The sequence below is a fragment of the Lolium perenne genome, chromosome 2 (genome assembly GCF_019359855.2).
Source record: "Lolium perenne isolate Kyuss_39 chromosome 2, Kyuss_2.0, whole genome shotgun sequence".
Lineage (NCBI taxonomy): Eukaryota > Viridiplantae > Streptophyta > Magnoliopsida > Poales > Poaceae > Lolium > Lolium perenne.
Window position 1 is genome coordinate 22,531,472 of NC_067245.2, and position 144,179 is coordinate 22,675,650.

Genomic DNA, 144,179 nt, shown 5'->3' on the forward strand with positions numbered 1-144,179 from the left:
CGTATTTTCATTTGGAATTTTGAGAATCTAAAAATTGGCTAACCGGGTAAACCCGGGTGAATTCGGATGTAACTTTTTCCCATGATTTTTTTGATATATTATACGTTTTTTTCCGACGTCGTATGCAAAAGTTATTGCGGTTTTACCATTTTTTTAACTTTTTTTGCAAAAAAAGTAAAAATTCGAATTTCTTAATTTCTACGAATAGTAGGTTGCATAACAAACAAGAATCTGAAAACAATTTTTTTCCTGAATTTTCTATCATTTTCTTTTGTATTTTACAAACCAAAAAAAGGCGATTCACGGGGGGGTGCGGGTGCGTGGAAGTAAAAAAACTCGGAAAAACCTTTAGTCGCGGTTGGGGACACCAACCGGGACTAAAGGGGTACCCTTTAGTCGCGGTTGGTGTCCCCAACCGCGACTAAAGGTTTTCCGCCGGCCGCATCCCTCCATCGCCTTTTTAGTCGCGGTTGGTGGGTACCCTTTCGTCTTGGATGGAGCATTAGTCGCGGGTTGCCTCCCGAACCGCGATTAAAGCCCCCTTTAGTCGCGGTTCGAATAATTCCGGGACTAATGGGGGTGGACGGAAGCCTCTTTTTCTACTAGTGCTATCTAATAATATTAATTTTGTATTTGACATGTTAATGATTTTTATAAAAACTTAGTCAAACTTAACATAGTTTGACTTTTTGAAAAAAATATAGGCCTTAAGCCTTGGGATGGAGGTAGTAGATGTTATTTAGACTGACACGACTTTTCTACATACTACATAATACCTCGCGTTGCCGCAAAATTATAGAAACAAATATAGCGAGAATAAAATTAGAACATATGAAGAGTCATGTCGGGTATAATAAGTAGATTAATTGGTTGTACAGAAGGTTGTTCGTTAGGTGAGACGAACACAACTCTCAAAGTCTGCTTACCATGCCAAATAAGAAAATGATAATCTGTCCAACTTGGCCGCTAAATGTAATGTTCATGAGAAATACTTGAGTATCTCGTTTGTTTGTCGTTCAGCATTTGAAGTTCCTGTTGATTTACTGCATGGACCATGGGAAACCTCAAATGTAGCCCGGGTTACATATAGCCCGGTTTCATTTTTCTTTTTTAAACATCAAAACTTTTGATTTCAAAGTTTTACAAAATTTCAGAAAAATATAAAGACATAGATAATGTTGTAATCTATCAATGTGCAAATGTTCATATTAAAATATGTTACATTTTGCTCTCAGTAAAAATGGCAAAATTTCACAAAATGACAAAATCGAGATTCTAGTGTACTGTTTGTTACTGTTCATCAATGGTGAAATCAAGATTTGTTATTTTGCTGAGCATAAAGTACAATATATTACATTCCGAAAATTTACACAATTGTAGATTACCATATTGTCTATACCACATTTTTTTGAATTTTTATAACATGTTTGAAACAAAAATTTCATAGATTTAAAATATGTTACAAAATTTCTCATGGACTATATGCAATATAACTGGTGGAACTTCTAGTCTGCTCCACTTATGTGAACAGCGGTAGTCCAAAAATGACAATGAAAATTTCATTAGAAATCGGCCATGCCAAAAATAAATAGGAAATGAATTTCATATTTAAACAGAAAATACACAAATGAGACAAATATTATAATAATTGACTAAAGTGATACTAATCATGTGACACATATCTTCCTTACTGGAACATGGCTAAAGAGCGAAGTACCAACTTAAAAACATTATACACAGAAATAACCATGATTCGTGTACCAGCTTCAAGGAAAGCTACATGACCATCGGTCCTCCGGAAGTCCAGAAGGTGCATTTGAGTTTCCTTAGAGCATCCCCACTTGTCTCCCCGACGAGGCCCCCGGGCCGATTTTCACATCCGGACGGCGTAATTCGGCCCACTCGCTGCCCCGGTTTCTCGATTTCGTTCGGATTTGGGCCTAAATTCATCCGGCGTTCCCACGCCATCCCCGGTCCCCCGAGACGCGCTTGGGGACTCCGGACGAAACAATTTGGCGCGAAAGAGGCGTGTGGACCCTCGTAGTCGGCGACTGGACCGCCAAATCCTGTAGATTTTCCTCCAATTTGCTTGCATATCCCCATTCTCTCCCGCCGAATTTGTGTAGCCATCTCCATTCTCCTCCTCCTCTTTCTCGTCCACCACCATGCCGCCGAAGCCGAGGAAGTCGCGGCCGAAGAAGGAGCGGCCGCCGGGTGTGTCCAACGCACAGTGGGCGGCAGACGAGCTCCGACGACAGATCGAAACAAGCGCCAGGGCGGAGAGGCAGAAGAAACTCAATGCGAAGAAGGCGGCATTGGCGGCGGAGGACGAACAAGCGAGGAAGGTCTCCATGGCCATGAGCATGGGCCATCCTCGCGGCGGCGGCGGCGCCGCCATGTTCCTCGGCCAGCGGCCGATCCAAATTCAGTGTAATTTCCCTCCGATCGCTGATCTGTGGCTGATCCTTTTGACGACCTGGACGTATTTGTAGCGGGACTTCGTTTTGTTTGAATTTTGACTTTGTCCGCCGAATTCCGGGTGGACGACTGAAATATGGTTCTCCCCACGAATTAATTTCGTCCAATCCGGCGGTTGTTTCGTCCGGATTTCGGCTTGGGGAGGCCAAACGAGTGGAGATGCTCTTAGATTTCAGGGATCTTCGAAATAAAAGTTTCAAACCATGTTCCTAAAAAAGTTGGTAAAATTAAAACATTGAAAACCGAGTAGGAATGATAGAACATGAAAATAAAGTTACACCTAGTTTGTGTGCGTGTAAAAAAAGGCAGCACAGAGCGTTCCCGAGGGGATCAAATCTCCGAACCCCAGGTGCGCAGCCGTCCAATCCACGTGATGACTCCCTCCGTTTAATTAGTGCGCACGGAATTTCTTCAGCCACATGGTGGACCCCACCTACCCAATGCAAAAAAATAAATCCTCTCCCTCCTCCCTGACGCTCCATCTACCCTGCGTGATGCCCGAAAAAATCACAACAAAGCTGATGCCGACGAAACTGATCTGTCGCGTTGGCCAACCGCAACTTCTACCAGCAGCACCTTCACTGCAAAAAGCAATGCTACCACCGCTGCAAAATCCTCGGGCGAGGTCCTTGTATTAGACTTCTAAGACTGTTGAAGAAAATCATGTGTTGCAAATTCATAGACTAATGGGCAAAAGCAGCAGGCAATTGTATCAAAATTTTCTTCACAGGTTGCAAATCCACATAACAATAGATTCAGAATCGATAGGTAATTGTAGGAAAAAAATCTTCGTAAGTTGCAAATACACATTACAATATGAGCAAAATTCATAGACAAATGTAGCAAAACAATTCTTTGTAAATTGCAAACGCACATAATAGTAGGTGCAAAAACAAAAGATAATTGTAGCAAAAAAAAAAAATCTTCCTAATTTGCGATTATAGAGAACATCGGTCGTAGAAACAATTTCTTACTAATGCTACAAATTTACGGAAAAACAATATCAGAAAAAATTCTTCTTCGATGCCCTCCACCAGGACGATGGAAGCATAAGTGGGGCCCGTCGCAGCAACACCGATGGCCCGTGGGAGCATCAAGGGCTGCACATGAGAGCACCGCTGACCACCCTGTTAGAGCATCGAGGGCCGTCGTGGGAGTAGCGCCGGTCGCCCGATTTCTCTTGTTGTTGGGCCTGGCCCAAGCGAGCGATGACAAGCACACTCTGCTAAGCGAGCCATTCTGCGCCCCTAAATTCGTGCAAGACAAATCAACCGAACGAACCATGTGCATCCACATCACTACGTACTAGATGATACCCCGCGCGTTGCTGCGGAATTCTTAGTGATATACAGAAGTGAAACATAATAATAAATAAATCAATTATCTTGATGTTTTTGTATGTTGCAGCTGCTTAATTACATCCCATTATCTCAATTAGAGAATGTAACAGGAAAGTACTCACACATGCAGAATGCAGATACATAGTACACTTGAAGGCAAGCTGGCATTCATCTTCTAAAATGCAGTAGTTAAATGCTGATATATATTCTGACATGACACAGAATATCAAAAAAGCCCTTGTCACACAATTTTTTTTAAAAATGGAAAAGTCAAGAAAATTGAGATGGAGCAAAACACGTAGCAAAAGAAAATGACAAATCGATTGCTAGTGGGTAGATATATACCTGTACAACAACTTGAGCATAGATATGCAGGAAGTAATAGAAATTGAGACATGTGACAGCAGAAACTCAGTTTTACTCAGATGTCTACCATTCCTACCTAAAACAATACCATCTAGGGAATTAGAATCATCGAAATTTCTCCGTGATCTTCACAACCGCTTCAAGTGCATTATTCACATTTGCTAAATATATATCAACTTGCAAGAATTGATGGTGGCCAACAACAACAACAAAAATACCTTCGTAAGAACAATTTCATAAGTGCATGTTTTCTCGTTGTTTAAATTATATCTCCATAGTCCATCTGCATATCATCGAGTCTGGTTTTGATAAATCCATAAATATAGTCGAAATATGAACTCCGGTTGTATCTGAAAATGCAAAGAACCATATTGACATACAATGTTGGAACCAATCACTGCCATGAAAACACGTAGAGAGTTGCATGCATGTTCAACTTGGATAACGCATGCCATGAACAAAAGTGTGGCAGAACACCATCTAGAGCCAGGGACCTCACTTCCATTTCATCGAACATTTCAGGTTCAGCAGATAGTACATATATACCACCACCATTCGGAAGCTGCAGGAAGTATATAACATGGAAGAAGAGGTTCGTTGCTCAAGTCTAAAATCACTCATATATAGATGAAGTCAAACATGCCAACGATGACTCAGCGACTATTGAGTCCAAGTTGTGGTGTACTTTATCAGGCAACATGCAGATCATTTTGTAGCCCTGAATCTTAGATAAGAGAGAAAATGAGTTGACAAATAGACCATATATAATCATAGTGCGGTCGATAATTTCTGTTAAATTGCTCACGGGCTGCAGGTTTATAGTGTGGCTATCAAATATCCATGAACATATGGCTACTAATTGTAAATTGCAGACTTCCCTTTTGTTCTAAAGAAAGACAAACTTCCCACATTTGGTAAATTGCAGAAGAACCACCGCAAGAAAAATGGAGACCAGAATTAATGACAAATTACCAGCATAATTACATACCCAAATTCGTCAATTACATAACCTCATGGCCTCTTGCATTTCATCGAACAGTAGGACTGCATGCAATAGACACCAGAATAAAACACATGGTGGGCTAATCACCACTGAAGTATACATGAGTACGCATCTATGGAAACGTGAGTTGGATGCCAGAAGCATGGATGACCTTGCGGAAAATCTCAAATAAAGTCAGCGAACAAATCGAGCAAGAATTGACCACGAACCTAACCCAATGATCACAAATACAGAGATATGCATCTTGCTGACCAGGAGATGACGATTGGTTTTGATCACGCGAAGGGATTGACGAAACCGCTCATGCAACACGTTTCCTGCAAACTGGATATGTAAAAACATATTATCAAGAACCATGAGAATGAGAGAGATGAGATACCAAAATCAAATGATGTTGGAATCACATTGTCAGAAGGAAATTTTGTCAAAAAGGACCACCTGCCCGACTGAAATGTCAAAAAGGACCACCTCTCAACGGAAATGGCAAAACTGCCATGGCGGCACGACGGCCAGGCGACGCGTGGCGCCTGCCGCCGGAGCCGGTGGCGGCAGGGCCTGCCGCCGTCAGCCGTGGCGGCACGGCTCCCTCCCTCCGCCCGCCGTTAACGCAGACAGCGGCGCGTCGACCTGCCGCCTACACTGGTGGCGGCACGCTGAGCTGGCGCTCCTGCCGCCAGGACCGGTGGCGGCATGTGCTGTGGCCGACCGAATTTGACCGGCTCTGATTTCCACGCTGACGGCGCTGCTTTCCACGCTAACGGCGCTGATTTCCAGGCAGACTGTGTCAGATTCGCCTTGTCCGTCTTCTGAGTCTATTTTGTCCGGTTTGAGTCTATTTGGCACTAGTTTTTGCACTTTCAGCTATGTTAGAGACTGTAGTTGTACAGAAAATTGATTGTATGATACAGAAACGTGACCACCGAAAGTGTGCAGCGCCGCATGCTTTATAACCAGCCGCTGCTTAGTGCATCGTTGCGAACACGCGCAGCTGCTCTCCTCTGTCTTCCCGTATGAGCTGAAAGAACACACTTAGTTGGTCTCCTCTCAGCCTCCTCTCTTGCTGATTAAGTGCACTGATTAAGTGCATGATGCAATAGAAGGGAAAACAACAAGGTTAGTTCATTTGGATATTTGATTTTATTCGTACATGCATAATTTTTATGTTTCCATTTCTAGTAAGTAGACACACATCATTATATTAGCATAGCATGCATGTAAGGCACTGTAATATTTTTAGAAGCACGTAATTAAAGTTAGAAATGCAACATGATGGTGTGTAATGTAGTATTATTGTATATGTATGAGTGAAATTGAAATGCAGCATGACTATATGTAGTGTAGTATTATTGTAGTGTAGTATTATTGGACGTAACTACACGACGTATATGAGAAAATGGTCTAATTTTTCGAAGTAATGTGTGCGTATGTTAGGTTGATTTTATTCGTTGATGACCCTGTGTATTCTTCTTGGATTATCGGGAAACAAAAGAAACATGCACATGTTATAACTATATACTTTGTATTAGCATATTATGTACAGCGAGTGAGATTTTATGAAGGATGTAATTTAATTTGAAATAGAACAACACGTAGTGCAGCGTACTATTATTGCATGTATGACTGAAAATTAAAGAGATGGATAATTTGTTGAACTAATAACCGTATGTTAGGAACATGCTTTAACTCGCAAATTTTAATGTGTATTTTAGGTGGATTGAAGTATGCACATGCTCTCTCACTGTTATTACTTGGATTATTGTGGCGCGTAAATTATTTATTGGAAGAATATCTATCTGCAAATTAAGGTATATATGATGTCTTTTAATATTTTGTCTTGTGTATTTTTTTGCCGTATTATTTAGAAAAGGAAGGATTAATTATTTCCGTAAAGTCTTACCGCCATGTTAGAATAAGTGTTGTAATGAAATTATTAAAACAGTAATATGATTTAAGGTAGGATGTTACTAATATTATTTTAAAAATCTGGTTGTGCGGTAGGTACGATGGAAAATTTGGTAGTGTACTATGGGGACGTTGTACGTGACGAATTCGGTGGGGTGGATTTCTCGAACTGCGAGTCGATGGAAGTTGCAGTGATAGATATGGTCAATAAAGCATTTGCGGATGTAAGAAAAATCATCCGAGCCCCATTTGGTCAGGGGATGCGTGGACAGAGGATGACGGTTGAGGCTCTTATCATCGTAGAAGGGAATGGACCTCCCCGTTGGGGTTTGCGGGAGGTAAAAAATGATACAAATTGGCGTACGTACATGAGGTTTGCAAGCACACCTGGTGCTGCTATGTACGGACGGCCGATGGTGTATGTGAAGTTTATTTCAGCTACTGATGATGCTGGAAGCAGTAGGAGCGCTGCAGAAGAGCAGCTGTCCATCACCGCAGGTCCTAGCACCGGCCTGTCGGATCAGCTTGCCATCACCGCTGCTCGTAGCATCGACCCATCGGAGCAGATGCCTAGCCACCATAATGTTGACCCAGGATATTGGTCCGCGGTCGTCGACATCTGCGAACATGTGGAGGGATTGCCTGAGGCGTTGGATGATGATGCTCGTTCATCTTCGTCCGAATCCTCGTCGGATGAAGAAGGAGTAGGTCCTCCCCAGAGGGCGGTCCCAGGTCCAATGGACGCTGACTTCCTGCAGACCATGACCATAAGCAATGAATTTCGGTCTGTTCCAGGCCTAAGAGAGGATAGTCTGCTAGTTGGGCAAAGTTTCCCTGACAAGGACTCCGCTGACCAGGCAATAAAGAGGTATGCATTGAGCATATCTCGGGAGCACAGAGTGAAGCAGTCTGATCGAAGTCAGCTAAAAGTGATATGTGTCAAATTGAATGAGGGGTGCATGGGGAGAGTGATCGCTCGAAAGAGCTCTGGGGTATGTCAGCCCTGGCATATCTCAAAAATAGAACCACATAGTTGCGAGCAGGTGGGGGCTATGGCTAAGCACCGCAACGTCACCGCAAAATATTTGTCACATATCTTGCAAGTGGCGGTGGAAAAAGACATCAATGTTAGTGTGAAGACGCTGCAAGAGACTGCAGAAGATCAGATTGGCTTCTCTGTCAGCTCCGGAAAGGCAAGGCGTGCCAAGGAGGACATTTTCCAGAGGCTATATGGCACATATGAGCAAGCATATGACCTAGCCCCCAGACTGCTCCATCAGATATCATCAAGTAACCCGGGGACTCATGTATTCAGGAGAGAACGTCCACACCCCAGGGAGCAAAATGAAGAAATACTTGACCGTTTATTCTGGGCATTCCCGCAGGCTATACAGGCATTTCAACACTGTCATCCGGTGTTGTCAATAGATGGTACCTTCCTCACTGGAAAGTACAAGGGCACACTCCTGTTGGCGATCGCAGCAGATGCAAACAATCAGCTCCTTCCTATTGCATATGCATTGGTGGAGAGCGAGAACAAAGATAGCTGGTTCTGGTTCTTATGCTGCTTGAAGATTTCAGTTGTCGGAAATCGCCCCAATGTTTGCATCATCTCTGATCGCAACACGGGGCTATTGAGTGTGGTCGAATTTATGAAGGTGGCACAAGATCCAGATTGGGGGTGACCCGATCTAGAGACAAGGTGGTGCATGCGGCATTTGGCAGCAAATTTTTACTCAAAGTTCAAGAACAAGGATTGGTTCAAGCTGTTCAAGAGAATGTGCATGCAGAAGACAGAAGAGAAGATGAATGCAATTTGGAGTGGAATCAATGCCGAAATTGAGAAAGCTGCGTTGCCACAGAGAAGAGATCGGAGGGGCAATACCAGGACAGTTAATTTGTCTACGTGGATTGCCGAGAGTTGCCCCGATTTAAGCAAGTGGGCGCTTTCTCACGACTCTGGGGCACGGTACGGCATAATGACCACCAACATGTCAGAGGTGTACAATGGTGTGCCGAAAGGTGTGCGCGCCCTCCCTATCACGGCATTGATTACTGAAACTTGGAACCGGACTTTGTCATACTTTGCAGACAGAGTCCAGGTTGCCAACGCTCGGGACGCACTGAACAAGCCATGGTCTGAAAAGATGCAGCGACATCTCGACGAGAAAGCAAAAAAATCACAAAGCCATGGTTTCCGTCAAATTGACGCACTTAGGAATAAGTGGAAAATACATGTACGCGCCAAGTTTGTGAGAGGCCACCACAGAGGCTCAAGAAAGCATGCTGTCACCCTCGGAACTAGCTCGTGTGAGTGCATTTGTAACAAGCCAAAACTTTGGGATACCCTTGTAGTCATGTTCTCAAGGCTGCTTCAGCACAGAACATCAGCGTGCAGTCCTACATATCTCCGTACTTCAACACATACAACCTATTGCACACATGGAATGGTGAGTTCTGGACATGGGGCATTGGGCAGCACTATAGGGATGTATGGCCGGATAAATCCACCATATGGGTTCCGGACCCAACGTTGAAGAGGACCGCGAAGGGTCGACGGCAATCTCGCCGTCATAGAAATGACATGGACCATAGTCAGTCGGGAGAACCACGCCGTTGTCGCGTTTGCAGATGTCCCGGTCATGCGCGAAGGGAATGCCCGTACCGTAGCAACAACAACCCAGCTTGATGTTAATTATAATAAGTTGTAGTCATGATTTGTTGTAATAAATTTATGATTATTTCTATTCATAATGTGATGTAATATATTTACAATAATTTGTGCGCATGATTTGTTGTAATAAATTTATGATTATTTCTATTCATAGTGTGATGTAATATATTTATAATAATTTGTGCGCATGATTTGCTGTAATAAATTTATAATTATTTCTATTCATAATGTGTTGTAATATATTTATAATTATTTCTATTCATATTTCTAACATATTTATAATTATTATGTGTACAGGTGATGACGTCGCACTTACCAGACCTTTTAGAGGCGTCGTTTGATGCCGATCACCGTTGTCACCAATGGTTAGACCCGAACGCCCACTTCGACCCCCCTCAGCCCTTCAGGCTACGCGGCATCAAAAATAGGCTCCATGTTCACGATCGTTATATGGATCACTTGCGCGCTCACGGACTTCTTTCATATTCCAAGCTTACATCAAGCAACGAGAGGTTTCTGTTGGACCCATCTCTTATGTCAGCCCTTGTTGATCGTTGGAGACCTGAGACCCACACTTTTCAGTTACGTTGTGGAGAGTTGACACCGACCCTAAAAGATGTGTTCATGATTACTGCTCTTCCTATCATTGGTAATCCAGTGGTCCCCCAAGCATATTCTAGTAATTGGCCACTACAGGTTGAAGCACGGCTTGGTGTTCCATTTCCTGTTAACACCCGCAGTGGGAACCGTCCTAGAGGTGTGCCTCTAAGCTGGATAGTCACACATTTTGCTAACTTACCTGCCAATGCAGATAATGTCACGCTGGCACGACATCTATTTGCATATGTGCTGTATCTCTTAGGTATAATGTTCCCTTCGTCACACGGTGACGTTGTTCTCCCCAGTTTGATTAAAATTGCTGAAGAGATAGTAGATGGCCCCTTACCTCTCAGGCCCATATACAGCTTTGGTTCAGCCATGCTTGCTCATACATACAGGGGGTTATGTCATGCCACCCAGAAAAAATCTAAAGGCCACATACTTGCCGTCAGCTATGAGTTTCTTCAGCTATGGTCATGGGAGTACCTACCTGTTGGACGTCCCCACCTATCCAACATAATCCACCCATATGATTTTGGGCAGGCTATACATGGCCCTCTGACATTTGCATCTCGTTGGGTACATGCTAAAAAAAATTGGTCAACAAATGTGGTGCACGGTTGTTACCCGGAATACCACCAGGAGTTTGAGGGGCTAGAGGATCACATGATCAGATGGAACCCATGGACGGATGATGTCGCTGTGTGGGGTGCTCAGCCACCTACAGCTGATATGTATACAGGCTCCGACTTGTGGTTAACACGCTGCCACCTCCTCTTTCTTTGGATGGTTGAGACATATAACCCAGAGCGTGTTATGCGGCAGTTTGGGCTCTATCAGGTTGTTCCACCACCATTACCGAGGCGACTTGACGATCTAGTTCACACGTAAGTGCGCTCATTTCAATATAAAATGTATTGCATTTTATTTATGACTTACATCTTCCTAATTAAATATATCATTTGATTTCAGGCAAGATAATAAAGGTTTGAATTGTGCCGACTGGAGCAGTCGTAATAGACAGTGGATAGAGCTGTGGATTAATAATGCGGCATCTGATGTAGTGCAAGAGCATAGGTACGTTTTGTATTAAATTATTTCGATTATTTTTATACATGTGCTAACGACAATTATTTCTTACATCGGTAGACCATATAGTGACGCCACATACGACCACTACAATCATTGGTATCGCAATAGCACAAGTATTTTGCTCACCGGTCCTCCACCAGAGAGGACGACAGATTCACTGGTTGTAGGGACTGAACGAACAGCAGCATACCATCGCGATACCTCGGTACTTGCAATTCTTTAAAAATATGAGTTTATTGCAATTGAAATAAATATCCACACCATTTTCTCATACTTTGAATTTTCTATTTTCAGATACAAGAATATAGGGAGATCGCTCGGTCTGTGTCGGATGCTTTGCGGCTGCGAAACGTGAATACTCCTGAAGGAAAGTCCCTGATTAGGCGTATTTTTAATACGGCCATGAACGGGCTTAAAAGATTTGGTTGTGCTCGAGATGACGATGTTGTTACGCGAGAGTACGACATGCCAGATGCATCGTCTAGACCCAGTATGGCGCGTACGAGCCAACCTCCTACGCGGAATCCATCATATGCACGCGTCGATTCATCTCTACTTGACCGCTCACAATCAGCTCGCATGTCTCCGCCCCATGCCGCCAAACAGGTATTATCAGATACATCAAAATTTATAAATGCGCGTACGTTCTTCTACAAGATTTTACAAAAAATATTATCTTCTGCGCATTACAAATAGGAGGAGAATATTTTCTCTACTAATCCGTTCGGGGAACGATTTTCATACACCCAAGGGGAGCCTTCAAACATCGACAACACCACTCGCGTATGTTCATATTTTATAAATAATCACTCATACAACATAAAATTACGCCTATTATTTACGAATATTTTCCATCCGCAGCAATCTTTTGAACCTGACTGGTCAGAGACGGAAGCTGGACTCGGCTACAATATGCCTCCTCCACAGGTTCCTTCAATTTTAATATATAATTTCTCCCATAAAAATATTCATGTCTATTACTTACAACTAATTTTTTTTACGCAGCAATCTTTTGATCCTGCTTGGCCCAACATGATAGCTGGTTTCGGCCACAATATGGCCCCGCCACAGGGTACTGAGCATATGCAGGAAGAATACTATCCCGGAACTTCTAGTCAACCTGAGAATCAAGGGATATTTAATGAATTCTTTGGAGCTGACATTATAAGCACACAAGGCAGTTTAATTCCTCCGGCGACACAATCTCAACATATATTAGAAACTCCACCACAGAACTATAAGGCCCACACAGATGAGGAGCACGAACAGTACGGTCGAGGTTTGCGCCAACATCGTATACCAGATCCTTGGTCGCCTTCTGGTGCTAAGCAGAGACCACCACGCCGTCGTCGACAAGGGTGATATGTTGACGACTCTGTCATATTACTATTATTTCTATCTATGTATGACCTATGTATGAGACATATTTCTATAATTTCGAATAATTATTCAACCAGTTTTTCAAAATAAGATACATGAACATGCAAAAATACAACATAAAATGAAGATACATCGGCAATGCCAACACCACAACTTAAAATAAACGCTACGAGTAACATTATAAGCTTCACTTTTTTCCCTTCTTCTTGCTCTTCGATGATAAACTAGCCTTTCCCTTCTTACTCGGTGGCATAAAATCATCGTTAGAGTCAACGCAAGCGGATGCAGCGCTTTTTCCCTTGAAATATTCATTGCTCTTAGCCAGACTCCTCGGCGTGAAGACTTATTCGTCATCCTCCGTCGAGGAAGCCCATGTATATGGATACCTTAGAAATTCTTCTTGTTCCTTCTCATCCTTCGGTTTCTTCTTCTCAAACCTTGCTTGCAACCTAACAATCTCTTGTCGTAATTCCACCGGAGTTCGGCCAGGCATACGTGCGTGCTTAGAAAAAAGCTTGCCTACCTCAACGAGAAGATTCACATTCGTGACCAGATCTTCGACATTTTCTATGTTATTGGCACTCATAACTGAAGTAGCAGAGAAGATAAGAGGAGCAGCCATACGTGCAGTAAAACTACGATCTCCCCGAGGAGCCATCTTCTGGCGACTTCGATTGTGTACAACAAATGAATGCCCGGGGAGGGGTTTTATAGCACGCGGCTCAGAGAAAAAGCGGGAAATCTTGGCGGGAATTCATGGCGCGAAATTTTGGCGGGAAAAAATAAGGCGGGAACTTTAGGCGGGAAAATTTACGCGCGAACTTTTTCCGGGAAACCAACATTTATTATTAATACATCTGCCAAAATAAAGTTGAAAATATAACTTAAATTAAAATACGGCTAATCACTACAACGGAATTTAAGATACAACGCGAAAGTAAAACAGAATTTAAAATACGTAGTTACTACAACAGATCAATCTATTTGCCCTGCGTCCAGTGTGGCCATTTTCCAGTCTTGTCGCCGCGTTCTTCTGCTGCCTGCGCCTCAGCAGCCCTTTCTCTTAATCTCTTTCTTTCTGCTTCACGGGCCTCCCTGCGCACCTCTTCCTCTGCATACCTACGTGCAGCCTCATCATCCATCCGCTTCTGATTTACCTCGCGATTTCGAGCTTGCTCTGACCTTAATTTTTGTATCTGTCTCTATCTTTCTGCTTTATCATTAGCAATAGCCTTTTCGAAACGCTCCTCCTCATGGAACCTTGCCCACGCACGCCTCTGTTTTTCCTCCACCTCACGGCGAGCCCAATCCGGCTGCTCCTGGTCTATCCAGTGAAACCAGTTGCAAAGGGGCGGCGGAGACTGCAACAAAAACAAGACGATTAATAAATGAAAATTAATAACATACAAATATGATTTTTAATCATGCTGTTACAACATACCGCAGGTCTCGAGGACGATGAACTTGTATGTGCGGGTGGATCATGATCGTAGTATGCGCACATGAAATATTTCATGCCGAACTTATCCGAAAAATCCACCACTTCCTTCACCTTCGCAAGGCGGCCGCACCAACACCTCTCTGCTCTAACCCCCGGCGGCAAAGTTGCATTCTTTCCCTTCATCGGTCTAAAATCCTGGTCTGAGCAAGACACACTCATGCTGGCTAAGGTATGAGCACTTGTGTACCAAATAATATCAGCGAACTGAGCGAGAGAATTAGGCACACTCGACGCTGGCTTTTATAGCGAACTGAGCGAGAGAATTAGGCGGGAAAATTTAGCAGAACATGCCTCAATCAGTGCAATCAGCCAAAAAGCAGTACAATAATTCGAAAAAGTACATGGAAATCAGCGCCGTCAGCGCGCTGTGCAGGCATGTCGGGCAGCAGCACTTGCCTCCACCGGTGGTGGCGGCAGGCATGCCACGTCGGCGTGCCGCCGCCGGCAAGGGCGGCAGGCTGCGCGACGTTGACGGCCGGCTCACGGAGGCGGACATGCCGCCACGGCTGACGGCGGCAGGCCCTGCCGCCACCGGCTCCGGCGGCAGGCGCCACGCGTCGCCTGTCCGTGCTGCCGCCACGGCATTTTTGGCATTTCCGTTCACAGGTGGTCCTTTTTGACATTAAACTGGGGCAGGTGGTCCTTTTTGACAAAATTTCTGTCAGAAGTTGATCCGATCTTCAAGAAGAAAGACGAAGATAGTACTGGAAGAATATATATAAAAGAAACTGAAACATACACGCTCCTTCTGGAGGTCGGCGATCATGTTGACAGATAATAAGGCTAGGGAAGAAGGATGAATAGATAGTGGGGAGGGGAGGGGAAACGATGAGTGCAACTCATCAGTTCCAGATCAATTAAATCTAGCGCCCCAAAGCGTTACGATGGGCAGAGCGGCTAATATAATTGTGAGGAGCTTTTTGCAGTTGGAAGAACATATGTCGCAGCGGGGGAGGAGTTAATTTTTTTTGAGGGTGCGGCGGAGGAGTTAATTAGTGCGGGGATTATCCACGAGAAGGAAGTCGTGCTGTATTTTTCCAGGACGTCCAGCCCACGTTGCGCGGCCAGTCCACGAACAGATATCGAACCAACGAAGAGACGCCCAGACCATGAAGTGGACTCGTTGCCCTAAAAAAATGAAGTGAACTTGTACGGAAATCTTTACCCGGAGGAAGCGAGGGACAACGTTTTGCGTGACAATGAGATAAAAGGGATGACGTGGAAGCATGAGAATCCAGGAAAATCTAGTAGTGGGGATCTCCTATTTAAAGATAAAAGATTACAGCTCTGTACCCCGCAAAAAAAAAGTATTACAGCTATGTACCCCGCAAAAAAAAAGTATTACAGCTCTGTAACAAAATCCATTTGGTCTAGCAGTACCGATCCATCATGCATAGTTGCATACCACATGCACGTCCCCAGCGAACTATACATACAGTGCTGGAAAAGGTACGGAACTTTTTTTGTTGTTGAAAAGAGTTCATGATTTATTTAAAAGTTTGAATTTCAAAAATGTTCACTCGATAGTAAATATAGATTTTAAAAAACTGTTCACTAGGTAAAAAAGGTTCCAATTTTGGAAAGTTCAAATATAAAAAAGTGTTCAGATTTCAAATTGTTCATGAAAAATTGAAAATGGTTTGGATTTTAAGAAATGTTCACTGTCTAGAAAGGTCCCGATTAACAAAATACTAAAATTTCCATATTGTTCTTAACTTTTAAAATTTTAGAAAATTGTTAACATGATCAAAATTGTTCACAAAGTTAATAAAGTTTCTAATTTTTTTTATTTCAAACAATTGTTCACGGGTTTTAAAATGTTCATGGGATTAAAAATGTTCACAACTTAATAAAGTTTTTCATAATAAATCATGATTTAAAATAACGGTTCACGGGTTCAAAAATGTTCATAGTTTCTAGAAAAGTTACTGGTTCAAAAAAAAAGAGAAAAGAAGAATTAGAAGAAAAAAAGACGTTTTTGATGTCTATGCTTCCGTTAGCTCGTCAGCGAAAAGAAAGGAAAGAAGAAAAACATACGCGTTTGTACCTAGGCCTCCCAGCGATGCGCTAACAGGCCGCGGCCTGCTACCATGCTTAACGCGGGCCAGAGCTAATTCCGCTCGCTATAAGCGATAAATAGTGCCTGGGCTGTTCATGCCGTTTTAGTTTCTTCCGCCAGCATACACGGGCCATATCTCATTTACCCGGGCCACTATTCGCATTCGGCTTATATACACCAGGCTACTTAGCAAGTGGTTGCGAGCTCACCGTTTCCCTGAAAAAAAAGAGAACGAAATCATTGGTCCAATTTTAAGCTAAGGTGCATGTTCTTTTTCTACAACAAAAAAGACCAAGCGGAAGTGTTCTACAGCAGGCTGCCACGATGACTAGTTCGAATCATGCGCTCGGGGCAACCCAAGAATCGTGGGCTTGCCAATCCCGAGGCACGGAGGCAGGGAGTAGCTGCAGATCAGGTGGTCAAATTAATCTGTCCGATGCACACGATCCCAAACTGTCCAGACCAGACCGGCAGACCGCACGCACGGTCAATCCCGGAATCTACGCTAGCACTGCTTTCCTGGCCGCACGGGCGCAGCGGAATATGCTTCCATTTTTTCTGGTCAAAACAACGCAATTCAATTCAATCCATCGGTGTATGCGCAGATCGGCTCGTCTCCTTGTCCCCGAAATATCGATGCTAGCTTTGTCTGGTAAAATGGTGCCGATCCATCAACCTCGTGACACGTGATCGACGGAAACCACCGACGAGACGACAGGCCGGCCGGTCACCAACTAACATCCCAGCTAGCCTAGCTTCGGATACGTATGTACATTAACGGTAAGTTGCGTACAAAAAGTCACTCCGCGTAGCCGCGTGCATGCATGTATGTACATGTACGTGTACCAAAGTCAAAAGCTGAAAAAGCCCTCCTCCGAATATAAAATGCAGTGGAAATTTCGAACCATCTAATCAAATCTAGCTACCCAAGTGATGACGTTTCTGTGTACCGGTCGACAACTTGTTTCAACGGCCTGTGCCATACCCATTCCAGATTAGTTACTAATATATTGTCGTCCATTGATTAGCAAATCATAGCTGATGTACACATTTGCAAGTTGACAAACTGATTAACACGAACCGTTTGCGTCTAAAGTTAATTACAACTTGTAACCAACAAGGCTCCAATTACATCGTGACATGGATACCTTGGTCCGAGACAAAATCTAGCACCGTCGGTGCCACGTACATATGTAAGTACGGGGATGAGATACTGCTTTGTCCTCCCTTCGTTCCACAGTACTTGTCGGAAATTAGGATATATCTACACAAACTGTATGGTGGATAATGGATACTCCTGAATCTACGACAAGAATTATTAGCAGAGGAAGTACTTATTCATTAGGGAGGGGTCCCGTGGTAACTGATACTCGTAGTAGACCGGATACATCACACCTAGAAATTCTCTTGAGAATCAAATGGTAGGCTGGCAGGACATGCAGAGTGGAAGCACTAGCATTGTAGCACTGCATCAGATCCTTGCCAACATGAATGCTAAAAAAAAAAAAACATGGAAAACGATTGGAAGTAGTAGTAGTAGTATAGTACAACGTACCGCTTATTACTTTTTTTTGTGTGTGAATAGGATACTGACATTAAAATTACAATGAGATCTTTGAGAAGCCCTTCATCTTCAACCTCTAGACCTTGTCAACGGCGCGCCGGCGCTATCGCTCCTCTTCGAGTCGGCATAACATTGTTGGTTGAGTCGCCGAACGGGTAAAAAAAAGACCACATCCATTCCGGAGACGAACAAGTAGTATGAACTGCGATGAAACTCCTTGACGGTTCGAAAATCCCAACAGCCAGACGAAATCCTTGAAGACCACAACACACCCACAAGCTTCTCGATGTAGCCGTCGAGATGGGGTTGAAACCGGAGAAACATTATACCACCACCTAAGCGCCGCCCCTACAAACAAAAAACCCAAAGGACGGGGAACAAAGCCCCCAAAACTAGAAAACGGAGCCCTCCCTCCTACGAGAGCCGCGATCCGCCGCACCTCCATGGCCCGAAGGCCACAGAGGCAGCCAGATCGGAGGCGCCGCCGACGGGAGGAAGAGGAACCCTAATCGCCTCTCACAAGAGAATGGGTATGTCCGGTTTGGGATTGCTGCTATACTGCTTGTAGCTTGTAGCTTTCTTGTATACTGTATATCCTTGCCGTTTCCTCGAGCCGTCGTCGTCATAGTGCTCGCTTTGAATATTGCTGCCCAATTATACACGCTGATCTTGACATCCTCGTAGACTTACTGTAGAATGTACACCATGGCATGCCATGCCGCGTCGATGGATCTTGAATTTCCTGAGGATCGAGCTTATCGACTATGAAAAGGCCAGGACGAAGTCTTCCTTGGATCGATATGTTAGATTATTAGGCAATTTCCGTGTGAGTTTAATTACCGAAAGCAACATTACAGATGCACAAGCATACTTAACCATACACATCAGACTAAGCACATGCATCAGATCTGAACATGGAACAAGTAGCAGTGCAAGGTAGGAGAGGAAAGGCACGTACATCGCGACCGGAAAGGTCGCACTAGCAGCAGCACCACCACCACCATGGGTATTGTTGATGTCGCCCATGGTGTAGTCGGATCTGTCGACGAAGCAGTCGAACCGGCGTAGAAGAGCACGAACAACAGCGAGCAGTCGCGCCGAGACGCTCCCCAAAAACCTTATCTCCCGTCTCCCGGTGCAGGATCTCAACGGACGGGGTTTCGGAGGCCTGCTCTCCCGAACGGCTGTGCACGCAGTCGCCGGGATGGGGAAGACTAGAGAGTAGCGTAGCAAAAAAAAGAACTTCACGAGAGAGATCTGAGAACTGTGTATTTTTCTAGATCTGATCTGTCTCCTTGTATAGCCTGGGAGGAGAGCCGACCCGACCGCGTTGACACGCGTAGGAAGCTAGGGACACGCGGCGAGCATGCACATGCAGGTCGACACGTACCTTGGTGCACCAAGCAAAAATTTAGGCTTCCTTGAGTGTGTCTCGAACTCGAACTCGAGTCACGAAACGCGACGTGCGTGCGTGACGAGGCAAGACGAGGCGGGGCGTGCGGAGGAGGAGTGCGCGAGGGCTCCTTCTATTCTCACTCACTTGGAATGACTAGAACAGCAGCCCTTATATACCACTCCAACTCTCTCCCAACTAGCAATGTGTGACTAAACTTTGTCCCCCAAGGCTGTCCCAAGCTGCCAACGTGATGGGCCTTGAGATTTTAGGAATTGTAGACTACATGGACTGCCTAACTGGGCTGCAACCCATCTACATTCAACAATCCCCACCAGATCTCATATGCACATCAGATGACACATTAGTTTCATTCACTGTTTAATATACCTGCACTTCAGTGGAGACTGTTAAGTTGAACTTCCACCTAGGCAAGGACTATGCCTTGAATTGTCAGTCTTTGTGCAGCAAGTTTCGCTCAATGCCGGCACGGTACTAGGCTACCGTAGCCTTCCCCCTGGGTGGAGCTTATAAGTCATACTTCTCGGCCTTTCATGAGCTTACTAGAGATTCACCCAAATCTCCCACACTATGACCAGTAGTGTCACTCATATAGGTGTGTTCTTCAAAGATCGCCATGTAGGACAGCGTCTTCGCTCATCAAAAGCCGCTTAGAACACATTAAGACATCGTCAACCTGCCTTACAGTAGCTATGAGAGAATTGCATCTGCGGCGGAGTGGGAGTGTTAAATTTTCTCTCAACTCAATTGCTCCGGTTTGTTTTCCCAGGTCCTAATTCACGGAATTTCCGATCACATAGGTTGGGTTACCCCCTCGGCAACTCAGGTGGGTCTCAAACCCATCTCCCTCGATGCAAGGTCTATCATGTTTCTTGATAGTCCTTTTGTGAAAGGATCTGCCAGATTTTTAGCACTTTGGACATAATCCAATGCTATCACTCCAGAGTTCTTCAGTTTTCTGACAGACTTTAGTCTCCTCTTGATATGTTTGGAACTTTTCATATTATCCTTAGAACTTTTCACTTTGATAATCACAGTTCATGAGGATGGCCGGTATTGGTTTTTCAACCATAGGCAAGTCCATCAAGAGCTCACGAAGCCATTCCGCTTCGACAGTAGCTGTATCTAATGCTGTGAGTTCTGCTTCCATAGTTGACCTCGTTAAGATGGTCTGCTTGCAAGACTTCGAGGAAACAGCGCCACCACCAAGAGTGAAAACATATCCACTTGTGGCCTTCATCTTAGCATCAGAAATCCAATTGGAATCACTAAACCCTTCAAGTCCTCTTGGATACCCGGTATAATGAATTCCATAACTCATGGTTCCCTTTAGATAGCGCATCACTCTCTCAAGAGCATGCCAATGATCATCTCCCGGGTTGGCCACAAACCGGCTAAGTTTGCATACAGCAAACGAGATATCAGGCCACGTAGCGCAAGCTAAATACATGAGTGAACCAATGATTTTAGAGTATCTCAATTGATCTCTAGTTGCCTTTTCATTCTTTCGAAGCAAGACACTAGGATCATAAGGTGTGAGAGAAGATTTGCAATCATCATAGCCCAATCTGCTCAACACCTTCTCAACAAAATTAGATTGCACAAGTGTAATCCCATTATTCCCATCTCTCAATAATTTGATGTTCAATATAACATCAGCTTCTCCAAGATCTTTCATCTCGAAACACTGAGATAAGAAGGTTTTTACCTCCTCAATCACTTTGAGACTTGTCCCAAAAATTAGTATGTCATCCACATACAAGCATAGGACAACTCCCTCACCCCCACCATGGCGGTAGTACACACATTTGTCAGCTTCATTGACAACAAAGCCCACAGATGTCAAAGTTCTTTCAAACTTCGCATGCCATTGTTTGGGAGCTTGTTTGAGACCATACAAAGATTTCTTTAATTTACATACCTTTCTTTCTTGACCTTGTAGTACAAAACCATCAGGCTGTTCCATGTAAATTTCCTCGTCCAACTCTCCATTTAGGAAAGCCGTTTTAACATCCATTTGATGAACGAGAAGACCGTGTGAGGCAGCCAATGACAGTAGTACTCGAATGGTGGTCAATCTCGCCACAGGTGAGTAGGTATCAAAGAAATCTTCGCCTTCTTTTTGGGTATAGCCTTTGGCTACAAGCCGAGCTTTGTACTTCTCAATAGTACCATCAGCTCGAAGCTTCTTCTTAAATAACCATTTACATCCTACAGGTTTGCACCTATAAGGACGCTCAGTTAACTCCCACGTTTCATTAGCCAAGATGGAATCCATCTCGCTTTGAACCGCTTCCTTCCAGTAGTCTGCATCAGGAGATGCGAGAGCTTCTGAAATGGTAGTGGGAGTATCATCCACAAGATACACAATAAAATCATTACCAAAAGACTTCGCAGTCCTTTGTCTCTTACTCCTTGTGGGAGCTTCATTGTCATCTTCATCAGAATCTAAACTCTCATCATCAGATTCGTCATCAGACTCCATAGGAGTTTCATCTATAGGATCAGATTCCCAACTAGACATGCCATGCATATCTCTCATAGGAAATATATCCTCAAAGAATGTAGCATCTCTTGATTCAAAGATGGTGCCAACATTCATGTCATCCACTCCAGATTTCACCACAAGAAATCTATAAGCAATGCTATGGGCAGCATAGCCAAGAAAGACACAGTCCACGGTTTTTGGTCCAAGCTTTTGCTTTTTGGTGATTGGCAAATTCACTTTTGCCAAACAGCCCCAAGTTCGTAGGTACGAGAGTGTTGGTCTTTTCTTTTCCCATTCCTCATAAGGAGTAATCTCTTTATTCTTGGTTGGAACACGGTCTAGGACATGACACCAAGTCAATATAGCCTCCCCCCACCATTCCTTGGATAAACCCGAAACATCTAACATGGCGTTAACCAAATCTGTTAGAGTACGGTTTTTCCTTTCCGCAATCCCATTGGATTGTGGGGAATTGGGAGGCGTCCTCTCATGGATTATACCATGTTCTGCACAGAATAAATTGAACTCATTAGAAAAGTACTCTCCACCACGATCGGACCGAACCCTTTTTATCTTTCTTTCAAGTTGGTTCTCAACTTCAGCCTTATAGATTTTGAAGAAATCAAGAGCCTCATCTTTAGTTTTCAGGAGATACACATAACAGTACCTAGTGGAATAATCAATCAAAGTCATGAAATATTTCTTTCCACCTCTTGTCAACTCACCATTCATCTCACATAGATCTAAATGTATGAGCTCTAGTGGTGCCAAGTTTCTTTCCTTCGCAGGCTTGTGAGGCTTGCGAGGCTGCTTTGCTTGCACACAAGCATGACACTTAGAGCCTTTGACAAAGGTGAATTTCGGAATTAAACTCATATCAGCAAGCCGCGTCATACAACCTAAATTAACATGACAAAGTGGTGAATGCCAAACATTAGTTTCATTAACACTAGTGCTTACATGGTTCACAACATTATCACAGAAGTCTTCTAGAGAGAAGCGAAACATTCCCTCACATTCATAGTTCTTTCCAACAAAAGTTCCATACTTAGACAGTACAACTTTATTGGACTCAAACACCAACTTAAACCCATGTTTCATAAGACGGGAGCCACTAACGAGATTCTTCTTGATAGAAGGGACATGCAGCACGTTCTTCAGTTGCACGATCTTTTCCAAAGTAAATTTCAGATCTACCGTGCCAACACCACGAACAGTAGCATGTAACCCATTCCCCATCATTACTGAGGAACCTCGGGCCTGATAAGAGGTAAACATGGAGATGTTAGCACACACATGAACATTAGCACCTGTATCAACTCACCATTCCGTGGGCTGAAACACCGAAAGAACAGTATGTAATATATTACCATACCCTGTAGTTCCTTACTCTGTGTTGCTAATGATCATGCTGACAGAATTTGAGTTATGTCCAGCTTGACATTTATTTTCTTTGCGTTGTGGATAACGATTAGCCCAATGGCCCGTCTCGCCACACACCTAGCAAGGATCTTTCTTCTCCGTTTTCCCCTTCTTCTTGAAGTTGGTAGTCTGGCAGACTCCCTTGTTCTTTCCCTTGAACTTGTGGGCATTTTTCTGCACCATATTGGCAGCAGAACGTCCCTCGGTTCCTCCAGTGTGTTTGTCTTTTGCCCTCGCCTTCTCCTCAACATCCAGAGAGCCCATGATATTCTCAACAGAGAACTCATGCCTCTGATGTTTTAGAGAAGTGGCAAAGTTCCTCCACGAAGAGAGAAGCTTAGCGACAATGCGTCCCGCGACAAATTTGTCCGGTAGCACACACTTGAGGAGCTCAAGTTCCTTTGCCATGATCTGTATCTCATGAGGCTGTTCTACTACAGATCGGTTCTCAACCATTCTGTAGTCATTGAACTGCTCCATAGCATACAGTTCACCTCCGGCATCGGCAGCACCAAACTTAGCGTCTAGTGCATCCCACAGTTCCTTCCCATTTCGGATGTGCAGATAAGCATCAACCAACTTGTCTCCAAGCACACTTAGGACGGCACCCACAAAGATTACGGTGGCATCCCCGAACGCTTTATCCTCTTCAGGAGTAAGCGGACCTCTGGGAGTACCTTCCGCAACTCGGTGCACACCCATAGAAGTGAGCCACAATAGGGTTTTATTCTGCCATCTCTTGAAATGAGAACCCGTAAACGGGCTCGGTTTAAGCGCAGCAGCAAAACCATACGGTGAAAATTGCCTAAGAAAATAAGGTTTTTGGATCGTTAGATTATTAGGCAATTTCCGTGTGAGTTTAATTACCGAAAGAAACATTACAGATGCACAAGCATACTTAACCATACACATCAGACTAAGCACATGCATCAGATCTGAACATGGAACAAGTAGCAGTGCAAGGTAGGAGAGGAAAGGCACGTACATCGCGACCGGGAAGGTCGCACTAGCAGCACCACCACCACCACCATGGGTATTGGTGATGTCGCCCATGGTGTAGTCGGATCTGTCGATGAAGCAGTCGAACCGGCGTAGAAGTGCAGCGAGCAGTCGCGCCGAGACGCTCCCCAAAAACCTTATCGCCCGTCTTCCTGTGCAGGATCTCAACGGACGGGGTTTCGGAGACCTGCTCTCCCGGACGGCTGTGCACGCAGTCGCCGGGATGGGGAAGACTAGAGAGTAGCGTAGCAAAAAGAACTTCACGAGAGAGATCTGAGAACTGTGTATTTCTCTAGATCTGATCTGTCTCCTTGTATAGCCTGGGAGGAGAGCCGATCCGACCGCGTTGACACGCGTAGGAAGCTAGGAACACGCGGCGAGCATGCACATGCAGGTCGACACGTACCCAACACAGTTGGTGCACCAAGCAAAAATTTAGGCTTCCTTGAGTGTGTCTCGAACTCGAGTCACGAAACGCGACGTGCGTGCGTGACGAGGCGAGGCGAGGTGGGCGGAGGAGGAGGAGTGCGCGAGGGCTCCTTCTATTCTCACTCACTTGAAATGACTAGAACAACAGCACATATATACCACTCCAACTCTCTCCCAACTAGCAATGTGAGACTAAACTTTGTCCCCCAAGACTGTCTTAAGCTGCCAACGTGATGGGCCTTGAGATTTCAGGAATTGTAGACTACATGGGCTGCCTAACTGGACTGCAGCCCATCTACATTCAACACGATATACGTTCAGTAATTAATTAAACACGGGATTCGTTTGGTTCCCTATTTGTCCATGCGTTCGTTCTCGGTGGATCCATCAGCCTGTGCTAGCTACGTATGATCTACTGTACGTCTACGTGGTTCTCAAGTCCTAGGACAGCTGGTATTATCTTGTTGTACACACAAATACTACAAGTCGGTCGTCGAGTACAGCTCGGAGCGATCGCGCAGTGGGTAGTCCTGTAGCCATTGACTATAGATAGATTAGCATTTTCTGGCGCTTGATCTGGATGTGTGTACACGCACGGTACGTCATCTGGCGTGTAGATGGCTTCTCGTGTTGCCAACGCGGGCCGTTGTTGCTTCAGTGTGTTGGTGAAGCACGGGCCATTTGGATTGATCCAATTTACAAATATTGATGGATAGCGCCCTCACGACGACATAGCTAATTATAAATTGTTTAAGTAGTTGTGGTTTAGCACGATTACATATGGCCGCGTGGCGCGGACATGTGGCTAGTACAAAAAGCTATCTATCTAATTAAAAGATTAACTTTTCAAACAAACCAAACTAATAGGCTTGAAAAATATGCAGAAAAAAATGTATTTTGATTTAAATGTTTGATCCAGAGATGATATATTTGAGTCTACACTGTAGGGCCTCAAAATTCATATTTCCAGATCTTAAAATAATGAAAAAAAATGCATGTAGATGATGGACGTATGTATGTGCGTGCTATTTTTTATATTTAAATTTGAAAGTATGTAGCTTAGGGAAAAATCACTCGTGTTTTAAATGAATAGTCTAAAGGAAACTCTCTCCTCCCAATTTTTTTGCAACTTAGTGACGGAATAACTATGTAACTTACTTCGTTACTAGCTAATGGATCACTTCCTCTTGACAAACAAAAATGGATCAAATGTGGAACCTCCAAAGTAAGTAAGTACTGTATTTTTTATCCTCGCACGCATATCATATCCCTTTCACGCCTAATCACGTCTTATTAGCTAAAGCTAGGTACCAAAAGAGTCCCTGACGACTTAAACACCAGCTAAGCTGAACATATGCTAACTACTAGTAGTATATCCATGGCTGCTTCTGTGATCCCATCAGCGATAGCATCAGCACCAACCCAGCAAATCATTGACCGTCGTCGATATAAGCAGCGCTTCTGATTAATAATGATGCGCTAAGAATTTGTTAGGCTGCAGCGATCGATCCCGAGGTTGATGCCTTGTGCGTTTACTGCCCGCGTGCCTTTTCACAGCTAATTTATCCCCTGGATGGAGGAAATCGATGGCATGGTCATGGCATGTGAAACGGTCACATGAGCTCGCTCCTCCGTACGGCGGCGCCGCGCGCCGGAACACCGCTAGACCGCCGCGCCGATAGTGCCCTGGAATTACCGCCACCGGTCGCGTGCGTTGAATTTACCTGGCCACTTTTACGGCCGCCGGCCTACTATCAAGGACTGTTCTTTTCCTAACAAGAACGGTTGTATAGTAAAAAACCGGCACGCTGGATGACTAACTGTGAGCTGCCAACCGGCTATATAATTGCTGCAGTGCGGCCCGGCGTGCATTCGAGCAATTCGGCACGAGGCTCTGGAATCTTGCAGCCTCTTCTTCAACCTCGTTACTTGATCCGTATAGAGCGATTAACGTCGCTATTACCGGGTTCTATCTTTAGGCGACCGATTAGGCTAAGAGATGAGATTAAATGTCGATCGAGCGACAACTTAGTACGTACCCTTCTTGTTACCTGTCGAAAAAAGCTCGAGCCTTCCGTCAGGAGCCGCTAGATTCGGAAGAGATTACACACCTGTTCCCCGCTGTGCACGTACGTCTGTAGGTCACCTAAACATTGACTCCATGCGCGCACCTACATGTCTAGATCGGCAATGTCAGCTGGATAGAGCTGGCTGCTTTATCTTACTCCCAGGTCACAACTTTGACAAAATGCAAATGCAGAAAAGTTTAAACACGAAGAGCAGTGAAAAGGCACAGAGGTTCCTTGTGATTCTGTTGACAGGGAGCTTCTCTCAGCTCGGCCTCAAGTCGAGCTCGGCAATGGTAAAAGATGCAGATTCTAGGCTGATCGTTGGTTGGATGGCATGACGCCTCACTTCATTGCTCCGTTGCTCTTCCCGGCCTCTGGCTAGGCGGAAGAATCTGTTGATCAGTTAAGCATTAAGTGGTAATAGATGGATGAAGGCTAATAGATGGATGAAGGGTTTTGAAAGAACGTGGTCTCCGGAGTAATTGGATCCCTATGAATTTCAGTTCAGAACGAGGATCCCTATGCTGCATTTGAATCGGGTGGAAGTTTAAAGGTGAGCCCAAGGTCGAGTCCTACTCTGGTGCTCCCCCCTAACACAAGTTGAGAGGTTATATGTTTTGTTTTGTTTTCTAACCTTAGGCCCGCTGACCCATATCCAGCTCATGTATGCCCGTCTGTATACATACGGTATTATCGTTCCTGATTTGGTGGGGAAATTGGTGGAGTGATGTACGCGGAGACGTCTACGACCCTTTTTTATATGTCCTGCCTATTCGGTACACGCACGTCACCGTAGTCGTACACTATACTTACAGAAAATAATCGTACAAGATACCGTGGACCATACGGGCTTCTAGAGGGTCATATGTACATATCAGATTTTTAAATTCTACGATCATGACCCCACTTACAAAGGGGTATTGGAAGATCTCAATCATTATTATTTTTGACGCAGCCTAACATTTGCCAAGGGGGGAGCACCGGAGTAGAAGTGCCCAAGGTCAAGTTTCATTGTTGGTTGTTGTTGCCAGACCGACTTTGGACCGCCGACATGCTTCAGCGGAGAGGTTTTTGCCATCACAAGATCAGTATGTTTTCTGCAATGAATTGGCTTAGTCGGAAGCTCACATCATCGCGACGGAAGTCTGGCAACGGTTGCCATCTGAATTTTCTCAGGCCCCTAACGTTGGGGCCAACTCTTTCTCTATTCTAAATTGGTGGAGTATGATCCGGAAGTTGCATAAGCTGAAGGTGTCAAGATAGCAAGACACATCGGCGATCTATGTGGCTTGGAATCTGTGGAAAGAGCGTACTAGGAGGGTTTTGAGTCCAAGTCTATTAGTGACACAACTGTGGTTGAGTTAGTTTGCGTGGAGATAATTTATTTTGAGTTACCTAGCAAATTAGACTTACTTGTGCAATCTTTCTTTGCCAGATATTTACCTCTTTTTGTACTTTCGTTCTTTTGCTCTAATTTTTAGACTGTTGCTCTTTGGATACTGGAACAGCTGTGTGCATCCTAGTTATGCAGATGCTAGGTGTAATACTTAAAAAACTTAAGTAAAAAAACACCCTTTATCGAAAAATCTCTGTTTTGTGCAGTTTCCCTCTTCTTATATGAAATGACAGAGTATTTGCTTTTGATCATGAATAAAGAAAAAATAGAAGTTATCTAAGATTTATTAAAATTTAGATGTATCTAGATACTAAATAACAACTAAATTCATCTAAATCTTTTTTACTATTAAATTGGAATAGGTGGTGCCTGGTGTCACATCTGGGCCAGTTTTTATTTGGGTCAAAACTGACCCAACAACTGACCCACGCACGTAAGGACTAGCCCATCCAAATCCAACACCTAAGAAACAGTCATCTTCCTCGCTAGAAAAGCCGGACCGGCTTGTGGCGACTCTTCATCGCTAAACACAAAATGGATTGGCATGCTGATCGATTGAATGAACACGGCACGCTGAACCAATCCGAGCGACATAAAATACAAGGACGCGGACGCTCGGCTGATCTAAAAGGAAATGCTAAAAGGAAACGCATCTGAAAAAACGTAAGGGTAACACTACTCCGCACTAATAAGCAGGGAGAACGACACAACGCAAAAACACACTGGACGGCGGCGGCCATGATCGGCCGGGGCAAAACCAACATCTGCTCGATGGTGGCCTTTCGCCTGGCCGGTGCACCCCAAAGTATGCTGCACGGCGCAGCTGCAAGTCTTCTCACAAAAAAATAGCCTAAAATATTAGTGCAAATAGGAGAGGCACATCGCTTAGCTTGCAAGTTAAGCTAAGTACTCCTCCTGAGGATTCTTAAGAAATTTTGTGCAATCTCACATTCAGTGATCAAGGTTACCATTCTTTATTTTTTTCACTATCTATATACAAAAGGCACATCAATTAATTTCATTATGAATGTATTTCTCAGGTCTATCGTATATACTTCTTGTGTATCAGTTTATTAGGCCTTCACATACTTTAAGGAAACGTTTGACTAATAATTTGGTTTACAAAATGTGAAATATATACCATAAAAAATATAATTGAATACATATTCAAAAGAAGTTTCAAGTATATATATATATAAATTTTGAGATATATATCTCATATTTTGTTGTTGAGATTAATGATTAAAGTTTTCTTAAAGTACGTAAATGGCTTATAAACCAATATCAAGGTAGTATAATCATGGGTTCATGGAATAATTCTTAAAGTACCGCTGAGTGTTTTCTTTTACACGCAGCAAAGCGCGGACACTCAGCTAGTTTTAATAAATCTTAAACAGTTTTCATGGAACGGAGGTTTAGCTTTCTTTGTAGAATTTTTTGACAAAAGAGACCACCTGGACGAGTGAATTGTCAAAAAAGACCCCTTTAAAAATTATTGTCAAAAAGGACCACCTGCGTCGTGGCGGCACGCATGTCAGGCGACACGTGTCGCCTGCCGCCACAGCCGGAGACGGCAGGGCCTGCTGCCACACCCAACGGCGGCATGTCCACATTGTCCTGATCTATGAGTAGTAGCCCGTTTTGAATTTTTTTAAAACATCTTAAAAAATTCAAAAAAAAACCTACATGTAGCTAACTCTATGCACTACAATCGTGCAAAAATTCACTGTAAAATACGTTGTATTTTGGGCTCAGCAAAAAAGACAAATTCAACAAATTTTGCAGCTAACGATCAGGACACTATTCATTGATATTCATTGATCACTGTGGACATGCCGCCACGGCGCCACGGCAGGTGGTCCTTTTTGACAATAATTTTCGAAGGTGCTCCTTTTTGATAATTCACTCGTCTAGGTGGTCTCTTTTGTCAAAAATTCTTCTTTGCATATATATGTATACCGTACGCTATGTATATTGGATACTGTACAAACTATGTACTCCTATCCCCTATATAACATGCAACCCGTACAAGGTCTAAGTAGGGTTCCCACAATTGCTTTGAGACATAATACACCATGCCGGTAATTTTGTACGTGTAGATTGTGGCGGAAAGCTTGCTCACATGTACCTTTAGACCTCTACATTTCAGAGCAGGTACATAGTACACTACATCATTTTTGTTCGTTTCTTATTCTTGCCATTTCCTCTGGGCCATCGTCGTGTCGTTGCGCACGCTTTGAATATTGCTGCCCAATGATATGCCCTGATAGAGACATCCTCGTAGACTTACTGTACACAGTGTACACCATGCTATGCCGCGTCGATCTGAAATTTCTTCATCGACCACGAAAAGGCCAGCAAAAAGTTTTCTATGGATCGATAGACGTGCGTATATATGCATTATATTCCAGTAATTAAACACGGCAAGCGTCTTTTGTCCAATTGTCCCTGTCTAGCCACGCGTTCATTCTCGATGGATCCATCAGCCCGTGCTAGCTACGTGCTCAAGTTCCGGCAAGTACGACAGCTGGTGTTATCCTGCTGTACACACAAATACTACGAGTACAGCTCGGATCGATCGCGCGCAGTGGTAGTAGTATGGCGGTATGGCCATTGACATTAGAGTATTATTTTCTGGGGCTGATCTGGATCGATGTGTGATGAAGATGTAGATGATTACACACGGTGCGTCATCTGGCGTGGGGTTGGCTTCTCGTGTTGCCAACGCGGGCTGTTGTTGCTTCTGTGTGTTGGTGAAGCACGAGCAGCAATTTGGATTGATCCAGTTTACAAATATAGATGGATAGCACCCTGACGACGACATGGTTTAATTAATTGTTTAAGGGCATGTACAATGGTGATGACTCGGCTGTCTGTAAGAGGTAGTTATAGGTGGTTTTGGTGATGTGGAGGAAAGAGAATGAGGAGAGAGAAGGAGGCTGTCTGTAAATTCTGTTAAGATGTGAAAGCTTCTTACAGACAGCTTACAGACACCATTTTTACTGTTGTATGAAGGGTGTCTATAACTTATACTCACATATAGCTATGTCTAAAAATAGATAACTTACAACAGACTATTGTATACACTGTCTGTATCATTGTCTATAGATGACATGGAGCAGTATTACAGACATCATCCGTCTAAACCAATGTACATGCCCTAAGTAGTGGTGGTTTAGCATGATTACGCATGACCGCGTGGTGCGGACACGTGGCTAGGGAGCGGAAGCTTGTGCGTGTTGCAGTGTTTCAGCTTGAGTGGAGCCATGGCTAGCTACACCCCGGATAACCCATATATAAGTAATATGTTTTCGGGAGGATAAGTGACTTAAAAATGCCACGTTCGGGGAACAGTGTCCCGTGTTGTACAATATTATTCGTGATAAAGGAGATACTCTAAACACGGTATATATGGAGTCATTTCCTCCAGATATGACGTCCAAAAGAGATTTAATTGGGCATAGGCTGGATTCTCGGGACACCTTGCGTAAGTGTTTAGCATCGGTCCATTTATCGCCAGGGGCTGATGAAGTTCGATGGTATCTACACGATCAGTGTACACGGTAATGGCAATTTATCGGTGATGTCGATGTACAGTGAGTTGGTCTACTCAGACATGTGGTGGATAATAATATGAAAATCTAGAAGATGAAGATACCATTAAACATAAAAAAATATGCATGGAATTGCGTGTGAGTACAAAATGCATTAATCGTGATGAAATAATCAAGCATTTGTTCTTCCAATGTAATTTTGCTCGTTCTATATGGTCAGTCATCTAAGTAGTTTCAAACTGTTCTTCACCTCGCAACGTTAACAATATTTTTGGGAATTGCCTACATGGTATTGACCGCATGTATAAGATTCTTCTTAGAGGGCAGCGATTGCCATTGTTTGGTCTGTTTGATTTTGTACAAATGATAAAGTGTTTGATGGGAAAAAAATTATTTCTTGTGTTTATGGTCGTCTCTACACCGTATTGAGTTTCACGACCTATTTAAGGAAGTGTTTACATTTATTATTCATAGCAGATATGTGTTGGTTGTATACATCTTAGTTGTGTAGAGGCCGAACGTAAGGTTAAAACTTCTTCAAATAAAAAAATATACAGAACTATGGGAGATATGATGTGGCACGAGAAGCATGCAAACAGATCGATCGAGAGGGGGATCGAAGAGCCAACGCGCGTGTCCAATCATCGACAGCCGAAAACGACGACCTCCACGTCGGTCGACTTCGTCGCCGCCATCCAGTAGCAGTTTCACGGCGTACGTGGATCATGCAGCTACCATGCAGACCCGAGATGACGCTGAATCTGCTTTGGCAATCCATCCAAACAACAGTAACTTCCTACATCTCACGTTTGGACAAAGATTTGGGACGATTGCCATTATTGTCATCGACCCTTCCGGGTCTCTGGACGGTAAACCCCACGCACTAGTATCCAAAACCGACCCTTAATTTCATTGCTTCAAGCATGCACGAGTATACGCATGCGTGCCAATGAAATGTCATATTTTCTGCTGCCGACAAACATACCTACAGTAGTCGTGTAACCTTGGAGTATGATCAATCGGAGATCGGAGCACCACGCATGTGGAACCTTGCTACAGTAACAGTAACAATCGTGTAACATTCGAGTACGGCCATACTGTTGTGTCTGGCCGTGAAACGTGGCAAGCGTGCCATGTGGATGACACTAATGTTGCCGTACGTATACATCTACCTGCAGTGCAGCGAAAGGGAAAAGTGCAGATTATGATTTAGACTCGATTGATTGACACGGAGAAAATTGCATCTAACACCAGGCTTTGTGGCATTTGTTGCACCAAACACAAAAACAAAATTTATTTTGCAGCTAGTCTAATTTGTAACTTAATCTTTTGCACCTGACGCAAATGACCAACTTAACCTGCTAACCGAGCACTAGGCCCATCGATTTGCTCGTGTGGCGTCCAGTGTGGCCATCCACAGGCCCAAAATTCCAACACAAAGCCCACACCATCAACAGCCGAACAACCTCGGAATTTCCAGAATTTCAGAATTTTCAATGCAATTTATATTTGCCCATACACTTGACCGAATGGGTCAACCGCATTGTCTGGCCCAGCCGGACCGACGTCGAAATTCTGTCCACGAGCCGACCCAAACGGACAGAAACAGATTGTTTGAGTCACTGGGTCAGCCCGCTGGAGATGCCTAACGAAGAAAAAAAAGGAGCGAGCGAGCATAACCGTCGTGAGGGAGAGTGATGCGACCTAGCTACACTATTTTTTTTCGAAATTAGGGAGCCCGAGCCTCTGCATCAAAGCGATGCATATAGTTCTTATTTATACTTTATTCAACATGAATCTGTCAAGATCATACATCACAAGCAGGGACGGATTCAAGGGGGGACGAGCAGGGGCTACCCCCCTCCCCCTATGCTCAAGATTTTCTTGGTAATACAAGCCATGTCAGCTCCTTTATCATGGTACTTTAGCAAGTTCAGCCCCCCTCAATCAAATCACATGCACAACTCGCCCCCCGGCCTTGATGTGAGTTCCTGGCTCCGCCCCTGATCACAATACCCGGAACCATCACTCAATACCTCGAAACCCAACAATGGATGAAGATTATACTTTACATGTCATGCTGAACAACCCCACCAAAACAATGATGTTTTGCTCAACAACAATTTACAAATACTGCATGCACCTCCTGTCCTCCATGTTGGATGCCAAGTCATGATAAAAACTAGGCTCCACATGTAAGGTATCATGTCAACACTATAAATTAGATTATCTAGGCTAGGTGCAACAAATTAAGCCAAAGTCTGTGCTAGGTGCAAAAACGAACTTGTTTGTGTGTTTTGTGCAACAAATGCCACAAAGCAAGGTGTGATCTGCAATTTTCTCATTGACACGTGTTGAGTTTGCGATTGATCGAGCTTCTTTCGTCTGATGAAAATGAAATGGATGAATAAAAGTTGCCTAGGCCCACGTAGAGTAGCCATCGCGACCTTGGCGAACTCATCGTGCACGCGTCAATCGATCTAAGTTACTACTACACAGGGGGCTCGGGAGTATGAAGTGTTTTGATCAAATTAAGCTGCAACTAAGAATGGATAAAACAGGAGATGCCTCCCTTCCTCTTGACAAAAAATTTGGATCAAACGAGAAAACTGCAAAGTAAGTTAGCAAGTAGGTAAATTAGTCTTTCCACGCACGTACATCACATCCCTTTCACGCCTAATAAGGTCTTATTAGCTAGCTAGCAACCAAGGAGTCCCTGAAAACTTAAACACTAAGGTCGACTAAACATATGCTATTAAAGTATATCCATGGCTGCCTCTGTGATCCCATCAGCGATAACATCAGCACCAACCCAGCAAATCATTGACCCTCGTCGATATAAGCGGCGCCTCTGATTAACAATGATCCGCCCAGAATTAATTAGGCTGCCGCGATCGATCCCGAGGTTGATGCATTGTGCGTTTACCTGCCCTCGTGCCGCGTGCGTGTGTCCTTTTCGCAGCTAATTTATCCCCTGGATGCATCGGTGTCTCATGGTGAATCGGAGATGGCTTGGTGGTCTCCTCCGTACGGCGGCGCCGCGCCGGAACACCGCTAGACCGCCGCCCCGTACGGGCCCTTTCGGCGGCATCGATCATGGGCGATGGTGCTCGGAAATTACCGCCGCCGATCGAGCTCGCGTGCGTTGAATTTACCATGTCCACTTTCACGGACGCCTAACAAACAAGGACGGTTCCATAGTAAAAAACTTGAACGCGCGCTGGATGGCTAACTGAGCTGCCGGCCGGCCGGCCATATAATTGGTGCAGTGCCGGCGTGCATTTGAGCAATAGGGCACGAGGCTCTGCTTGTAGCCTCTTCTTCAACCTCGTTACTTGATCCATCCATAGAGAGCGATTAACGTCGCTATTACAAAGTTCTATCTTTGTGCGATCAGGCTAAGATATGAGATTAAATATCGATCGACCGAGCACTTTCGTCTCCTTTCGTTACCTGTCGGAAAAAGCCCGAGCCTTCCGTCACGAGCCGGTAGATTCGGAGGAGATTACACACCTGTCCCGCCGTGCACGTACGTATAAGTCACCTAAGCCATTGACTCCATGCACCTGCACGTACGTCATATCAAGGTCGGCATAGTCAGAAGGATAGAGCTGGCTGCTTTATCTTACTACCAAGTCACAAGTTTGACAAAAATGCAAATGCTGAAACAACCAGATAGAAAGATCCACGCGACTATATACGATATATGATAGCTCGGTCACTCAGGGTAACAGCCGCTGTAACACGTGATCGTCGTCGCACGGTTGGTCGGGTCGGGTTGGAAGTTAAGCGTAATGACGTCTTCCACCAGTCCTCGATCATTACTAGCCTGCCAATTTCGCTCGCCATTTCCGTCTCCAGAAAGAGCACGGCCAACAACAACACCCAGTTGCCCAGTTGGGCCAGTGGCTAGCTAGCTAGGCAGGCCGGCGCATCCCCTCTCCAATTCCAAAGGGCACGGCCGGCAATGCTTAGCTTGCTAAATAAGGCTGTGATTTTCCTATCGGATCACGGCCGGACCGACGGTGGTGGACAATAGGGCGGTGGCACGAGAACAGCAGCACGCTGGAGTGAGCTGTGCTACGCAACAGCTTCGGACTGGACCCGGATCGATCAAATTCCGGCGGTGCCGCGTCGACCCGCCAGCCACCCAAGCAACGGATCTTTCGCATCATGACATAAGATACCCAAAAATAAACCCAAGAGAACAGAGGAAACACTTTCTCGGTTCCGCTACTACTAGTAGTATGTAATCACTAGCGAGCAGGAAAACGCTCTCGCGACCGCGTCGTCCCCCGCGGGCGACGGGGCCGCGCCGCCACCCACCCTCGTCCAGCTCCCCCCTCCTCCTCTTCTCCTCCGCCGTCGTCGGCGTGCGTCGCCGGGCAAGGCCCGGGCGGCGCCGGCGGCGGCGGCCCCTCGACTTTCCCCTCTCGGCGCTGCCGCGCGCGGGGGTAGGTGCGGCCGGGAGGTGCTCCTCGGCCGGCGGCGGTCCGGCGTGGCGGGGTGAGATCCCCACGTCGGGTGGGAGGAGGGTGGCGGCGCGGCCGTTGGCGGCGGAGCTGCGCAGGCGGCGCCATGGCAAGGCCCGCTCGGCCCAGATCTAGGCCCAGGCGGGGCCCGGAGGGGCACGGCGGTGGCTCTGCTCTTGGCACGTCGGCGGCGCTCCCTGGAGGAAGAGAAGGCAGGGCGGCGGTGGGTGGGCGGCGGCGGCACTTCGGCCGGCCAGCTGCAGCGTAGCAGCGGGGCTTTACGGGCCCTTTTGGGTCCGGCCGGGCCAGTTCGGGCCTGGTCTGCCTCGTAGCCTCGTCCGGTCGGCTACCGCGAAAGCGGTGGAGGCAGTTCCCTCCCGCGTGGCTGCGGTGCTGCTACCCCCGTCCCCGCTGCATCCCTTTTCTTCGTCTAGGCCCTGCTCCGGTGACCACAGTTAGGCGGCGAGGATGGCTACAAGACCGTGGTGGCGTGTGCGGGTGGGCGGCATGTTAGGTGGAGCACGTCGGAGCGTCTGGGGTGGTCGGTTTGGTGGTCGGGAGAAATCCCTGTCGGCATGCTCGACACCGACGCGGTGACGCCTACGGGTGTCACCTTTCCTTCCTGAAGGGCATCGGGTGTACCTCCTCCCCAATCCCCTCCGCATGCCGGGGGAAACCCTAGGACTAGTCCGGGCAGCAGCGGCATCATCGTCGTCTCCTTGGTGAAGGTGTTGCTTGGTATGCGGTGCCTCGACGTGCTAGGAGCGTGGTGGTACTTCTCCGGAGGGCGCAGCGGTTGCGGGTCATCCTCGTTTTTGTCGATCTGCCGGTGTCGGCATTTTTTCTTCTTTCCTTTCTTTTTCTTTTCTTTTGGGCTTGGTTGTGCTGCGGCCCCAGCGCGTTCGTTGTATCGGGTTGTTTGCTATATTAATATAGCGGGGCGAAAGCCTATTTCGAGGAATCACTAGCGAGCAATACTGTTTCTTAGCAGTGGATTGTACCCTTCATGCTAGGGAAAAAAGGAGCGGGATGGAACTGAGTGGTGTCACATTTGTTTTCACATTTTTTTGTGTGGAAGCAGAAACGAATACAAAACCCGCAAAAACGGAAACGGAAGTAGATGTTGTCAGAAACAGATATAGACCGAATATGGTGCGAACATGGAGTGATGGAGATATTGGCCTGAACAAAAAGAAACCTTGAACCATCCAAAAAAAATCATAAGCATTCAACACAAAGTTCTTCCCTAATTCTAGCGTGGTCCTCGATTTACTATGGAATAGAGGAATGTCAAACCTTGGGACCCTCCTCGAATCTATGAAGGAATTACATGGTCGCCAATATCGGAAGAGCCACTTCTGAAGTTTGGCTTGACAAGGTCATCTGATGGGCATGTGTGATTGGGCCTTGCACATCAACCCTAAAATGAAAATTTCATATTAGCCGGAAACCAAAATTCTATTTTCGCAACCATTCCACCGAAAAACGTTGTTCCATTTTTGTTTCGTTTTCCACCAGAAAAGTTCCGCTTCTGTTTTCGTTTGCAAAATTCCATTTCCGCTTCCATATTTTTGTTCCATTTCCATCTTTCCACGGAAAAGTCGGAAACTTTCCGCTCCAGTTCCATCCCTACTTCACGCGCAAAATAGCACAACAATACGGGAAAATCCAATTCGGCTTATATGTGCATATGAACCCAGCTATGAAAACACATTTTAAAATATCGAAAATTCTGAAACAAAATTTCACATATACATCTACATATTCCATATTGGCACACTGGGAAAAACATTTTTTTTGTGTCCTATGTAAGAAAAGATAAATTATGATGCTTCAACATTATTATTCACGGAATTTTTTTTTTGTCTTTTTAGATAGGCCACATAAAAAAAATCCCCCAAAATTTGTGTGCGGACAATGCCTTTTCATCTTCCCTGCATTTGCCCTTTGTTTTGCCCTTCCGGACAAAGCAAATATAGACCGGCCTTAGGGTTATTTTGCTCCACCGATATTTCTAAAATCTCGCTGGTAATCTTTTCTTTGTAACTATCGGTATACAAAAATACCGGCTGATATTTACCAAAATTTATATGATTTACTCAACTTTAACGAATTTTGAGAAATTGTGAATGTATTTTATTTTTTTAAAAAAAATTAGCAGGTATCTAGACCAGTATTTTCGGTATTTCCTGTAACTTGTAATACCGGTGCCTACAAAGTAGGCGCCTGTTTTGCAGGAAAAACCAGGCATGAAAAAATGTTTTTGTAGCTGACACGATCGACGAGGAGTTAGATTCGCTTTGCGCATTTCCGCTCGTCGTCTTCTCCCATGAATCATGCAACGCGAGGCAGCAACTCTACCCAAGAATCCTGGGCTCGTTGATCCCTAGGCAGGGAGGTGCGGCAGGTGGTCAAATAAATCTGTCCGCTGCACACGATCCCAAACCGTCCAGACCGCACGCACGTACGGTCAAACGCGGAATTCACGCGTGCACTGCTTTTCAGGCCGCACGGGCGCGCGGATGGGAATATGCTTCCATTTTTTTCAGGTCAAAACACCTCACTTGAATCTATGCGCAGACCGGATCGTCTCCTTGAACCCACCGACGACAGGCCGGCCGGCCACCAACACCTAGCCTAGCTTCGGATATGTATGTACTAATATGCGTATGAATATTGACGGTAAGTCGCGTATAAAAAAATGTACGTAAGTGAAGCAGAAGACGCGCCCCCGTCCAAATAACAAATGCAGTAGTGGAAATTCTGAACCATCCAATCAAATCTACTACGTAGCTACCTTGGCTTGGTGACGTTTCTGTACCTGTGGCCAACTTTTTTCGCTTACATGTGAACGCCATACCCGTTGTAGATTCCTGAATTCTTCTGGACGGGCGCGTGCCAAACCAAAATTTAGAGCGGGCACGCTACATGACAGCTCCGTGCGTCCAGGCTAGCTGATATCACGTTTTGTTTTTCAAAAAGCTATAATTTTTAAATCGTGTGGCGAAATTACAATCTGTTTTCACTTCTAGAATCTCCACGACGAGAGCTTCGAAACTAGACCACATTTTCATATGTTTTGAAGAAAAGATTTAACGAGCAACTTTGATGCCCGACAGAGCAATTTTGTTGTGTAGCAAAACAATTTTGGTGTGCGTTAAAGCAACTTTTGTGTGCAACCAACATGTACATTTTTTGGTACACGAAGGCACAACTTTTGGTGTCCACCGGAGCAATTTCAATTTGTGAGGAAGAAACGTTGGTGCCAACAGAGCAACTTTGATGCCTGGGGACACAACTTTGGTGCCAACATAACAACTTTGGTGGCTGGCGACACAACTTTGGTGCCAACACAGCAACTATCATGCGCGACTGAGCAACTTTTGTTGTTTGGTGCATGACGACGCAATTCTGGTGTCCAACATAGCAACTTTGGTGCATGCCGATACAATTTTATTGCCTTACAACACAATTAATGGTGCCCTAAAGAGCAACGTTGGGTGACGACGCAATTCTGGTACCCAAAAGAGCAACTTCCGTGCCTAATAGTAGAATTCTGGTGCCTAATAGCGCAACTTTGATGCGGGCGTCGGTGCAATTATGGTGCCCGTTAGAACAAATTTGGTGCTCACGATTTCGGGGAGCAGCCACCTTGCTGAAGCTGCCAAAGAGGGGGAGAAGCCGCTGGTACCACTACTATGAAGCCGCCAGAACCAGATGAAGCAACTTTGAAACCCGACGGAGCAACTTTGCTGCCCATCAGAGCAACTTCGGAACCCGACGGAGCATCTTTGCTGCCGGACAGAGCAACTTTGGTGCGTGCGAGATATTTTTGGTGTCCGACAGAATAACTTTGGTACCATAGTGTGCAACTCTAGTGTTGACAATGCCCGACATAATTTTTTTTCGCCGCGTACCAAAATTGCTTAGTCGCTCACCTAAGTTGCTTTGTAGCGAACCAAAGTTGCTTCTTAATATTTTTTATCAAAATATATGCAAGCGAGATCTAGTTTTGAAGATCTTGTCCCGACGATTCCAAATGTGAAAACGAATCATAATTTCGATACACGGTTTAGAAGTTATAGTTTTTTGAAATAGATCTATAATATCTAGCTGGCCTACTGGTTGCATGCACGTTTAGGAAATAAAAAGGTGTGAGCGCGTGCCAACCAGCTAATTAATACGTAGTGTATGCTAGACACTGCAAACGAGCATGCGACCGCCCGCTAGATGTATCCTTGTAGATTACCATAGATCTAGATTAGCTAACAATCTAGGCTGCTGTATTATTTGCAAGTAGATAGCACAAATTAACTGTAGGCATTTATCGAAATATAGGCATGCCAAGTAAATTAGACCACTTGCTTGAAAATGTACACTCTGACAATGATGCATTAATTATTTCTCCCTCCGTTTTTATTTACCTAGCGTTCTGGATTGGATTAAAGCTGACAAGGGAAAAATATTAACATCTACAACACAAAGTTTCAGGTTCGCGCTCACCCGCACAGGCTCCAGTGTATATCTCCTGTGCGGGGCCATCAGGGGGCGAACGAAACCTCCTCAGCCTCCTTCCTTCTCTCTCTCTCTCTCTCTCTCTCTCTCTCTCTCTCTCTCTCTCTCTCTCTCTCTCTCTCTCTCTCTCTCTCTCTCTCTCTCTCTCTCATCGCCGGCGGCTGGCCCGCGGCGGCGGGACTCCCCAACCCCTCCTCCTCCAACCCAGCTTCTCCTCTCCCCTCCTTTGAACCGTGATTTTCCACTTCTCCCCAACGGCGACAATTTTTTGGTTTTCTCTGGCTGTTGGAGCAGTGGGCGGCCAGATCGTGCCATGGCAGAGCTCCACCACGCCCTAGGGGGGCGGTGTGTGGTTCTGCTCGGTGGCGCCCCCGCTTTCGGATGCAAATAGGGTCCATGAGGTTAGATCAAGATCGTAGACTACTCATCAGCTCTGTGTCGTTCGAGGTAGTGTCACCGCCTAGTGGGCGGCCTTCTGCATCCTGTGTTCTGCGTTTGAAGAGAAGCAAGGTGGTCCAGGTAATGGGGAGGATGATGTGGGCATGTAGCATGGAGGTGTGCTCGTAGAGGTTGCTGGGGTGGCTGGCCTACCGTGAGCAGCTTGTCCTCTTCGTTGACAGGCGAGGGATGATAGGGCGCGGTGGCCTTGGTCAGTGGGAGCTGCGGCACTCCGGAGAGGGTCGCGGCTTGGGTGCAGCCCGGTGGTTATGGTTGCATGGGCGGCGTGATGACCGAGGAGTGTCTAGCGGTGGGTGTGGCCAGCAATTGCTCGTCACCATCAGGTTTGGATGCAGACTTGTTAGAGTGAAAACCTACCTGGCGTGTTCGGGACGACGCCCGTGGGTGCCGTTTTCATCCTAGAGTCAGCGTTGCGGGTACCTCCCTATTTTTCATGTTGCTCTGGGTGAAAGCCCTTGATCCGCTCGGATCGGGCTGTAACGCCCATGGGCATCGCTTTCTTCCTGAAGGCGCCATCTTGGAGCCCATGGTATATCTCTCAATCGACAATGGTGTTGGCTTTGGCGATGAATCTTCCGGGAAGCAAAGACTGTGTTTGCGATGGTTATGTACGCGTCTTGGCTGGGTGCAACGTTTGTTGGTGCGTCGGCTCGTTCTATAGGGAGAGCTCTACCCCGCCGATGAGGGCGTCTCTTATTTTTCCAGGGACAGGGGTCCCCTCCGATGACAGAGACTGGAGGCGGGACGACAATGCCCTAGCGTCCAATGTGTTACTCACCTTTTCCGACGTAGTTCTTCTTAGAAGTTTCTAGCTTTATGTTTGGCACTTCCGGTTGACCCGGTTTACTTTTGATACCTAGTTCACTCCATGCTCCTAGTACTATCTTTGTATGTGTTGGGTGTTGTTATTGTAATCTAGATGAGCACTGTTGTATACTCGCCAATGTGGCGTTATTAATTTAACGTTGGGCCTCGGCCTAATTTTTTTTAAAAATACAATACAGAATCTACGGTAATAGAGCCCATATAAAGTATACTTTCATATAAGATACATCTGATATTGTGAATATAGATGTTTTTTTACATTATTAATCAATGTTTAAAATTTAAACTATGAATAAGCCTAGAACGCGAGGTAAATAAAAATGGAGGGAGTAACATCAGCGCCACGTGCGTATGTGGATGAACTACTGGATAGCTAGATAGTATTTTGACATGATGAACGAGAGAAATGAAATGCAGAATTAATGGCAAACAACTAGCATAGAGCACTAGATCTTTGCCACATGGACAAGGAGGATTATATTGGAAAGAAAAATGTGCATATTATACGATATCAGCAATTGGTCACATTGCAAACAAAAGGCATTCTTCTTTTTTTTCGATATGGGAGCATTGCTCCGGCCTCTGCATCAATAGATGCACACAGCCATAAGGGCATTCTTCTTTACACTTCGCATCATCATATAATATATCCGCATAGCTATGTGCAGATTGTGGTGGAAAGCTTGCCAGCATCTTCCCTTAGACCTGATCGTTTCCAGACAAAAAAAACTTAATTTTGTTGTTTATTTTCTATTCCGGCTATTGTGTCGAGTCATCTTCGTCGCCCTTAGAATATTCTGCCCAATGATGTGCCCTGATCTCGACATCCTCGTAGACTTACTGTACAATGTACGCTCATGCTATGCTGCTCCATCCTTTCCAATAATTAAATATATACGGCAAGCGTTTGTGTCCCGGTCGATCTAGCCACGCATTTGACCTGGAGCGTATCGAGCTGAGAGTATCGACGTGGTTGCAAAGTTCCGGTACGTATTGCGACAGGTAGTTGGTGTTATCCTGTTGTACACACAAATACAAGTCGGTCGAGTAGGCGAGTAGTACACTAGCCATTGCCAACCAGATTGTGTTTTTCTCCCGGTGCTAGATGGATCGATCCGGATGTGTGAGAAGTACACGCACGGTGCGTCATCTATGATCCGGTTGGCGTCTCGTGTTGGCAACGCACCATCGACCGAGCTGTTGTTGCTTCAGTGTGTTGGTGAAGCGCCAACAGTTTTGGATCTATCGAGTTTACAAATATGGATAGTGCCATGACGACGACACAATTAATTTACTATCATTAGGAGTAGTAGTGGTTTAACACAATGTGTCCGCGTGGCCCGGACATGTGGCCAGGGAGAGGAGGCTTGTGCGTGCTGCAGCGTTTCATCTTGGCGTGTCGCCATGGCTAGCTCCTAGCTAGCTACACCCCAGAAAACCCATAGGAGATGTGGAATACGGGCACATGTAACAAGCATGCGAACCGAGAGAGAGGAAGAGCCATCGCGCGTGCCCAATCATCGACAGCCGAAAACAATGATCTCGACATCACTACAGGAATGGCTCGCTGCGCCGACGGCTGTGGCGGCCGTCGGCGTACGTCCGGTCCAGGGCAGCGGCCCAACAAGCCCCTCGGCGTATAAACACCCTCGGCGTAGAGCGCGATACGCCGACGGCCACCCTCGGCGTACCCAAGGCCGTCGGCGTAGCACATGCATGTGCTCCGGTCCAGGTCCGGCCATGACGGCTCGCTCACGGCGGCAGAGAGGCGCCGAGGGCCACCCTCGGCATAGGGAATCACCAACCTATGCCGACGGCCACCGTCGGCATACATTTTTTTTTCTTTTTCCTTCTCTCTCATGTACTTTATGTTATGTTCGTATTATTTATGTTCTAGTATGAATTATGTAAAAATAGTTCTTTTTTTAAAGGAAAAAATGGTAGATGACATATGTAGATCCCATGAGTGATGCTCTTCGCAGACGGGTCGACGGGAGCCAGTAGGCCTAACATCTGCAATCGATGTACATATGTCCTAAAAAAAAGAAAAAAGTCCATTGCTAACCCTAACCCTAACCCTAGGGGTAGATTTGCGGGGTCCCCGCCCTAGGGTTTCCCTAGATACAAACCACCAGAGCGTCCGAATCGGTGGAAACTCCTGCTACGGCTCATCCGGGGTCTATTTCATTCCAAACCTATGGTTTCCATGTGCATATGTCCTAAACAAAGCAAAGCAAATAAAAAAATCCATTGGTAAACCCTCGCACGCAAAAAGCTATAGGGGTAAATCTGCAGGGTCCCCGCCCTAGGGTTTCCCAAGCAGATCTCTGGAGCGTCGGAATCGCTTGAAAACTTGCATTTGTCCCTAACATATGTGTACAAGTGTGATATAAGGTTTGTCTAACCTTGCATGTACCCGGCGTTGACGATTTCCGCATACATGGGCTAGGACTTGGTAAAATCCAGGATCTGTATGTGGAAACTCCTGCTACGGCTCATCTGGGGCCTATTTTATTCCAAACCTATGGTTTCCATGTGCATATGCCCTAAACAAAGCAAAGCAAATAAAACAATCCATTGGTAAACCCTCGCACGGAGAAAGCTATAGAGGTAGATCTGCAGGGTCCCCGCCCTAGGGTTTTCCAGGATACAGATCACCGGAGCGTCGGAATCGCTGGAAAACTTGCATTTGTCCCTAACATATGTGTACAAGTGTGATGTAAGGTTTGTCTAACCTTGCATGTACCCGACGTTGATGATTTCCGCATACATGGGCCCGCACTTGGTAAAATCCAGGATCTGTATGTGGAAACTCCTGCTACGGCTCATCCGGGGCCTATTTCATTCCAAACCTATGGTTTCCATGTGCATATGTCCTAAACAAAGCAAATCAAATAAAAAAAATCCATTGGCAAACCCTCGCACGGAGAAAGCTATAGGGGTAGATCTGCAGGGTCCCCGCCCTAGGGTTTCCCAAGATACAGATCACTGGAGCGTTGGAATCGCTGGAAAACTTGCATTTGTCCCTAACATATGTATAAAACTGTGATGTAAGGTACTTCTCCCGGTGCTACTCTCTGTACTTCTCCCGGTACTTCTCCCGGTGGTTCTTCCGCAGCTTCTACTGCATCAGCGCGTCGGCCCGGGCCGGTGTTTAGCGGCGACGAGCTCCTCTAGTTGTCTCATGCATGTATCTTATCGACACGACGCTATGTATCCGGAGCTATGTTATGAGACCATGATTTGTAGCTATTTGAACTTCATGTGATGTCTATGTGCAAAGTCCCGTGAATTATGCAATATGTGTGATGTGAAATCTGTAAAATCTGTGAAATCTGACAATTTTGCCAAAAAGGAAAATCTGGGTCGACGCTACGCCGACGGCCTAACCCTCGGCATAGCCTCGACATGGACCAAATGGTCAGGGCTATGCCGAGGGCCTCCCCCTCGGCGTATGAACTACGAGCTCCCAGCGCTTGCCACGTCGCGGGCTGTGCCGACGGGGCGACGCTCGGCGTACGTCTGCGTAGACGCGGCCAGGACGCGCCACGTGCCTCCATACGCCGACGGGGCGACGCTCGGCGTAGCGTCTGCGTAGATGCGGCCAGGAGGCGCCACGTGCCTCCATACGCCGATGGGGCAACGCTCGGCGTAGCCCAAACGGACGTTAGCCGGACGACGCCGGTCACCGTGCTACGCCGAGGGTTGCTACGCCGACGGGTGGGTCCAGCCGTCGGCCCTCTGCGGATACGTTGACGGCGCCGTCTACGCCGACGGCCGCGTGCGCTCTGCCAAGGCCGACCTTCCCCGAGGAGCTACGCCGAGGGGGCCCCGTCGGCGTAGAGTACGCCGAGGGCAAGGGCGTGCTACGTCGAGGGTCGGAGGCCGTCGGCATCCTGCGACATTCCTGTAGTGCATTCGTCGAGCTCGTCGCCATCCAGTAGCAGTTTCACCGTGTACGTCAGTACGTGGATCATCTACTTAGAGCAAATACAACGCTTGCTTATGTTGAGTAGAGACATGGAATATTTAGAGGTACTGGTAGAAAAAGGGGCTTCGGTCTCGGTTTGTAACGTGCTTTAGTTCCGAATTCGCAACCGGGACTAAATATGCGAGACTAAAGGCCCCCTCTTTAGTCGCGGTTGCTTACAAACCGCGACTAAAGGCCCACCCATATGGGCTACAGACGTTCATCGGGGTGGAGTACCTTTAGTTCTAGTTGGTGTGACCAACCGGGACTAAAGGTCTTTGCAGGTTTAGGGTTTAAACCCCTAAATCTGGTTTTATTTTGTTGTGTTTTTATTTCTTTTATATTTTATTTATATTTTATTTTAATTTCAAAGAAGTTTTAGTACACATATTCTACGCTAGTATATACACGTTACACGTTGGTGCATATGAATATAGAATTTCAACCAAGTTTGGAATTTCAAACAAGAAGAATTCAAGACGAATATATAATATTCAATCTCGGGTGACCATGTATAACTTCAAACAAGTTTCCATAGACAATTTACGGCATAAAAGTTCTTCGTTCTCATAATAGTGTTCTCCATTAGGATGGAGGATCTCCCTCATCAAAAATCCTGCTAATTCCTCTTGAATTGGTCGGAAGCGAGCTTCTGGATTAAGCTTCTCCCGCAAATCACTCCTCCGCAAGTTGATATCCTGAGCCCTCCGCTCAGAGGTGTGTCCCTGGATGAACTCACAAATTCCACATAGATTTGTCCCCGGTGGCTGAGTTGGAACATTAGCTAACCTTCTAAATGTTAGTTGATCTTTGAATTCACCGGGTATGTTATCTTTGAACCGTTTCCAAACCCTGCAGGACAGAGAAATTAAATGAACAAGGGAGTTATTAGTTACTTGATATCAGGAAATAAACGAAAAAGGCCGATATAGTGCGCAAATGATTGAAAATAATTAATTTTGCAGCATTAATCTTATGCCGGACCAATGCTTTGGGTCCATATTCAGAGAGTCCATGACTTCAACTCTAAAGTTGTCAAATTGAATTATTAGCAGAATCTAGTGGAACCTGCGGACATGTTACATGCACAGTCATGCATAACTCATCGATTAGACATAACATGGAGTAAACAAAAGAGAATGTGCACAAGACAGAAACACTCGTCCAAAATGGTAAGGAAATAGAATTTCACTTTTGAGTTCCTGCTTCGTACGAAACTTGTACAGGTCTCTCTCCACGTCTTGGTGGTGATTTTGTAACACATATTCATTAATGATATGTGGGTCAATGAACCCAACATCATGGATGTTTATTCTTTTGCATTCTCCAAGCTTCATTCTGCATAATAGCGTACACAAGAATATAGTTAGGACAATATAGTGCAGTCAATGAATGATTGAGGTAGAGATTTAATTATAGAAATAAATCACTTACGGAACGTAGCAACTCAGGAGAGATTTCTTGAGCCCGCGCAGATTGAACAACTGGAACAATTCACTCATATGAACTTGTACATAGTAATGTTTGAAGTGACCCTCCTCTCTAACTTCCGCATAAATATATTATTTGCCGGCTGACGTTGGCATTACCCTTCGGGTAACCGACATTGCCCTATCCTGTATTATCTAGTTGGAGGCCCATGAAGGCACTTGGAGGCAAGACGGGCCACCTGGAAGGCGCACCAGAAGATTCATTGGCGGGCAAGACAAGGAAGCAGCCGAACAAGGAAAGATTAGATTTCAAACTACTGTAAACCTAGTCAACCTACTCGGTTAGACCTCTTGAGACCTGGCCAGGAGAGGGGCTGCCGAGGGACACAATCAATCTTAGCAATCTTAACCACCAAAAGTCTAGAGCTAGGTCGCCATAGCACTTAGCCTCTCGACGAGATCTCAGCCGAACTATTCGGCACCCCATTGTAACCCAATATCTTCATAATCAAGATCAGACAGGCAGGACGTAAGGGTTTTACCTCATCGAGGTCCCCGAACCTGGGTAAATCGCTCTCCCCGCTTGTCTGTGAACCGATGTCTCGTGTCAGCTTGCAGGATTCCATCAACCCTAAGCCCCAATCGGAGGGCATTGCCGAGGAGTACCCTCGACAATTGGCGCCGTCTGTGGGAACCCTGTCGGCACAAGATCGGACATCGGCAGAACCGGTCATGTCATCAACAGCTTCATCAACACCGTCATCGCCAAATCTGGGAAGTCCGATTCGCTTCGGCTCCTACGAATTCACCCCGCACAGCGACTCGTCTCGCTCGACCTTTTCCGATCTACAAGGCAATATGGAGATGACCTTCGGGAGCGTCCATTACAACGTCAACTCGGAAGGAATCCTTCGGCTGCTGGAAACACCCACTTCCAGATCGACGAGTCCAAGCGAGTCATCATCAGTCGACCTTTCGGCAGATCCGACAGACTCAGCGAGCTCGCCCGCCCCGTCGACTCCTCGTTCGGCGTCTTCCATGTCGGTTGGATCCGACAATCCCGCATCTTCGGAGTTAACCTCGTACTACTGCTTGAACTGCGACACCAGGGCACGGGCTAGGATCAAGCGACACACCGTTCATCTACAATGCCCAGTATTCATCGGGAGAGGACAGTGTCGACAGCATCGTCCAAGGTGTCACCCGAGGAACAGCGCACCACTAGGTTTATGTTGCCAACAACACGAGGAACAGGGGAGACGGAGATCGCACCCCCCGCTCCAGCAGGCGAGCAAGTTTTGAGAACAGTGTCAGCAACAACAACAGCGACCACACCATCACTTCCAGATCGACGAGTGATGGCGTGTATTTCACACGTTCGTTGGGCAACCCCAAGAGGAAGGTATGATGCGCACAGCAGCAAGTTTTCCCTCAGAAAGAAACCAAGGTTTATCGAACCAGGAGGAGCCAAGAAGCACGTTGAAGGTTGATGGCGGCGGGATGTAGTGCGGCGCAACACCAGAGATTCCGGCGCCAACGTGGAACCTGCACAACACAACCAAAGTACTTTGCCCCATCGAAACAGTGAGGTTGTCAATCTCACCGGCTTGCTGTAACAAAGGATTAACCGTATTGTGTGGAAGATGATTGTTTGCAGAAAACAGTAGAACAGTATTGCAGTAGATTGTATTTCAGTAAAGAGAATTGGACCGGGGTCCACAGTTCACTAGAGGTGTCTCTCCCATAAGACGAACAGCATGTTGGGTGAACAAATTACAGTTGGGCAATTGACAAATAAAGAGAGCATGACCATGCACATACATATCATGATGAGTATAGTGAGATTTAATTGGGCATTACGACAAAGTACATAGACCGTCATCCAACTGCATCTATGCCTAAAAAGTCCACCTTCAGGTTATCATCCGAACCCCCTCCAGTATTAAGTTGCTAACAACAGACAATTGCATTAAGTATTGCGCGTAATGTAACTAGTGACTACATCCTTGAACATAGCACTAATGTTTTATCCCTAGTGGCAACAGCACATCCATAACCTTAGTGGTTCTTGTCACTCCTCCAGATTCACAGAGGCATGAACCCACTATCGAGCATAAATACTCCCTCTTGGAGTTACTAGCATCAACTTGGCCAGAGCATCTACTAATAACGGAGAGCATGCAAGATCATAAACAACACATAAGCATAGCTTTGATAATCAACATAACAAGTATTCTCTATTCATCGGATCCCAACAAACGCAACATATAGAATTACAGATAGATGATCTTGATCATGTTAGGCAGCTCACAAGATCCGACAATGATAGCACAATGGGGAGAAGACAACCATCTAGCTACTGCTATGGACCCATAGTCCAGGGGTAGACTACTCACACATCACACCGGAGGCGACCATGGCGGCGTAGAGTCCTCCGGGAGATGATTCCCCTCTCCGGCAGGGTGCCGGAGGCGATCTCCTAGATCCCCCGAGATGGGATCGGCGGCGGCGGCGTCTCGGAAGGTTTTCCGTATCGTGGTTCTCAGATGCGGGGTTTCGTCACGGAGACTTTTTATAGGCAAAGGGCAGGTCAAGAGGCGGCACGGGGGCCCCACACCACAGGGCCGCGCGGCCAAGGGGGCCGCGCCGCCCTAGGGTGTGGCCCCTCCGTGGCCCCTCTTCGTCTCTCCTTCGGACTTCGGAAGCTTCGTGAGAAAATAGGCCCCCGGGCTTTGATTTCGTCCAATTCCGAGAATATTTCCTTACTAGGATTTCTGAAACCAAAAACAGTAGAAACAAAGAACTGGCACTTCGGCATCTTGTTAATAGGTTAGTTCCAGAAAATGCACGAATATGACATAAAGTGTGCATAAAACATGTAGATAACATCAATAATGTGGCATGGAACATAAGAAATTATCGATACGTCGGAGACGTATCAGCATCCCCAAGCTTAGTTACGCTCGTCCCGAGCGAGGTAAAACGATAACACGTATAATTTCTGGAGTGACATGCCATCATAATCTTGATCATACTATTTGTAAAGCATATGTAGTGAATGCAGCGATCAAAACAATGTATATGACATGAGTAAACAAGTGAATCATAAAGCAAAGACTTTTCATGAATAGCACTTCAAGACAAGCATCAATAAGTCTTGCATAAGAGTTAACTCATAAAGCAATAATTCAAAGTAAAGGTATTGAAGCAACACAAAAGAAGATTAAGTTTCAGCGGTTGCTTTCAACTTGTAACATGTATATCTCATGGATATTGTCAACATAGAGTAATATAATAAGTGCAATAAGCAAGTATGTAGGAATCAATGCATAGTTCACACAAGTGTTTGCTTCTTGAGGTGGAGAGAAATAGGTGAACTGACTCAACATTGAAAGTAAAAGAATGGTCCTCCATAGAGGAAAAGCATCGATTGCTATATTTGTGCTAGAGCTTTGATTTTGAAAACATGAAACAATTTTGTCAACGGTAGTAATAAAGCATATGTATCATGTAAATTATATCTTACAAGTTGCAAGCCTCATGCATAGTATACTAATAGTGCCCGCACCTTGTCCTAATTAGCTTGGACTACCGGATCATCACAATGCATTGTTTTTACCAAGTGTCACAAAGGGGTACCTCTATGTCACTTTGTACAAAGGTCTAAGGAGAAAGCTCGCATTGGATTTCTCGCTATTGATTATTCTTCAACTTAGACATCCATACCGGGACAACATAGACAACAGATAATGGACTCCTCTTTTATGCATAAGCATATAACAACAATTAATAATTTTCTCATTTGAGATTTGAGGATTGTTGTCCAAAGCTGAAACTTCCACCATGGAACATGGCTTTAGTTAGCGGCCCAATGTTCTTCTCTAACATATGCATGCTTAACCATATGGTGGTAGATCTCTCTTACTTCAGACAAGACGAACATGCATAGCAACTCACATGAAATTCAACAAAGAGCAGTTGATGGCGTCCCCAGTAAACATGGTTATCGCACAACAAGCAACTTAATAAGAGATAAAGTGCATAATTACATATTCAATACCACAATAGTTTAAAGCTATTTGTCCCATGAGCTATATATTGCAAAGGTGAATGATGGAATTTTAAAGGTAGCACTCAAGCAATTTACTTTGGAATGGCGGAAAATACCATGTACTAGGTAGGTATGGTGGACACAAATGGCATAGTGGTTGGCTCAAGTATTTTGGATGCATGAGAAGTATTCCCTCTCGATACAAGGTTTAGGCTAGCAAGGCTTATTTGAAACAAACACAAGGATGAACCGGTGCAGCAAAACTCACATAAAAGACATATTGAAAACATTATAAGACTCTACACCGTCTTCCTTGTTGTTCAAACTCAATACTAGAAATTATCTAGACCTTAGAGAAACCAAATATGCAAACCAAATTTTAGCATGCTCTATGTATTTCTTCATTAATGGGTGCAAAGCATATGATGCAAGAGCTTAATCATGAGCACAACAATTGCCAAGTATCACATTACCCAAGACATTTATAGCAATTACTACATGTATCATTTTCCAATTCCAACCATATAACAATTTAACGAAGGAGAAACTTCGCCATGAATACTATGAGTAGAAACCAAGGACATACTTGTCCATATGCTACAGCGGAGCGTGTCTCTCTCCCATAAAGTGAATGCTAGGATCCATTTTATTCAAACAAAACAAAAACAAAAACAAAAACAAACCGACGCTCCAAGAAAAAGCACATAAGATGTGATGGAATAAAAATATAGTTTCAGGGGAGGAACCTGATAATGTTGTCGATGAAGAAGGGGATGCCTTGGGCATCCCCAAGCTTAGACGCTTGAGTCTTCTTGATATATGCAGGGGTGAACCACCGGGTGCATCCCCAAGCTTAGAGCTTTCACTCTCCTTGATCATGTTGCATCATACTCCTCTCTTGATCCTTGAAAACTTCCTCCACACCAAACTCGAAACAACTCATTAGAGGGTTAGTGCACATTATAAATTGACATATTCAGAGGTGACACAATCATTCTTAACACTTCTGGACATTGCATAATGCTACTGGACATTAGTGGATCAAAGAAATTCATCCAACATAGCGAAAGAGGCAATGCGAAATAAAAGGCAGAATCTGTCAAAACAGAACAGTTTGTATTGACGAATTTTAAAATGGCATCAGACTTGCTCAAATGAAAATGCTCAAATTGAATGAAAGTTGCGTACATATCTGAGGATCATGCACGTAAATTGGCTTAATTTTCTGAGTTACCTACAGGGAGGTGGACCCAGATTCGTGACAGCAAAGAAATCTGGAACTGTGCAGTAATCCAAATCTAGTACTTACTTTTCTATCAACGGCTTAACTTGGCACAACAAAACTCAAAACTAAGATAAGGAGAGGTTGCTACAGTAGTAAACAACTTCCAAGACACAAAATAAAAACAAAGTACTGTAGGTAAAAACATGGGTTGTCTCCCATAAGCGCTTTTCTTTAACGCCTTTCAGCTAGGCGCAGAAAGTGTGTATCAAGTATTATCAAGAGATGAAGTGTCAACATCATAATTTGTTCTCATGATAGAATCAAAAGGTACCTTCATTCTCTTTCTAAGGAAGTGTTCCATACCTTTCTTGAGAGGAAATTGATATTTTATATTACCTTCCTTCATATCAATGATAGCACCAACAGTTCGAAGAAAAGGTCTTCCCAATATAACGGGGCAAGATGCATTGTATTCAATATCCAAGACAACAAAATCAACGGGAACCAGGTTATTGTTAATGGTAATGCGAACATTATCAACTTTACCCAAAGGTTTCTTTGTAGAATGATCAGCAAGATTAACATCCAAATAACAATTTTTCAGCGGTGGCAAGTCAAGCATATTATAAATTTTCTTAGGCATAACAGAGATACTTGCACCAAGATCACATAAAGCATTACAATCAAAATCTTTAATCTTCATCTTAATGATGGGCTCCCAACCATCCTCTAACTTTTTAGGAATAGAGGCTTCACGCTCTAGTTTCTCTTCTCTAGCTTTTATGAGAGCATTTGTAATATGATGCGTGAAAGCCAAATTTATAGCACTAGCATTAGGACTTTTAGCAAGTTTTTGCAAGAACTTTATAACTTCAGAGATGTGGCAATCATCAAAATTCAAACCATTATAATCTAAAGCAATGGGATCATCATCCCCAATGTTGGAAAAAATTTCAGCAGCTTTATCACAGTAGTTTCAGTAGCTTTAGCAGTTGTGGCAGTTTTTCGCGCTTTGCATTCGAAGTGGAAACATTGCTAACACCAATTCTTTTATTAGTATGAGTAGGAGGTGCAGCAACATGTGTAGCATTAGCATTACTAGTGGTGGTAATAGTCCAAACTTTAGCTATATTCTTCTCTTTAGCTAGTTTTTCGTTTTCTTCTCTATCCCACCTAGCACGCAGTTCAGCCATTAATCTTATATTCTCATTAATTCTAACTTGAATGGCATTTGCTGTAGTAGTAATTTTATTATGATGATTCTCATTAGTCATAACTTTCGATTTCAAAAGATCAACATCAAAGACAAGACTATCAACTTTAGAAGCAAGTATATCAATTTTCCCAAGCTTTTCTTCAACAGATTTGTTAAAAGCAGTTTGTGTACTAATAAATTCCTTAAGCATGGCTTCAAGTCTAGGGGGTGAACTCCTATTATTGTTGTAAGAATTCCCATAAGAATTACCATAGCCGTTGCCATTATTATAAGGATATGGCCTATAGTTGTTACTAGAATTGTTCCCGGTAAGCATTGTTGTTGAAATTATTATTTTTAATGAAGTTTACATCAACATGTTCTTCTTGTGCAACCAATGAAGCTAATGGAACATTATTAGGATCAATATTAGTCCTATCATTCACAAGCATAGACATAATAGCATCGATCTTATCACTCAAGGAAGAGGTTTCTTCGACAGAATTTACCTTCTTACCTTGTGGAGCTCTTTCCGTGTGCCATTCAGAGTAGTTGATCATCATATTATCAAGAAGCTTTGTTGCTTCACCAAGAGTGATGGACATAAAGGTACCTCCAGCAGCTGAATCCAATAAATTCCGTGAAGAAAAATTTAGTCCTGCATAGAAGGTTTGGATGATCATCCAAGTAGTCAGTCCATGGGTTGGGCAATTTTTAACCAGAGATTTCATTCTCTCCCAAGCTTGAGCAACATGTTCAGTATCTAATTGTTTAAAATTCATTATGCTACTCCTCAAAGATATAATTTTAGCAGGGGGATAATATCTACCAATAAAAGCATCCTTGCATTTAGTCCATGAATCGATACTATTCTTAGGCAGAGATAGCAACCAATCTTTAGCTCTTCCTCTTAATGAGAAAGGGAACAATTTTAGTTTAATAATATCACCATCTACATCTTTATATTTTTGCATTTCACATAGTTCAACAAAATTATTAAGATGGGCAGCAGCATCATCAGAACTAACACGAGAAAATTGCTCTCGCATAACAAGATTTAGGAAAGCAGGTTTAATTTCAAAGAATTCTGCTGTAGTAGCAGGTGGAGCAATAGGTGTGCATAAGAAATCATTATTATTTGTGGTTGTGAAGTCACACAACTTAGTGTTTTCAGCGTTGGCCATTTTAGCAACAGTAAATAAAGCAAACTAGATAAAGTAAATGCAAGTAAACTAATTTTTTTGTGTTTTTGATATAGTAAACAAGATAACAAGTAAAGTAAAACTAGCAACTAATTTTTTTGTATTTTGATTTAGTGCAGCAAACAAAGTAGTAAATAAAACTAAGCAAGACAAAAACAAAGTAAAGAGATTGAGAAGTGGAGACTCCCCTTGCAGCGTGTCTTGATCTCCCCGGCAACGGCGCTTTAAAATATGCTTGATGGCGTGTATTTCACACGTTCGTTGGGCAACCCCAAGAGGAAGGTATGATGCGCACAGCAGCAAGTTTTCCCTCGAAAGAAACCAAGGTTTATCGAACCAGGAGGAGCCAAGAAGCACGTTGAAGGTTGATGGCGGCGGGATGTAGTGCGGCGCAACACCGTAGATTCCGGCGCCAACGTGGAACTGCACAACACAACCAAAGTACTTTGCCCCAACGAAACAGTGAGGTTGTCAATCTCACCGGCTTGCTGTAACAAAGGATTAACCGTATTGTGTGGAAGATGATTGTTTGCAGAAAACAAGAGAACAGTATTGCAGTAGATTGTATTTCAGTAAAGAGAATTGGACCGGGGTCCACAGTTCACTAGAGGTGTCTCTCCCATAAGACGAACAGCATGTTGGATGAACAAATTACAGTTGGGCAATTGACAAATAAAGAGAGCATGACCATGCACATACATATCATGATGAGTATAGTGAGATTTAATTGGGCATTACGACAAAGTACATAGACCGTCATCCAACTGCATCTATGCCTAAAAAGTCCACCTTCAGGTTATCATCCGAACCCTCCGGTATTAAGTTGCTAACAACAGACAATTGCATTAAGTATTGCGCGTAATGTAACTAGTGACTACATCCTTGAACATAGCACTAATGTTTTATCCCTAGTGGCAACAGCACATCCATAACCTTAGTGGTTCTTGTCACTCCTCCATTCACGAGGCATGAACCCACTATCGAGCATAAATACTCCCTCTTGGAGTTACTAGCATCAACTTGGCCAGAGCATCTACTAATAACGGAGAGCATGCAAGATCATAAACAACACATAAGCATAGCTTTGATAATCAACATAACAAGTATTCTCTATTCATCGGATCCCAACAAACGCAACATATAGAATTACAGATAGATGATCTTGATCATGTTAGGCAGCTCACAAGATCCGACAATGATAGCACAATGGGGAGAAGACAACCATCTAGCTACTGCTATGGACCCATAGTCCAGGGGTAGACTACTCACACATCACACCGGAGGCGACCATGGCGGCGTAGAGTCCTCCGGGAGATGATTCCCCTCTCCGGCAGGGGTGCCGGAGGCGATCTCCTGGATCCCCCGAGATGGGATCGGCGGCGGCGGCGTCTCTGGAAGGTTTTCCGTATCGTGGTTCTCGGTACTGGGGTTTTCGTCACGGAGACTTTTTATAGGCGAAAGGGCAGGTCAAGAGGCGGCACGGGGGCCCCACACCACAGGGCCGCGCGGCCAAGGGGGGGGCCGCGCCGCCCTAGGGTGTGGCCCCTCCGTGGCCCCTCTTCGTCTCTCCTTCGGACTTCTGGAAGCTTCGTGAGAAAATAGGCCCCTGGGCTTTGATTTCGCCCAATTCCGAGAATATTTCCTTACTAGGATTTCTGAAACCAAAAACAGCAGAAAACAGCAACTGGCACTTCGGCATCTTGTTAATAGGTTAGTTCCAGAAAATGCACGAATATGACATAAAGTGTGCATAAAACATGTAGATAACATTAATAATGTGGCATGGAACATAAGAAATTATCGATACGTCGGAGACGTATCAACGAGTCCAAGCGACCACATAAGTCCATGTGTTACCGACCTATTTCCATTATTTAGCTCCATCTTTTTCTTGTATATGAAATTTGGTCCTTTTTGTTTTTTAAGGGAACAAGGGAACCTACTTATCAACCCTCCCATGCACTCTTCATCAACAGGTGACTCAATGTTGTACCAACCCATCTACTCTTTTGTTACCTCCTTTTTTTCTCTTTTTGTAGACAAATGTGGTCCTTTTTTGTTTTTTAAGGGAACAAGGGAAACAATAATTATCAACCCACGCATTCACTATTCATCAACACATAAGTCCATGTGTTACCGACCCATTTCCATTCTTTTTGTATATGAAATGTGGTCCTTTTTGTTTTTAAGGGAATAAGGGAACCTACTTATCAACCCTCCCATTCTCTCTTCATCAACAGTTGACTCAATGTTTTACCAACCCATCTACTCTTTTGTTACCTCCTTCTTTTTTTTTCTCTTTGTGTAGACAAAGGTGGTTTTTTTTTTGTTTTTTAAGTGAATAAGGGAAATAATAATTATCAACCCACGCATTCACTATTCATCAACACATAAGTCCATGTGTTACCGACCCATTTCCATTCTTTAGCTCCATCTTTTTCTTGTATATGAAATTTGGCCCTTTTTGTTTTTTAAGGGAACAAGGGAACCTACTTATCAACCCTCCCATGCACTCTTCATCAACAGGTGACTCAATGTTTTACCAACCCATCTACTCTTTTGTTACCTCCTTCTTTTTTTCTCTTTCTGTAGACAAATGTGGTCCTTTTTGTTTTTAAGGGAACAAGGGAAACAATAAGTATCAACTCACACATTCACTATTTATCAACACATAAGTCCATGTGTTACCGACACATTTCCATTCTTTTTGTATATGAAATTTGGTCCTTTTTGTTTTTTTAAGGGAACAAGGGAACCTACTTATCAACCCTCCCATTCACTCTTCATCAACAGGTGACTCAATGTTTTACCAACTCATCTACTCTTTTGTTACCTCCTTCTTTTTTCTCTTTCTGTAGACAAAGGTGATCCTTTTTGTTTTTTAAGGGAACAAGGGAAACAATAATTATCAACCCACGCATTCACTATTCATCAACACATTAGTCCATGTGTTACCGACCCATTTCCATTCTTTTTGTATATGAAATTTGGTCCTTTTTGTTTTTTTAAGGGAACAAGGGAAGCTACTTATCAACCCTCTCATTCACTCTTCATCAACAGGTGACTCAATGTTTTACCAACCCATCTACTCTTTTGTTACGTCCTTATTTTATTTCTCTTTTTGTGTAGACAAAGGTGGTCCTTTTTGTTTTTTTAAGGAAACAAGGGAGACAATTATTATCAACCCACGCATTCACTATTCATCAACACATTAGTCCATGTGTTACCGACCCATTTCCATTCTTTTTGTATATGAAATTTGGTCCTTTTTGTTTTTTTAAGGGAACAAGGGAACCTACTTATCAACCCTCCCATTCACTCTTCATCAACAGGTGACTCAATATTTTACCAACCCATCTACTCTTTTGTTACGTCCTTCTTTTATTTCTCTTTTTGTGTAGACAAAGGTGGTCCTTTTTGTTTTTTAAGGGAACAAGGGAAACAATAATTATCAACCCACACATTCACTATTCATCAACACATAAGTCCATGTGTTACCGACCCATTTCCATTCTTTTTGTATATGAAATTTGGTCCTTTTTGTTTTTTAAGGGAACAAGGGAACCTACTTATCAACCCTCCCATGCACTCTTCATCAACACCTAAGTCCATATGTCACCAAACCTCCCATTCAGTCTTCATCAACATGTATCTGGAAGGTTAACCAACACCTACATTCTTATGTTACCAAGAAGGGAATTGCGGAAGAAGGGAATTGTTATTATATTACATGTTGCAAGTCGTAGTTCATTTCATTTGCAACTGGATTATGCTGCTCCCCTCCCTTTTTTTTAACCCTAAAATTTCACTAGCCCAAAAAGTGAATAAGGGAATTGTTATTATATTACTTCGTGAACGAGTAAAGGGAATTGCGCACATACATGAAGCAAAATAGCGTACGACAATGAAACTTGTATCGCGCACGAAAAGGGAATTGTGCAGCTGCAATAGAAGGCAAATTACATACGGCACGTAACCTCTGTGGTCCACAACTTCGGCGCACGTTTATTTCCACGAAAGGGAAGCACAGTTATTCCCGAATTGGGTTGTCCAAAACCGATCGCTCAATTAGATTCTGGCGCGCGAGCGCCAGCTAGGGCCGCCCCGAACTAACCATATGCATCCACATCACTACGTTTTACAGCTCTGTAACAAAATCCATTTGGTCTAGCAGTACCGATCCATCATGCATAGTTGCATACCACATGCACGTCCCCAGCGAACTATACATATAGTGCCGGAAAAGGTACGGAACTTCTTATTTTGTTGAAAAGAGTTCATGATTTATTTAAAAGTTTGAATTTCAAAAACTGTTCATTCGATAAAGTAAATATCGATTTTTTAAAACTGTTCAATCGGTGAAAAAGGTTCAATTTTTAAAAAGTTCAAGTATAAAAATTGAAAATGGTTTGGATTTTAAGAAATGTTCACTGTCTACAAAGGTCCTGATTACAAAAACCTTCAAATTTCAATATTGTTCATAATTTTTAAAATTGTAGAAAATTGTTAACATGATCAAAATTGTTCACAAAGTTAATAAAGTTTCTAATTTTTTTTATTTCAAACAATTGTTCACGGGTTTTAAAATGTTCATGGGATTAAAAATGTTCACAACTTAATAAAGTTTTTCATAATAAATCATGATTTAAAATAACGGTTCACGGGTTCAAAAATGTTCATAGTTTCTAGAAAAGTTACTGGTTCAAAAAAAAAGAGAAAAGAAGAATTAGAAGAAAAAAAGACGTTTTTGATGTCTATGCTTCCGTTAGCTCGTCAGCGAAAAGAAAGGAAAGAAGAAAAACATACGCGTTTGTACCTAGGCCTCCCAGCGATGCGCTAACAGGCCGCGGCCTGCTACCATGCTTAACGCGGGCCAGAGCTAATTCCGCTCGCTATAAGCGATAAATAGTGCCTGGGCTGTTCATGCCGTTTTAGTTTCTTCCGCCAGCATACACGGGCCATATCTCATTTACCCGGGCCACTATTCTCATTAGGCTTATATACACCAGGCTAATTAAAGTGGTTGCATCTCAAAAAAAAAAAAAAAAAACTTAGCAAGTGGTTGCGAGCTCACCGTTTCCCTAAAAAAAAAGAGAACGAAATCATCGGTCCAATTTTAAGCTAAGGTGCATGTTGTTGTTCTACAACAAAAAGACCAAGCGGATGTGTTCTACAGCAGGCTGCCATGATGACTACTTCGATTATTCGTTTCGCGCATTTTGGCTCGTCATTTTCTCCCACGAATCATGCGCTCGGGGCAACCCAAGAATCGTGGGCTTGCCAATCCCGAGGCACGGAGGCAGGGAGTAGCTGCAGATCAGGTGGTCAAATTAATCTGTCCGATGCACACGATCCCAAACTGTCCAGACCAGACCGGCAGACCGCACGCACGGTCAATCCCGTAATCTACGCTAGCACTGCTTTCCTGGCCGCACGGGCGCAGCGGAATATGCTTCCATTTTTTCTGGTCAAAACAACCCAATTCAATTCAATCCATCGGAGTATGCGCAGATCGGCTCGTCTCCTTGCACCGAAATATCGATGCTAGCTCTGTCTGGTAAAATGGTGCAGATCCATCAACCTCGTGACACGTGATCGACGGAAACCACCGACGAGACGACAGGCCGGCCGGTCACCAACTAACATCCCAGCTAGCCTAGCTTCGGATACGTATGTACATTAACGGTAAGTTGCGTACAAAAAGTCACTCCGCGTAGCCGCGTGCATGCATGTATGTACATGTACGTGTACCAAAGTCAAAAGCTGAAAAAGCCCTCCTCCGAATATAAAATGCAGTGGAAATTTCGAACCATCTAATCAAATCTAGCTACCCAAGTGATGACGTTTCTGTGTACCGGTCGACAACTTGTTTCAACGGCCTGTGCCATACCCATTCCAGATTAGTTACTAATATATTGTCGTCCATTGATTAGCAAATCATAGCTGATGTACACATTTGCAAGTTGACAAACTGATTAACACGAACCGTTTGCGTCTAAAGTTAATTACAACTTGTAACCAACAAGGCTCCAATTACATCGTGACATGGATACCTTGGTCCGAGACAAAATCTAGCACCGTCGGTGCCACGTACATATGTAAGTACGGGGATGAGATACTGCTTTGTCCTCCCTTCGTTCCACAGTACTTGTCGGAAATTAGGATATATCTACACAAACTGTATGGTGGATAATGGATACTCCTGAATCTACGACAAGAATTATTAGCAGAGGAAGTACTTATTCATTAGGGAGGGGTCCCGTGGTAACTGATACTCGTAGTAGACCGGATACATCACACCTAGAAATTCTCTTGAGAATCAAATGGTAGGCTGGCAGGACATGCAGAGTGGAAGCACTAGCATTGTAGCACTGCATCAGATCCTTGCCAACATGAATGCTAAAAAAAAAAAAAAACATGGAAAACGATTGGAAGTAGTAGTAGTAGTATAGTACAACGTACCGCTTATTACTTTTTTTTGTGTGTGAATAGGATACTGACATTAAAATTACAATGAGATCTTTGAGAAGCCCTTCATCTTCAACCTCTAGACCTTGTCAACGGCGCGCCGCCGCTATCGCTCCTCTTCGAGTCGGCATAACATTGTTGGTTGAGTCGCCGAACGGGTAAAAAAAAAGACCACATCCATTCCGGAGACGAACAAGTAGTATGAACTGCGATGAAACTCCTTGACGGTTCGAAAATCCCAACAGCCAGACGAAATCCTTGAAGACCACAACACACCCACAAGCTTCTCGATGTAGCCGTCGAGATGGGGTTGAAACCGGAGAAACATTATACCACCACCTAAGCGCCGCCCCTACAAACAAAAAACCCAAAGGACGGGGAACAAAGCCCCCAAAACTAGAAAACGGAGCCCTCCCTCCTACGAGAGCCGCGATCCGCCGCACCTCCATGGCCCGAAGGCCACAGAGGCAGCCAGATCGGAGGCGCCGCCGACGGGAGGAAGAGGAACCCTAATCGCCTCTCACAAGAGAATGGGTATGTCCGGTTTGGGATTGCTGCTATACTGCTTGTAGCTTGTAGCTTTCTTGTATACTGTATATCCTTGCCGTTTCCTCGAGCCGTCGTCGTCATAGTGCTCGCTTTGAATATTGCTGCCCAATTATACACGCTGATCTTGACATCCTCGTAGACTTACTGTAGAATGTACACCATGGCATGTCATGCCGCGTCGATGGATCTTGAATTTCCTGAGGATCGAGCTTATCGACTATGAAAAGGCCAGGACGAAGTCTTCCTTGGATCGATATGTTAGATTATTAGGCAATTTCCGTGTGAGTTTAATTACCGAAAGCAACATTACAGATGCACAAGCATACTTAACCATACACATCAGACTAAGCACATGCATCAGATCTGAATATGGAACAAGTAGCAGTGCAAGGTAGGAGAGGAAAGGCACGTACATCGCGACCGGAAAGGTCGCACTAGCAGCAGCACCACCACCACCATGGGTATTGTTGATGTCGCCCATGGTGTAGTCGGATCTGTCGACGAAGCAGTCGAACCGGCGTAGAAGAGCACGAACAACAGCGAGCAGTCGCGCCGAGACGCTCCCCAAAAACCTTATCTCCCGTCTCCCGGTGCAGGATCTCAACGGACGGGGTTTCGGAGGCCTGCTCTCCCGAACGGCTGTGCACGCAGTCGCCGGGATGGGGAAGACTAGAGAGTAGCGTAGCAAAAAAAAGAACTTCACGAGAGAGATCTGAGAACTGTGTATTTTTCTAGATCTGATCTGTCTCCTTGTATAGCCTGGGAGGAGAGCCGACCCGACCGCGTTGACACGCGTAGGAAGCTAGGGACACGCGGCGAGCATGCACATGCAGGTCGACACGTACCTTGGTGCACCAAGCAAAAATTTAGGCTTCCTTGAGTGTGTCTCGAACTCGAACTCGAGTCACGAAACGCGACGTGCGTGCGTGACGAGGCAAGGCGAGGCGGGGCGTGCGGAGGAGGAGTGCGCGAGGGCTCCTTCTATTCTCACTCACTTGGAATGACTAGAACAGCAGCCCTTATATACCACTCCAACTCTCTCCCAACTAGCAATGTGTGACTAAACTTTGTCCCCCAAGGCTGTCCCAAGCTGCCAACGTGATGGGCCTTGAGATTTTAGGAATTGTAGACTACATGGACTGCCTAACTGGGCTGCAACCCATCTACATTCAACAATCCCCACCAGATCTCATATGCACATCAGATGACACATTAGTTTTATTCACTGTTTAATATACCTGCACTTCAGTGGAGACTGTTAAGTTGAACTTCCACCTAGGCAAGGACTATGCCTTGAATTGTCAGTCTTTGTGCAGCAAGTTTCGCTCAATGCCGGCACGGTACTAGGCTACCGTAGCCTTCCCCCTGGGTGGAGCTTATAAGTCATACTTCTCGGCCTTTCATGAGCTTACTAGAGATTCACCCAAATCTCCCACACTATGACCAGTAGTGTCACTCATATAGGTGTGTTCTTCAAAGATCGCCATGTAGGACAGCGTCTTCGCTCATCAAAAGCCGCTTAGAACACATTAAGACATCGTCAACCTGCCTTACATTAGCTATGAGAGAATTGCATCTGCGGCGGAGTGGGAGTGTTAAATTTTCTCTCAACTCAATTGCTCCGGTTTGTTTTCCCAGGTCCTAATTCACGGAATTTCCGATCACATAGGTTGGGTTACCCCCTCGGCAACTCAGGTGGGTCTCAAACCCATCTCCCTCGATGCAAGGTCTATCATGTTTCTTGATAGTCCTTTTGTGAAAGGATCTGCCAGATTTTTAGCACTTTGGACATAATCCAATGCTATCACTCCAGAGTTCTTCAGTTTTCTGACAGACTTTAGTCTCCTCTTGATATGTTTGGAACTTTTCATATTATCCTTAGAACTTTTCACTTTGATAATCACAGTTCATGAGGATGGCCGGTATTGGTTTTTCAACCATAGGCAAGTCCATCAAGAGCTCACGAAGCCATTCCGCTTCGACGGTAGTTTGTATCTAATGCTGTGAGTTCTGCTTCCATAGTTGACCTCGTTAAGATGGTCTGCTTGCAAGACTTCGAGGAAACAGCGCCACCACCAAGAGTGAAAACATATCCACTTGTGGCCTTCATCTTAGCATCAGAAATCCAATTGGAATCACTAAACCCTTCAAGTCCTCTTGGATACCCGGTATAATGAATTCCATAACTCATGGTTCCCTTTAGATAGCGCATCACTCTCTCAAGAGCATGCCAATGATCATCTCCCGGGTTGGCCACAAACCGGCTAAGTTTGCATACAGCAAACGAGATATCAGGCCACGTAGCGCAAGCTAAATACATGAGTGAACCAATGATTTTAGAGTATCTCAATTGATCTCTAGTTGCCTTTTCATTCTTTCGAAGCAAGACACTAGGATCATAAGGTGTGAGAGAAGATTTGCAATCATCATAGCCCAATCTGCTCAACACCTTCTCAACAAAATTAGATTGCACAAGTGTAATCCCATTATTCCCATCTCTCAATAATTTGATGTTCAATATAACATCAGCTTCTCCAAGATCTTTCATCTCGAAACACTGAGATAAGAAGGTTTTTACCTCCTCAATCACTTTGAGACTTGTCCCAAAAATTAGTATGTCATCCACATACAAGCATAGGACAACTCCCTCACCCCCACCATGGCGGTAGTACACACATTTGTCAGCTTCATTGACAACAAAGCCCACAGATGTCAAAGTTCTTTCAAACTTCGCATGCCATTGTTTGGGAGCTTGTTTGAGACCATACAAAGATTTCTTTAATTTACATACCTTTCTTTCTTGACCTTGTAGTACAAAACCATCAGGCTGTTCCATGTAAATTTCCTCGTCCAACTCTCCATTTAGGAAAGCCGTTTTAACATCCATTTGATGAACGAGAAGACCGTGTGAGGCAGCCAATGACAGTAGTACTCGAATGGTGGTCAATCTCGCCACAGGTGAGTAGGTATCAAAGAAATCTTCGCCTTCTTTTTGGGTATAGCCTTTGGCTACAAGCCGAGCTTTGTACTTCTCAATAGTACCATCAGCTCGAAGCTTCTTCTTAAATAACCATTTACATCCTACAGGTTTGCACCCATAAGGACGCTCAGTTAACTCCCACGTTTCATTAGCCAAGATGGAATCCATCTCGCTTTGAACCGCTTCCTTCCAGTAGTCTGCATCAGGAGATGCGAGAGCTTCTGAAATGGTAGTGGGAGTATCATCCACAAGATACACAATAAAATCATTACCAAAAGACTTCGCAGTCCTTTGTCTCTTACTCCTTGTGGGAGCTTCATTGTCATCTTCATCAGAATCTAAACTCTCATCATCAGATTCGTCATCAGACTCCATAGGAGTTTCATCTATAGGATCAGATTCCCAACTAGACATGCCATGCATATCTCTCATAGGAAATATATCCTCAAAGAATGTAGCATCTCTTGATTCAAAGATGGTGCCAACATTCATGTCATCCACTCCAGATTTCACCACAAGAAATCTATAAGCAATGCTATGGGCAGCATAGCCAAGAAAGACACAGTCCACGGTTTTTGGTCCAAGCTTTTGCTTTTTGGTGATTGGCAAATTCACTTTTGCCAAACAGCCCCAAGTTCGTAGGTACGGGAGTGTTGGTCTTTTCTTTTCCCATTCCTCATAAGGAGTAATCTCTTTATTCTTGGTTGGAACACGGTCTAGGACATGACACCAAGTCAATATAGCCTCCCCCCACCATTCCTTGGATAAACCCGAAACATCTAACATGGCGTTAACCAAATCTGTTAGAGTACGGTTTTTCCTTTCCGCAATCCCATTGGATTGTGGGGAATTGGGAGGCGTCCTCTCATGGATTATACCATGTTCTGCACAGAATAAATTGAACTCATTAGAAAAGTACTCTCCACCACGATCGGACCGAACCCTTTTTATCTTTCTTTCAAGTTGGTTCTCAACTTCAGCCTTATAGATTTTGAAGAAATCAAGAGCCTCATCTTTAGTTTTCAGGAGATACACATAACAGTACCTAGTGGAATAATCAATCAAAGTCATGAAATATTTCTTTCCACCTCTTGTCAACTCACCATTCATCTCACATAGATCTAAATGTATGAGCTCTAGTGGTGCCAAGTTTCTTTCCTTCGCAGGCTTGTGAGGCTTGCGAGGCTGCTTTGCTTGCACACAAGCATGACACTTAGAGCCTTTGACAAAGGTGAATTTCGGAATTAAACTCATATCAGCAAGCCGCGTCATACAACCTAAATTAACATGACAAAGTGGTGAATGCCAAACATTAGTTTCATTAACACTAGTGCTTACATGGTTCACAACATTATCACAGAAGTCTTCTAGAGAGAAGCGAAACATTCCCTCACATTCATAGTTCTTTCCAACAAAAGTTCCATACTTAGACAGTACAACTTTATTGGACTCAAACACCAACTTAAACCCATGTTTCATAAGACGGGAGCCACTAACGAGATTCTTCTTGATAGAAGGGACATGCAGCACGTTCTTCAGTTGCACGATCTTTTCCAAAGTAAACTTCAGATCTACCGTGCCAACACCACGAACAGTAGCATGTAACCCATTCCCCATCATTACTGAGGAACCTCGGGCCTGATAAGAGGTAAACATGGAGATGTTAGCACACACATGAACATTAGCACCTGTATCAACTCACCATTCCGTGGGCTGAAACACCGAAAGAACAGTATGTAATATATTACCATACCCCTGTAGTTCCTTACTACTGTGTTGCTAATGATCATGCCGACAATTTGAGTTATGTCCAGCTTGACATTTATTTTCTTTGCGTTGTGGATAACGATTAGCCCAATGGCCCGTCTCGCCACACACCTAGCAAGGATCTTTCTTCTCCGTTTTCCCCTTCTTCTTGAAGTTGGTAGTCTGGCAGACTCCCTTGTTCTTTCCCTTGAACTTGTGGGCATTTTTCTGCACCATATTGGCAGCAGAACGTCCCTCGGTTCCTCCAGTGTGTTTGTCTTTTGCCCTCGCCTTCTCCTCAACATCCAGAGAGCCCATGATATTCTCAACAGAGAACTCATGCCTCTGATGTTTTAGAGAAGTGGCAAAGTTCCTCCACGAAGAGAGAAGCTTAGCGACAATGCGTCCCGCGACAAATTTGTCCGGTAGCACACACTTGAGGAGCTCAAGTTCCTTTGCCATGATCTGTATCTCATGAGCCTGTTCTACTACAGATCGGTTCTCAACCATTCTGTAGTCATTGAACTGCTCCATAGCATACAGTTCACCTCCGGCATCGGCAGCACCAAACTTAGCGTCTAGTGCATCCCACAGTTCCTTCCCATTTCGGATGTGCAGATAAGCATCAACCAACTTGTCTCCAAGCACACTTAGGACGGCACCCACAAAGATTACGGTGGCATCCCCGAACGCTTTATCCTCTTCAGGAGTAAGCGGACCTCTGGGAGTACCTTCCGCAACTCGGTGCACACCCATAGAAGTGAGCCACAATAGGGTTTTATTCTGCCATCTCTTGAAATGAGAACCCGTAAACGGGCTCGGTTTAAGCGCAGCAGCAAAACCATACGGTGAAAATTGCCTAAGAAAATAAGGTTTTTGGATCGTTAGATTATTAGGCAATTTCCGTGTGAGTTTAATTACCGAAAGAAACATTACAGATGCACAAGCATACTTAACCATACACATCAGACTAAGCACATGCATCAGATCTGAACATGGAACAAGTAGCAGTGCAAGGTAGGAGAGGAAAGGCACGTACATCGCGACCGGGAAGGTCGCACTAGCAGCACCACCACCACCACCATGGGTATTGGTGATGTCGTCCATGGTGTAGTCGGATCTGTCGATGAAGCAGTCGAACCGGCGTAGAAGTGCAGCGAGCAGTCGCGCCGAGACGCTCCCCAAAAACCTTATCGCCCGTCTCCCGGTGCAGGATCTCAACGGACGGGGTTTCGGAGACCTGCTCTCCCGGACGGCTGTGCACGCAGTCGCCGGGATGGGGAAGACTAGAGAGTAGCGTAGCAAAAAGAACTTCACGAGAGAGATCTGAGAACTGTGTATTTCTCTAGATCTGATCTGTCTCCTTGTATAGCCTGGGAGGAGAGCCGATCCGACCGCGTTGACACGCGTAGGAAGCTAGGAACACGCGGCGAGCATGCACATGCAGGTCGATACGTACCCAACACAGTTGGTGCACCAAGCAAAAATTTAGGCTTCCTTGAGTGTGTCTCGAACTCGAGTCACGAAACGCGACGTGCGTGCGTGACGAGGCGAGGCGAGGCGGGCGGAGGAGGAGGAGTGCGCGAGGGCTCCTTCTATTCTCACTCACTTGAAATGACTAGAACAACAGCACATATATACCACTCCAACTCTCTCCCAACTAGCAATGTGAGACTAAACTTTGTCCCCCAAGACTGTCTTAAGCTGCCAACGTGATGGGCCTTGAGATTTCAGGAATTGTAGAATACATGGGCTGCCTAACTGGACTGCAGCCCATCTACATTCAACACGATATACGTTCAGTAATTAATTAAACACGGGATTCGTTTGGTTCCCTATTTGTCCATGCGTTCGTTCTCGGTGGATCCATCAGCCTGTGCTAGCTACGTATGATCTACTGTACGTCTACGTGGTTCTCAAGTCCTAGGACAGCTGGTATTATCTTGTTGTACACACAAATACTACAAGTCGGTCGTCGAGTACAGCTCGGAGCGATCGCGCAGTGGGTAGTCCTGTAGCCATTGACTATAGATAGATTAGCATTTTCTGGCGCTTGATCTGGATGTGTGTACACGCACGGTACGTCATCTGGCGTGTAGATGGCTTCTCGTGTTGCCAACGCGGGCCGTTGTTGCTTCAGTGTGTTGGTGAAGCACGGGCCATTTGGATTGATCCAATTTACAAATATTGATGGATAGCGCCCTCACGACGACATAGCTAATTATAAATTGTTTAAGTAGTTGTGGTTTAGCACGATTACATATGGCCGCGTGGCGCGGACATGTGGCTAGTACAAAAAGCTATCTATCTAATTAAAAGATTAACTTTTCAAACAAACCAAACTAATAGGCTTGAAAAATATGCAGAAAAAAATGTATTTTGATTTAAATGTTTGATCCAGAGATGATATATTTGAGTCTACACTGTAGGGCCTCAAAATTCATATTTCCAGATCTTAAAATAATGAAAAAAAATGCATGTAGATGATGGACGTATGTATGTGCGTGCTATTTTTTATATTTAAATTTGAAAGTATGTAGCTTAGGGAAAAATCACTCGTGTTTTAAATGAATAGTCTAAAGGAAACTCTCTCCTCCCAATTTTTTTGCAACTTAGTGACGGAATAACTATGTAACTTACTTCGTTACTAGCTAATGGATCACTTCCTCTTGACAAACAAAAATGGATCAAATGTGGAACCTCCAAAGTAAGTAAGTACTGTATTTTTTATCCTCGCACGCATATCATATCCCTTTCACGCCTAATCACGTCTTATTAGCTAAAGCTAGGTACCAAAAGAGTCCCTGACGACTTAAACACCAGCTAAGCTGAACATATGCTAACTACTAGTAGTATATCCATGGCTGCTTCTGTGATCCCATCAGCGATAGCATCAGCACCAACCCAGCAAATCATTGACCGTCGTCGATATAAGCAGCGCTTCTGATTAATAATGATGCGCTAGGCTGCAGCGATCGATCCCGAGGTTGATGCCTTGTGCGTTTACTGCCCGCGTGCCTTTTCACAGCTAATTTATCCCCTGGATGGAGGAAATCGATGGCATGGTCATGGCATGTGAAACGGTCACATGAGCTCGCTCCTCCGTACGGCGGCGCCGCGCGCCGGAACACCGCTAGACCGCCGCGCCGATAGTGCCCTGGAATTACCGCCACCGGTCGCGTGCGTTGAATTTACCTGGCCACTTTTACGGCCGCCGGCCTACTATCAAGGACTGTTCTTTTCCTAACAAGAACGGTTGTATAGTAAAAAACCGGCACGCTGGATGACTAACTGTGAGCTGCCAACCGGCTATATAATTGCTGCAGTGCGGCCCGGCGTGCATTCGAGCAATTCGGCACGAGGCTCTGGAATCTTGCAGCCTCTTCTTCAACCTCGTTACTTGATCCGTATAGAGCGATTAACGTCGCTATTACCGGGTTCTATCTTTAGGCGACCGATTAGGCTAAGAGATGAGATTAAATGTCGATCGAGCGACAACTTAGTACGTACCCTTCTTGTTACCTGTCGAAAAAAGCTCGAGCCTTCCGTCAGGAGCCGCTAGATTCGGAAGAGATTACACACCTGTTCCCCGCTGTGCACGTACGTCTGTAGGTCACCTAAACATTGACTCCATGCGCGCACCTACATGTCTAGATCGGCAATGTCAGCTGGATAGAGCTGGCTGCTTTATCTTACTCCCAGGTCACAACTTTGACAAAATGCAAATGCAGAAAAGTTTAAACACGAAGAGCAGTGAAAAGGCACAGAGGTTCCTTGTGATTCTGTTGACAGGGAGCTTCTCTCAGCTCGGCCTCAAGTCGAGCTCGGCAATGGTAAAAGATGCAGATTCTAGGCTGATCGTTGGTTGGATGGCATGACGCCTCACTTCATTGCTCCGTTGCTCTTCCCGGCCTCTGGCTAGGCGGAAGAATCTGTTGATCAGTTAAGCATTAAGTGGTAATAGATGGATGAAGGCTAATAGATGGATGAAGGGTTTTGAAAGAACGTGGTCTCCGGAGTAATTGGATCCCTATGAATTTCAGTTCAGAACGAGGATCCCTATGCTGCATTTGAATCGGGTGGAAGTTTAAAGGTGAGCCCAAGGTCGAGTCCTACTCTGGTGCTCCCCCCTAACACAAGTTGAGAGGTTATATTTTTTTGTTTTGTTTTCTAACCTTAGGCCCGCTGACCCATATCCAGCTCATGTATGCCCGTCTGTATACATACGGTATTATCGTTCCTGATTTGGTGGGGAAATTGGTGGAGTGATGTACGCGGAGACGTCTACGACCCTTTTTTATATGTCCTGCCTATTCGGTACACGCACGTCACCGTAGTCGTACACTATACTTACAGAAAATAATCGTACAAGATACCGTGGACCATACGGGCTTCTAGAGGGTCATATGTACATATCAGATTTTTAAATTCTACGATCATGACCCCACTTACAAAGGGGTATTGGAAGATCTCAATCATTATTATTTTTGACGCAGCCTAACATTTGCCAAGGGGGGAGCACCGGAGTAGAAGTGCCCAAGGTCAAGTTTCATTGTTGGTTGTTGTTGCCAGACCGACTTTGGACCGCCGACATGCTTCAGCGGAGAGGTTTTTGCCATCACAAGATCAGTATGTTTTCTGCAATGAATTGGCTTAGTCGGAAGCTCACATCATCGCGACGGAAGTCTGGCAACGGTTGCCATCTGAATTTTCTCAGGCCCCTAACGTTGGGGCCAACTCTTTCTCTATTCTAAATTGGTGGAGTATGATCCGGAAGTTGCATAAGCTGAAGGTGTCAAGATAGCAAGACACATCGGCGATCTATGTGGCTTGGAATCTGTGGAAAGAGCGTACTAGGAGGGTTTTGAGTCCAAGTCTATTAGTGACACAACTGTGGTTGAGTTAGTTTGCGTGGAGATAATTTATTTTGAGTTACCTAGCAAATTAGACTTACTTGTGCAATCTTTCTTTGCCAGATATTTACCTCTTTTTGTACTTTCGTTCTTTTGCTCTAATTTTTAGACTGTTGCTCTTTGGATACTGGAACAGCTGTGTGCATCCTAGTTATGCAGATGCTAGGTGTAATACTTAAAAAACTTAAGTAAAAAAACACCCTTTATCGAAAAATCTCTGTTTTGTGCAGTTTCCCTCTTCTTATATGAAATGACAGAGTATTTGCTTTTGATCATGAATAAAGAAAAAATAGAAGTTATCTAAGATTTATTAAAATTTAGATGTATCTAGATACTAAATAACAACTAAATTCATCTAAATCTTTTTTACTATTAAATTGGAATAGGTGGTGCCTGGTGTCACATCTGGGCCAGTTTTTATTTGGGTCAAAACTGACCCAACAACTGACCCACGCACGTAAGGACTAGCCCATCCAAATCCAACACCTAAGAAACAGTCATCTTCCTCGCTAGAAAAGCCGGACCGGCTTGTGGCGACTCTTCATCGCTAAACACAAAATGGATTGGCATGCTGATCGATTGAATGAACACGGCACGCTGAACCAATCCGAGCGACATAAAATACAAGGACGCGGACGCTCGGCTGATCTAAAAGGAAATGCTAAAAGGAAACGCATCTGAAAAAACGTAAGGGTAACACTACTCCGCACTAATAAGCAGGGAGAACGACACAACGCAAAAACACACTGGACGGCGGCGGCCATGATCGGCCGGGGCAAAACCAACATCTGCTCGATGGTGGCCTTTCGCCTGGCCGGTGCACCCCAAAGTATGCTGCACGGCGCAGCTGCAAGTCTTCTCACAAAAAAATAGCCTAAAATATTAGTGCAAATAGGAGAGGCACATCGCTTAGCTTGCAAGTTAAGCTAAGTACTCCTCCTGAGGATTCTTAAGAAATTTTGTGCAATCTCACATTCAGTGATCAAGGTTACCATTCTTTATTTTTTTCACTATCTATATACAAAAGGCACATCAATTAATTTCATTATGAATGTATTTCTCAGGTCTATCGTATATACTTCTTGTGTATCAGTTTATTAGGCCTTCACATACTTTAAGGAAACGTTTGACTAATAATTTGGTTTACAAAATGTGAAATATATACCATAAAAAATATAATTGAATACATATTCAAAAGAAGTTTCAAGTATATATATATATAAATTTTGAGATATATATCTCATATTTTGTTGTTGAGATTAATGATTAAAGTTTTCTTAAAGTACGTAAATGGCTTATAAACCAATATCAAGGTAGTATAATCATGGGTTCATGGAATAATTCTTAAAGTACCGCTGAGTGTTTTCTTTTACACGCAGCAAAGCGCGGACACTCAGCTAGTTTTAATAAATCTTAAACAGTTTTCATGGAACGGAGGTTTAGCTTTCTTTGTAGAATTTTTTGACAAAAGAGACCACCTGGACGAGTGAATTGTCAAAAAAGACCCCTTTAAAAATTATTGTCAAAAAGGACCACCTGCGTCGTGGCGGCACGCATGTCAGGCGACACGTGTCGCCTGCCGCCACAGCCGGAGACGGCAGGGCCTGCTGCCACACCCAACGGCGGCATGTCCACATTGTCCTGATCTATGAGTAGTAGCCTGTTTTGAATTTTTTTAAAACATCTTAAAAAATTCAAAAAAAAAACCTACATGTAGCTAACTCTATGCACTACAATCGTGCAAAAATTCACTGTAAAATACGTTGTATTTTGGGCTCAGCAAAAAAGACAAATTCAACAAATTTTGCAGCTAACGATCAGGACACTATTCATTGATATTCATTGATCACTGTGGACATGCCGCCACGGCGCCACGGCAGGTGGTCCTTTTTGACAATAATTTTCGAAGGTGCTCCTTTTTGATAATTCACTCGTCTAGGTGGTCTCTTTTGTCAAAAATTCTTCTTTGCATATATATGTATACCGTACGCTATGTATATTGGATACTGTACAAACTATGTACTCCTATCCCCTATATAACATGCAACCCGTACGAGGTCTAAGTAGGGTTCCCACAATTGCTTTGAGACATAATACACCATGCCGGTAATTTTGTACGTGTAGATTGTGGCGGAAAGCTTGCTCACATGTACCTTTAGACCTCTACATTTCAGAGCAGGTACATAGTACACAACATCATTTTTGTTCGTTTCTTATTCTTGCCATTTCCTCTGGACCATCGTCGTGTCGTTGCGCACGCTTTGAATATTGCTGCCCAATGATATGCCCTGATAGAGACATCCTCGTAGACTTACTGTACACAGTGTACACCATGCTATGCCGCGTCGATCTGAAATTTCTTCATCGACCACGAAAAGGCCAGCAAAAAGTTTTCTATGGATCGATAGACGTGCGTATATATGCATTATATTCCAGTAATTAAACACGGCAAGCGTCTTTTGTCCAATTGTCCCTGTCTAGCCACGCGTTCATTCTCGATGGATCCATCAGCCCGTGCTAGCTACGTGCTCAAGTTCCGGCAAGTACGACAGCTGGTGTTATCCTGCTGTACACACAAATACTACGAGTACAGCTCGGATCGATCGCGCGCAGTGGTAGTAGTATGGCGGTATGGCCATTGACATTAGAGTATTATTTTCTGGGGCTGATCTGGATCGATGTGTGATGAAGATGTAGATGATTACACACGGTGCGTCATCTGGCGTGGGGTTGGCTTCTCGTGTTGCCAACGCGGGCTGTTGTTGCTTCTGTGTGTTGGTGAAGCACGAGCAGCAATTTGGATTGATCCAGTTTACAAATATAGATGGATAGCACCCTGACGACGACATGGTTTAATTAATTGTTTAAGGGCATGTACAATGGTGATGACTCGGCTGTCTGTAAGAGGTAGTTATAGGTGGTTTTGGTGATGTGGAGGAAAGAGAATGAGGAGAGAGAAGGAGGCTGTCTCAGAAAGTTTGCATACGATCGTAGAGCTTCTTACAGGCATGTACTTACAGACACCATTTTTACTGTTGTATGAAGGGTGTCTATAACTTATACTCACATATAGCTATGTCTAAAAATAGATAACTTACAACAGACTATTGTATACACTTATTACGTATCATTGTCTATAGATGACATGGAGCAAAGATTACAGACATCATCCGTCTAAACCAATGTACATGCCCTAAGTAGTGGTGGTTTAGCATGATTACGCATGACCGCGTGGTGCGGACACGTGGCTAGGGAGCGGAAGCTTGTGCGTGTTGCAGTGTTTCAGCTTGAGTGGAGCCATGGCTAGCTACACCCCGGATAACCCATATATAAGTAATATGTTTTCGGGAGGATAAGTGACTTAAAAATGCCACGTTCGGGGAACAGTGTCCCGTGTTGTACAATATTATTCGTGATAAAGGAGATACTCTAAACACGGTATATATGGAGTCATTTCCTCCAGATATGACGTCCAAAAGAGATTTAATTGGGCATAGGCTGGATTCTCGGGACACCTTGCGTAAGTGTTTAGCATCGGTCCATTTATCGCCAGGGGCTGATGAAGTTCGATGGTATCTACACGATCAGTGTACACGGTAATGGCAATTTATCGGTAATGTCGATGTACAGTGAGTTGGTCTACTCAGACATGTGGTGGATAATAATATGAAAATCTAGAAGATGAAGATACCATTAAACATAAAAAAATATGCATGGAATTGCGTGTGAGTACAAAATGCATTAATCGTGATGAAGTAATCAAGCATTTGTTCTTCCAATGTAATTTTGCTCGTTCTATATGGTCAGTCATCTAAGTAGTTTCAAACTGTTCTTCACCTCGCAACGTTAACAATATTTTTGGGAATTGCCTACATGGTATTGACCGCATGTATAAGATTCTTCTTAGAGGGCAGCGATTGCCATTGTTTGGTCTGTTTGATTTTGTACAAATGATAAAGTGTTTGATGGGAAAAAAATTATTTCTTGTGTTTATGGTCGTCTCTACACCGTATTGAGTTTCACGACCTATTTAAGGAAGTGTTTACATTTATTATTCATAGCAGATATGTGTTGGTTGTATACATCTTAGTTGTGTAGAGGCCGAACGTAAGGTTAAAACTTCTTCAAATAAAAAAATATACAGAACTATGGGAGATATGATGTGGCACGAGAAGCATGCAAACAGATCGATCGAGAGGGGGATCGAAGAGCCAACGCGCGTGTCCAATCATCGACAGCCGAAAACGACGACCTCCACGTCGGTCGACTTCGTCGCCGCCATCCAGTAGCAGTTTCACGGCGTACGTGGATCATGCAGCTACCATGCAGACCCGAGATGACGCTGAATCTGCTTTGGCAATCCATCCAAACAACAGTAACTTCCTACATCTCACGTTTGGACAAAGATTTGGGACGATTGCCATTATTGTCATCGACCCTTCCGGGTCTCTGGACGGTAAACCCCACGCACTAGTATCCAAAACCGACCCTTAATTTCATTGCTTCAAGCATGCACGAGTATACGCATGCGTGCCAATGAAATGTCATATTTTCTGCTGCCGACAAACATACCTACAGTAGTCGTGTAACCTTGGAGTATGATCAATCGGAGATCGGAGCACCACGCATGTGGAACCTTGCTACAGTAACAGTAACAATCGTGTAACATTCGAGTACGGCCATACTGTTGTGTCTGGCCGTGAAACGTGGCAAGCGTGCCATGTGGATGACACTAATGTTGCCGTACGTATACATCTACCTGCAGTGCAGCGAAAGGGAAAAGTGCAGATTATGATTTAGACTCGATTGATTGACACGGAGAAAATTGCATCTAACACCAGGCTTTGTGGCATTTGTTGCACCAAACACAAAAACAAAATTTATTTTGCAGCTAGTCTAATTTGTAACTTAATCTTTTGCACCTGACGCAAATGACCAACTTAACCTGCTAACCGAGCACTAGGCCCATCGATTTGCTCGTGTGGCGTCCAGTGTGGCCATCCACAGGCCCAAAATTCCAACACAAAGCCCACACCATCAACAGCCGAACAACCTCGGAATTTCCAGAATTTCAGAATTTTCAATGCAATTTATATTTGCCCATACACTTGACCGAATGGGTCAACCGCATTGTCTGGCCCAGCCGGACCGACGTCGAAATTCTGTCCACGAGCCGACCCAAACGGACAGAAACAGATTGTTTGAGTCACTGGGTCAGCCCGCTGGAGATGCCTAACGAAGAAAAAAAAGGAGCGAGCGAGCATAACCGTCGTGAGGGAGAGTGATGCGACCTAGCTACACTATTTTTTTTCGAAATTAGGGAGCCCGAGCCTCTGCATCAAAGCGATGCATATAGTTCTTATTTATACTTTATTCAACATGAATCTGTCAAGATCATACATCACAAGCAGGGACGGATTCAAGGGGGGACGAGCAGGGGCTACCCCCCTCCCCCTATGCTCAAGATTTTCTTGGTAATACAAGCCATGTCAGCTCCTTTATCATGGTACTTTAGCAAGTTCAGCCCCCCTCAATCAAATCACATGCACAACTCGCCCCCCGGCCTTGATGTGAGTTCCTGGCTCCGCCCCTGATCACAATACCCGGAACCATCACTCAATACCTCGAAACCCAACAATGGATGAAGATTATACTTTACATGTCATGCTGAACAACCCCACCAAAACAATGATGTTTTGCTCAACAACAATTTACAAATACTGCATGCACCTCCTGTCCTCCATGTTGGATGCCAAGTCATGATAAAAACTAGGCTCCACATGTAAGGTATCATGTCAACACTATAAATTAGATTATCTAGGCTAGGTGCAACAAATTAAGCCAAAGTCTGTGCTAGGTGCAAAAACGAACTTGTTTGTGTGTTTTGTGCAACAAATGCCACAAAGCAAGGTGTGATCTGCAATTTTCTCATTGACACGTGTTGAGTTTGCGATTGATCGAGCTTCTTTCGTCTGATGAAAATGAAATGGATGAATAAAAGTTGCCTAGGCCCACGTAGAGTAGCCATCGCGACCTTGGCGAACTCATCGTGCACGCGTCAATCGATCTAAGTTACTACTACACAGGGGGCTCGGGAGTATGAAGTGTTTTGATCAAATTAAGCTGCAACTAAGAATGGATAAAACAGGAGATGCCTCCCTTCCTCTTGACAAAAAATTTGGATCAAACGAGAAAACTGCAAAGTAAGTTAGCAAGTAGGTAAATTAGTCTTTCCACGCACGTACATCACATCCCTTTCACGCCTAATAAGGTCTTATTAGCTAGCTAGCAACCAAGGAGTCCCTGAAAACTTAAACACTAAGGTCGACTAAACATATGCTATTAAAGTATATCCATGGCTGCCTCTGTGATCCCATCAGCGATAACATCAGCACCAACCCAACAAATCATTGACCGGCGTCGATAAAAGCGGCGCCTCTGATTAACAATGATCCGCCAAGAATTAATTAGGCTGCTGCGATCGATCCCGAGGTTGATGCCTTGTGCGTTTACCTGCCCTCGTGCCGCGTGCGTGTGTCCTTTTCGCAGCTAATTTATCCCCTGGATGCATCGGTGTCTCATGGTGAATCGGTGATCGATGGCTCGGTGTCCTCCTCCGTACGGCGGCGCCGCGCCGGAACACCGCTAGACCGCCGCCCCGTACGGGCTCTTTCGGCGGCATCGATCATGGGCGATGGTGCCCGGAAATTACCGCCGCCGATCTAGCTCGCGTGCGTTGAATTTACCATGTCCACTTTCACGGACGCCTAACAAACAAGGACGGTTGCATAGTAAAAAACTTGAACGCTGGATGGCTAACTGAGCTGCCGGCCGGCCATATAATTGGTGCAGTGCCGGCGTGCATTTGAGCAATTGGGCACGAGGCTCTGCTTGCAGCCTCTTCTTCAACCTCGTTACTTGATCCATCCATAGAGAGCGATTAACGTCGCTATTACAAAGTTCTAGCTTTGTGCGATCAGGCTAAGAGATGAGATTAAATATCGATAGAGCGAGCACTTTCGTCTCCTTTCGTTACCTGTCGGAAAAAGCCCGAGCCTTCCGTCACGAGCCGGTAGATTCGGAGGAGATTACACACCTGTTCCCGCCGTGCACGTACGTATAAGTCACCTAAGCCATTGACTCCACGCACAGGTCGGCATAGTCAGATGGATAGAGCTGGCTGCTTTATCTTACTACCAAGTCACAACTTTGACAAAAATGCAAATGCAGAAACAACCAGATAGAAAGATCCACGACTATATACGATATGATAGCTCGGTCACTCAGGGTAACAGCCGCTGTAACACGTGATCGTCGTCGCACGGTTGGTCGGGTCCGTTGCAACGGAGCCGATCGAGCGTTAGAGGATGAGTCCTGCTTCGGTGCTCCCCCTCTTGAAACTTCTTAAGGGCATTTTGCTCTAAGGTATTTATTTAGTACGGTAGAATCCATCCGATCTGGCGTCCCTAATTACGCCACGGAAAACTGAAACTGCGTCTGCAACCGTTTAGATCGATCATACGCCCACCTTCGTCAACCGGCACGTACCACTAATTCTCCCCTAACCTGCAACTGGATGCCGCCGGCCAACCTGCTCGCCGCCGTGAATGGTCCGGCCGCCAAGCTTCTCGCCGTCATGAATGATCTGGCCGCACTTTAACTATTTTCTTAACCTGCTGCTAGATATACCGATCTTGCGGCCGGCCGCACGCACGTGTACACGTTGCCGGCCGAGCAGCTCCGGTACGTGTATCTAGACTTCAGGGCATCAACCAAGCTGGTCGCTGGCGTGCTGATCAGTTCATGTCGTCGGCTGTGCTCTCTCTGCTGATGGCCACATGCACGCGTATGTGGACATCACGTCGCCGGCCGACCTGCTTGCCGTAACGTACATGAATTTAAGAGCCGTGGCTGAGAAGGATGGCACACGGATAAAATAGTACAAGCGCCCGTATATTTATGAATTTGGGCAATACAGATTTTAGTGCTTAACACAAAATTAACACTACGCAAAAAACATAAAATTAACTAATGACAATCATACCCTTAATTATGAAGGGGTATAGAGTAATCTCAACCCTTGATGTGTTTAGGGGGGAGCACTGAAGCAGAAGCGGCGATAGAGTGGCAAGCTGCCAGTCGCGTCAATTCAGATCAGTCCCCGGTAGTGTTGCTGGTTCCTGCGCTTTGAGGTCTCCAAGGAGCTGCGGTGAAGACGATGGACCTGATTGCTTTTCCCTAGTTTTCTTTGAGGTCCTGTTTGCAAAGTGTGAGGATTGGAATGTAGTTTTTCGTTTCTTTGGGATCCTCCGTGTAGTCATGTACTCACCGCTTATCTAATGCAGTTTCCTGGCCCTTTAGGGCCATTCCCTGTTCAAAAAAAAAAAAAAAATCTATTGGCTGGAGCGGGTTCATAACCTCTCCCGTCCGTCGTGGCCGGCCGGGTTGGAAGTTAAGCGTTTGAGCATCTCCAGCCGCGTCCTCCAAAGCGTCCCCCAAAGGGATTTGGGGCGCACCGGACAAAAAAAACATTCCAGCCGCGTCCTCCAAAGCCCATTTTTGTCCGGCGCGCCCCGATACAGTGTCCGGCGCCCCGAGCCCGTCCCCGTCCCACAGGGGACGCACCGGGCACGCCGGACACAATGAAAAGCGAGGCGAAGCGACGCGGGCCCGACGCGTCAGCGGCTCGGAAGCCTAAAACCCCGTCGCCTACCTTTGGTCAAGCGACGTTAATGGCGTCCCTGTTTTCCCAGGCGACGCAGGGACGCGTCTCGTCGTGCATGGCCGCGTGGCCGTCCGCGCCGGTGTTATTGCGTGCAACCACCCGCTCCCGCCGCTGTTTAAAGACGCCCTGCAGTTCTCGTCGCCGCCGCCTCCCCCCTCCCAGATCTTCTCATCGCAGCTCCAAAAATGTCGAGCTCGTCCTCCCGCAAGATCGCCGCGGCGAACGGTTTCGGCCGCGGCAGTCTCACCGTGTCGGAGGCGCGGGCGCTGTACAACGCCCGGTATCCAGTCCCGCCGGACATGCGGCTGTCAAGCAGCGGCGGCTGGAAGATGGCCATAAACGGCATTGGCGTTCCGCCGCCGCCGAAGCCGCGCACGGACCAATGGAGGGACGCCATCAAGGCCTGTCGGGCTCAACTCACTGATGTCTACGCACGCTTCTATTCTTGTAGACAGTGTTGGGCCTCCAAGAGCAGAGGTTTGTAGAACAGCAGCAAGTTTCCCTTAAGTGAATCACCCAAGGTTTATCGAACTCAGGGAGGTAGAGGTCAAAGATATCCCTCTCAAGCAACCCTACAATTAAGATACAAGAAGTCTCTTGTGTCCCTAACACACCTAATACACTTGTCAGATGTATAGGTGCACTAGTTCGGCGAAGAGATAGTGAAATACAAGTAATATGGATGATTGTAAGTAGTAATTGCAATCTGAAATAAAAATGGAAGCAAGCAAACATGTAGCAGAACTTGTTGGCAACGGTATTTCAATGCTTAGAAATAAGGCCTAGGGATCATACTTTCACTAGTGGACACTCTCAATATTGATCACATAACTGAATAAATAAATGCTACTTTCTCACACTCTCTTGTTGGATAACAAACACCATTCATTGTGTAGGGCTACAAAAGCACACCTCAAGCCGGAGTAAACAAGCTCCACAACATCCGGAGTTCATATTAAAGTAACCTCTAGAGTGCATAATAGACCGTTGCAATTTAGACCGAGTACTAACATAGCATACACACTGTCAACAATAGCTATGAAAGGGGGAATAGATCGCATCAATACTATCATAGTAATAGTTAACTTCATAATCTACAAGAGATTACAATCATAACCTACGCCAAGTACTACATGATGCACACACTGTCAACATTACATCATGGAGGAGGAATAGAATACTTTAATACCATCACTAGAGTAGCACATAGATTAATAGTGATACAAAGCTCATGATCACATAAAGATCACACCATGGGAGAGAGAGATGAACCACATAGCTACCGGTAGAGCCCTCAGCCTCGGGGGAGAACTACTCCCTCCTCATCATAGGAGACAACGATGGCGATGAAGATGGCGGTGGCGTTGATGGAGATGGCTTCCGGGGGCAATTCCCCGTCCCGGCGGCGTGCCGGAACAGAGATTCTGTCCCCCGAACTTGGCTTCGCGATGGCGGCGGCTGCGTAACTTTTCTCGTATCGTGGCTTATCTTTTTAGGGTTTTCGCGACGGAGAGACTTTATAGGCGGAAGGGCAGCCTCGGAGGGGTCCTGAGGGACCCACACCATAGGGGGCGTGGGCCCCATGCTGGCGCGCCGCCCTACGGTTACGGCCCCTCTTGGCCCCACTTCGTATGCTCTTCAGTCTTCTGGAAGCTCCGTGGAAAAATAAGACCCTCGGCGTTGATTTCGTCCAATACCGAGAATATTTCCTTTGTAGGATTTCTGAAACCAAAAACAGCAGAAAACAGGAATTGGCGCTTCAGCATCTTGTCAATTGGTTAGTGCCGGAAAATACATAATAATGATGTAAAGTGTGTATAAAACATGTGAGTATTGTCATAAAAGTAGCATGGAACATAAGAAATTATGGATACGTTTGAGACGTATCACTCACCGCCGAGGAGCGGTTGGATCCGACGTGGGCGGCCAACGACAACGATGCCTGGTGGACGACGTACTTCAAGGCGAAGTACGACATCGAGATGCACAACACCGACGGACTCGTCGGCGGCCCCAACAGCTGGAACAAGGACGGCCACGCCCTGTTCTGGGGCGTTCCGGGGCGCACCCTTGATACGTCTCAAACGTATCTATAATTTCTTATGTTCCATGCTACTTTTATGATGATACTCACATGTTTTATACACATTATATGTCATATTTATGCATTTTCCGGCACTAACCTATTAACGAGATGCCGAAGAGCCGATTCTTGTTTTCTGTTTTTGGTTTCAGAAATCCTAGTAAGGAAATATTCTCGGAATTGGACGAAATCAACGCCCAGGGTCCTATTTTTGCACGAAGCTTTCAGAAGACCGAGGGGGAAACGAAGTGGGGCCACGAGGCGGCCAGATGATAGGGCGGCGCGGCCTAGCCCCTGGCCGCGCGGCCCTGCCATTTGGGCCCCTCGTGACGCCCCTTGACCTACCTCTTCGCCTACTTAAGCCTCCGTCGATAATAGCCCCAGTACCGAGAGCCACGATACGGAAAACCTTACTAAGACGCCGCCGCCGCCAATCCCATCTCGGGGGATTCAGGAGATCGCCTCCGGCACCCTGTCGGAGAGGAGAATCATCTCCCGGAGGACTCTACACCGCCATGGTCGCCTCCGGATTGATGTGTGAGTAGTTCACCACTGGACTATGGGTCCATAGCAGTAGCTAGATGGTTGTCTTCTCCTCATTGTGCTATCATTGTCTGATCTTGTGAGCTGCCTATCATGATCAAGATCATCTATCTGTAAAGCTACATGTGCGTTTGTTGGGATCCGATGGATAGAGAATACTATGTTATGTTGATTATCAATCTATTATCTATGTGTTGTTTATGATCTTGCATGCTCTCCGTTGCTAGTAGAGGCTCTGGCCAAGTCATTGCTTGTAACTCCAAGAGGGAGTATTTATGCTCGATAGTGGGTTCATGCCTCCATTAAATGCAGGACGATGTGAGAAAGTTCTAAGGTTGTGGATGTGCTGTTGCCACTAGGGATAAAACATTGATGCTATGTCCGAGGATGTAGTTATTGATTACATTACGCACCATACTTAATGCAATTGTCTGTTGTTTACAACTTAATACCGGAAGGGGTTCGGATGATAACCTGAAAGTGGACTTTTTAGGCATAGATGCATGCTGGATAGCGGTCTATGTACTTTGTCGTAATGCCCAATTAAATCTCACAATACTCATCATGTCATGTATGTGCATTGTCATGCTCTCTTTATTTGTCAATTGCCCAACTGTAATTTGTTTACCCAATATGCTATTTCTTATGGGAGAGACACCTCTAGTGAACTGTGGACCCCGGTCTATTCTTTTACATCGAATACAATCTACTACAATACTTGTTTTATTGTTCTCTGCAAACAATCATCATCCACACTATACATCTAATCCTTTGTTACAGCAAGCCGGTGAGATTGACAACCTCACTGTTTCGTTGGGGCAAAGTACTTTGGTTGTGTTGTGCAGGTTCCACGTTGGCGCCGGAATCCCTGGTGTTGCGCCGCACTACATCTCGCCGCCATCAACCTTCAACGTGCTTCTTGGCTCCCTCTTTTGGTTCGATAAACCTTGGTTTCTTACTGAGGGAAAACTTGCTGCTGTACACATCATACCTTTCTCTTGGGGTTCCCAACATCACAAGGAAGCTACTACGCCCACATCAACTGTGCGCAAGCAGCTAATTTTCTGGCGCCGTTGCCGGGGAGATCAAGACACGCTGCAAGGGGAGTCTTCACAATCCAATCTCTTTACTTTGTTTTTGTCTTGCTTTATTTTATTTACTACTTTGTTTGCTGCACTAAATCAAAACACACACAAAATTAGTTGCTAGTTTTACTTTATTTACTATCTTGTTTGCTATATCAAAAACACAAAAAAAAATTAGTTACTTGCATTTACTTTACTTATTTCATCATGTTTCCTCCTAAGTTCACTCTAAAAGACATACCGGTAGGACAAGGGTCTATAATTGGAAGAGATAATATAGAAGAATTTTTCACTCATGTTAGTATGCACGAAGATCTTAAAGATATACCCCTCGCAAAAGCTGTCCCTACTTATGAAGATGCCTCTGTTTGTTTGGTACGCATGATGGAATCTAGATTTATTAGTCTCAACCCCATGATACAACACATGTTTCTTACACTTTCTGATATGGAGAGGGGAGAGAAGAGAGATTTTGTTCTAAAAATCCTAGTGCGAGAATTTGAGGATATAGCCAAAGAAGCTAGAAAAGTTTTTAGTAAGCATGAGAGGCTTGGTATGTTCACTGATTTTAGAAGAACACTTGAAAAAATGGATATGGATAGAATAAGGTACACTAATAATGTTAATGATAGAGGAGAGATTAAAGTACCGATACCTATTAAGCTCCTAGGAATGCATGAAGCACTAGAAAAGAATTTTGATTGGATTGTTCCTGAAAATTTGTTTGATGAAAATAGCAAGCCTAAGAGTAATGTAAAAGGAGCCTCTGAAACTTACATAGATAAGATACAATGCATTGATGCTTCATCTCTTGATAATACTTGATACACACTTTCTGCGCCTAGCTGAAAGGCGTTAAAGAAAAGCGCTTATGGGAGACAACCCATGTTTTTACTACAGTACTTTTATTTTATATTTGAGTCTTGGAAGTTGTTTACTACTGTAGCAACCTCTCCTTATCTTAGTTTTATTGCATTGTTGTGCCAAGTAAAGTCTCTAATAGAAGTATGATACTAGATTTGGATTACTGCACAGAAACAGATTTCTTTGCTGTCACGAATCTAGGTCTAATTCTCTGTAGGTAACTCAGAACATTATGCCAATTTACGTGAGTGATCCTCAGATATGTACGCAACTTTCATTAGTTTTGAGTTTTCTCATCTGAGCAAGTCTGGTGCATGTTAAAAATACGTCTTTACGAACTGTTCTGTTTTGACAGATTCTGCCTTTTATTTCGCATTGCCTGTTTTGCCATGCTTGATGGATTTTTTAATTCCATTGACTTTCAGTAGCTTTGTGCAATGTCCAGAAGTATAAAGAATGATTGTGTCACCTCTGAATATGTGAATTTTAATTGTGCACTAACCCTCTAATGAGTTGCTTTGAGTTTGGTGTGGAGGAAGTTTTCAAGGATCAAGAGAGGAGGATGATATAACATGATCAAGGAGAGTGAAAGCTCTAAGCTTGGGGATGCCCCGGTGGTTCACCCCTGCATATATCAAGAAGACTCAAGCGTCTAAGCTTGGGGATGCCCAAGGCATCCTCTTCTTCATCAACAACATTATCAGGTTGCTCCCCTGAAACTATATTTTTATTCCATCACATCTCATGTACTTTGCTTGGAGCGTCTGTTTGTTTTTGTTTTTGTTTTGTTTGAATAAAATGGATCCTAATATTCATTGTGTGGGAGAGAGACACGCTCCGCTGTTGCATATGGACAAATATGTCCTTAGGCTTTACTCATAGTATTCATGGCGAAGGTTGAATCTTCTTCGTTAAATTGTTATATGGTTGGAATTGGAAAATGATATATGTGGTAATTGGTATAATATCTTGAATAATGTGATACTTGGCAATTGTTGTGCTCATATTTAAGCTCTTGCATTATATACTTTGCACCTATTAATGAAGAAATACATAGAGCATGCTAAAATCTGATTTGCATGTTTGGTTTCTCTAAGGTCTAGATAATTTCTAGTATTGAGTTTGAACAACAAGGAAGACGGTATAGAGTCTTATAATGTTTACAATATGTCTTTTATGTGAGTTTTGCTGCACCGCTTCATCCTTGTGTTTGTTTCAAATAAACCTTGCTAGCCTAAGCCTTGTATCGAGAGGGAATACTTCTCATGGATCCAAAATCCTTGAGCCAACCACTATGCCATTTGTGTCCACCATACCTACCTACCACATGGTATTTCTCCGCCATTCCAAAGTAAATTTCTTGAGTGCTACCTTTAAAATTTCCATTCCTCTACCTTTGCAATATATAGCTCATGGGACAAATAGCTTAAAAACTATTGTGATATTGAATATGTACTTATGCACTTTATCTCTTATTAAGTTGCTTGTTGTGCGATAACCATGTTCCTGGGGACGCCATCAACTACTCTTTGTTGAATATCATGTGAGTTGCTATGCATGTCCGTCTTGTCTGAAGTAAGGGAGATTTACCACTCATTTAATGGTTAGAGCATGCATAATGTTAGAGAAAAACATTGGGCGGCTAACTAAAGCCATGATCCATGGTGGAAGTTTCAGTTTTGGACATATATCCTCAATCTCATATGAGAACATTAACTGTTGCTACATGCTTATGCATTAAAGAGGAGTCCATTATCTGTTGTCTATGTTGTCCCGGTATGGATGTCTAAGTTGAGAATAATCAAAAGCGAGAAATCCAATGCGAGCCTTCTCCTTAGACCTTTGTACAGGCGGCATAGAGGTACCCCTTTGTGACACTTGGTTAAAACATGTGCATTGCAATGATAATCCCGGTAATCCAAGCTAATTAGGACAAGGTGCGGGCACTATTAGTACACTATGCATGAGGCTTGCAACTTGTAGGATATAATTTACATAACTCATATGCTTTATTACTACCGTTGACAAAATTGTTTCTTGTTTTCAAAACCAAAGCTCTAGCACAAATATAGCAATCGATGCTTTCCTCTTTGAAGGACCTTTCTTTTACTTTTATGTTGAGTCAGTTCACCTATCTCTCTCCACCTCAAGAAGCAAACACTTGTGTGAACTGTGCATTGATTTCTACATACTTGCATATTGCACTTGTTATATTACTTTACATTGACAATATCCATGAGATATACATGTTACAAGTTGAAAGCAACCGCTGAAACTACATCTTCCTTTGTGTTGCTTCAATACCTTTACTTTGAATTATTGCTTTATGAGTTAACTCTTATGCAAGACTTATTGATGCTTGTCTTGAAGTACTATTCATGAAAAGTCTTTGCTTTATGATTCAATTGTTTACTCATGTCATTTACCATTGTTTCAAATTGCTGCATTCATTACATGTGCTTACAATAGTATTGATCAAGATTATGTTGGTAGCATTGTCACTAAGAAATTATCTTTGTTATCGTTTACCTACTCGGGACGAGTAGGAACTAAGTTTGGGGATGCTTGATAGGTCTCAAACGTATCTATAATTTCTTATGTTCCATGCTACTTTTATGATGATACTCACATGTTTTATACACATTATATGTCATATTTATGCATTTTCCGGCACTAACCTATTAACGAGATGCCGAAGAGCCAGTTGCTGTTTTCTGCTGTTTTTGGTTTCAGAAATCCTAGTAAGGAAATATTCTCGGAATTGGACGAAATCAACGCCCAGGGTCCTATTTTTCCACGAAGCTTCCAGAAGACCGAGGGGGAAACGAAGTGGGGCCACGAGGCGGCCAGATGATAGGGCGGCGTGGCCTGGCCCCTGGCCGCGCGGCCCTGCCATCTGGGCCCCTCGTGACGCCCCTTGACCTACCTCTTCACCTACTTAAGCCTCAGTCGATAATAGCCCCAGTACCGAGAGCCACGATACGGAAAACCTTACTGAGACGCCGCCGCCGCCAATCCCATCTCGGGGGATTCAGGAGATCGCCTCCGGCACCCTGCCGGAGAGGGGAATCATCTCCCGGAGGACTCTAGACCGCCATGGCCGCCTCCGGATTGATGTGTGAGTAGTTCACCCCTGGACTATGGGTCCATAGCAGTAGCTAGATGGTTGTCTTCTCCTCATTGTGCTATCATTGTCTGATCTTGTGAGCTGCCTATCATGATCAAGATCATCTATCTGTAAAGCTACATGTGCGTTTGTTGGGATCCGATGGATAGAGAATACTATGTTATGTTGATTATCAATCTATTATCTATGTGTTGTTTATGATCTTGCATGCTCTCCGTTGCTAGTAGAGGCTCTGGCCAAGTCATTGCTTGTAACTCCAAGAGGGAGTATTTATGCTCGATAGTGGGTTCATGCCTCCATTAAATCTGGGACAGTGACAGAAAGTTCTAAGGTTGTGGATGTGCTGTTGCCACTAGGGATAAAACATTGATGCTATGTCCGAGAATGTAGTTATTGATTACATTACGCACCATACTTAATGCAATTGTCTGTTGTTTACAACTTAATACCGGAAGGGGTTCGGATGATAACCTGAAAGTGGACTTTTTAGGCATAGATGCATGCTGGATAGCGGTCTATGTACTTTGTCGTAATACCCAATTAAATCTCACACTACTCATCATAACATGTATGTGCATTGTTATGCTCTCTTTATTTGTCAATTGCCCAACTGTAATTTGTTTACCCAATATGCTATTTTTTATGGGAGAGACACCTCTAGTGAACTGTGGACCCCGGTCCATTCTTTTACATCGAATACAATCTACTACAATACTTGTTTTACTGTTCTCTGCAAACAATCATCATCCACACTATACATCTAATCCTTTGTTACAGCAAGCCGGTGAGATTGACAACCTCACTGTTTCGTTGGGGCAAAGTACTTTGGTTGTGTTGTGCAGGTTCCACGTTGGCGCCGGAATCCCTGGTGTTGCGCCGCACTACATCTCGCCGCCATCAACCTTCAACGTGCTTCTTGGCTCCTACTGGTTCGATAAACCTTGGTTTCTTACTGAGGGAAAACTTGCTGTTGTACACATCATACCTTCGTCTTGGGGTTCCCAACATCACAAGGAAGCTACTACGCCCACATCAACTGTGCGCAAGCAACCCTCGAGAACGTCATCCGCGGCATCCGCAACGGCGCTCCGCACTCTTCTTCCTCAGGACCGGCGCGATCGACGCCGTCCTCGTCGTACAGGTCGGCGCCCTACACCGTCCCCAAACGGGAGGTGAAGGAGGAGCCGACGACGCCTGTCAACACGAGGCGTGGTGGCAGCGGCAGCCGGCGGCAGCAAGGGAGGCGCGGCGGTGCCCTCCTCATCCCGAAGCCGGAGGTGAAGGAGGAGCTGGAGGAACCGTCGCAGGCGGCTGATACGTCTCCAACGTATCTATAATTTCTGATGTTCCATGCTTGTTTTATGACAATACCTACATGTTTTGCTCACACTTTATAATGATTTCATGCATTTTCCGGAACTAACCTATTAACAAGATGCCGAATTGCAGTTCCTGTTTTCTGCTGTTTTTGGTTCCAGAAAGGCTGTTCGGGCAATATTCTCGGAATTCGACGAAACAAAGGCCAAATATCTTATTTTCCTCGGAAGGTTCCAGAACACCGAAGGAGAGTCGGAGGCGGGAAGCAGGGGGCCCACACCATATGGCGGCGCGGGTGGCCCCCTGGCCGCGCCAGCCTATGGGGAGGGGGCCCCGTGGCTCCTCCGACTCCGCCTCTTCGCCTATTTAACCCCTCGTGACCTAAAAACGCGATACCAATTGACGAAACTCCAGAAAGACTCCAGGGACGCCGCCGCCATCGCGAAACTCCGTTTCAGGGGACAGAAGTCTCTGTTCCGGCACGCCGCCGGGACGGGGAATTGCCCCCGGAAGCCATCTCCATCGACGCCACCGCCATCTTCATCGCCATCGCTGTCTCCTATGATGAGGAGGGAGTAGTTCTCCCCCGAGGCTGAGGGCTCTACCGGTAGCTATGTGGTTCATCTCTCTCTCCCATGGTGTGATCTTTATGTGATCATGAGCTTTGTATCACTATTAATCTATGTGCTACTCTAGTGATGTTATTAAAGTATTCTATTCCTCCTCCATGATGTAATGTTGACAGTGTGTGCATCATGTAGTACTTGGTGTAGGTTATGATTGTAATCTCTTGTAGATTATGAAGTTAACTATTACTATGATAGTATTGATACGATCTACTCCCCCTTTCATAGCTATTGTTGACAGTGTGTATGCTATGTTAGTACTCGGTCTAAATTGCAACGGTCTATTATGCACTCTAGAGGTTACTTTAATATGAACTCCGGATGTTGTGGAGCTTGTTTACTCCGGCTTGAGGTGTGCTTTTATAGCCCTACACAATGAATGGTGTTTGTTATCCAACAAGAGAGTGTGAGAAAGTAGCACAAGTGAAGAGAAGTTATTTATTTATGTGATCATTGTTGAGAGTGTCCACTAGTGAAAGTATGATCCCTAGGCCTTGTTTCCAAATATCGAATCACCGTTTATTTACTGTTCTACTGCATGTTTACTTTCTGCCATATTTATTTCAGATTGTTATTACCACTCATACTCATCCATATCACTTGCATTTTACTATCTCTTCGCCGAACTAGTGCGCATATACATCTGACAAGTGTATTAGGTGTGTTGGGGACACAAGAGACTTCTTGTATCGTAATTGCAGGGTTGCTTGAGAGGGATATTTTTGACCTCTACCTCCCTGAGTTCGATAAACCTTGGGTGATTCACTTAAGGGAAACTTGCTGCTGTTCTACAAACCTCTGCTCTTGAAGGCCCAACACTGTCTACAGGAATAGAAGCGTGCGTAGACATCAGCGGCGCTGCTGGCGGAGTACGAGCGGCAGCAGCAGCTTATCGCAAGCAGCGACGACCCCGAGGACTGCCCAGGTCTGCGGGCGGCGTTCTTGGCGTCCATGAACGACAAGGACGCCTGGAGGGGCGACCTCGACGCGGCGATCGCCTTGTCCATCCGTGACTCCGGCAAGCCACTGGTGGACCTCACCGACAACGGCGAGGCAGGACCAAGCGGCTTGGTGAAGGACGAGCCCGTCGACGAGCGCGTCAACCAGGAAGTCGTCACCGACGAGATGTACAACTTCCAACAGTTCTACGACGCCTCCGGCCGCCGCAAGTGGTCCTAGATTAGGTTTAGTTTAAATTTAGTCAAATTTCGTTCGAATCTATGTAAGTTTGGGCGAATCTTAATCGAATCTCGTTAAGTTTAGAATTTTCGAAATTTTGTTTGGGGGACGCGACTGGGGAGCGACGTCCCCCAAACGCGGCACGAACGAAACACGTCTCTCAAACGCTCAATCCGACGCGATTTGGGGATGTTTTGGGGGACGCGGCTGGAGATGCTCTAGTAACGTCTCCAGGGTGCACACCGTCCTCGATCATTAGTAGCCTGCAAATTTCGCTCGACATTTTCGTCTCCAGAAAGAGCACGGCCAACAACAACACCCAGTTGCCCAGTTGGGCTAGTGGCTAGCTAGCCAGGCAGGCCGGCGCATCCACTCTCCAATTCCAAAGGGCACGGCCGGCAATGCTTAGAGCATCTCCAGTCGCGTCCCCCAAACCGCGCCGGATTGAGCGTTTGGGGGATGTGTTTTGTTCGTGCCGCCTTTGGGGGACGTCGCTCCCCAGCCGCGTCCCCCAAACGCCGCCCCCAAACATTTAAATTACTTTTTTAACACATAAACCATTTATCAAATGTAGCATATGAATAAAAATGTTTGCGAGGATTGTTTTCAAATTAAATTACAACAAACAATAAAACAAGTAATCAAATATAATAAATAGGGCTAGATGCTACATCAAGGTGCCACAGTATTTCCTTTGATCCTCCACAAATGCTCAACGAGATCAGCTTGAAGTTGCTCATGCACATTGCTGTCACGGATCTCTGCGTGCATGGCGAGAAAATCAGCAAAATCTGCAGGCAACTCATGATCAACCTTCGCAAGAGGGCCTTGACACTCATAGGGACCAACATGTGACCTAACATGATTCTTGCGGTCATCCTCGATGATCATGTTGTGCATGATCACACAAGCCTGCATCACCTCCCACATTTGGTCGTGAGACCAGCTTAGAGCAGGGTACCGGACAATGGCAAATTGTGCTTGAAGCACACCAAATGTCCGCTCGACATCCTTCCTGCATGCCTCCTGTCGTGTAGCAAAGTGGGAATTCTTCAGACCTGATGGATTCGAGATTGTTTTGACAAAAGTGGCCCATTTTGGATATATACCATCGGCTAGATAATAGCCTTTGGTATATTGGTGGCCATTGATCTCATAGTTGCATGGTGGAGCATGCCCTTCCACTAGTCTGCTGAACACCGGAGACCGCTGCAACACGTTGATGTCATTGTGTGATCCCGCCATGCCAAAGAAAGAATGCCAAATCCACAGGTCATAATCTGCCACAGCTTCAAGCACCACACTGCAATATCCATGACGGCCTTTGTATATACTTTACCAAGCAAACGGGCAGTTCTTCCATGCCCAGTGCATGCAATCGATGCTTCCAAGCATTCCAGGAAATCCTATGGCAGCATTTTGTGCCATGATCCTTGCAGTCTCTTCCTCAGTTGGTCCTCTCAAGTAGTATTTGCCAAACTTTCCCACCACAGCTCGGCAAAACTTGTACATGCACTCAATGGCAGTAGACTCACTCATGCGAAGGTAGTCGTCCTGTGTATCGGCAGGTGCTCCGTATGCAAGCATCCTCATGGCGGCGGTGCACTTCTGAATCGACGAGAACCCGAGGACGCCTACAGCGTCGAGCTTGAGCTTGAAGTAGGGGTCGAACTCTCGAACGCCGTGGAGGATATTCATGAACAGCCCCTTGCTCATCTGCACCGGCGCCGAAAATTGTCGGCATGTGTTGCGTCGTCGGCGAAGTAGTCGTTGTGCGGCATGGCATGCCCCTCCATCCTCTGCCGGCTTCGACTTCCTTCTTCCCGGCCTTGATCCTCCGCGGCGCGGCCTCTTCCTCTTCTCCGCCTCAGCGTCAAGCATGTCCTGGAGGGACGCGATGATCAGCAAATGCTCCCGCACGTCGTCGTCGAAGGCTTGCTCGTCCTCCAGCAGCAGGGCAAGCATCTCATCGTCGCTGTCCATGGCTAAAGCAAAATCAATGGTTAAAATTGCGCCGAGGCAGACGACGGAACAAACAGCGGCCAATCGCGCCTACCTGGCAAGTCGTCGAGCACCTTCTGTGCGGGGGGGTGGGGCGTTTTTGCCGGCGGGTTGGGGCCCGGGGGGGCGCCGCGGGGGGGGCGCCACGACCGGCGGGAGCCCCAGCCGCGACAACGGTGCCGACTCTCGGCAGAGATCGGGGCGCCCAAACGGCCGGGAAATCCGGCGGCGGCGGTGGGGTGGGAGGCGCGGGAAGGAAGGAGCGACGAGAAAGAGGCGCGAACCAACGGTTTATGCAAATAGTCGCCGACATGTGGGAGCCCGCCTCGCTTTTCGTTGTGTCCGCGTCCCGGTGCGTCCCGTGGACGAGGGGACGGGCTCGGGGCGCCGGACACCGTATCGGGGCGCGCCGGACAAAAAGGGGCTTTGGGGGACGCGGCTGGAACGGTTTTTCTGTCCGGCGCGCCCCAAATCCCTTTGGGGGACGCTTTGGGGAACGCGACTGGAGATGCTCTTAGCTTGCTAAATAAGGCCGTGATTTTCTTCCTATCGGATCACGGCCGGACCGACGGCGTTGGACAGTAGGGCGGTGGCACGAGAACAGCAGCACGCTGGAGTGAGTTGTGCTAGGCAACAGCTTCAGACTGGGCAAAACCTATACGCCAACCAGGTCGGTGGCTACCGGCCACCGCACACCCCCTGGTTGGGTATGGGCCAGACCCATTTATGTCTGTTTAGTCTGTAGCAGTTCGTTTTTTTTTCTGGTTTTTTTATGTTTTTTTTTTCTTTTTTCTGTTTTCGGTTTTGTTTATATGTTTTCAGATTCGAAAATTTTTATTGTTAAAAATTGGTCAAGTTGAGAAAATGTTTAAATTAAAAAATATTCAAATTTGAAACCCGTTCAAATCTGAAAACCGTTCAAATCTAAAAACCGTTCAAATCTGAAAACCGTTTAAATTTGAAAACCTTTCGAACGTGAAAAATGTTCAAAATATTTAAAAATGTTCATATTCGAAAATTTTCAAATTTTGAACAAAAAATAAAAAATGTTAAAATTCAAAAACTGTTCAAATTTCGAAAAAAATATTTAAAAATGTTTCAAATTCGAAAAAACGTTCAAATTTTAAAAATATTTAAATTTCATAAAAACGAAATTTGAAAATTCCAGATTTTAAAAATCGGTTTTATAAAGAATCAGCTTTTAAAAAACGTAAAAAGAAAAATCAAACAGAAAAAACGAAATAGCAAAAAAAAACTGGGATTGTTGGGCCGGCCCAACAACCCGCCTGGGGGGTGTGCACCGCCTGGTCCGCGCCGACCAGGTAGGCATACAGCACCCCCCTTCGGACTGGACCCCGATCGATCAAATTCCGGCAGTGCCGCGTCGACCCGCCAGCCGCCCAAGCAACGGCAAAGCTAGCGGAGACCGTTCCTTTTCGCCATGTCTTAACTGACCTAAATCTTTTGTATCGTGACATAAGTTACCCCACCAAAATAAACCCAAGAGAAAGAGAATATACTTTCTCGGTTCCGCTACTACTAGTAGTATGTAATCACTAGCGAGCAATACTGTTTCTTAGCAGTGGATTGTACCCTTCACGCTAGGGATGACAACAGAGCGGATAGAGATAAAACTTAGTGGTGCCACATTTATTTTCACATTTTGTTTTGTGGAAGAAAAAACGAATACAAAACCTGCGGAAATAAAAATGGAAGTAGATGTTGTCAGAAACAGATATAGACCTAATGTGGTGCGAACATGGAGTGATGGACATATTGGCATGAACAAAAAGAAACCTTGAACCATCCAAAAAAAAAAAATCATAAGAATTCAACACAAAGTTCTTCCCTAATTCCAGCATGGTCCTCGATTTACTATGGAATAGGGGAAGGTCAAACCTTGGTTCCCTCCTCGAATCTATGAAGGAATTACATGGTCGCCAATTTCAGAAGAGCCACTTATGAACTTTGGCTTGACAAGGTCATGTGATGGGCATGTGGTATTGGGCCATGCACGTCAACCCTAAAATGAAATTTTCATATTATTCGGAAAGGGAAATTCCGTTTTCGCAACCATTCTGCCGGAAAGCGTTATTCCGTTTTTGTTTCCATTTCCGCCAAAAAAGTTCCGCTTGTGTTTTCGTTTTGCAAAATTTCAATTCCACTTCCATGTTTCCGTCACATTTCCATCTTTCCACGGAAAAGTCGGAAACTTTCTGCTCCACTTCCATCCCTACTTTTTTTGACAATCAATACCACATATATTCATAGTAACAAATAGTACATGGTAGAGATACATGAACTGACTCCAACGATTACAAAATAAAGTCTAATAGATAATAACAAATCTTCGGGGTCTTCAAATTCTTTCTTCTTCTAGAACACAGTCTTGTACTCTTCTGAAGGCAGTCAAAGATAGATAACAAACCATATACCTGTAGATATCCACGAAAGTTCTCCCATAATTTTTTGAGCCGCAATGCCAAGGTTGCGTGCACGCACACAACTACTAAAGCAGTAATTCAACATCGGTAAGAGTATCAACACCAGTATGTCAGGGAATAACAACCGACTAGTTTTGTCGTCGTCGATGGATAGCCGAGATTACGAATCACCATTATCGAGGACGTAGCAGCTGGGACCGAGGATAATCCTCCTCGCGGCAACAACGACAAAAGATCCAAAATCGATCTGGTGAAGCAAGATCTGAAGGCCCATACCTAGAAAATTGTGATCGTTCAACACCACCATTGACGTCGGGAAGAAGATCTCGTCGCCGAACGAAAGGCCGAAGATCACTTATTGCAGACGATGCCATCTCCATTGAGGGGAAACCAACAAGAAGGTAGCTACCAAAATCCTAACATAATCTAATGAAAACAATATTTTTATTGAAAACTCCACGCATAGATTGGGTTCCCCACTCCTCCAGACACCGGCGAAGCCAACCGGAGGAGGGGGAGCCGATCTATGGAGGAGGATGAACTGGAGGAGGCAAGGGTTGAGGCAGTGGCTACGCGTGCCTGTTTTTCTAATAAAAGCGATGTAGACTTGTTAGACTTCCTGTGCTAGAATCTTCTACTTGCTCCCACTTCCATCCCTACTTCACGAGCAAAATAGCACTACAATACGGAAAAATCCAATTCGGCTCATATGTGCATATGAACCCACCTATGAAAACACATTTTAAAATATCAAAAAAATCTGAAATAAAATTTCACATATACATCTAGATATGCCATGTTGGCACGCTGGGAAAAAATAACATTTTTTGTGTCCTATATAAAAAAGATAAATTTTGATGCTTCAACATTACTATTCACGAATTTTTTTTTGTCTTTTTAGACAGGTCATATAAAAAAAATCCCCCAAAATTTGTGTGCAAACATCCGGATGTACACGCGAAATTTCATTTTAGATCTTTTTGACAATTTTAAATTTGTTTTTCGATGTATTTTCATAATAGGTTCATATGCATCTATCAGCCAAAAACACCACCGCCGCTTCTATACGTCTATAGTCTACACCCATGCTGTGAAAATAACTTTTTTTTGCTGAAAGCAGAAGAAGTGAATTCTTCAGCAATTCCTCAATTCTCAATCTCAGCCTTTTGCAGATGTGAGTATCCGTATGGCTTCAGATGTTTGGGCTCAGTACCTTCGAGGGTTATATAGTGATCATGGATTCTTTTTTTGGTAAGGACTTAGGTTCTTGAATCAAGCAGGAAAAACCAGGCATGAAAAAATGTTTTTGTAGCTGACACGATCGACGAGGAGTTAGATTCGCTTTGCGCATTTCCGCTCGTCCTCTTCTCCCATGAATCATGCAACGCGAGGCAGCAACTCAACCCAAGAATCCTGGGCTCGTTGATCCCTAGGCAGGGAGGTGCGGCAGGTGGTCAAATAAATCTGTCCGCTGCACACGATCCCAAACCGTCCAGACCGCACGCACGTACGGTCAAACGCGGAATTCACGCGTGCACTGCTTTTCAGGCCGCACGGGCGCGCGGATGGGAATATGCTTCCATTTTTTTCAGGTCAAAACACCTCACTTGAATCTATGCGCAGACCGGATCGTCTCCTTGAACCCACCGACGACAGGCCGGCCGGCCACCAACTAACAGCTAGCCTAGCTTCGGATATGTATGTATATGCGTATGAGTATTGACGGTAAGTCGCGTATAAAAAGTTGTACGTAAGTCAAGCAGAAGACGCGCCCCCGTCCAAATAACAAATGCACTGGAAATTCTGAACCATCCAATCAAATCTACTCCGTAGCTACCTTGGCTTGGTGACGTTTCTGTACCTGTGGCCAACTTTCTTTCGCTTACATGTGAACGCCATACCCGTTCTAGATTACCATAGATGTAGATTAGCTAACAATCTAGGCTGCTGTATTATTTGCAAGTAGATAGCACAAATTAACTGTAGGCATTTATCGAAATATTGGCATGCCAAGTAAATTAGACCACTTGCTTTAAAATGTACATTGTGACAATGATGCATTAATTATTTCTCCCTCCATTTTTATTTACCTCGCGTTCTGGATTGGATTAAAGTCTCGCCGGTGGCCGTCGGCTGGCCCGCGGCGGCGGGACTCCCCAACCCCTCCTCCTCCAACCCAGCCTCTCCTCTCCCCTCCTTTGAACCGTGATTTTCCACCTCTCCCCAACGGCGATGATTTTTTAGGTTTTCTCTGGCTGTTGGAGTGGTGGGCGGCCAGATCGTGCCATGTCAGAGCTCCACCACGCCCTAGGGGGCGGTGTGTGGTTCTGCTCGGTGGCGCCCCGCTTTCGGATCCAAATAGGGTCCATGCGATTAGATCCAGATCGTAGACTGCTCATCAGCTCTGTGCCGTTCGAGGTAGTGTCACCGGCTGGCGGGCAACCTTCTGCATCCCGTGTTCTACGTTTGAAGAGAAGCAAGGTGGTGCAGGTAATGGGGAGGATGACGTGGGCATGTAGCATGGAGGTGTGCTCGTAGAGGTTGCTGGGGTGGCTATCCTACCGTGAGCAGCTTGTCCTCTTCGTTGACAGGCGAGGGATGACAGGGTTGTGGCCTTGGTCAGTGGGAGCTGCGGCACTCCGGAGAGGGTCGCGGCTCGGGTGCTGCCCGGTGGTTATGGTCGCATGGGCGGCGTGATGACCGAGGAGTGTCTAGCGGTGGGTGTGGCCAGCAATTGCTCGTCACCATCAGGTTTGGATGCTGACTTCTTGTTGGAGTGAAAACCTGCCTGGCGTGTTCGGGGCCAACGGCGGCGACGCCCGTGGGTGTCGTTTTCTTCCTAGAGACGCCGTTGAGGGCACCTCCCTATTCTTCATGTTTCTCCGGGTGAAAGCCCTAGATCCGCTCAGATCGGGTTGTAACGCCCATGGGCATCGCTTTCTTCCTGAAGGCGCCGTCTTGGATCCCATGGTATTTCTCTCAGTCGACAATGGTGTTGGCTTTGGCGATGAATCTTCCGGGAAGAAAAGATTGCGTTTGCGATGGTTATGTACGCGTCTCGGCGGGGTGCAACGTCTGTTGGTGCGTCAGCTCGTTCTATAGGGAGAGCTCTAGCCCGCCGACGAGGGCATCTCTTATTTGTCCAGGGACAGGGGTCCCCTCCGATCACAGAGACTGAAGGCGGGACGACAATGCCCTAGCGTTGAATGTGTTACTCACCTTTTTCGGCGTAGTTATTCTTAGAAGTTTCTAGCTTTGTGTTTGCCACTTCCGGTTGACTCGGTTTACTTTTGATACCTAGTTCACTCCATGCTCCTAGTTCTATCTTTGTCTGTGTTGGGTGTTGTTATTGTAATCTAGATGAGCACTGTTGTATACTCGCCAATCTGGCGTTATTAATTTAACGTTGGGCCTCGGCCTAATTTTTTTAAAAAATACAATACAAAATCTATGGTAATAGAGCCCATGTAAAGTATACTTTCATATAAGATGCATCTGATATTGTGAATATAGATGCTTTTTTTCTACATTATTAATCAATGTTTAAAATTTAAACTTCGAATAAGCCTAGAACGCGAGGTAAATAAAAACGGAGGGAGTAACATCAGTGCCACGTACGTATGTGGATGAACTACTGGATAGCTAGATAGTATTTTGACATGATGAACGAGAGAAATGAAATGCAGAATTAATGGCAAACAACTAGCATTGAGCGCACTAGATCCTGGCCACATGGACAAGGAGGATTCTATTGGAAAGAAAAATGTGCATATTATACGATATCAGCAATTGGTCACATTGCAAACAAAAGGCATTCTTCTTTACACTTCGCATCATATAATATATCCGCATAGCTATGTGCAGATTGTGGTGGAAAGCTTGCCAGCATCTTCCCTTAGACCTGATCATTTCCAGACAAAAAAACTTAATCTTTTTGTTTATTTTCTATTCCGGCTATTTTGTCGAGTCATCTTCGTCGCCCTTAGAATATTCTGCCCAATGATGTGCCCTGATCTCGACATCCTCGTAGACTTACTGTACAATGTACGCTCATGCCATGCTGCTCCATCCTTTCCAATAATTAAATATACGGCAAGCGTTTGTGTCCCGGTCGATCAAGCCACGCATTTGACCTGGAGCGCGCTTATCGAGCTGAGAGTATCGACGTGGTTGCAAAGTTCCGGTACGTATTGCGACAGTAGCTGGTGTGTTATCCTGTTGTACACACAAATACAAGTCGGTCGAGTAGGCGAGTAGTACACTAGCCATTGCCAACCAGGTTGTGTTTTTCTCCCGGTGCTAGATGGATCGATCCGGATGTGTGAGAAGTACACGCACGGTGCGTCATCTATTATCCGGTTGGCGTCTCGTGTTGGCAACGCACCATCGACCGAGCTGTTGTTGCTTCAGTGTGTTGGTGAAGCGCCAACAGTTTTGGATCTATCGAGTTTACAAATATGGATAGTGCCATGACGACGACACAATTAATTTACTATCATTAGGAGTATTAGTGGTTTAACACAATGTGTCCGCGTGGCCCGGACATGTGGCCAGGGAGAGGAGGCTTGTGCGTGCTGCAGCGTTTCATCTTGGCGTGTCGCCATGGCTAGCTCCTAGCTAGCTACACCCCAGAAAACCCATAGGAGATGTGGAATACGGGCACATGTAACAAGCATGCGAACCGAGAGAGAGGAAGAGCCATCGCGCGTGCCCAATCATCGACAGCCGAAAACGATGATCTCGACATTCGTCGAGCTCGTCGCCGTCCAGTAGCAGTTTCACCGCGTACGTGGATCATCTACCTAGAGCAAATACAACAGTAGGTTTATGTTGAGTAGAGACATGGAATATTTAGAGGAGTGAGCCCTACTACAAGAGCCAGCTGAATCAATTTTTCCTAGATACTTTATGAGAGTGAGAGGTCATACATCAATAAAATAATATCCTCCTGTTTCATATTAGTTCTCGTTGACTTAGATTCATGTAGACTAAGCTTACTCCTTCATTTCCAAAATAAGATGCATATAATTTTATTTTAACGTCAAAAAATTTAAAGTTTAACTAAATTTATAGGGAAAAACATTCACATCTGCAATACCAAATGTACACAATATGAAAGGTATATTTCACACTCGTTTTGACAATATTGGATTGAATAAATGTTAACACTTTTCTGTATAATTTATTAAGCTAGATATAAGTTACATGCCAATAGATCAGGGCATCTCCAATGCGGGGATGCATTTGGTCCAAGCGACTCCGTTTTTTTTGCCGCTTGGACCCAAATCTAGTCCAAATTAATCTGAGCTGGATCGTGTCCTCCTTTGTTCTCCCCTAGCCCGCCAGCTAACGACCCAACATCACTACACTACATTGCCTTCCCCATCTACCCTAGTACACCATGGTGGATGCACCTCATCCCGCCTCCATCCCCGCCGTAGCCACCGCAGAAGCCTCTGCCGATGGTACCGCAGCTGCCGTGCCACTGAAGATGCCCAGGTCAAGCTCACGCCGTCCTAGAAAAATGCCAAGTAGGAAGCTGGCGAGCTGAAGGAGGGCGGCAGCCAAGGGAGCTCGATGTTGTCGCCGCCGCTGAACGGCAGCAAGCCGCGGAGTAACTAGCGGCCATACAGTCTACGGCCAAGCAGTCTCTCTCACCACCACCATCGTGTATCAAGTCCTCGTCATGCCCAACTTGAACGTGCTCGTACAGTTGGCCCGCGATCTGCGCCGGCAGTGAACTTGGGATCGTTTGCGACCCTACCGTTTATTCCAACTGTGACCTCCACGACCATGAAGAAGCTTAAGATTGATGAGGCCAATGCCCGATCAAGATCCAAGGAGGTGGAGCTTAAGGAAAGAGAAGTGGAGCTCAACGCATCAGTAAGGGCAAAGGAGATTGAGCTCAAAATAACAACGAGAAGTTGAGCTCAAGATACCCTCCTAGAAAAACTTGATCATGTCGGCCGACTAAACCACCATGAACCCGTAGAAAAAGGCTTTGTTGGATTGGAGGCAACATACATCCAAGATCGACCATGATTGAGTTGATCTCACTTGATATTTATCTCTTTGTGTTGTGTCACTGCTTATGAATTATGCCCATTGTGGTGATCCTTTTAGTGAATATCAGAGAGATAGTATGAATTTATTTTCCAATTTGTGATGAATTGGGATATTACGCTAAAACAAAAGAAAACGTGGCCACGCGGACCAAATTGGTGGCCGCATTGGCCTAGGACGCATAGCAGAGATGACGCTGAATCTGCATTGGAAATCGATCCAAATTAATTCACTTACCTACGTCCCGTACAAAGATTTGGAACGATTGCCATAATGCCAGAATGATATCCATACTTTAGAGTAATAAGTATAATAAATTCTAGTCAGCAGACTATAAGAATTAAAATAATATAATTATGACTAGTTAGAGGAGAGAAGAGGAGAGAAAATGTAAATGAACTTTTATGCAAGAGCTAGCTCTAGCACATGCTCCTATGCAATTTGTGTGAATGAAAGGTAGGCATTCATTGAGAAATTAGTATATTCTTATAATCAACTATTATACTTGTCGATTACATGTTGGCTATAGATAACATGACATTTTGCTTATAGCAAACAATCGACTTCACAATTGAAATTGCTCTTAGGTCTCTGAACGGTAAACCCCACGCAGTAGCCTCCAAAACTGATCCTTTCTTTGATTGCTTTAAGCAGCATGCACGATGCATGCGTGCCAATGAAATGTCACATCTTCTGCAGCCGACATACCGCATACGTACCGGTACGCGGCTAGGTACAGTAGCAGTAGTCGTGTAACCTTGGACTTGGAGTATGATCAACTAGAGCACCACGTACGGCAATACTGTTGTGTCCGGCCGTGAAACGTGACGAGCGTGCCATGTTGCCGTACGTATACATCTACCAGCAGTGGAAGAGAAGGAGAAAAGTGCAGATTAATTATTGGGTCTCGCTGACACGTGTTTAGTTTGGGAGCTTCCGTCTGATGAAAATGGAAAAGAGGAATAAAAGTTGGCTAGCCCCCACCCTATCGATTGATCGTGGCTAGCTAACTCGTCGATCGTGTGTCGATCGAATCATCCTGGCATTCTTCTACTCAAAGAGATGCCTCCCCTCCTCTTGACATCACAATCAAAAGAGGATCAAAGGGAAAAGGCCCCATGGTAAGTACTACTAAGAGCATCTTCAGCCGCGGTTCCTCAAAACATTCTCAAACGGTGCAGAATCAAGCGTTTGAGGATGACTCCGCTTCGTGCTGAGTTTGGGCACGTCGCTGCCTAGATGCGGCCACCGACCGCGGCTCCCAACGTTAAAATACTATTTTTTTATTTCAATAGAGAGAACGAATTTGTAGGTACAATCGAGACTTTCAATATTAAAACAAATTTAAACTTAAAAACTGCGAAAAAATATGTTCAAACTAATTTTTAATCCTTCTTCTTTGATGGCCCCGTCTCGTCATCCTCATGGAGCCGCTTCCTGCTCATCACCTCTTTCGAAGAGGTCATGGCATTCGACGCGTCGGAGGAGCTTGTGTCCCCCTCCGACGAGTAGTCCTTGATGTATTCGTCATCGTCGGTGCTCGCCGGTTGCGCCTCCGCCTTCACCCAGGTCCTTGCGTCCTTCTTTGCTGCTGCCGCCTCCTCAACTGCCTCCTCCGCCTCCAGCCTTCTCCACCTAGCATCTCCATCATTTCCCTCTTCCTCCTCTTCCTCATGGCCGACGTTGGCGACGGCCTTCCCCTTCTCCTCATGGCCGTCGTGGCGACTGCCTTCCCCTCCTCCTCATGGCCGTCGTCGGCCTTCCAATCCTCCTCCTGGCCGTCCGTCGGCGGGGAACTTGAGCTTTTGGGTGTGGCAATTCTGTCCCGCCAATGGCGCCATCCCGGTGGCTTCCCCTCGCTATCAATGTCTGATGGCAAAGAAAGGTTGCTCATGGTCAGAGAGAAGAGGAGAGATGAAGGACGTCGGCCGGTTAGAGATCGAAATGTGTAGACGTAGGGGTCTTATTGCGCGGGGATGAATGGGGCGCAGATATCAAAGAGGGATGTGGTTGCTCTTCCGTGGAGTTCGTGCTCCATTCTGGCGGTTTGCACGTCGATCGCCGCGGTTGCCACCGTGGCGGTTTCCCTTCTCGGCAACTGCACCGTCGCTGCGTGCCAATAATAACTCCGTTGCGAGGTAGGCAACCGTTGGGCGTCGTTCGTGTGTCAATGATGTGTCGGGTCCGCCACTCCCCACCTCGCTTCTCGCCGTGTCCGGCGCGCCCGAAGCGTCCCCTGTGGAGCAAGGACGAACTCGGGGCGTCGGACAACGTATTGGGCCACGCCGGGTGGAGGGAGGCTTTGGGGCGCGAGTGGGGCTAAAAAAATGTCCGGCGCGCCCCAAAAACATTTGAGGGACGCTTTGGGAGACCTGGAGATGCTGTAAGTACTAAGTTTTTTTTCGGTAAACGGTGTTTTATTACTTAAAAGGTTTGAGCATTACACTCGGCCTCTGCATAGCTAAGATGCATACAACCATCCAATAAACGTTACATAACAGAATAAAAGTTGCATAAACAAAAGCGAAGACAGACAGCTAATCTATAGCTGCAATCCAAAGATTATGTAACCACCCATGTTGGGAAAATTAACTCCTTGGCCGCTTTCTCCAACTGTGTAGACACATTCGTAAATATGTCTCGGTCCTCCAATCGCTGAAGCGATGACCATAAACGAAGCAAGGCCATACGCCGGTTAAAGACCTGCATAAGAGAAGAATATTTATTGTTAAAAATCTTGTCATTTCTACATAGCCATAGCCAACATATAACGATAATCGCTCTCACTCTGATAAAATTCTTAAACCTAGAATTCACCCCGTTTAACCAATTGCCAAAAATATTTGCAATGTTGCAAGGAGGGTTGATACGTCTCCAACGTATCTATAATTTCTTATGTTCATGCTAGTTTTATGACAATACCTACATGTTTTATTCACACTTTATAATGTTTTTATGCATTTTATGGGACTAACCTATTAACAAGATGCCGAAGCGCCAGTTCCTGTTTTCTGCTGTTTTTGGTTTCAGAAATTCTACACAGGAAATATTCTCGGAATTGGACCCCACGAAGACAGAAGTCAATATTTTGCCGAGACGGACCCAGAGAGCCAGAGAAGAGCCAGAGAGGGTCCAAGGGGCCCCCACACCATAGGGGGGCGCGGGCCCACCCCTGGCCGCGCCACCAGGTGGGGAGGGCACCCTAGGGCCCCTCCGAGGCCGCCCTTCCGCCTATATATTCTCCCAGATGCGAAAACCCTAAAGATATCAGTCATATTCCACGAAAAGTTACGTAGCCGCCGCCATCGCGAAGCCAAGTTCGGGGGACAGAAGTCTCTGTTCCGGCACGCCGCCGGGACGGGGAAGTGCCCCTGGAATCCATCTCCATCGACACCACCGCCATCTTCATTGCCGCTGCTGACTCCCATGATGAGGGGGGAGTAGTTCTCCCCCGAGGCTGAGGGCTCTACCGGTAGCTATGTGGTTCATCTCTCTCTCCCATGGTGTGATCTTTATGTGATCATGAGCTTTGTATCACTCTTCATCTATGTGCCACTCTAGTGGTGTTATTAAAGTAGTCTATTCCTCCTCCATGATGTAAAGAGGACAGCGTGTGTATCATGTAGTACTTGGCGTAGGCTATGATTGTAATCTCTTGTGGATTATGAAGTTAACTATTACTATGATAATATTGATGTGATCTATTCCCCCTTTCATAGGTATTGTTGACAGTGTGTATGCTATGTTAGTACTCGGTCTAAATTGCAACGGTATTATCTTGGATTATGATTTGATGAGGATATCCCTATGAGTGGTGTTTGTCAAGTACTTGATGAACTTTGAGTGGAGCTTTTTTAGCCACTACGCGATGATTAGTGATTCCAATAGGAGAGTAATTCAGAGTAGCACAAGTGAAGAGAAGTTGTCTAATTGTTCAATTATGTGATCATTGTTGAGAGTGTCCACTAGTGAAAGTATGATCCCTAGGCCTTGTTTCTAAGCATTGAAACACCATTTCCAACAAGTTCTGCTACATGTTCGCTTGCTGCCATTTTTATTTCAGATTGCAATTACTACTTATAATCATCCATATTACTTGTATTTCACTATCACTTCGCCGAACTAGTGCACCTATACATCTATAAAGTGTATTAGGTGTGTTGGGGACACAAGAGACTTCTTGTATCTTAATTGCAGGATTGCTTGAGAGGGATATCTTTGACCTCTACCTCCCTGAGTTCGATAAACCTTGGGTGATTCACCTAAGGGAAACTTGCTGCTGTTCTACAAACCTCTGCTCTTGGAGGCCCAACACTGTCTACAGGAATAGAAGCGTGCGTAGACATCAAGGGTATAAGGTAGAACCTATCTGAATGATTGACCATATAGACCTAGCGAACCGATACTACAAGAAAGGGTGTTTTATTGTCTCCTCTTTGTGACAGAAAACACATTTCGTATATCCATGCCAGTTGCGTTTTGCAATGTTATATTTGGTAAAAATAACACCTCGATCTCGAAGGCACCATGTGAAACCTAGGTTTCAAAATTATCTTCATCTTCCAAATAAATTTATTATTGAAAATTGGATGAATGGGTTCGATTAAAGCTTTGTACATGGAATCTACCGAGAATACCCTATTTGTGGTAAGTCCCCACCGGAATACATCGGCCCCTTGTGTCAACTAGACTGAAGTTAACCTTTGTAGCAATTTGTTTCTAGAAGCTAACCGAGGACCAATAAGATCCCGCCTGAAAATCCATCACCTTCTTTAAGGTATCGTTCATTATGCTAAATAATATTGTAAAAATCTGGATATTGTTCGCGAAGACTGGTTGTTCCCAACCATTTATCTTCCCAAAACCTTGTCTCAGAACCACTCCTAATGAGAAAATACCCGTATGGGAAAAAGTGCTTTTTGGTTGCCATAATACCAGCCTAAAAATAAGACTCTCCTGGTTTCCAAATAACCTAGAAGACCGCTTTCGAGCCCACATACTTTTTCTGTAATAGTTGTTGTCATACTCCGTCTTAAGTTAACAACCTGGTCAGCCATTTTTCTAGCAAGGTCCTGCTTTTAACCTCCAGATCGTGGATGCCAAGTTCACCTTGATCTTTTGGGCGAAAAACTACAGTCCATTTTGTTAGCCAATATGTTTTCTTTACCAAGTACGAAGTAAGTAGGTAAATTAATTGACCAAATATGTGTTAAACAAAACAAAACATGTACCTCAATACAATACCCGTGTATGGTGTAGTACATCACCATGTATGTATCTCAAGAAAAATCACCTCTCTGCCGATAAATGCTTCGCCAAGATGTGAAGAGCTTTTTGTCCGAGCTTGTCGCCATTGGCAAGCACGTCGATAATGATGATCTCATGGGGTACATCCTCAACAAAATCGATGGCTCTTCAAACCGGCAAGACGCTGGTGCCTTCCTCTTTTGAAACAACGTTGCTCGTCGTGACCCGTCCATGCGATCGTGGTGATGGTGGACGCCACCCTGATGACGGATGTGATTGTGTACGTCGCTGACTCTAGACGACGCGATGGTGGATGACATGATGGTATTCAAGGCCACCTCCGTGATGGTGATGATGATGGTGGACACCACCACGATAGTGTTCGCCTCTGTTGATAGAATATTTACCATGTTGTTTAAAACTCAGATGCTAGTGAATCCATGCCGTCTTCGGGAATTTTAGTTTCATATAAGCACACACACTTGAGCTTGTCCTCTTGCTGCACAGAGGATTGTGCTTTTCTCTCATCGAGAGCATTTACTTATTTGTATTTACTTTCTGCACTTTATTTTTATTGCAAACATACACCAAAAAACACCAAAACTGCTACTTTATTATTACTGCTTTCTTGTCGATTCTGCTAACCAATACCTTCATCTCCTCGTGGGTTCAACAACCTTTCTTATTGAAAAGTACTACAATTGATCTCCTGCATTTGGGAGCCATCATGTAAGAGTTGTTCTAGCCATCTCTGTTTCCATGACTAGCGCTTGTGGAAGCTACATGTTAAGAACGCGTTCCTACACAGTGTTGAAAGGGGATTGACAAGGGATTAACTTGTCAATGCCTACAAGTAGTAGACTAGGGTTTCGTTGGATGTAGAGGGCAAGTAGATCTCGAAGGTTTCAGCCGAAAAGTACTCGACGAAATAAAAACTAGGGTTTGCTCAACAATGATTCGATGCTTTCTTTGTCCCTCGACTCCCCCTTATATACAAGTTGGAGCCGAGGGATTCGTAATACACAAGTTTACAGAGTCCGGGAGGGTTTCTAACCCGTCCCGCAAGATTACAATTTACACTTCCTATTACAGCTCTATCTTTCCATAATAACACCTTGGGCTTCCGAATCTTCTTACTCTTCGAGTCTTGGGCCTTGAATAAATCCCGGGTATCATCTTCGGCAGGCCCATTGGGGATGCCTATGTCAGGGAGGGTTACTTGAAACAATCCCTAGGATTTGAAAATTCCAATGCTCTCGGTTTGTTTGCAAGTTGGGGAAGACTCTCTATGGGCTAAAACAGACACTCCGGGTTTGGTTCTCTCGAGTTAGCCTCAAACTAAGTGCTCTTGGTTTCATATCATCCAAAGCTGATACTTCTTTGTTTCTCTACAACAAGTCAGGTATCACTATGTTTGTTCTTATGTTGATGATATCATAATCACCAGCTCCTAAGATCATGTCATTTCGGCCGTACTTACTAATCTTACTGATGACTTTGCTATTAAAGATTTAGGTGATTTACACTTCTTAGATATTAAGGTATAAAAAACACGAGCTGCTTTACTTCTTACTCAGGGAAAATATGCTACTAATTTGTTTCAGAGTGAAATGAGCTAAAATTTGAAGGGACATTTCCCCCATTCCCCCTCGTCCCTCCCGTGGGCGACGGGAGGGAACCCTAGCCGCCACCTGCATAGGCCCCCTCCCCTGCTCCTTCCTCTCCTCGCCGCCGCTAGGGATGGCAGCGACGATGCTGGGGATGACGTCAACGGCGCTGGCAGCAGGCAGTGTTGGGAGGCCGGAGATGGCGCCATGAAGGCGTGGGCTTGCTGGCTCTAGTCTGGGCCCTTCGGGCCCGATCTGGGTTTGGTGGGCCTCGACCGTTCTGCCCTCCTACGCCTGGGTGCGGTCAGGCACCTCCTCCTTGTTCGTCCTCCTCGGCTCCGAGCGCATGGTGTTGCTGCTCTGGACGGGTTGAGCGGAACCCAACGCCATATTGGCGTGGTGGCTCGTGGAGTCTGTGCGGCGCTGCCGACAAGGTGGACGGTGCTGGGTGGTCGGCGATGCTCTCGGAGGTGGTTGTGTGCAGACCCGTAGCGACCCATCCCATGGTGGCACCTGCGCCGCTCGCGGCTCGGTGGTGCCCCTCTTAGCCGGCATGTCCCTTTGTGGGCATGGCTTCCCCCGACCTGGCACGCTGGATGTGATGCCGGTGGGTTGCGCTGCCAAGGCTAGCGCTTTGAGATGAAAGGGTCAGCGCAGGAGGTCTAGGCGGAGAATGGATAGTGCCTGCAGTGGTGAGGTACCATGCTCTAGGCAAAAGCCCTGCCTTTCGGGGCCGGTGATGGCAACGCCTGAGGGTGTCGTTTCCTCTGTGGCGTCATCGAGGAGTTTCGGCACCTCACTTGCCTAGGGTCTCATGTTCCGGGTGAAAACCTCAGATTTGGCTTGCCAAATCGGGCTATGACGGCGTCTTTGACGTCGTACCCTCCTTGGAGGCGTCTTCTTGGGAACTTGAGTTCGGGCCGTAGTTCTTACTCGTGGATCTCAGCGCTGACCACGTGGGATGTGCCTTGCGATGCAGGTAGCGCCGGCCTCTCGAGTGGTATCACGATGGCTTACGCGATGAGGATCTTCCTCGAACAGCGCGAGCATGCCTCTGGATGAGCAATGGTGGGCTAGCCTCTGTGTTTGTTGGTGGGCTGCTAAAGACTGCACACTTGCACGTCTATCGAGGTTGTCGGGAGCTAGCCGCTGCACCGACGGCGTTCCTAGGATTTGGGCTGAGGCCGGAGCAGCAATGCTCCCAGCTGAGCCGTGGTGGGCTCGCGGGATTCAGGTGGTACGCGCCTTGGCTGCGGCTGGCAGGCTCTTGGTAATTTCGATGATGCACAAGCACTGCGTCTTTCATCGGCAAGGGTTCTGTCTTGCGGAGGAGCTCACTCTGCAGCGTCTTGGAGGAGCACTCGACGGATTTTGGCCTTTTTGTCGAAGTCTTGTTTTGAGTCTTGGGTGTGTAATGTGGGTTCGGCCTTTTCTTAGGCTTGTAACGTAAACTCCTTTTTCTATCAATGAATCGAAACGCAAAGCCTTTTGTGTTTTCTCAAAAAAAAATGTTTCAGAGTCGGTAGGATTAAGTGCAAGGCTGGTGCGACACCAATGTCCTCTACATGAAAGTTGTCTCCGACTAAAGGCACTCTTCTTGATCCTGAACGTAGTACTCAACATAGAAGTATTCTTGGAGCTCTACAATACTTATTAGGAATTTCTATTTTCATGCCCTCGGGTCCTTAGTTGTACTCAGTTTTCCCCAGCTACTTAGTTTTTCCTCAGTTATCCCCAAGCCCTTGTCTGAAACCCGCAGAAGGAGCTCGGACAGGAGGATTCCCGTTTAGTTGACAGTTCCGTGTTGACATGTGGGGCCGCGTCATGTGGGGCCGCGTCGCGTGGGGCTGGTAGAAAGGAACCGCGTGGAACATGACGAGACCGCGTTTGGTTGTACGTGAGCATGAGCTAGTTTTAGTCTCTCTGGCCTAAATTGGCATCCTTTTTAAGAGGACCTTTTCCCCTCTTTCTCTCTGTCTTTTTTCACCGAATTATTATCGAATCTAGAGAAGCTTTCATTTGTGTCTTTCTTCAATTATTTGTGCCTTTTGGCCCTCGTTTTTTCCTAATATGGTAACAAATCTAGTAGCAAATCTAGAAGCTTGTATATGTTAAATTCACAGCAGCATAATAAATCACGAAAACTAAGTATAATACATAAATTGCATACAACAGCCAAAAGCAACCAATAACGATGTTAATGCTCATGACAAACTAAGCTGAAAATAATACAAGACGCAATGTATGGCCAACATGAAGACTAGGATACCCCAGGATGAATGAATATGTTCTTCATTCAGCATATATTTCTTCGTCGCTCCATTCCATGATCTGAAGGAAATATTCATTGAAGTCCTTCCGTCTGCAGTATGCAGCCAATACAGCCTCCAAACGATATGGCCTTTGTTCATTTCTCAGACCGTAGTTTCCTAATCTATCCACACGTAGTGGCCACTCATCCCAGGCCTTTATATCATCAAAGTACTCTCTGATATAACCCAAATCCACGTAGTAGATGCAGATAGGTCGAAGTGTCGGGTGCACTCTGGTGTCAACGGAGATACACCGGATATAATGAACGAAGAAGCCACGACTGCCAATGTTACTGACGACATGGAAAGAGCGGCTCTCAGTGTCCACACGATACACCAATGGTTGACCTTCCTCCAAATGCATGTTGTCCGACAACACAAGCTGCAGATCACCATCCGACTTCACAAGGTAGAACTTGTCATTTCCAAGTTCTGGAAATGAAAATAGTGTCTCCATGTTGACAGTGCTCGCGCGCTGCTCTAACTGGACATTGTTGGTGCACACTAATTTTCCGAACTCAAAATTGTCCACAGCTATTGCATACAATTCACCATTGACCGGGGTAATGCAACGCAAATCATGGTGCTCGATCGAAAATCTTCCTTCTCCCCAATATTCATCTATACCCTTACTTGGAGTGCTCTCATCGACCCAAGCAATTTCCGCCGGGTAATCTGTGGATACGAAGACCATAGTCGGGGACTTCATTACATCGACGGACTCCAGAAAAACAGATGGCATCTGCGCCTCAAACATAGTGTTCAATGTCTTTGTGAGTGGGTTCAGAAGCCGTATCTTGTGCGGCTGGTTCTTCGGGGCAAGCACGATTACGCCACGGCAAACGCCGACGAAGTAGTATCTAAAATATAATGATGAAGATAACATTCAACACTAAGATGTTTACGATTGAAAATAAAAATAGATTAACTCTATAGATTTGGAGGAATTTGAACCTTGCATGAACTTCCGTTAAATCGATGGTGACGTAGCGGGATGTGCTGAGGTGGAGGAAGGTGAACTTAGCGGCGCGTGGAAGGGCGTGTTCTAGCATGATCCATTCGTGCAAGTGCACGTCGGGCTCAGGTAAACCTGAGCGCCAATTTCTACAAACTTACCTCAAAGCAGAGTAGGTGTCCACGAACTCCTCGTTCGGCAGTAAGCAGTCGCCGATCTTGTGAAGTGGTACGTCCGTCGTGAGAGAGGTCCAGTTCATGGAGGCGCCGCGCTTGGATGCGCCGCCCTCGGAGGCGACGGGCTCGGAGGTGACGGCCTCGGATGCGACGGGCTCGGATGCGACGGGCTCGGAGGCGACGGGCTCGGGGGCGACGGCCGCCGGCACATTCTTCTTCTCCATCACCGACAGGGGAGCGCGCGTAGAGCGGTTGGGGATTTTTTTCCTTCGATTTGGAGAAGTTGATGGGACGTGAGAAGCGTGGTTGCGTGCGGGAGGGAGAGAGGGGCTCTGTACAGGCAAGGTGATGGTTGGTCTCGGCAGTTCTAAAAAACTAGACGTTTGGTCTCAACACGCGCACCGCGTAACCGCTGCGCACCACGACACGCGTCCGTGGTACTGCACGTCTTCATCGTTATGTGGACTCAGTTCTACCTCGAGTCTTACACTGGAAAAATATCTGTACTCAGTTTTCCTCTCGAGTACTAATATTGGCTGGTGCAATATACTTAGTTTTACCCTCAAGTGACTGGTCAACAGAGAGTCAACAAAATGGGATTAAGCTATCTAATTGAGTGATTTCATGCGCAAAAAATTCCAAAAAAGATAAAACCATAGTGGCACTTACTGATGGAGTCTTCTTACGCATGGGGAACCATAACAATCATAGATAATCAAGTTTTACCATAAATTGCCACTTCTCAAATCACCTAGTAGCTATGAAGGTGCATGGCTTTCCACAATAAGCCCTTCCCAAAAAAGCTTTCCCCAAAACATACTTTGTCTGAATGAGGCCACAATTTTCACACTCATGTATATTTGTATTACAAATAGTTTGAGGTAGGCCAAGACGGGTTTCATTGTACAAAACACTCATTTTCTATTTTTTAAATCTCATATTTGAATCTCTTAGTATGTTTACTACTCACGTGCCCTTGGTTTCTTGATACTACTCAGTTTTGCCCTTGATGGCGTGTAACTCACACGTTCGTTGGGAACCCCAAGAGGAAGGTATGATGCGCACAGCAGCAAGTTTTCCCTCAGAAAGAAACCAAGGTTTATCGAACCAGTAGGAGCCAAGAAGCACGTTGAAGGTTGATGGCGGCGAGATGTAGTGCAGCGCAACACCAGGGATTCCGGCGCCAACATGGAACCTGCACAACACAACCAAAGTACTTTGCCCCAACGAAACAGTGAGGTTGTCAATCTCACCGGCTTGCTGTAACAAAGGATTAGATGTATAGTGTGGATGATGATTGTTTGCAGAAAACAGTAGAACGATGTGCAAGAGATTGTATTCGATGTAAAAGAATGGACCGGGGTCCACAGTTCACTAGAGGTGTCTCTCCCATAAGAAATAGCATATTGGGTAAACAAATTACAGTTGGGCAATTGACAAATAGAGAGGGCATGACAATGCACATACATGACATGATGAGTATTGTGAGATTTAATTGGGCATTACGACAAAGTACATAGACCGCTATCCAGCATGCATCTATGCCTAAAAAGTCCACTTTCAGGTTATCATCCGAACCCCTTCCGGTATTAAGTTGTAAACAACAGACAATTGCATTAAGTATGGTGCGTAATGTAATCAATAACTACATCCTCGGACATAGCATCAATGTTTTATCCCTAGTGGCAACAGCACAACACAACCTTAGAACTTTCTGTCACATCGTCCCGGTGTCAATGCAGGCATGAACCCACTATCGAGCATAAATACTCCCTCTTGGAGTTACAAGCAATGACTTGGCCAGAGCCTCTACTAGCAACGGAGAGCATGCAAGATCATAAACAACACATAGATAGATTGATAATCAACATAACATAGTATTCTCTATTCATCGGATCCCAACAAACACACATGTAGCATTACAAATAGATGATCTTGATCATGATAGGCAGCTCACAAGATCAGACAATGAAGCACAATGGGGAGAAGACAACCATCTAGCTACAGCTATGGACCCATAGTCCAGGGGTGAACTACTCACTCATCAATCCGGAGGCGACCATGGCGGTGTAGAGTCCTCCGGGAGATGATTCCCCTCTCCGGCAGGGTGCCGGAGGTGTTCTCCAGAATCCCCCAAGATGGGATTGGCGACGGCGGCGTCTCAGTATGTTTTCTCGTATCGTGGATCTCGGTACTGGAAGTTTCGCGACGAAGGCTTTAAGTAGGCGGAGGAATTAGGTCAAGTGGGCGCCCGAGGGGCCCACACCACAGGCCGGCGCGGCCCAGGCCCTGGCCGCGCCGCCTGGTGGTGTGGCCACCTCGTGGCCCCACTTCCTTTCCCCTCAGGTGTTCTGGAAGCTTCGTGGAAAAATAGGGACCTGGGCGTTGATTTCGTCCAATTCCGAGAATATTTCCTTACTAGGATTTCTGAAACCAAAAATAGCAGAAAACAGCAACTGGCTCTTCGGCATCTCGTTAATAGGTTAGTGTCGGAAAATGCATAATAATGACATATAATGTGTATAAAACATGTGAGTATCATCATAAAAGTAGCATGGAACATAAGAAATTATAGATACGTTTGAGACGTATCAAGCATCCCCAAGCTTAGTTCCTACTCGTCCCGAGTAGGTAAACGATAACAAAGATAATTTCTTAGTGACAATGCTACCAACATAATCTTGATCATACTATTGTAAGCACATGTAATGAATGCAGCGATCAAAACAATGGTAAATGACATGAGTAAACAACTGAATCATAAAGCAAAGACTTTTCATGAATAGTACTTAAAGACAAGCATCAATAAGTCTTGCATAAGAGTTAACTCATAAAGCAATAATTCAAAGTAGAAAGCATTGAAGCAACACAAAGGAAGATAAAGTTTCAGCGGTAGCTTTCAACTTGTAACATGTATATCTCATGGATATTGTCAACATAGAGTAATATAACAAGTGCAATATGCAAGTATGTAAGAATCAATGCACAGTTCACACAAGTGTTTACTTCTTAAGATAGAGAGAAATAGGTGAACTGACTCAACAATAAAAATAAAAGAATGGTCCTTCAAAGAGGAAATCATCGATTGCTATATTTTTGCTAGAGCTTTTATTTTGAAAACAAGAAACAATTTTGTCAACGGTAGTAATAAAGCATATGAGTTATGTAAGTTATATCCTACAAGTTGCAAGCCTCATGCATAGTATACTAATAGTGCCCGCACCTTGTCCTAATTAGCTTGGACTACCGGATCATCACAATACACATGTTTTAACCAAGTGTCACAATGGGGTACCTCTATGCCGCCTGTACAAAGGTCTAAGGAGAAAGTTCGCATTGGATTTCTCGCTTTTGGTTATTCTCAACTTAGACATCCATACCGGGACAACATAGACAACAGATAATGGACTCCTCTTTAATGCATAAGCATGTAGCAACAGTTAATGTTCTCATATGAGATTGAGGATATATGTCCAAAACTGAAACTTCCACCATGATTCATGGCTTTAGTTAGCGGCCCAATGTTCTTCTCTAACAATATGCATGCTTAACCATAAGGTGGTAGATCTCTCTTACTTCAGACAAGACGGACATGCATAGCAACTCACATGATATTCAACAAAGAAATAGTTGATGGCGTCCCCAGAAACGTGGTTATCGCACAACAAGCAACTTAATAAGAGATAAAGTGCATAAGTACATATTCAATACCACAATAGTTTTTAAGCTATTTGTCCCATGAGCTATATATTGTAAAGGTAAAGAATGGAAATTTTAAAGGTAGCACTCAAGCAATATACTTTGGAATGGCGGAGAAATACCATGTGGTAGGTAGATATGGTGGACACAAATGGCATAGTAGTTGGCTCAAGGATTTTGGATGCATGAGAAGTATTCCCTCTCGATACAAGGTTTAGGCTAGCAAGGTTATTTGAAACAAACACAAGGATGAAGCGGTACAGCAAAACTCACATAAAAGACATATTGTAAACATTATAAGACTCTATATCGTCTTCCTTGTTGTTCAAACTCAATACTAGAAATTATCTAGACCTTAGAGAAACCAAACATGCAAATCAGATTTTAGCATGCTCTATGTATTTCTTCATTAATAGGTGCAAAGTATATGATGCAAGAGCTTAAACATGAGCACAACAATTGCCAAGTATCACATTATTCAAGATGTTATACCAATTACCACATATATCATTTTCCAATTCCAACCATATAACAATTTAACGAAGAAGAAACTTCGCCATGAATACTATGAGTAAAGCCTAAGGACATACTTGTCCATATGCAACAGCGGAGCGTGTCTCTCTCCCATACAATGAATGCTAGGATCCAACTTTATTCAAACAAAACAAAAACAAAAACAAACAGACGCTCCAAGCAAAGTACATAAGATGTGACGGAATAAAAATATAGTTTCAGGGGAGGAACCTGATAATGTTGTCGATGAAGAAGGGGATGACTTGGGCATCCCCAAGCTTAGACGCTTGAGTCTTCTTAATATATGCTGGGGTGAACCACCGGGGCATCCCCAAGCTTAGAGCTTTCACTCTTCTTGATCATGGTGTATATCATCCTCCTCTCTTGATCCTTGAAAACTTCCTCCACACCAAACTTAAACCAACTCATTAGAGGGTTAGTGCACAATTAAAATTCACATATTCAGAGGTGAAACAATCATTCTTTATACTTCTGGACATTGCACAAAGCTACTGAAAATCAATGGAATAAAGAAATCCATCAAGCATGACAAAACAGGCAATGCAAAATAAAAGGCAGAATCTGTCAAAACAGAACAGTTCGTAAAGACGAATTTCTAACAGGCACCATACTTGCTCAAATGAAAAAACTTAAAACTAATGAAAGTTGCGTACATATTTGAGGATCACTTACGTAAATTGGCATAATTTTCTGAGTTTCCTGCAGAGAATTAGACCCAGATTCGTGACAGCAAAGAAAACTGTTTCTGCGCAGTAATCCAAATCTAGTATCATACTTTTATTAGAGACTTTACTTGGCACAACAATGCAATAAAACTAAGATAAGTAGAGGTTGCTACAGTAGTAAACAACTTCCAAGACTCAAATATAAAACAAAATACTGTAATAAAAACATGGGTTGTCTCCCATAAGCGCTTTTCTTTAACGCCTTTCTTTAGGCGCGAAAGTGTGTATCAAGTAACATCAAGAGACGAAGCATCAACATCATAATTTGTTCTAATAATAGAATCAAAAGGTAACTTCATTCTCTTTCTAGGGAAGTGTTCCATACCTTTTTTGAGAGGAAATTGATATTTAATATTACCTTCCTTCATATCAATGGTAGCACCAACAGTTCGAAGAAAAGGTCTTCCCAATATAATGGGACAAGATGCATTGCATTCAATATCCAAGACAACAAAATCAACGGGGACAAGGTTATTGTTAACGGTAATGCGAACATTATCAACTTTCCCCAAAGGTTTCTTCATAGCATTATCAACAGAATTAACATCCAAATAACAATTTTTCAATGGTGGCAAGTCAAGCATATCATAAATTTTCTTAGGCATAACAGAAATACTTGCACCAAGATCACATAAAGCATTACAACCAAAGTCATTGACCTTCATCTTAATGATGGGCTCCCAACCATCTTCTAGCTTCCTAGGAATAGAAGTTTCGCGTTCTAATTTCTCTTCTCTAGCTTTTATGAGAGCATTCGTAATGTGTTTCGTGAAAGCCAAATTTATAGCACTAGCATTAGGACTCTTAGCAAGTTTTTGTAAGAACTTTATAACTTCAGAGATATGACAATCATCAAAATCCAAACTATTATGATCTAAAGCAATGGGATCATTGTTCCCAATGTTGGAAAAAAATTCAGCAGTTTTATCACAGGCAGTTTCAGCAGTTTTAGCAGTTTCAGGCAATTTTTCGCGCTTTGCATTAGAAGTGGAACCATTGCTAACACCAATTCTTTTACCATTATTAGTAGGAGGTGCAGCAACATGTGTAGCATTAGCATTACTAGTGGTGGTAATAGTCCAAACTTTAGCTACATTATTCTCTTTAGCTAGTTTTTCATTTTCTTCTTTTTCCCACCTAGCATGCAGTTCAGCCATTAATCTTATATTCTCATTAAATCTAACTTGGATGGCATTTGCTGTAGTAAAAATTTTATTTTCATTATCCCTATTAGGCATAACTTTTAATTTCAAAAGATCAACATCAGCAGCAAGACTACCAACTTTAGAGGCAAGCATATCAATTTTTCCAAGTTTTTCTTCAACAGACTTATTAAAAGCAGTTTGTGTACTAATAAATTCTTTAAGCATGGCTTCAAGACCAGAGGGTGTATTCCTATTATTGTTGTAAGAATTCCCATAAGAATTACCATAGCCGTTGCCATTATTATAAGGATATGGCCTATAGTTGTTACTAGAATTGTTCCGGTAAGCATTGTTGTTGAAATTATTATTTTTAATGTAGTTTAAATCAACATGTTCTTCTTGTGCAACCAATGAAGCTAACGGAACATTATTAGGATCAACATTTGTCCTATCATTCACAAGCATAGACATAATAGCATCAATCTTATCACTCAAGGAAGGGGTTTCTTCGACAGAATTTACCTTCTTACCTTGTGGAGCTCTTTCCATGTGCCATTCAGAGTAATTAACCATCATATTATCAAGAAGATTTGTTGCTTCACCAAGAGTGATGGACATAAAGGTACCTCCAGCAGCTGAATCCAATAGGTTCCGCGAAGAAAAATTCAGTCCTGCATAAAAGGTTTGGATGATCATCCAAGTAGTCAGTCCATGGGTTGGGCAATTTTTAACCAAAGATTTCATTCTTTCCCATGCTTGTGCAACATGCTCAGTATCTAATTGTTTAAAATTCATTATGCTACTCCTCAAAGATATAATTTTAGCAGGGGGATAATATCTACCAATAAAAGCATCCTTGCATTTAGTCCATGAATCAATACTATTCTTAGGCAGAGATAGCAACCAATCTTTAGCTCTTCCTCTTAATGAGAAAGGGAACAATTTTAATTTTATCATGTCACCATCTACATCTTTATACTTTTGCATTTCACAAAGTTCAACAAAATTATTGAGATGGGCAGCAGCATCATCAGAACTAACACCAGAAAATTGCTCTCGCATAACAAGATTCAGTAAAGCAGGTTTAATTTCAAAGAATTCTGCTGTAGTAGCAGGTGGAGCAATAGGTGTGCATAAGAAATCATTATTATTTGTGGTTGTGAAGTCACACAACTTAGTATTTTCAGCGGTAGCCATTTTAGCAACAGTAAATAAAGCAAACTAGATAAAGTAAATGCAAGTAACTAATTTTTTTGTGTTTTTTAATATAGAGTGCAAGACAGTAAATAAAGAAAAGCTAGCAACTAATTTTTTGTGTTTTGATATAATGCAGCAAACAAAGTAGTAAATAAAATAAAGCAAGACAAAAACAAAGTAAAGAGATTGCGATGTGGAGACTCCCCTTGCAGCGTGTCTTGATCTCCCCGGCAACAGCGCCAGAAAAAGAGCTTGATGGTGTGTAACTCACACGTTCGTTGGGAACCCCAAGAGGAAGGTATGATGCGCACAGCAGCAAGTTTTCCCTCAGAAAGAAACCAAGGTTTATCGAACCAGTAGGAGCCAAGAAGCACGTTGAAGGTTGATGGCGGCGAGATGTAGTGCGGCGCAACACCAGGGATTCCGGCGCCAACGTGGAACCTGCACAACACAACCAAAGTATTTTGCCCCAACGAAACAAGCAGTGAGGTTGTCAATCTCACCGGCTTGCAGTAACAAAGGATTAGATGTATAGTGTGGATGATGATTGTTTGCAGAAAACGGTAGAAACGATGTGCAGAGATTGTATTCGATGTAAAAGAATGGACCGGGGTCCACAGTTCACTAGAGGTGTCTCTCCCATAAGAAATAGCATATTGGGTAAACAAATTACAGTTGGGCAATTGACAAATAGAGAGGGCATGACAATGCACATACATGACATGATGAGTATTGTGAGATTTAATTGGGCATTACGACAAAGTACATAGACCGCTATCCAGCATGCATCTATGCCTAAAAAGTCCACTTTCAGGTTATCATCCGAACCCCTTCCGGTATTAAGTTGTAAACAACAGACAATTGCATTAAGTATGGTGCGTAATGTAATCAATAACTACATCCTCGGACATAGCATCAATGTTTTATCCCTAGTGGCAACAAAGACAACACAACCTTAGAACTTTCTCACATCCCGGTGTCAATGCAGGCATGAACCCACTATCGAGCATAAATACTCCCTCTTGGAGTTACAAGCAATGACTTGGCCAGAGCCTCTACTAGCAACGGAGAGCATGCAAGATCATAAACAACACATAGATAGATTGATAATCAACATAACATAGTATTCTCTATTCATCGGATCCCAACAAACACACATGTAGCATTACAAATAGATGATCTTGATCATGATAGGCAGCTCACAAGATCAGACAATGAAGCACAATGGGGAGAAGACAACCATCTAGTTACAGCTATGGACCCATAGTCCAGGGGTGAACTACTCACTCATCAATCCGGAGGCGACCATGGCGGTGTAGAGTCCTCCGGGAGATGATTCCCCTCTCCGGCAGGGTGCCGGAGGTGTTCTCCAGAATCCCCCGAGATGGGATTGGCGACGGCGGCGTCTCAGTATGTTTTCTCGTATCGTGGCTCTCGGTACTGGAAGTTTCGCGACGAAGGCTTTAAGTAGGCGGAGGAATTAGGTCAAGTGGGCGCCCGAGGGGCCCACACCACAGGCCGGCGCGGCCCAGGCCCTGGGCGCGCTGCCTGGTGGTGTGGCCACCTCGTGGCCCCACTTCCTTTCCCCTCAGGTGTTCTGGAAGCTTCGTGGAAAAATAGGGACCTGGGCGTTGATTTCGTCCAATTCCGAGAATATTTCCTTACTAGGATTTCTGAAACCAAAAACAGCAGAAAACAGCAACTGGCTCTTCGGTATCTCGTTAATAGGTTAGTGCCGGAAAATGCATAATAATGACATATAATGTGTATAAAACATGTGAGTATCATCATAAAAGTAGCATGGAACATAAGAAATTATAGATACGTTTGAGACGTATCAGCCCCCACCCTTCACAAATTCTCACAAGGGACGCCCAACCTTGCCCTGATTGGTCTAGCCCTTGTCACGTGGATCGTGCCCGCCGACCGTTGATCGTATGATCTAACGGGCAGGATAACCCCTCTCTCTCTCTCTGATCAGGGCCACCTCCCTCTCTCTCTCTGTCGGCGGCTAGCTTCCACCCTCTATGTATGCAATACCCAGTTTGCCACTGGATTCAGCAAGTTTGGTTTTCTGTATTATTTTTCACGCGCTGAAAATTATAAAATCTTTTAGGCATTACTTTCCACGTAAAAAATGATGAACCATCACCGATTTGTTGTAGCCATTACTTTTCACGCAAAACATGATAAACCATCACCGATTTATTGTAGCCATTACTTTTCATGCAAAAAATGATAAACCATTGCCGATTTCTTGTACTCCCTCCATACCCGGTGTATAGGCCTATTACGTGTTTCGAGAAAAACTTTGATCATTAATTTGGTCAACCAATATAATTTATATGCCTAAAAAATTATACCATTGGATTCATATGCAAAAGAAGTTTCCAACGATATAATATTTGTGATATATATTTCATATTTTGTTGACCAAATTAATGGTCAGAAATCTTCTCAAATCACGATATGTGCTTATAAACCGGTATGGAGGGAGTAGCCATTACTTTTCACGCAAAAAATGATAAATCATCACCGATTTGTTGTAGCCATTACTTTTCACGCGAAAAATGATAAACCATCACCGATTTGTTGTAGCCATTACTTTTCACGCAAAAAATGATAAACCATCACCGATTTCTTGCAGCCATTACTTTTCACGCTAAAAATGATAAACGAAACAATCTATCTATCTTTGTATTTGAAGTTTGGGAGGGTTCACCATCTACTTATGTTAACTTTCGAGGTTTTGACCTAAAAATCAACTGGGTATTATAAAGGGAAATAAAAGTTCAAAAAATGTAAAAACGAAACAATCTACCTATCTTTCTATAAAAGATCATCTGTATAAAATTTGAGATCATTTAGAGAAGGTCGAAAAAACCTAACTTGTTACAAAAGCTGGTTTCAGTGAGACCAAACGGCATGCGCTTAAGCAAAGTGATTTTTTCGAACATCTCCAAATGACCCCAAATTTGCCATACATGATGCCATACGTGTAACAACAAGGAATATCTAAAAGTGTCAAAAAAATTGCCGAACCTTATAGCTCTATCAAAAAGAACCTCACCATGGTGCCAGTAAAAATTTTAGTTACAAACTTTCGTATTTTACCTAACCTTCAAAAGAAAACTTGTTTCAAATTCATTTTGGCGTACAAGAAACAAATTCCACTTTGATTCGAGCACCACAGCCTCCAAACGATGCCGATGCCGATATCGGCATGGTCAGAACGGCTATGTTCGCCTCCACTGCTATGTCACCGTCGGGTGCACCCTCAATCCCATCCCCTCATTCAATCACTAATACACCAGAGATACCGCCGAGGCCAATGCCGAACGTACATGCTGATGCCAATGCCGAACATGCACGCCGCTGTGGGCACGGCCACGCCGCCCCGTTATGCTGGACGCCACAGACCACCGCGAGGTCTTTCCCTTCGCCACCACACTCCCCTAGCCCCCATCTATACACGCCAGAAAGGAGAGACACTGGTTTTCTCTACATTGCTCGCGTTCATGTCCGACACCGTCAGTCGAAGTGTTGAGGTAGTCGTCGATGTCCTCGACCATTTCTTCTCTTCTTTGCATGGTTAAACGTGTCTAGTTCATATCTATCTAATGTGTTTGGTCTCGCCTCATGCAGTTCTTTGTGGACGTCGATCTCATCTCGCCACCCCGCAGGCCACCTCCTCCGTGTCATCGCTGTAGAACTCTGTTTAAAAACCTAATCCTACCCCTGTATTGCCCCTTGTATCAGCGTCATGGCCCCACTTGTCATTAGATATACCGAAACCCCACTCGTCTGCGTTTTGGTTAGGGATACGACGATGATTACGGTCCAACAAAGATGGATGGTCTGACATGTCCTTGTAGGCTCTACGTGGCCCCACTACTCAGCAGATAACGGTCAAAGTTGTTGACCCGTCGGACAACCGCCGTTCCAACACTTGTGAGGGTTTCAGACAAGGACTTGGGGAAAACTGTAGAACGGTAGAGAGGGAGAGAGATTGGCGGAATATGATGGATGTATTATTGAGCCTCATGGGCGAGTATATATAGGCGTACAGGGATCATCTTGGAGTGCAAGACAAGACACGAGATCTATCTCTATCCTAGATTACCTAAACAATACGTATACTCTAACTGTGTGGTCCTTGGTAGCTGCTATTCCTAGTAGTCCATCTACTAGTGTTGTCTGTGCATGTGTTCTTGCTGGGGTGTGTCTCTGTGCATGCTCTCAATTTCTCTGCACAAGATTTGTATCTAGATTATTTCAGTTTTAGTGGTTTCCTATACTGCCAGTGATCCTTGGTGAAAACCAAGTGATGATTTACCCCTTGAGCATCTGCTCAAGCCCATGACATATGCCCTGCATGATTTATGGATTGGATCCAATGGATCCAGTCCAGGAACTGGGTATACCTTGTTCCAGCTCCTAGAAAGAAATGTTTGGTTGATGCAGACTTGTGGTTGATCTATGTGCACAGCCCTTCACCTCCAGTGCTTGGCTTGATCTCCTCCTCAAGTCACATGATGCTTTGATGGTTTACTTATTGGTTTTTGGATGGATTGCTGGTTGGTGTGCTAGCTGGTGATGTTCTTGAGCAAGAACATGATGAACTACCTATTCCTTTTTCTGCTTACCTTGTGAATCCTTATCTGGTCGACTAAGCATTGTTTCTAGGGTTTGTACTTATTTATACCCTGTCTACTTCTCTTCTGACCATGCCACACAAGCCTGGCTTGGTTTGGTGACTAGGCCATTGCATGGCCTTGCTGTTGCTTGCACAACACACATGAGCAGTGTGCTCATATGCTGAAACTTGAGCCCCTGGTGTGTGCTCAGGTTTGGTCTGCTCCATCTTATCCTGGTGCTGTCCATTGCTTTGGACAAGCACAAGTGTGCATGACACTTGGTTTCTGTCCAAACTGAATATATATGCTGATTCCCTAATCCCTGGCTAGCTTTGTTGTGTTATTTTGCAGATTTTTGAAGGTGAATATGACCATAGAAGGATTCTTCCAAGTCTTTAGTCTAGGTTTTAGTTTAGGTTCAAAATCATGTAATCTTCTTTTTATTTCTGGTTATGTTCCATAATTCTTGTATCAAGAATATTGTAAAGACAATGTATATGTGTTGTGATATCAATAAAGCTCAAGGTTTCTCTATGTACTTGATTGGATTTGTGATATTCTATTCTAAATAGTTATTGTATTTATAATTCAATTTGAAATTCAAAGTCATTTGAATTTATGAGTTGTATTTGAATTATGAATTCCTTTTTCGATATTCACTTTTGCTTATTGTTTATTCTTAATTTATCAATTCATTATTTCTTGTTAAATGAAATCAATTCCCAAAATCAACAAGATACAAAAGAGGTCATGTCAAAATTCATACTCAACATGCCTAACCCTAATTGCATTTGAGAGAGAACCTCGATCCCTCTTAGGTTTAATTGCAATAAGGCGCAAAAATTTTCCTCGTTTTGCGATGAAATGCACAGCCCATTCCTAAATTTACCCTTCGTTGATCCTATGTTCTGGGTTATTACAATACTCCGGTTTTTCCAGAACCGAGTACGCAAGACGAAGTCGGTGACGCAGTCAAGGCAGTCGTAGAAGAGTCGATGCCGATGAAGACGTTGTCGAAACTGATGAGGACGAGGCGCCGATCCAAGCTTGCCAGGCCCGGGGACGCGTCGGGGACGAAGGCACGTACCGGTGTTGCCAATACCGGGCGTGCGAGGGCAGGGACCCATCATGGACGGAGACGTAGAAGGAGGCGAAACCACCGGCGGCCAGGAGTGGCCGTGCTGGATGCCTAGACTGTAGACGTGGTCGGCGAGGCCCGCGACAACCAGAAGTGGTCATGCAGGTTACCTGTGGAGGTTTGGCGGCGGTACTCTAAGTAGGCGAGGAAGAACCCGACGGCTTGACGTAGACCTTGCGCTGACGGTGGCGACCCGCACCGATGGGGCGGCGCGGTAGTAGCATGGAACGTCGGTGCGCGGGAGACGGCGAAGTAGACTGCGAGCAGTGATGTCACGACCCGAGGGGCTGGCGTAGCTGCAGGACGCGAGTCGGTGCAGCGGCGGGAGTCCACCAGCGACGTACACGCCTGGAAGGCGTGTCGGAGGCCAGTGGCGTGGACCAACAGCGGCGGCGCTGCGGGCCGAAGGGCGACGCAACGGCAGGCCGTAGCTCGATCAGTAGTAGGCGCGTGCTCGTGGATGTGCTTGGCGGAGACGTGCGCGCGGTCGGTTGATCAGACCGACGGCTGCGCTGTATGCGCCATGGCGTGGACGACGTGCCACAGATTTGAGTCGTTTGCGACGTTGTCGGTGATGTCCCGGGTGATGACGGCGAAGACGAACCAGCGATGGAGACCACGCCAGCGAGACAGCCTGCTGCGTCGCACGTAGGCGTCCCGTGTGTGATGCGTGCGGCCGCGCCGCGTGGTTGATGAAGATGGCCGGTGCAGTCAACGCCGAGGTTGGAGTAGAGGCGCGTGATGATGGCCGCGATGGGAGACTCAATCCGATCGATGATCGGCAAAACCAAAAAAGAAAACGCCGGTCGAGCGACTGGCGGAGCAAAAAGAAAACCAATCTACAGATTGGAAAAAAAGACTCGAGGGTAGCGGATCAAGAGATCGGCGGACGAACCCTCATACGGGTTGCGCGGCCCCCGGAGTAGATCATGGAGATCGACCTCCCCGGGGGCGGCGCGGCGCGGAAGCTTGGGCGGCGACTAGGTTAGAATCGGCGCCGCTCTGATACCATGTAGAACGATAGAGAGGGAGATAGATTGGCGGAATATGATGGATGTATTACTGAGCCTCATGGGCGAGTATAGATAGGCGTATAGGGATCATCTTGGAGTGCAAGACAAGACACGAGATCTATCTGTATCCTAGATTACCTAAACTGTAATCTCTAACAAAAACTGAGGAAAAACTAAGCAGCTGGGAAAAATTGAGCACAACTAAGGACCCGACGGCACGAAAATAGAAATCCCTACTTATTAACCCTTATCCGGATGGATCTATCTTTTGCAGTAAGAGCATCTCCACTCGTTGGAGCTCCCCGGGGCCAAATTTCCGTCCGGATGAACCTAATCCGGATGAATTTTTGCACTGGGGAGGAGGGTTTTCCCAGCCGTGCCTCGCCCAAGCCTCCTCTTCGCCGCCACGCGTCGTCCTTCTCCGAGCTCACCTTGACGCCACGCGTATGGACCTGTCGGGCTCGCGCTTCTTCGACTCCTGGGACGACACCGCCGGCGTCGTGTGCGCGCCCGACGAGGAGGACCAGTCCGTCCTCACGCTCGGCAGCGGCGGCGCGCGGGGCAAGCGGCAGTGGCGGCGCGCAGGACCAAGGCCGGCGGCGCGCAGGTGGCTGTGGCGACGGCGCACGAGGCAAGGGGCGGCGGCGGCGCACGGTGGCGGGAGTTGGAGTGCGGGGCCAGGGGCGGGCGGCGGCGCGCGAGGCAAGGGGCAGCAGCGGAGTGCGGCCCCGGCGGCGAGCGTGGGCGTGGGCGTGGAGAGGCGTGGGCGTGGCAATTATTTCGCTAATGGCCACTGACGATGGGCCAGACGACTTGTTTTCGTCCATCCGGAGTCCCCGGGAGACCCCTGGGAAACCGAGGATGGCATGGGGAGTCCGGACGAAAATAGACTCAAATCCGGACCAAAACGAGGAATCGGGGGCCTGACTGGGCCGTTTTTCGCCGTCCGGATGAAAAAAAGTGGTGGTGAGGGTTTCTCGGGGAGACGAGTGGAGGTGCTCTAAGAGCATCTCACTAGTGGAGAAGAGGCCTTTGGTCCCAAGAAAATGTCCCAGTGCTGAACCAAACCGGGTCCAATAGGGGCATTGGTCCCGGTTCGTTTCTGCCCAGGACGACCCCACCCGCTGGTGCCTGTCCTGTAGTGGCCTTTGGACCCGGTTTGTATTACAAACCGGGACTAAAGGGTCCACCGCAGGGCGCCGCAGGCCGTGTCAGTCGTGGGGAACCCTTTAGTCCCGGTTTGTAATACAAACCGGGTCCAAAGGCCACGCCTCTGACTATATAACCTTGCCTCTGCCCAAGTGTGAGCCACACTCCATTTTTTCACTATCTTCACAAGAGGGGTGTATTGCTTTCCTCTCTTCTTCACATGCACAAGAGGTGTTCGATGAAATGCTTAAGAGGATTTGCCACTTGAGTTTACACAAATCAAGCCACACTTAACTTGTTTTTTTCTTCTTCATCGAGGTTAACAACTTTATCCTTTTCATCTGCAATTGATAAAATGCATGTGTATATATACATCGTGATGTTCTGTAATGGTTTTGATCAGCTTAATTATATCATGCAGATGAATCGGCAATGGATGTACATTGACCGACGGTTTGACGAGTTCACTTCGGGCCTGGATAATTTTATGACCGTGGCGGAGGCAAACAAACATGGTGGCTTCATGTATTGTCCATGTGTGGACTGCAAGAATACCGTAAATTACGCTCACTCGAGTGTCATTCACAGCCACCTTCTGCGATTCGGTTTCATGCCCAGTTACTATTGTTGGACCAAGCACGGAGAAAGAGGGGTTATGATGGAAGACAATGAAGAGGAGGAAGAGGATGATGACGGTTATCCCAATTTCCCTGAATACGATGATACTGGAGAAGGCAATGAAGACAATGAAGTAGAAGATCAAGAGGCACCAGATGAGCCTGCTGATGATGATCTTGGTTGGGCCATTGCTGATGCAAGGAGAGAATGTGAAACTGAAAAGGAAAGGTTGGTCTTCGACAAGATGATAGAAGATCACAACAAATTGTTATACCCAACTTGCGAAGATGGCCATAAAAAGCTAGGCAAAGACACCGGAATTGTTGCAATTGAAGGCGAGAACGGTGTCACCGACTCGGGATTTGGAAAGTTCTTGATAATAATTAAGAGGAAGCTTCCAAGGGGTAACGAATTGCCCGCCAGTACGTACGAAGCGAAGAAGATTGTCTGCCCTCTAGGATTAGATGTGCAAAAGATACATGCATGCATTAATGACTGCATCCTCTACCGCGGTGAGTACGAGAATTTGGATGCATGTCCGGTGTGCACTGCATTGCGGTATAAGATCAGACGAGATGACCCTGGTGATGTTGAGGGCGAGCGCCCCAGGAAGAGGGTTCCTGCCAAGGTTATGTGGTATGCTCCTATAATACCACGGCAAACGCTTGTTCGAGAAATAAAGAGCACGCTAGGTTGTTGCGATGGCACAAAGAAGACCGTAAGAAAGACGTGATGTTGAGGCACCCTGCTGATGGATCCCAATGGAGAAAAATCGATAGAGAGTTCCCAAACTTTGCACAGGATGCAAGGAACTTAAGGTTTGGTCTAAGTACAGATGGCATGAATCCTTTTGGAGAGCAGAGTTGCAGCCATAGCACCTGGCTTTGTGACTCTTTGTATATATAACCTTCCTCCTTGGTTGTGCATGAAGCGGAAGTTCATTATGATGCCGGTGCTCATACAAGGCCCGAAGCAACCGGGAACGACATTGATGTGTACCTGAAGCCATTAGTCGAAGAACTTCTACAGCTATGGTCAGCGGTGTACGTGTGTGGGACGAGCACAAGCGGAGGAATTTGACCTAAGAGCGCTGCTTTTCGTAACCATCAATGACTGGCCTGCTCTTGGTAACATTTCAGGACAGTCAAACAAGGGATACAATGCATGCACACACTGTTTACATGAGCTCGAAGGTGATTATTTGGAAAAATGTAAGAAGGTCGTGTACACGGGGCATCGTCGATTTCTTAGGACTACCCATCCCGTAAGAAAGAAAGGCAAGCATTACAACGGTGAGGCTGATCACCGGAGGAAGCCTCCCCATCGTGATGGTGTTGATATATTTGGTATGGTCAAGGATCTAGATGTAATATTTGGAAAGGGTCCTGGCGGACGGTCTGTTCCGAATGACGCTGTCGGACACGCGCCCATGTGGAAGAAGAAATCTATATTTTGGGATCTACCCTATTGGGAAGTCTTAGAGGTCCGCTCTTCAATCGATGTGATGCACGTGACGAAGAATCTTTGCGTGAACCTGCTAGGCTTTCTGGGCGTGTACGGGAAGACAAAAGATACACCAGAAGCACAGGAGGACCAGCAACGTAGGAAAGACCCCAAAAAACTGCATGAGAGAGTTAAAGGACGTCATTACTCCAGCTACGCTCTTACAAAAGCAGAGAAGGAAATATTTTTTGAATGTCTGAGAAGTATCAAGGTCCCGTCTGGCTTCTCCTCCAATATAAAGGGAATAATAAATATGGAGAAGAAAACATTCCAGAACCTGAAGTCTCATGACTGTCACGTGATAATGACACAGTTGCTTCCGATTGCATTGAGGGGGCTTCTACCGGAAAATGTTCGACTACCCATTGTGAAGCTATGTGCATTCCTCAATGCAATTTCTCAGAAGGTAATCAATCCAGAAATTCTACCGAGGTTGCAGAATGATGTGGTCCAATGTCTTGTTAGTTTTGAGCTGGTGTTCCCACCATCCTTCTTCAATATTATGACACATCTCCTCGTTCACCTGGTCGATGAGATTTCCATTCTCGGTCCTGTGTTTCTACACAATATGTTCCCCTTCGAGAGGTTCATGGGAGTCTTAAAGAAATATGTTCATAACCGTGCTAGGCCAGAAGGAAGCATCTCCAAGGTCTATGGAACAGAGGAGGTCATTGAATTCTGTGTTGACTTTATTCCTGACCTAAAGTCGATTGGTGTTCCTGAATCGCGGCATGAAGGGAGACTAAGTGGAAAAGGCACGCTAGGAAGGAAATCAATGATATGTAGGGACGGGATTTCTTTGACTCAAGCACACTACACAGTTCTACAAAGTTCCACCTTGGTGGCTCCGTATATCGGTGACCACAAGAACTTTCTACGCTCCCACAACCCGGGGAAGTCGAACGATTGGATTAGACGTGAACACATGTCGACTTTCGGAGGTTGGTTGCAAAAACATCTCATGAATAACAAAGATATTGAAGATCAGCTGTACTTGCTGGCCCAGACACCATCTTCGACTGTAGTGACTTTCCAAGGTTACGAGATAAATGGGAATACATTTTACACGATCGCCCAAGATAAAAAGAGCACCAATCAAAACAGTGGTGTCCGATTTGATGCAATAATGAATGAAGGCCCAAATGACACATATTATGGTTACATAGAGGATATATGGGAACTTGACTATGGACCTTCTTTTAAGGTCCCTTTGTTTAGGTGCAAATGGGTCAACAAAACAGGAGGCGGGGTTCAGGTAGACAAGTTGTATGGAATGACAACAGTGGATCTCAACAATCTTGGGTATAGAGACGAACCATTCGTCCTAGCCAAGGATGTGGCCCAGGTTTTCTATGTGAAGGATATGTCTACCAAACCAAGAAAAAGGAAACATAAGGAAACAAATACATCAAACGATGAGCCAAAGCGCCACATAGTTCTTTCTGGAAAAAGAAACATTGTGGGAGTGGAGGACAAGACAGACATGTCAGAAGATTATAATAAGTTTGATGAAATTCCACCCTTCAGAGTGAACATTGATCCAAGCATCAAGTTAAATGATGAAGATGCTCCATGGTTACGGCCGAAGAAGATTAAATGATGAAGATATTAAAAGTGGCAATCAAATTCCCATTTATTTTTGTGTAATCATTTAACTGTATGTAAGATATTAAAAGTGAAGATGCGCCACGGGAGATTGCCCAACACTGTTAGAGGAGATGTAGTCGTTCAGGGGCTTGCAGGAAAAAAATCAAGGCGCGGTTTACGAAGATGCCGTAGGGCGTGTGCACCAACGACATCTTCGAGAAATCGCGCCACGGAGATTTCCCAACCCTTTCCCCAACAACTGTTAGAGGAGATGTAGTCGTTCAGGCTTGCAGGGAAAAAATTCAAGGCGCGGTTTCGAAGATGCCGTAGGGCGTGTGCACCAACGACATCTTCGAGAAACTGCGCCACGGGAGATTTCCCAACCCTTTCCCCAACACTGTTAGAGGAGATGTAGTCGTTCAGGGGCTTGCAGGAAAAAATTCCGAGGAGCAGCTTCCGAAGATGCCGTAGGGCGTGTGCACCAACGACATCTTCGAGAAGCTGCGCCACGGGAGATTTCCCAACCCTTCTCTTCATCCATGGGAATGAAACTCTGGTTGGCTTGTTGATCTGCTTGGCAAGGTGTATCGATGCTCCTTTTATAGGCACGACATCTCTTCTACTTTGTCTTGTTCCTTCGACAGGGCGTCGTGCGCTACATGCTTTATCTCATCGAGCAGTGCGTCCACCCATGCGTTCTTATCCTGCCGACATCTTTAGTCCTGGTTGTACCCACCAGCCGGGACTAAAGGTTACCCACACGTCCTTATCCCACCGACAGTTTTGTTAGATGACTAAAAAAATGATCTTTAGTCCCGGTTGTACCCACCAGCCGGGACTAAAGGTTACCGTCCTTATCCCACCGACAGTTTTGTTAGATGACAAAAAAAAAGATCTTTAGTCCCGGTTGTACCCACCAGCCGGGACTAAAGGTTACCGTCCTTATCCCACCGACAGTTTTGTTAGATGACAAAAAAAAGATCTTTAGTCCCGGTTGTACCCACCAGCCGGGACTAAAGGTTACCGTCCTTATCCCACCGACAGTTTTGTTAGATGACAAAAAAAAAGATCTTTAGTCCCGGTTGTACCCACCAGCCGGGACTAAAGGTTACCGTCCTTATCCCACCGACAGTTTTGTTAGATGACAAAAAAAAGATCTTTAGTCCCGGTTGTACCCACCAGCCGGGACTAAAGGTTACCGTCCTTATCCCACCGACAGTTTTGTTAGATGACCAAAAAAAATGATCTTTAGTCCCGGTTGTACTCACCGGTAGGGACTAATGTTCAGCGCCACTGCGTTCCCGCCTATTTTTCTTCCCGCGCTTTCCACTGCTTCCCGCCTCCGTCCTCCCGCCATTTTTTCACTATATATATGTAGGCTTGGCCTCCATTTACATATCACATCTAGACTCATATATATCTGCAAACCTCAAGAACTCTGTCCCATGGCTTCCATCGTATCTCTAACCCTCCGGGAGGCGGAGGCGCTTTGCGCGTCGAACTACCCCTGCCCGCCGGGCTACCGCGTCCCGACCGGCTGGTTGCTGAGCGTTGGAGGCGTACCAGTCCCTCCTGTCCCTCTAGGTGTGGCGCGCGAGATGGCCATCACGAACCACTACTACTTCGAGCTCACGCCAGAGCAGCGGAGGAATCCCCAGTGGCATCCCGACTACAGCCCGAATTGGGAAAGCTTCTTCATCAATCGGCGTGAGAGGGCGCTTGCGAGGCACGAGGAGGGCGGCCCGCCTCCTTCGAACTTCAACGAGGCCGGCCGTCGGCTGTGGTGGCGCGGCCGGACTCTCCAGGGCGTCATGGCCTACCGTGGCCCCCGCCTGCGCTACCCTCAGTCCCAGCCCACGCGTTCTCTCCCGACGAGGTTCGACTACCGCGACCCCGATGCCAGCGACGATGATGACGGCGAGTACGACGACTACAGTGGCGAGTACTATAGGGCTAGGCACGAGTATGACTGAATGACTCGAACAGTCGAATCTGGCAATGTATCTTAATTAATTTCAGTTGAGCTCTGTACTTTCATTCCATGTATCTGGCGGGAACTTTTCTCATCATCAGCGTCTGCCACAACGACTTTATTGAAAATACAATTAAAAAAGATAAACAACTAGTCTAGTCGATCTACTCGTCGTCGGAGGTTGTCTCGGTCCAAATGTCGTCGCACCGAGGGTCGTTGTCGGCCCAAGTTGTATTCGGGTTGTCGAGCTCGAACACGGCGACGGCCCGACGGTGGCGCCTGTTGGACCTGCGATGTGCCCGGAGGTCAGCGAAGAACGCGTCGGTGTTGTCGACGTCGTTGGGGAACTGCGCCCTCCACTAGCGCATCAACTCCTCGTCGTGCTCGGCGATGGCGATCCGGCGCTGCACCTGGCGGTGGCGGCGACGGTCCTCGTCGTCGACGAGGCACGGCGTCGGCGCGAGGAACTCCGCCTCCTCTAGCGATTCGACGTCTGGGAAGTTCATGTCGCGCCGTGGCCGCCGAAATCGCCATGCGGCCGCGTCGTAAGCGCGCGCCGCCAGCTCCGGGGTGTTGTACGTGCCGAGGGTGAGCCGGAAGCCACCGGCGCGCATCTCGGCGTAGAACCTACCGTTCGGACGCGCTCGGACGCCACGGAGGCCGGACGAGCCGCGACGGCGCGGCGGCATCCCGGCGACGAATGAACGGAGGCGGCTGCGACGTGTGGTTCTGCGCACGCGCGGCGCTTTATAGCACAGCGACGCGGCAAGTTTGGCGACAGGTGGCGCGGGGAAGCGGCGGGGCGTGGCACGTGGAAGCGGCGGCGACACGTGGCGCGGGGAAGCGGCGGGGCGTGGCACGTGGAAGCGGCGGCGACAGGTGGCGCGGGGAAGCGGCGGGGCGTGGCACGTACGTGGAAGCGAGATCTACACGTCGCACGGCGGTGGCGGCGGCGCGAGCCACGTGGAAGCGGCGGCGACACGTGGCACGGGGACGGGACACGTGTCGCGGTGGAGGTGGTGGCCAGTACATGGCGGTGGCGGTGGTGGGCAGTACACGACGGTGGCGACGGTGGCCAGTACACGGCGGTGGCGACGGTGGCCACTACACGGCGGTGGTGACGGTGGCCAGTACACGGCGGTGGCGACGATGGCCAGTACACGGCGGTGGCGACGGTGGCCAGTACACGGCGGTGGCGACGGTGGCCTGTACATGGCGGTGACGGTGGTGGCAAGGCGGTGGCGGTGGCGACGGTGGCCAGTACACGGCGGTGGCGACGGTGGCATGTACATGCATGGCGGTGGCGGCGGTGGACACGTGTGGCAGTGCGGTGGCTTTTTTTTCATTTGAAATATGGCGGGAATGAATTTTTTTAAAAAAAGTGGCCTTTGGACCCGGTTTGTAATACAAACCGGGACTAAAGGTCTTTTTTTGCACGCGCAGCGAAAACCGCAGCAAAAATGGCCTTTAGTCCCGGTTTCTATTACAAACCGGGACCAAAGGGGGGCCTTTGGTCCCGGTTTGTAATACGAACCGGGACCAAAGGGGGGTGGCAGTATAACTGCTCGTCTCCTTCCTCGCTCAAATCAATCGCGCGAGGAGGAGACCACAGCGCCGCCAGGCTGCCCCGCCCGACAGCGCCTCCGCCGCAAATCGCCACCACCGCGCGCACCACCGCCGCCGCCGCCGTGCGCCGCCGCGCTCCGTCTCGCGCACCGCCGCCGCCCTCCGCCTCGCGCACCGTCTCCCGCGCGCCGCCCGCACTCCGCCCGCCGCCGACGACTCCTCCTCCACTGCCGGCCGCCTCCTCCACGCCCGCCGCCGCCTCCTCTCTCCACCGCCGCGTCCTCCTCCACCGCCGCGCCCCTCCTCCGCCGGCAAGGTGAGCCGCGCGCACCCCGGCCCCTTTTTAGCTTATTTATTTTTGTTAATTAGTGTATTAGTATATTGTTAGTATATTATTAATTGTTAGTATAGTTAATTATAAAATTTGTTAGTATAGTTGTTAATTAGTATAGTTGTTAGTATATATTGTTAATGTGTTAGTGTGTTAGTAAAATTAGTTAGTGTGTTAGTAAAATTAGTTAGTGTGTTAGTGAAATTAGTTAGTTAGTGTTAGTAAAATTAGTTAGAGAAAAGTTAGAAAATTAGTTAGTTTGTTAGTGTTAGTGTTAGTGTTAGTTTGCTAGTGTTAGTGTTAGTTTGTTTGTTAGTGAAAAAATTAGTTAGTTTGTTAGTGTTAGTGTTAGTGAAAAAGTTAGTGTTAGTGTTAGTGAAAAAGTTAGTGTTAGTGTTAGTGTTAGTTAGTAAGTATGTAGTGCCACCGCGCCCCCGGCCCAAAATAAAGTATGTAGTGTCGGCGCCCCCCAAACGGTAGTGCTGGCGCCGACTAAGTAGTGAATTTATTTTTTAATTTATGTTAACGTTGGTACATATATATATGATTTGTTTTCGTAGCTACGATGCCGCGACAGCGACAGCCGGCGGGCCGTGGTCCGACTCTCACCGAGCAGATGGAGCAGATGGGGGAGGTCCGGGACTGGGCTCCGCCGGGGTGGCACTGGGAGGTCTTAGCTTCCGGATCACGCACCTTGGTGCGGAATCCGGGTCCCGTTGTCGACCCGGATATTCTTTGGTGGAGGTCTTATGGGCCACGGTCGTTTCAGAGGGAGCCGGCCCCGCCGGAGGAGATAGCTCAGCGCATTGAAGCGGAGGACCAGCACGTTCGCCGTTACATGTACGCGTTAGACAACATGTATAGGACCGGATGGAGCGTTATGCGGGGATCTCATGTTAGCTATGCTCCCGTTGTTGTTCCGTGGCTTTGGGGGTACACCCAGCGCGGCTCAGGACCCGGTCGGCGCCCTCTAGGACCCGGTCTGCGCCATTGAGTGGTTGTAGTAGTGATTGATATGTATTAGGGTTAAATAAACATGAACCCGATCTATGTATGCATGTAACTGCAGTATCTGCTTTCAGCACTATTTATCGATCCTTAGTTAAGAACTACATATGTAACTCCATTTTCAGTTTTCTGCATTATCCTTAATTTGATCATATGATGGTTCCTATGTATAGCTTGCAGGTCGTTGTAGAAAACATGGACAGAGATGAAATTCAAGAAAATTTCATGGAGAACCTCATAGCAAACGGTACTCTGGATGATCGTGACGACGACGTCACCGCAACTTATTTGAATGACTCCGGTGAGGGAGCGGAGAATATTGAGGAAGAAGATCCTAATGGCGCCGGTGAGGAACAAGATCATCATAATGGCTCCCAAACTGTAGTTATCACCGAGGTATATAAATTAATTAAGCCGCTGTTGATCGACTAGATGCATTAACTAATTAAATTGTACTGACTATGAATTATTTCTTTTTTAGCCCTCCGGATCGAGCACTTCTTCTGTAAAGTCGAGGAAGCGAGGCCCGGCCAAAAAGTTGGACGCCGGTGTTAGGCACGACATCACCCATATCTGTAATGATGGTAAACCGATTGCTCCAGAGAAAGGTGCAAAGGCATTTATAGCTCAATGCGGAGTGCTTGTTAGGGACCACGTCCCTATCACCGTTCGAGAATGGAACAAGCCGAAGGGACTAGTGCTGTCTGCAGAGGAAGCAGCTCAAGGTCTTTATATCGATGATGTAGCCAAAGACAGCATTCTGACCAAGCTCATGGCACATTTCAACATAGTACCTCCAGAGGGGGATGCCGCTGAAAAGGCAAAGATGGAGCAGGCCCTCCGCGACTTTGCCAAGAAGAAGATGGCCGAACTATTCAAGAACCACAAGAAAAGATTGCGCGGCTTTATCAAGAAAGACAAGACTCCGGACAGTGAGAAGGTAAAAGATCACTGGGACGAATTCGTGAAGTACAAAACGGAGTCAAAAGAATTTAAGAAAAGGTCGGAAACAAATAAGGCAAATGCTGCGTTGAAGCTATATCACCAAATTCTGGGTCCAGGTGGATACAGGGCTAACCGTCCTAACTGGGAGGCAGCTGAGGCGGAACTGACCAGGAAAGGGATCAGATTAGGGACACACGGTTGGATCGAACGGTGCAAGGAGTGGTTCTACGGGATTGGGGGAACGTTGCATCCAGAAACAGGGAAGTGCATCTATAAGAAAGCTCATCTGAAGGTTCCCATTGAAGCCCTGGAACAAGCACATAGGGACGTGGAGGAGGGGAGGTTCCAGCCCGACAGAGAGAACGATGAGCTGACACGCGCCCTTCGGAACAAAGAACACGGCGGACGAACACGAGGCACAGAAGGCTCCGTTCCGTGGAAGTATGGCTTTCCTGCGGAAAGAAAGAGATTTCCTGATAAAAGCCATGAGAGGAGAAAGGCAAGGGAAACAGACCGCATAGCGTCCTTAGAGGAGGGTTTTAGCACCATGAAAGCCCAATTAACCATGGTAACCCAAGTACTTACATCCCAGATGGCTCAGGGGCAGGCTGTAGATCCTGCATTGCTCGATGCTATCGTCCCGCTGCAATCTCAACAACACCGGAAAAGCAGCGTGGCTTCCACTCAGCAGGTGGATAATGATGATGATGAGCAGGTGGTCGAGCCTCCTCGCTACCCCCCCATGGATGATCTCACTGAGAGCCGTCCTTGTGAGCTGCATGTTAAAGTTTTCAACCTATCCTTCAAGGCGGCGGTCGGCATCCTCTTACCTACAAGGTCTTACCATTGCCGTCCGGTCCAAGACGACTTTGCTGTTGTGATGGTGGATGAAGTGTTGAGAGAATATGAGGGGTTGGTGCTTGAGCACCCTGCAGGTGAAGATGGGGAAATCAAAGAACTGGGAGAAGCCCGTAGAACCACCGTGCAATGGCGGAAGCAGAACATTGTGTTTCCAGGTGAGAAGCCACCAAGCAGGCCACCTCCTCCGTCACCTGCGCAGTCTCCTCCGCGTGATGATTCTCCTATACGCGATGATGATTCCCCTGTGCATGAGCAGTCTCCTCCGCGTGAGAATACTCCGCCGCCTCCTCCTCCTCGTCGTCAGGAGACTCCGCCGCCTCCACCTAAGCAAAAGAGGAAGCTAACCGCGGCACCTTCTACAGCTCCGAAGAGATCATCAACTCCGATGAGGGCACAGACTCCAGAGTTGTTACCACATGAGCAGACTGAAGAGCAAAAGGCGTTTCTTGCGCCGAAGAAGATGTTCATTCCACCGCATACAGTGAAGCACTTTGCCGAGACGAGAATGAAGAGACCTGAGCTGAGAGCTGATTATGACCGCTCTCTTGGACAGTCCTCTAGAGCGAGCAAAGAAGCGAAAAAAGTCGCCCAACTTGGACAGCAGGACAAACAGTCCATACCCCACTTCGTCGTGCAGTCCTATGATGATCCAGAGATGGCATCGATGATCGAACGGGAGGCTAGAGCTCAGGGAGCATCAGTTGAGTACGAAGATTACTATCCAACGGCTGAAGTCGTAAAAAAGTATAGATACGGACATGATCTCGTCAAACCTGGCGAGCTCGCGCGTCTAGGGACTCAGATGCGAAGGTTGCATGAATGGTACCTGAGAGCCTGTCGAAGAAGTGATCGCTACCTCACGGTGTATCTTAGAGATGAGCATTACTTCCGGGGGCGGGAGGAGATAAACCTTGACTTCGAAGAACTGTTTCAGTTATTCAATCAAGACGCCCTCGACAAAGCTGTCATCAGTTGCTACTGCCTGTAAGTGATTTATTTATGTAATTAAGTCTGTAGCTCAGCGCTCATTCATTTACACTAACAATTATCCTCACTATATTCTTTGTGTACGCTATACATTTAATTATGCAGAATGAAGAAGCTCGAATGCAAAAGAGGCAAGCTCCTACCGCTGGGGTTCATTGACCCAGACACAGTTCATGAAGTTACGGTTAAAGACTTCACCAAGGACACAGAGGACAACATGGTAATGTTTTTAGTGAAGCAAGCAAACAAAGAGGATATATTCTTTCCCTACAACTTCAAGTGAGTGTTATATATAACATACATTATGCTTGTGCAGCTTCCACTTTATTCTCGTAATCATTGAGCTATGCTTGTGCAGCTTCCACTTTATTCTCCTAATCATTGATCTTCACAAAGGAGTCGTAAATGTCATGGACTCGAAACGTAAAGAACATGCGGAATGGGCGGACATGGCTGCCATCCTCCAGAGGTAATTTCAATCAATTTCGTATTGGCATCTTCATCTGTTCTAATTCGACGATATCATCAACTAATCAATAACTCATTTACTCATTATTGCCGGGCAGGGCTTGGAAACGGTTCATCAATACTGTTCCGGGTAAATGGAAACCGGAGCTTATATTTCAAGATTACCCTGTAAGTAGTACTATATATATAGCTATGTCCGTGAAACTCTATATATGATATTTACTTTCAATACGATGCTTGATTGAAACTCTATATTAGTTTGATCGAACTATTTTTTCGTAAAGTGTATGAGGCAGGAACCAGGGAATAACTTATGTGGATACTACGTCTGCACCTTCATTCGTGACATGGCCTGTCCCAAGGGTGGGGATGCCCGTATACACCATACTCGTGTACGATAACAAATTTTCACTTAATTAGTACCATCTATTGTATTGAGTTCTATTCATATATATATATATATATATATATATATATAATGATCTCATTTTTAAATATATATAGATGATACGCCTGCAGGACACTCTCATAACGGAGGATCAAATACGAGCAATTCAAGAGGAAATCGCGGGATTCTTTCTTACCGAGGTCATTACCCCAGGTGGAGAGCACTATCGGCAGATCGTGACGGCGGAGGATATTCGTCGAGGAGATGTTGTATTGTAAATATGCATGCATTACGTGTACTGTTGACGATGTCGTGTACTGTTGACGATGTCTATATATATTCATGACGATTTTTTGTGGTTTCTTGAATGATATATATGCATTGCTGAAACTCTGCCGCGGCAGAGAAACGCCATGTTTCTCTGCCGCGGCAAAGAAACGCTGGTACAGCCTAAACCTGTGCCGCGGTAGAGAAATAGGAATTCTCTGCCGCGGCAGAGAAACCTAGGCCCGGTTCGTACCACGAACCGGGACCAAAGGCCTTCCACCGCGAGCTCCCTGGCCGCACCACGTGTCAAGGCCTTTAGGCCCGGTTAAACTTTGAACCGGGACTAAAGGGTACCCCCTTTAGTCCCGCCTAATTGGTCCCGGTTTGGGAACCGGGACTGAAGGCCCAAATGGACCGGGCCTATTGCCCCTTTTTCTACTAGTGTCTCCAACAGGCGCTCTATCCCGCGCTGTATCCAAAAAAAACGGCTGGTTTAGCGCGCGGGCGTAAAATTATGCTCCAACAGGCGCTCTATCCCGCGCTGTAAAATACAGCTTGGGACAAAAGCGCTATGTCGTGCACTATATCTACCGCGCCGAAAAGAGCGCGCTGTATCCATCGCGCGCAGAAACAGGTACAGATTTTTACAGCTCCAAGGTTTAGAGCTTCTGTTAGAGCCCTCACGCACAAAACATGAATAGAGCGCGCTGTAAAGCGTTTTTACAGCGCCAAGATTTAGCGCGCCTGTTGGAGATGCTCTAAGCAAGGGTTTTTAGTATTTGCATGCTTCTACAATAGTGGCGTTGGAGAGCAGCTGTACCTGAAAAATCATTGACCGCCGTCAATATAAGCGGCGCTTCTGAGTAAGAAACTAAGAATGATGCGCCAAGAGTTAATTAGGCTGGCGCGATCGATCCCGAGAAAGATACCATCTGTTCGTAGTTTCTTACTGCCCGCCCGCGTGCGTGTCCTTTTCGCAGCTAATTTATCCATCTCATGATCATGGCATATGAAACGGTCACATGAGCTCGTCCGTACGGCGGCGCCGCGCCGGAACATCGGTAGACCGCCGCCCCGCAAGGATGCTTTCGGCGGCAGGTTACGATGGTGCCCGGAAATTACCGCCTTCAACAGAGCGCGCGTGCGTTCAATTTACCCTGGCCACTTTCATGGTCGCCTGCTAACAAGGACGGTCGAATACAGTAAATAACTGCAACTCTGAATGACTGATTGAGCTGCCGTCTATATAATTGGTGTAGACGTGCACTGCCGGCGTGCATCTGAGCAATTCGGCACGAGGCGCCGGTAACATTTTCTTCGACATCGTTACTTGATCAATACAGAGCGATTAACGTCACTGTTATCGGGTTCTATCTTTGGACGATCAAGCTAAGAGATGAGATTAAATATGGAGCGAGCACTTCGTCTCCTTGAATTTGTTGCCTGTCGGAAAAAGGCCGAGCCTTCCGTCACGAGGCGTTAGATTCGGAGGAGATTACACACCTGCTCCCGCCGTGCACGTACGTATAGGTCACCTAAACCTTTGACTCCACGCGCGCACCTGCACACGTCAAGATCGGCATAGTCAGATGGATAGAGCTGGCTGCTTTATCTTAGTACTCCCTAGTCACAACTTTGACAAAATGCAAATGCAGAAAAGATGAGACAGAAAGAGCCATGACTATATATGACAGATAATTTTCTCAAGAGGAGGAAATATCATTCATTTTGTTTCCTTGAGGGCGTGACATGATGAGATAGCTCGGTCACTCACGGTAAGAGCTACAGATATGAACTAGTGCAAACCCCCCGAGTCGCCGTCTTCAGCCTCTCCAGGCCGTCGATACAGGGTGCCAACGGTCAAAGCCCTTAGGTCTACAGCGGCAGCAGGGCAGTTTCCTCGCGGTGGCGGTTTCTCCCTCACGGAGCCCTTCATTGGCGGCAAAGGTTGGGAGCCGGGGCAACGGCCCCAGGAGATGGTGGTGGTCCACCAATGGGCGATGGTCGCGCTCTTGTCGGTACCATGGTACGTGTCTAAGTATATATTTACATGGTATTGACTCAAGTGAAGAAAGTCGTGGTGATCGCGATTGGAGGTTTCGAAATTATGCCATTGTACTGTTATGGCTGGCGGGGCGTTGTTCTTGTCTATTTTTGGACATGCTCCTATGTATCCGGTGTTTGAGGACTTGTGGAGTGGCCTCAGCAAGCAGGGGTAGTAGCAGAGGAGGAACACATTCTTTTTGTGATGCTCCATGAGAACCACATGAACCACCGTTGTACTTGGCAAGGAACTCAAACTTTCTTGAGGTGAAAAGTTAACATCTTTGATGAACGACATCTATACTTATGCATTGTTTTCATTTTGGAGACGCCTTTTTTTTAAAAAAAAATACAGGGTGAAAAACCAAGTTCTTGTGGGGTCTGGAATGCAGGCCGGAGGGCAGGTTTGGCAGTTAAGCGTAGCTTGCCATTTCTTCAACGCTTCCGTGGCCAATTCTGATCGACACTTTCGTCTCCAGAAACGGCCTCAGGCTCAGTAACACGCACGGGCACACCCAGTTGCCCAATTGGGCGAGTGGCTAGCTAGCTTGCTAGGCCGGTGCCTCCCAGCTGCTAATTAAAACCCCCCTCTCCAATTCCAAAGGGCAAGGCCGGCAATGCAGTTCAGTTTACGCAGCCGGACGACCACGACAGGCACCGTGGTTCATTGCCGATCACGGCCGGACCGACGGCGGCCACACGGGGACAGCAGCAACGGCTGGAGTGAGCTGTGCGTGCTAAGGAATCTCGTCGCTGCGGGACAGCATCGGACTGGACCCCGGCCGGCCGGTCGAATTTCCGGCGGTGGCTAGCCGTAGCTCGCCGTCCACCATATCCCAAAACGTAACGTGGACCCACCAGCCGCCCAAGCAACGGAAAAGCTAGCCGAGACCGTTGCCTTTTCGCCTTGCCTCAACTGACCAAAATCTTTCGCACCATGACCTAAGCTATTGCACCCAACATAAACCAACGAGAAAAGAGGAAACACTTTCCCGGTTCCACTATCTCAAAAAAGTATTCTATCGGATACCATTTCAATGGTAGTGTATACTATACTGGCACTAGAGAACAGGATTGCACCCTTCACGCGCAAAATAGCACCACTACTATACTATACCCGTGCTCGCGAAAATACCTTTTCTTGGCCAAAAGGGGAAGAAGAATCAAGCAAGAAGATATATTTCTGCAGATGCTTAGGCGACAAGGCGTTTTCATCTGCCATGCATTTCCCCGGCCTCCGTTTTCTGCCCTTGGAGACCAAGCAAATAATCGACCGGCCGGCCTAGATCATGGCAGACCACGGCATACAACACTCACGTTTTAAAATGGCCGCCTTTGGAGTAAAACATTTCCACAGAATCTCCCTCTCGTATTTCCGGGTTTATTTATGCCACGTTGTGGGAAAATTTAATGCCGATCCACGAAACTTTCATTTCAATCCATATCCGTGATCCTTGACACAGAGAGGAAGGTGCAGTGTTGCTGTCGCAGAATGATAAGGAGGAGACTTGTCTGCTTCCGGAAACTCATTGTGTGTGGCGACAGGGACTCTCGCCCATGAATGAACAGCTCCACCAAACACACCACATTTCTGGATCGAGATTCCATTCCATTCCGTCCTCGGATATGTTGCAGCTTCTACCAACGAAGTTATGTGCAGTTATGGAAGTGTTTAGTCTTCAAGATTTAGTAGTAACCATGAATTGCTGATCACGGTATGCAGTATAGCTTCTTCGACATTGTTTGGGAAACCACTGGTTTCTGATGCTGTGTGCTAGCAGGAAATTGCAGCAGGGTTTTCTCTGCCAATGAGCTACAGATTTTTTTTTCCGATGCTAAATTAGTTTACAATCCTTTTCTGGTCTTACTCAAAATCTAGCGTGTATATTGCAGACACGAATTAGTATTCCAGCTCCACAAAACAAAAAGCCAATAGATAGATGTCTACTTAAAACGTCCCTTGCTTTCTGAAAGTTCCTGCAGAAGCCTTTAGCAACCATACCCATGACTTAATCAGTTGAATTCATTTGATAACAATTCCGTTGCAAAACTAGAAACCTCTGTAAGTTGACCGGACCCAGCAAGGCAATGCATACGCACTGGCCGACGCGTCACATGAGAATTTCCCAGCGTCATGGCTGGATTTTCCGTAGCGCGCACTGCACCTCACATTAATTCTAGTATCAGATAAGAATTTTAATTCCGTGTACATTTAATGTCCAGAAGATTTAGTCTATGCATAGCGAGAGAGCTGTATCCTTTCCCGGCTAATCCAAAACCAGACTAATCTCACAATAATGCACCGAGTTAAACA